General features: G+C 41.2%; 10 protein-coding genes and 1 long non-coding RNA gene across 25 annotated transcripts; 6 read left to right on the forward strand and 5 right to left on the reverse strand.

Moving 5' to 3' along the window:
• Positions 1–8561: 8561 nt before the first annotated feature.
• LOC131466110 (potassium/sodium hyperpolarization-activated cyclic nucleotide-gated channel 2-like) lies at positions 8562–38397 on the reverse strand. Its single transcript, XM_058639243.1, has 8 exons — positions 36690–38397; positions 34200–34623; positions 31722–31883; positions 23003–23221; positions 15988–16134; positions 15575–15815; positions 15319–15483; positions 8562–14753 (listed from the first exon to the last, which is right to left on the reverse strand). Exons 1-8 carry the CDS (start codon positions 37853–37855, stop codon positions 13798–13800), a joined length of 3480 nt encoding a protein of 1159 aa, XP_058495226.1. The 5' UTR covers positions 37856–38397; the 3' UTR covers positions 8562–13797.
• Positions 38398–40282: 1885 nt separating this feature from the next.
• On the reverse strand, positions 40283–47581 carry LOC131459527 (E3 ubiquitin-protein ligase RNF126-like). Of its 2 annotated transcripts, none has more exons than XM_058629462.1 (9): positions 47458–47581; positions 46116–46174; positions 45981–46036; positions 45662–45888; positions 45451–45519; positions 45289–45358; positions 45067–45160; positions 44146–44261; positions 40283–42989 (listed from the first exon to the last, which is right to left on the reverse strand). In XM_058629462.1, exons 1-9 carry the CDS (start codon positions 47523–47525, stop codon positions 42840–42842), a joined length of 909 nt encoding a protein of 302 aa, XP_058485445.1. In that variant the 5' UTR covers positions 47526–47581; the 3' UTR covers positions 40283–42839. The 2 variants fall into 2 exon arrangements, with proteins under 2 accessions (XP_058485445.1, XP_058485435.1); XM_058629452.1 differs by having other exon boundaries at positions 45981–46041; positions 47458–47557.
• Positions 47582–48192: 611 nt separating this feature from the next.
• Positions 48193–56484, forward strand: sugp1 (SURP and G patch domain containing 1). 2 transcript variants are annotated; one of them, XM_058629430.1, is made up of 14 exons: positions 48193–48347; positions 48747–48918; positions 49104–49198; positions 50329–50577; positions 50731–50854; positions 50933–51033; positions 52710–52833; positions 52944–53227; positions 53343–53449; positions 53619–53796; positions 53898–54004; positions 54907–55052; positions 55664–55793; positions 56023–56484. In XM_058629430.1, the coding sequence occupies exons 1-14, from the start codon at positions 48329–48331 to the stop codon at positions 56047–56049; spliced, it is 1863 nt and encodes a 620-aa protein (XP_058485413.1). In that variant the 5' UTR covers positions 48193–48328; the 3' UTR covers positions 56050–56484. The 2 variants fall into 2 exon arrangements, with proteins under 2 accessions (XP_058485413.1, XP_058485423.1); XM_058629440.1 differs by having other exon boundaries at positions 52722–52833.
• Positions 56485–57377: 893 nt separating this feature from the next.
• stk11 (serine/threonine kinase 11) lies at positions 57378–69022 on the forward strand. 2 transcript variants are annotated; one of them, XM_058640525.1, is made up of 10 exons: positions 57378–57673; positions 58447–59379; positions 62937–63020; positions 63216–63305; positions 63553–63685; positions 64667–64803; positions 64942–65069; positions 66418–66475; positions 67145–67338; positions 68798–69022. In XM_058640525.1, the coding sequence occupies exons 2-10, from the start codon at positions 59096–59098 to the stop codon at positions 69004–69006; spliced, it is 1317 nt and encodes a 438-aa protein (XP_058496508.1). In that variant the 5' UTR covers positions 57378–57673; positions 58447–59095; the 3' UTR covers positions 69007–69022. The 2 variants fall into 2 exon arrangements, with proteins under 2 accessions (XP_058496508.1, XP_058496518.1); XM_058640535.1 differs by lacking the exon at positions 57378–57673 and adding an exon at positions 57832–57960.
• A 4777-nt stretch (positions 69023–73799) lies between these two features.
• On the reverse strand, positions 73800–89421 carry LOC131469761 (voltage-dependent calcium channel beta subunit-associated regulatory protein). 2 transcript variants are annotated; one of them, XM_058645070.1, is made up of 10 exons: positions 89339–89421; positions 85867–85938; positions 79495–79640; positions 79135–79196; positions 78873–79035; positions 78606–78786; positions 78323–78466; positions 76993–77191; positions 76688–76892; positions 73800–76591 (listed from the first exon to the last, which is right to left on the reverse strand). In XM_058645070.1, the coding sequence occupies exons 2-10, from the start codon at positions 85912–85914 to the stop codon at positions 74713–74715; spliced, it is 3027 nt and encodes a 1008-aa protein (XP_058501053.1). In that variant the 5' UTR covers positions 85915–85938; positions 89339–89421; the 3' UTR covers positions 73800–74712. The 2 variants fall into 2 exon arrangements, with proteins under 2 accessions (XP_058501053.1, XP_058501063.1); XM_058645080.1 differs by lacking the exons at positions 85867–85938; positions 89339–89421 and adding an exon at positions 79996–80133.
• On the forward strand, positions 84228–89410 carry LOC131469772 (uncharacterized). Its single transcript, XR_009241837.1, has 3 exons — positions 84228–85114; positions 85204–85244; positions 89348–89410. It is a non-coding gene; the product is annotated as an uncharacterized LOC131469772 (long non-coding RNA).
• Positions 89422–94192: 4771 nt separating the features above from the next.
• LOC131473614 (midnolin-like) lies at positions 94193–98258 on the forward strand. 2 transcript variants are annotated; one of them, XM_058650940.1, is made up of 7 exons: positions 94193–94576; positions 94677–94764; positions 95554–95616; positions 95902–96438; positions 96535–96640; positions 96771–96959; positions 97597–98258. In XM_058650940.1, exons 1-7 carry the CDS (start codon positions 94386–94388, stop codon positions 97752–97754), a joined length of 1332 nt encoding a protein of 443 aa, XP_058506923.1. In that variant the 5' UTR covers positions 94193–94385; the 3' UTR covers positions 97755–98258. The 2 variants fall into 2 exon arrangements, with proteins under 2 accessions (XP_058506923.1, XP_058506932.1); XM_058650949.1 differs by lacking the exon at positions 95554–95616.
• A 2983-nt stretch (positions 98259–101241) lies between these two features.
• On the forward strand, positions 101242–110203 carry LOC131469788 (cold-inducible RNA-binding protein-like). 6 transcript variants are annotated; one of them, XM_058645133.1, is made up of 8 exons: positions 102320–102342; positions 102425–102531; positions 102934–103081; positions 103164–103326; positions 103419–103450; positions 105777–105854; positions 105927–106094; positions 109766–110203. In XM_058645133.1, the coding sequence occupies exons 3-8, from the start codon at positions 102941–102943 to the stop codon at positions 109772–109774; spliced, it is 591 nt and encodes a 196-aa protein (XP_058501116.1). In that variant the 5' UTR covers positions 102320–102342; positions 102425–102531; positions 102934–102940; the 3' UTR covers positions 109775–110203. The 6 variants fall into 6 exon arrangements, with proteins under 6 accessions (XP_058501130.1, XP_058501148.1, XP_058501121.1 ...); XM_058645147.1 differs by lacking the exons at positions 105927–106094; positions 109766–110203 and adding an exon at positions 101242–101398 and having other exon boundaries at positions 102211–102342; positions 103407–103450; positions 105777–105796; XM_058645165.1 differs by lacking the exons at positions 105927–106094; positions 109766–110203 and adding an exon at positions 101242–101398 and having other exon boundaries at positions 102211–102342; positions 105777–105796.
• Positions 110204–111410: 1207 nt separating this feature from the next.
• On the forward strand, positions 111411–114614 carry LOC131469818 (cold-inducible RNA-binding protein-like). 2 transcript variants are annotated; one of them, XM_058645177.1, is made up of 7 exons: positions 111411–111566; positions 112203–112332; positions 112454–112560; positions 112683–112824; positions 112901–113063; positions 113152–113210; positions 113703–114614. In XM_058645177.1, the coding sequence occupies exons 2-7, from the start codon at positions 112233–112235 to the stop codon at positions 113714–113716; spliced, it is 585 nt and encodes a 194-aa protein (XP_058501160.1). In that variant the 5' UTR covers positions 111411–111566; positions 112203–112232; the 3' UTR covers positions 113717–114614. The 2 variants fall into 2 exon arrangements, with proteins under 2 accessions (XP_058501160.1, XP_058501169.1); XM_058645186.1 differs by having other exon boundaries at positions 112683–112809.
• Positions 114615–116455: 1841 nt separating this feature from the next.
• Positions 116456–118899, reverse strand: ndufa13 (NADH:ubiquinone oxidoreductase subunit A13). The gene is made up of 5 exons (XM_058636400.1): positions 118742–118899; positions 117757–117835; positions 117565–117636; positions 117384–117453; positions 116456–116690 (listed from the first exon to the last, which is right to left on the reverse strand). Exons 1-5 carry the CDS (start codon positions 118833–118835, stop codon positions 116571–116573), a joined length of 435 nt encoding a protein of 144 aa, XP_058492383.1. The 5' UTR covers positions 118836–118899; the 3' UTR covers positions 116456–116570.
• Positions 118900–119594: 695 nt separating this feature from the next.
• LOC131455267 (transcriptional repressor p66 alpha-like) lies at positions 119595–136665 on the reverse strand. 4 transcript variants are annotated; one of them, XM_058622828.1, is made up of 11 exons: positions 136517–136665; positions 128171–128775; positions 125122–125251; positions 124494–124622; positions 124295–124372; positions 124097–124216; positions 123715–123918; positions 123202–123463; positions 122297–122721; positions 122087–122210; positions 119595–120765 (listed from the first exon to the last, which is right to left on the reverse strand). In XM_058622828.1, exons 2-11 carry the CDS (start codon positions 128770–128772, stop codon positions 120626–120628), a joined length of 2214 nt encoding a protein of 737 aa, XP_058478811.1. In that variant the 5' UTR covers positions 128773–128775; positions 136517–136665; the 3' UTR covers positions 119595–120625. The 4 variants fall into 4 exon arrangements, with proteins under 4 accessions (XP_058478811.1, XP_058478786.1, XP_058478794.1 ...); XM_058622803.1 differs by having other exon boundaries at positions 121952–122210; XM_058622811.1 differs by lacking the exon at positions 136517–136665 and adding an exon at positions 136226–136360 and having other exon boundaries at positions 121952–122210.
• Positions 136666–141181: the final 4516 nt, after the last annotated feature.

Consider the following 141181-nt stretch of genomic DNA (forward strand, 5'->3'; position numbering starts at 1 on the left):
AGGCCCTGGGTATTCTGCCATCCTAGATAAAACTGTCCTCTCCAGCACACTGGGGTGGAGAATTAATGCCGGCAAAGACAATGGGGAGCAGGAGCATGCACGAGGTCATGGACTGTAGGCTGTGTGTGTGTGAGAGTGTGTGTGTGTGTTAGTGCATGTGAGCGTGTGCCTCTCAGCCATGAGGTGGTCAAATCACGGTCTGATAGAAGACAGGGAGGAAAGAGAAAGGAAATTAGCCTTTCATATCAACTCAATTAGGTTAGGAGAGAGTCTGCCAAGAATCAGAGGACACTGGACATTTCATGGACGCAAAATGCAATGTCAGCGGTAATAACTTTCCCTGTCTTGCTAATACATGTATGAAGCTGCAATGTGTAACGTCGGTTGATTTCTGCCTTCATTTGGTCTTCATAAAAAGAGACAAAACAATATTTTGTATGTTGTATTCTTCATAAACAGGCTCTGTCAAGCAAGACTATCAGACCTGACTCAGAAAGTCAAAGTTCAAATGATCAGTTTATATATATATATATATATATATATATATATATATATGTATATGTATATATATATACACATATGTATATGTTACATATGTGTGTGTGTGTGTGTGTGTGTATATAGTTCACCCGCTTTTTGCCCTATGTCAGCGGAGGTTGGCACCAGCGACCCTCATGGAGGATAAAGTGGTAGAAGATGGATGGATGTTTCATTAAACCCTAGGGGAGAGTAATTCATTTAGGAGGTAATGGGGGAGTAATACTCTCTTCTTAATCTTAATCCCTGTTGGAGTCTGCATGTGGATGCCGGGGTGTTGGAATCATAAGCGGTATCACAGTGAGCGCAGAGGCAATCCTAGAAAAAGTAAGAAGAGGGAAATCTTGCAGCTACTATTGCAATAACTGCTATAGAGGACTTTGGAGTGTGAGACTTGTTCCATGAGTAAAGCAGTGCAGCTTGAGTTTACTGACTCAAGTTAGCTTGCAAGCATCACTTCATTGGACAATCAGCCAAACTGACACTGCGATGGATGGAGGTCATGCCACTCGAGGGGTTCAACAGCCTTCACAGCTGCAGTGCAAACTTGCTCGCTTGTTTGGAGCCATTTCTCTGTCACTCTTGTACTGTTTTTCTAGCTTTCGCTCAGGAGGATGACGCCTCCGCTCTTGACCTGACCACATAACTGTGATGGGCTCGGTGTTTTAATTTAGACAGAAGTCTAGAGTAACTTATTGTGCTACTGAAACTTGTCAAGTAATCTTAACTCAGGCGCCCACGCAGCATCTTCAGACTACAAATGATGTCTGTCTCCATTTCAGCCTAAAATCAGCGGGATACTCACGTCAGCCACGTCAGACTGAACAAAGGGTCAACATGACTGATTTGACTTTTCCTCGAAGCTCACTGTAACCAAACCTCACTCCCACTGCTTCCATTAGTCACCGCTTATTTATACTGGTAGGACTTGTTGAAGGCCAGATATGATGCAGAAGACGACAGGGGTTACACGCTGTGATTAATAAAGCAGCCATTTCCTTCAAGGCAAATTAGAGAGCCAAATAAAATATGTTTTACTCCATTCCCCATGAGCATCGTCATGTACCTGAAATAATTATTGTAACTCTCTCCAGCAGACACTGAATCATCTTGTCATCTGTTTAGAGTGAAATTATTTAAGATGATTGGCAGATTGGCAGTTTTATTGCCACTGGCTGAATGCTTTTATAAACACTGATGTACTTTCATCAGTGAAATTGTTTGTCCTGCAGCTTTTAGCCACATTTCTGAATCACCTCACGTTTAAAGGCCCATGTGTTTGTGGTGTCTATGCGGCCTTCCACATGTCATGTTCCCGTCTTTTGTTACAAGATATTTTTTGTGCTTCCTGTAAGACACTGTGGATTCATTAATGAGGTTTCCACTTCTTCTTTTTTTTCAATTACAATTTATTCCACTCACCTTTCTGACGATGCAGGTCACAGTCGTCTGGATAAACACAAACGAATATCATTAACAAATATATAATTACACATTCAGTTTGCAGGGAGGTTGTCTGTCGTACACACAATAAAAGCTGCGGGTGGGAATAATGGGATCACTGAATAGATGTTGGGTTTTACAAGTGAATATTCACTAAAAACACAATTATCCCTAAGTTGAAGAGTGTATTTGCCTGAGCTGGGTTTCCCAGCATGCTCTGAGGCAAAGTGTTAAAAATAGTTGTTTATCATCATCGTAGACGTTTCTTCATACGTGGTAATTAACATTTCTTTTCTTCAAATGTTTCCAGTAGATTCTCGTTCATGTTGATGATGCAAAAATGCATCAGGGAAGTTGGGTTTGTATGATTCATCTAATATTACACAGAGTGTAAATACTCACTGAGATGCACTGAGTGCGGTTATGAATGATATCACACAACGTTTGTGTCGCAGTGTCTAAATGCACTGAGTTGCTACCATGTCATTGGCTGATATGATACTTGCGTTGAAAAGCAGTTGAACAGGTGTAGATAATAAAGTGGCTGTTAAGTGTAGGTGATCCACAGGATATAGATATAGATATAGAAACCTGGGAGCAAACAAGTCAAAATATCACTTGCATCATAAAACGGGGGAACGACATTTGTAATGACATGGCTGTGATGTCATAACTTCCTTTATCTGATGAACATCAGCTGTTTCATTGACGCATCACCATCACTGGCTTAGTCTTCAGCTGTCATACCCATGATATTCATGTAGGTGTACAGCAGCACAGCCTCTGTGACCCCTGATGGTTCACTTATCTCCAAACTGTTTACTACTTCCTCCTACATTTCTCTGGTTTTTGTTTGGCACTGCAAATCTTCATGCATTTTGGTCCCACATTCAAAGTTGCGTGGCTAAAACAAAACAAAGCTTCCCTGAAATGAATAAAGGTAAATGTGTCACGTCATGATGAGAACTATAAGTGGCTTGTCAGTTGTAGCAGCCAGACTCATCAGACATTATAGTGAGCACAGAGCCGAAAGAACGATCCATTGCTTTTATGAGCGGTTCCCTGGTGAGAGAAAGAGAAGAGGGTGCTGTTAGGACCCAGGGTACTCAGCGTGAATGTGATGGATACTGTGGGGTTTCGCTATCCTCCTAACAATTAGACCATTACTGCTGTTCTCACCTATCACCTAGAAACGATGGCCTGCTTGAGATGCCACGGCATAAAGTCATCAATCTTTTCTCTGGCCACTTAAAACTTAAAAACCACTCACAACTCCAGATTGTGTTTCTGCACAGAAACACACAGAGTGCTGAATTCTGCTAGAAAAGGCAAGACCCTAGAGCAGTGCATTAGTGATTATAGTCACATAGCCAAACACAATGACAGAACAGGTGAGCACACCGGCCCCGTGGCTAATGCTCCATGCCAGAGTTAAATAGCTGTGTAACAGGGTCAAAGCCGCAAATAGTTTATCTTGTTTATGGTTTTTCTCTTTTTTTCTGTCACTTCCTCTCTGCCCCCACAACCCCTCATCATCCGAGCTGTTAGTGAATAGTTTTCATAAACACAGTTGTTGATTTCCCAACAAAAAACCTGCGAATGCAATTAGGAATTGTTTGTGTTGCGAGTATAAGTCACTTTTTATTATGTCTTTCAAGAGGTGACGTTTTCATTCTGACCCAGGACTTAACCACTCCAAACCCTCCAGTAGCTGCAACACAACAAATCGTACCATGATGGAAATGCAGCCAGTAGGGCCCTACTATTTAAGAATGAAATACCCTTGTGGTTTAAGTCAAGTCCGTTGTTGCTGAGAGTCACTTTCACTGCAGGACCAATCAGCTCCCACCTATAACTCATGCATGTCAATCAATTATGCACACCTGGAGCCCGTCACACACACTTAAACAAAAAAGCAGAGCGATAGAGAGAGAGGGAGAGACAGGGAGGGGTGGGGCACCAATGTTTAGTTGCTTCTATTTCTTGGCATATTATTACCACCAGGGAAATATATAATATATATATATATAATATTGTGATCAATATGAAACCATCCGCAGCATCGTGTTTTGTATCACCTTAAAATTAAATTATGATGTAGTGTTGGTATGTGCTGGCACACAGCTTTGCAGTGTGTGTGTTATTGTATGTGTAGCTTTGTGAGGACCAACAATCATATAAATCATATGGATACATACAGTATATATATATATACATATATATATATATATATATACATATATCATTTTAGCTGCTCCTCATATCTTTAAAGGGCTTTTTGGGGGTTAAGACCTGGTTTAAGGGTTAGGGTTAGGTATTAAATTGTGATGGTTAAGGGGTTAGCAGATGAATTGTGTCAATACAGGTTCCACACTTGGACTGCTGCAGAAACGTGTGCGTGTGTCTGCTTTGATGAATAGTCCCTGTGTCACTGAGTACAGGCCTTGAAAGAGCAGAACAGCTGAGATGATTCAGAAGCCTCGGCATTGTCCTGCCTCTCGTCACTTCAGCTGGAGGCTCAGAGTAAATATTATCTCTGGAAGTGGATGGTGGAGTGCAATTATTGAGCAGGGACATTCGTTTCCTGTCTCAAAACAATCACAGTTAAAAGACTGGAGGAGACTGAATGTTTAATGACACAAAGTGATTGAGGGAGAAACAGGTTAATATCTGCTGTAGCAGATTTATATTCATATATATATATACATATATATATATATATATATTTCCCCTGTCCTCTTCACCAGGGAGTTGGTAGACATTCTGGGACATTCATAATGGGAAGTGTTTAGCAGAGCAGGTGCATGGAGTACTACTCAGACCAGCTGCTCTTAGAGAACCATGCAGACAACCGCATTGTTTATTTTTTCATTTTCTTTCATTGAAATGTTGTTGTTTTTTTTCATTTGTGGACAGGTACATTTAATGACATGTTAATCTCATTGTATCCGACAATATCCAGGTAAAGTCTTACAACGTTTGATTTAAATAGGCTCATCCTTGACATACAACAGTATGTACATAATATGAGCTGCATACTGTTCTTAGGCTTTGTCCTTGTTGCTGCTGTTGTCCGCACCATCATCATCACCATCATTAACCTGTAACCCAAGAGGAATACTGCTCATTAGATAGTTTGTTTCCATAAGCAGTTATTAAAAAGGAGATACAGAAATATTGTCAAACTTGTTAGCATCACAAAAAAATGTGCTAAAGTTGATTGTTGCCAATAAAGAAACAAGAATAAAACATTGTGCTTTTAGATCTTTAAACAGGTTTATCAATTGTTGTGGGCAGACAGTGTTACTGATTAATTCTTGGGTTCCTTCACAGAGGTCTGTTTTCCATGCCCTGCCTACTGATGCATGTGTGCAGGAAGCATGCCACTCAATGGTAAGATTACTGTTTGGTCATGTCATTTGTAGTGTGTTCTTGGATGAAAGGGCCAAAGCTCACGCAGGAGGAAAACATATAAAATAAAAGAAACTATAAGGGCCACAGTTACGATGACAAACAAATAAAATAGCATTTCTTCCCAGTAGCCCCCGGTACCGGGGGCAAAAAAACTCAACGCGATGCACGTTAATCAAAGGCACATTTACCTTTGATCAATATTGACATGCTGCATACCCACAGAAAGCTCAGAAACTCGGCTAAAAACTCATAAAAACCATTCCTATGTTCACCAAACACAGACTAAACGCCAAGTAATCTAACCAAGACCAGCCGAAAACACCATAACAGTGTAAACATTTAAAAGCGGCACCGGAGAATCAGCGTTGTCATGTTGAAAAAACAACAACAAGTCGATAGTAAAGACTTCACAGATTCCAACGGTACCATTTATATCACTCTACGACCAAAACTCACGGATCCGGCCGCAGAATAAGAGCAAAACAACAACTCACTTTCAAGAAATACAACCAGAAATGTTGTCTTACCTTTGTTTTCACCTGAACAAAACCACTTCTAATGGAGAACTAGACTTCCCAGCATGCTTTGGGGCCTCTTCCTGGTCTGATTGGTCATTCCATGTTTTGATTGGAGAAGGGCGAATGTCCGCAGCCTGATCCTATTGGCTTTGATGATTAAAACGAGCTGTCAATCACCCAGATTGGTCAATGCTATCCCGAGCTATGGCCCTGAACAGGCTGAGGCTCAGAGTTGTCTCTGACGCTCCAGAGAAAAATGCCCCAAATATATAGATTTTTTAATTCAAAACAAGTTTTCTATTAGACCAATAGTGACATGTAAATACAATTAAATGGGTTTAATAATTTTTTACCCATAGTAATCTTAAATGGCATAGATAGTGTTATAGATAGTCGCCTAGACATCTCTTTACTAAAACCTCTGTAATTTTACTCTGCTTCACTTCAGCATCATCAGACTTTGCACAGCTAATGTCCACATGTTGTTACATGACTTCCATGAATATTTTAAGCTCCTAATGCACATTTTTAAGGGTGATATTTATTATAAAATGCAATATTTCTTTGGCGAGGGAAAAAATGCTTCATTTATTGTGGGTGCCATCTGCATTTACTCTGGCACAGTGGTATCTACAGTGAAACTTACACTGGAATCTCACAAGTGTTATCTTTATTTTTTGACCAAGATAATTCACACAGAGCTTGTAATTGCAGAGTATACTCTATTAAGTTTGGGCATTTCATTTTCGAACAGGGACCCCAAAAAGAGGGTTAGGGAGGAACAGGTTACATTTATTCATATCTTATGCCAACATACTCACGGTATAGAGGACAATGTGACAGTTTGCTCTTGATCATTTCAGATTGACGCACTTCTCACTCACTCTCCAGCCCACTGTCCAGAAAACTGTGATAGTACTGATTGAAGCTGTATGATGATTTCCTGTATCCCCCACCCCTCTCTCGTTTTTCCATGTTTCTCACTCCCTCTCTCTCACTTTCTCACTCACTGACTCATTCATGGATACATAGAGCTTTAGACAAAATACTAATCCTGGCATTCAAATCTGAGCTGTGTTCTATAGATGCTCCCCAGTGCAGAGAGAGAGAGAGAGAGATGCATGGTTAGAACAGCATCTGGAGAGAGGAAACATTGACAACATTGGATGAGATTTTGTGTAACATAACAGGTTTCATGAAAAGCAGCAGGTGAAAATGGAGATTTTGCTTCATAAGAAACTGCTACAAACACCATAGGCAATGCAAGGAAAAGAACTGAAAGAGATGGATGGGAAGGGGTGAAGATACCAGAGAGCAGCTAAATAAGCAAATTGCCCTCTAGAGAAAACAGCCAGGGGGGTAGTCCTGGACACGCTGATATGATTAATTGAAGTAGGACAGCCAGGGACACAGTAGAGGACCAGCAATGCAGAGAAAAAGAGGTAGAGGACAGTCCTTGGCCATCTACATGATGAAACTATATACTGAAGCTACATATAGCTTCACAACTAGGTGTAGTATGCGCCTGCGGCCACTATCGGTACATTGCTTCCTCATTGAATTACAATGAAATGGATAGAGAGAGGGAAAGAGAGATAGAGAGAAAGAGGTTGTGTGTCAATAGAGTGGAAGAGAGAGAGAGAGAGAGGACATTATGTCACGTTAAGGTAAAACTATGTACACGCACTGCGGATGGCCTCACCCACATTTGTAGTAGCTGCATGTAGATCTGAGGAACATGACGGTGTGAGTTCTGTGTCAAAGCCTCACCTTGCATGTTATTTTAATCTCTCTATCCCACTGTGCCATGTAGAATCGCTGAGGATCAAGACTGTGTGTGTGTGTGTGTGTGTTTGTGTGTGTAAACAAAAAGGCTATAGACAGAGAGGTGGGTGCTGCTTCCAGGCTGCTCTGCTAGGGGAGTGTGTCCTTGGACTGCCCTCATCTCTGACGCACCCACCCCGTCACACACACTCACAGACAGACACACACACACACACACACACACACACACACACACACAATCCTTCCACTGGTTCATTTACTCTCTCTCCATAGCAGACACACGTGTTTTTCCAGGAATAAATACATTTAGTGTGATGCTGTGTGCATTCACATTCACAATCACACACACAGGACACTGCAGTCACTGGACAACACAGCTTATCCCTAACCTTAACCATAACAAATGAATGCCAAATCTCAATTTTAGCCCTAAACTTAACCAGTTCCCTTTAGAAATTAGGTTCTGACTCATTAGGACCAGGTCTCCATGAGGATTACTAGTCCTGACTAGGTCAGTGTTTATGCCAAAAAAAAAGGTCCAAAATAGGTAACAAATACACAAGCGGAACGCTCGTAGACTGAACTCAGACATCTCATCAGGGATGCAGCAAGGTTCCTGTCTGCAGAAAGGGAGCAAGAGAGAGAGAGAGAGATCTCATCTGATGTGGTGTAGGACGTGGGTGGAGGGGTTGCTGGTTGATTTACAAGGTTGAGGTGTGTGCGTGTTTGTGCACAAGTGTTTGCAACTACCAATATAACACCAGGAGGTATGTTAAAGGTTCACACACACACACACACACACACATACACACTGCATTTATCACAGAATACATACAGACCAATGAAAAGACACACACACTGAGATATGTATGCCAATGCGCTCATCTTTTTATTGCACAACAATGTATCCTCTTTTTATGAACGCTTAAACAACATTGCCACTGACTGACAGACCAGCTTATTGAGAGAGACCAGTGTGCGGCTCTGTGTTCTCGGCCAGCAGAGGTGGTGGACAAGACAGCCTTTTGAACACAGGTTCAAATCAGCTCCATGCCCTCGCCGCCAGCTGTGCATCTCTGTCTGAAAGGACTGGACGGCCACAAGTATGGCCATCCTTCCAAGTATCCCATCGGATCTTTTAAGATCGATTTGGAAGTGCTGTGGCTCGGGCTCGGTGCTGACTTGTCCCTGGATTGTAGACATCAACTTAGACAGAGCTGGAGTTCTGACATACTTTAACCTTTGTGTTAAGAGCAGAAGCACAGCCAGGAGTGGATGAAGACTGGCCACCAGTTCGAAATGGAGAGAGAGGGATACAGAAAGAGAGAACACATGCTGTGTCAGATATCTGTGCTGTTGTCTACATGGTGCTGGTAAAGTGTATCTGGAGGCCCACACTGAGCTGCTTGTGTAGGCTGTGGAATGCTACTAAGTCTAGGGATGTGCCAGAGTCATTACAGTTTGTTTTTTTTATTTTGTTTTATCATTATTATTATTATTGTTATTATTATAATTATTATACTTAATATATATATATTTTTTTTTAAACAAATGGAGTTTGTGAACAGGTAACACTTCCGAGCTTGTGGTGGCATCTCTCCTTAGCCTGTCACGCATTTTCAAATCCCTCAATGGCATCATATTCTCAAGTGGGACCAACATTATAGAAGGAAAGGCACAGGAACACACACACGCACACACAAACTCAAGCACACAATACACAGAGTCCTGAAGCAGAGAGAAGGCTTAGGTAAGTTAAGCAGGCTACAGTAGCTACGACACAAAGATTTAACTGTTAGACTAAATAAAATCATTGTACAGTAGTTGGTACAAGACAATGTCTAGATTTGAAGGTCCCACTATGAATCGTACACAGAACTTTGCTTAGATATGAAAAATACTAGCATGCACTCTGCTATTATCAGTTAAGGTAAGTCAACCAAGAGTAGAGCTCGTGACTGCTGTGGCTCGTGAGCCCAATTCAGCCTTTGAGAGATCTTTATTTTTTATTTTTTAAATGGCAAACACCTGATCAGTGTGCAACCAGCATAAGAGTGTTCGGAACTGTGCAGCAACATATTTTTGAGAAAGATTTTCCAGCATGTGCACAGCCGAGTTTTGTTTCTGTTCTTATTGTGCAGCCATTTCCACAGTTTATTTTCTTCGTCATTTTTGGCTCTGTGCAACAAGCAGGTCATCTAAGCTAACGTCTAGACTGCCGATATCCACCAGAAGCCTGTCAGAGCTCACCCGCTCACTGTAGAAAATGTTTCTGATACAGCAGGTTGTGGTAAAAACACAACAATGTGCCCCACATCTCTGTGTATACCATATGTACAGAACATGAAAAGTACAGAGTACAGCGCGCATGGTGTTGGAAGGCTCAAACCAACAAAAATGTGCAATTTTGTGTTTCCCAAATTAGGGAAAATTATATATACTGACATTGTCATTTTAATTCAGCAGTACTAATCTTCATCTAATGTTTTTTTTTTTGTTTTTCTTTTTTACATATATTGCAAGTTGAAAATAAAAACACATGTTTGCATTTGTACAGGCACATACATACCACAAAAATAGACTATGTGGAAACTAGATATACTAGGCACAAGGTATATACAGTCCATGTGCATGGGGCACATTGTAAAAACAATAACCAAACGATATACACTGATAAATCATAGACACCTTTACAAACAAAAACAATACCCTGATTTGCTAACATATCAACACCAAGGCATTCAGTACCCTTTATATCTGGTCCAGCAAGAAAGAGAGGTTTGAAACTTAGACGCTCTCAATAATAGTCAGTCAGTGTCAAACATGTATGAGGGATTTCAATCCCACTTCACAGCAAGGTCCAGAAGAACCATGAAACAATCGCAACCGTGAACCCCCAGTCATCAGGCAAATACAGCACTGGGCACCACATGTGGCTGTAAGCCGACTGACTCAGCACACTTGTGACACAGACACAGTCCGTGGGGGCTGTATCAGCCTCATAGCTGAGGGTTCAAACAGAGTAGTACTGTTCAAAGTGTCTAGGATGCCATCCATTGAGTGGGAGTGAATGACACACTACAGTATCTTATTGGATGGATGCAGTGAAACAGAGACAGTGCCTGATATTGCCTGAAACATTAGCTCTTGAACTCTCATTCCATCTTGCTTTCATTGACTGTGGATTCATTCAAATAATATCAGCACAGTCCTGGTAGCAGCTTAGTAGGGCAAACTCTGGTATTAGCACAAAGGAATAGGGAAGAGGACCAATTGATTGCACTGGAAAAGTATTGAACCACACAGCGTCTATTGACTCAAAAAGACTTCATTCACAATTGTATTGGCATTTTGGCATGTACCTTTCCTACAGGACAAAAGCAACAGAGTGTTTTGCTGATGACGCACTGTGACCCGACAAGCAACAAGGTTTAGTGCATGTTACTGATCAAACGGACGAGACAGCGTGTGGCTGCTCCACCGTGACGATGAGCCAGGGATGACAAGCAAAATAATGAAGCCCTTTCAATAATAATAATAATAATGATAATAAAAACAATCACCTACACTTTGTTTCAAGATTTAAACAGCTCTCAGGAAGAGTGATCAAAACAGACCACCAGCGAGTTATGCTCATAAATATCTGAGGGTTATGACTCCACTAAATCCACCTTGTTTTTCGAAGCCAATTGAAATTCAAGGAGTATCGTTCCGCTTGGTTAAATCAACAAGTTGATTATGGCAGGATAGACAAGTCCACGTAAATCAATGTAAAGCGCTGCGCCAATCAATATATCACTCTGGAAAGGTAGCAAACCTGAGTAAAATGTCCATTGCATCGAATTTACTGTTTGGATCGATGCTCGGCACTGAAAAAGTTGGATGTGAACGAGCTGCCTCCTTTCTATCCCAATAGGATTTGATTTGCTTCATCACCGTTTAACCAAATAATGTTTCCAGGAGAAGTTACTGCAACTGTTTCAGGGAAAACAGAGTATTGACTTTCATTTTGAGTACAAGGTCATAGTGCAACACAAGGCGCTTAAATGGATGTCCTCAGTGTTTGCTATAGAATGAGGAATTCAAAGTGGTTACGACTCGCTCCCATGCACACCCTCTCTTACAAGAAACTAAAAGAATAATCTCGTGTTAGGTCAGGTGTTACGGGGGTAGCATACGGATTACATACAGCAACATTCAACCCAGAGAGGCATCACGGAAACTAAAAAGATCACACACTCAGCAACACATACATAAATGCCCACAATCTCCCTTGCATCATAAAAGCTTTTTTTTTTCTTTTCTTTTTTTTTTTAATCTCTGACCCTTTATTTACATGGCAGTTTATATCTGATTAGCTGTCTTCCCTCTCGTATGGCATACATTCAGCAAGAGAAGGCTTTTAGGTTCAACAGGATCAGATTGTTAAGGATGAGGAAAACACAAGCCTCAACACAAACCCAAAAATGTAACTATAAGGTGGCTACGGATCTAAATGTTACGATATTAAAAGTTGGAAGTTTTGGATGATGCGGGGCACAGAAAGACATGAAAGATATGAGGCGACGACTTTTTACAAGTGAAGCATTCTTGCCCCATATTGCCTACCTAAAATCCCCCATTCATCTTACACCACTTAACACCTTCAAATGGGCTTTAAAGTGACATTTTATGAGGATCTGACTTGCTGAACTCAAAGTGTGGTATTCTCCTGTGGCTCCAAAACCAATTGCTCCTTCCTCGCATTCCCTCATTCCAACATTTTTGGTTAAGATAGCACATAGTCACTGGATTACAATACCTATCAAGTGAAGCCACAATAGCTGCTGGATTCTTTCAGATTTCACAATTAAAAAAAAAAAATAAATAAAAAGAAGAAGGTAAAAGTTCTATTTCCTGTACAGAATATGTATAGATATTTATATTTATAGTCATATATATATGTGTGTACATATATATATATACACATATACATATATATATTTGTTTATTTATTTATATATAGGCGGGGTAGAGTATTGCAGAATTATATTGCATGTGTTAATCAATAAACCTAGACAAAAACAAGCAAGTATACAGTGTGGGTTGTTCACAAATGTTTCCATTTGATAAAGCTCAGATTATTTAACCACCTTTGCCTTCAGGATTACAATCAGTATGCTGACCACCTCCCAGACGTTTGGTGAAAAGTGCCAATGTCAGCATGTCAGACCAATCACGCTTGACAAAGGAGTGTAGAGATCATGTGAGTCCGTTCTCTGAAAATAGAACCAAAACATACCAACAAAGTCACACACGCAAACCTACACCCACATATATACATACACACAAACCAAATATATGGCTTCTAACGTTGAATCAAGGCAGTTAAATAAATGGCATTTTCTTCTATGCTTCTTTTTTAGTTGATACAGACACAACCAGACTTTGTGTTTGAGCTCAACTTTGGTTTGGATAGATACAATGAATATAATATCCTTCCATACGTTTTCATCAACTATGTACACATCGATGTAAGATCGACCAGCGGTCTAAAACACTATTTTTACTACTATTTTAAACAATATGAAGAGCAGTGTGTTCTTTTGCTACGACAGCTTATACAGAAAAAACTTACACTCAAAACACTTTTTGAACGCTTAAAATGTCATTGTCATTTGACCTCAAGTCCCTGATTTTCATTTTTAAGTCCAGCTCCTGCTAGATTGCATTGCATGGATTCTACACAGTATGCAATAGTAACATTAATCATATGTTTCTTCTTATCTTTACAGTAAAGACAGCAATATACAGTAGGTGTTTGGAAGCAGAGTGTACGGGGTGATACTAAGACTAAAGGTGCTGGTACAGCAGACTAGACCAGTTCAACCTTAAGTTATACATGTTTAACTCTATAGACTCCTCATAGCCAAAGTGTTGCAAGACTTGGAGTTTCTCTTTTCCTTCTCCTGACGCCACCACACGGTGCATCCAGGTCAAATGACTGGTGGCGATGGTGGTAGCTGATTGGTCATTTCGCAGGCTGAGAAGATCAGCTGGACTGACCTAAAACAAGCAGATTCTCCTACAAAAAAGGCCTCTTTCCTCAACTCTACCAGGGTCACAAGTTGGAAGACAGCCGGGATCTGGCAGAGTCTAGCTCTGGAAGGCTGACAATTGAATCTTTCTTGGGAACTCCAGAGTCTGGAGGTCCGGCTCCAGCAGCTGCTGCTGCTGCTGCTGCTGCTGCTGCAGCAGGTCCACCAGGAGGCGGAATGGAGGCAAAGGCCACCCTTTGTTGACCTCCTACTGATCTCCCCACCCCTGAGGACCCGGGCAGGCCCGGGTGAGTGGGCTGAGGGGGACCGATGGAGGTGTTGGAGGTGCGAGTAGAGGGTGGAGGGCTGGGGGCTGCAGGGGCAGCTTGTGGTGTTCCTTCCTGGGGAAGTGAAGGTTGGGAGGCAGAAAGGGCCCGGGTGTCCTGGCTCAAGCTGCCTGTATGAAGGGAGTGGGTGCTTTTGTGTGAGGCAGGCCTCTGCTGGGTATATGTCGGGCTGGGTGCATGGTGCTGTACTAGGGACAACTGGGACCCAGAGGGTCCTGCGCTTGCCATGTACTGGAAAGTCCGTCCTGAAACTGCAAGGGGGCTTTGGACAGGAGGGCTGGAGATTGCTGAGCCGAATGCTCCTCCAAGAGTCTGAGGTGGTTGAGACTGAAGAGGAGACATGGAGACTGGACTGGACAGGCTCTGCATCACCTGAAACCTTCGCACCATACGAGGAGACTGCAGAGAGCCTGGACCCACCAATGGACTTGCCATCTGAGGACAGAAGCTCATGGCCACAGCTTGTTGGAGGGTGGCAATTGCAGATCCTGTCTGCGATTGACCAGGAGGAGCAAAGATACCACCAATGGAAGGGGTCATTGACATGGCTCGTGGGCGCTGCAGGTCCACCAGCTTCACCATCTCACGGTCATACTTGACAATCTCCTGGATCATCTCATTCTCCTGGTTGTTGAAGACACCAGAGTTGAGATCATGCTGAACCTTATGCATCAGGATGGAGTTCTTTTTACCTGCAAAAACAGATACATTTATTGATTACAAGAGAGCTGCAAGTTGTAATTAAAATGAGGGACAGGACAATCAAGGCAAAGAGCACAACATAATGTGTGAAAGTAATGTGTGAAAACAAGAGGATTGGGAGAAAGGACAATATGGGTTTAATATAGGATGTGATGTATCCTGAGCCCAGGTACATTCTTCAGCAGAACAAGCCCAGAGGAATGGACGTGTCACCCTGTACTCTGATGTTCAGAGGGAGTAATACAGCCTACTGTACTGCATATTTCAACATTGATACAATGGAAACTTTTCCTGATTTAAACATATAGTACGTAATTTCACGCAAGTCCAAATGAAACTGTAATAAATCATATTTGCCAAAGATAATATGATTGGGAGTTGAATTACTACTTATGTATATGTTCAGTCAGACTAGAGTCAGACTCAAGCTAGTCTGGGTGCATTGCACATGGTCTGATACAGATTTTAGGCCCATATGCCAGGCTCTAATCTTACATGTACAATTTCACTGCAATATAATCCGCTGTGAATCTATACTTTTTCTTTATTTTTTACCTATTCGGTCCAGACGGTCAATGGCAACAGTCTCAAAGGCTCGTCTCATCATAGGGTATTCCTCCAGCACCTCATTAAAGTGGTCAACAGACAGAGAATAGAGTCGACAGTAAGTCTCTGCTCGCACGCTGGCTGTCCGCCGACCCCTCGTCAATAAACAGATTTCTGAAACGAGGAGAGAAAGTAAAACAGCTTAAGAAAGTTTTAAACACACAGAGAAAAAAAAAACATGTGGAAGTTACAAACGGATTCCTACCTCCAAAATAAGAGCCATCAGAGAGTTTCATAGCAAGGGTGCCCTTGGTAATAACGCTGCAGACTCCATGCTGGATAAAGTACATTTTCTTTCCAATTGTGCCCTCCCTTATGATGTAATCATGTGGCTGGAAAACCTCAAAGTGCAGCTTGGTCAACATGGCTGTCACAAAGTTGGGCTCCGCGTTGGCAAACAGCGGCATGGACGCCACCAGCTTGCGACAATTGAAGTTGACAATTTCCTAGGAAAAGACGCAGGAAGAGAAAATGAAATATATCAATGTCTTGACTGAGGATCCCTTGTAAGCATTGATAATCATATCATCTTGTCCAGGATTGAAAACAAATAGTGTATTTCACAAAATTAGAAATTGATATTTAAATGTGAGAATGGTGTGTGTTATTGTGTGTTACCTCTCTGAGAGGCTCACTGAGTTCTCCCAGAATGCTCTCCTCGTCAAACATCTTGCCCTGGTATCTGTGCTCATAGTAGTCATGGATTTTCTGTCTGAAGTCGGCAGGCAGCTTGTGGAAGGACATATACTGCTCCACTTGTTTGTACTAAGAGGGAGTGGGATGGACAGAGAAAACGTTCTGTTAATTCAGTTTATAATGACTTTTAAAACTGCTGCAAAGAGATCTTATGCACCCACAATCAGCATGCTATGGATTGCATTATAGCAGAGGTGCAAATCATGTAAAAACACACACACACAAACAATTAATCTTTACATCTTTTAAGTATATTCTTTGAAAAGAAAGTTTGACATAACTGATATCTTGGTGCAAGTAATTGTGATAGGTGGCATGTTCCTTTTCTTATGTTTATCAGAACATGTGTCTTATTCAGTCCCACAAACACTGACCACAAAAAAGTCCCCACAAAAAGCACTATTTGGCCTTGTATTTGAATCTAATAACTACAGTGCCCAGCTGATTTTAAATAGTATTTATATGTAGGTATAAAAAAAAGACTAATAGATGGACATGTGCACTGTTGCTGTAGGTCTGTCTCCTACATAGAAACAACTGAAATTCACATATGACCTATGCTGTACCGAGAGGACTTTGAATAATGAGTAATGGTTTGAAATATATTAATACCTAAATTCAGTCTAATACAGCAGCCCCTCCATAATTGTGACTTTCGGTTTATAACACAAGTTTAAAAGAGGCTGTAATTTATCCTACTGTTGGAATTACACTGAGTGTTCTGTAATATTTGAACACATTACAATTCAACGGCACCACAAACTATAGCGTTAAAAAGGGACACTACTTATTAGTCACAGTAAGTGTTCCAGACAGTCAACAAAGACAACACAAACAACCGCACAGAAGAGTGCTAACTCACGCCCTTCACCTGTCAACTGAGATGAACACACTCCTTCTTTGATCAGTGCTACCTAGAAGTGAATCAATGCCAGATCAATAAAGAGTGTAGGCTCCATGGCAACATCACAAACAATCAGCTGCTATTGTTGAGATATGCTAATCGCAATCCATCCCAGAGTGACCACTGAGCGCGTGAGAGCTACAGTACCTGGCCAGGCGGTAAACACAACACACAGTTACGTGTGCACAGGAAAAGATTTGTGCTCGTTCTTTGCTGTCAGACAGCGCACTTCAGTCGTAGCTCAGATGGAAAGCTTGACAAGACCAGAGTGATACACTGCACCTGTATAAATCTGTCCAAAACAGCTCAGCTCACACACTATGTGGTCGTGACTCGAGGACCTCGTCCTGCATACACACCTTTATCCCATCGGTCCTTAAAATCAATTGTGTGGTGGAGGATAACTGCAAACACCGACAGCAGGAATCAAGTCATATTCTCTGACATGTCCCAGGTTCACTTCACTTCTGCAGCATCGTCTTTTTCCAACTGTTTATTGGATTTTCATAGTGAGTTTAAAAAATGTTTTTTTTACAACTAAACCCAAACACCAAAAAGAATAAATAAAGTAATTCAAATAGGCTAGAGCTGGCTGAAATAGCCAATACAGAATTGTCCAATCCCAGCCCTTACAATAAAACTAATGAACTCCACCTGCACACATATTACAACCTCTGGATCCTCTCAAGCATCTGATAAATTGCTATGTTTATTAACAAGGAAGAGACAGACTCCTTGTGCCCAGGAGAGAGACATATTAACAGATTAAGATGATCTAGAGTCATTTTAGACCATAGACACTCTGCATCCTTCTGCTACTTAACATAGACATTATGTACAGTGTAGACATACACATAAATAACTCTGCAGATGGAGAGTGGCCTGGAGATATGACCCTGTCTCGCAGCTCTTTACGCCACGTATCATATTGCTGCAGCTGGTGATTCTTTCACAGAATGGAAAAGCCGAGCGTGTGGGATACTCTTGCGTTGAGGGGAAACCGCATGGTGGCATTTAATGACTGCACTGTAAAAGCCATATACTATGTCACCCAGAGGCCACAGATAAACACACATATGGGAGTTAAAATGACGTCCACTTTCTGTGTCATTTCATGACAGTGTGTGTGCAACAAAAAGCTCTGCTGACATTTTGCCATGCTTTTGTACTGTATTTTTTAATGTGTCATTCCGAGTGTTTGTTTTAAACGTAATTGTTCTACTTTTAAGCCCATGAACTACTGACCCAGGCAGCTTTCTGACCTTTCTCTTTATGCCTTTCTTACTTTCAAAGATCCAGTGTGGAACATTTAGGAGCTCAGTGGCATGAGTCAGCATGAGTCTGTATTTGTGCTGCCATCCTGTTTCTACAGCAGCCTGAATGGACCAACCAGCCAAAGTTTGTATTTTGTGTGGAAGCAAATAAGGAAAGTAAGAAAAATGACATCCTTTCTGGTAAAGAGTGTGTTTCACTCTGAATCCTCCGTTTGTTAGAACCTGCAGTCTCGCCATTAAATATCACAAATTCGTACACAATGAGCCATTAATTTAGTTTGGGTCCCATCAAAGAGGAGAAACTTGAGCTTGTCTTCCATTGGAAGCTGTGTGCAGGGGGAGGAACAACACACTGAGGGGTGTCAGTACAAAGACTCATTAGATGAAACACTGCTTCTGAGGAAACAGTGAAAAACCTAGTGTTCAGACAAAGGGAGAGACAAAGAAGACAGAATGATGCAGGTTTGTACATCAGACACTAGCAGAGTAGTGAATTCATTATCATTTGCCACAACCAAAGGGACACTAAACCCTGGTGAACTCTGTAATGTCAGCCTGGCTATGAACGACGGGAGCTACCAGCGAGAACACACGTCTCTGCTGTTGAAGGTTTGATCAGCGCAGAGACAGAAAAAGCAGGGGGGAAGGTAGCACATCACGGCGGGGACCTCAGATTGCTGTCTGAAATGTGTCCCTAGAGAAAGAGGAGTTGATTTAGTATAAAACCATATTCATGGATAATTTAGCGTCAGATTAATTTAGCTGCTCTTGCCTTAAATGTTGATTAGTTAGAGGAGTCCATCGTGCGTGTGAGGCAGGCGGAAGACTCTACAGGAGACTTCTTCACATGGACAAAAGTGTAAACAAATATAGATGCCATTTTGGACGGTTGCCATTGGATAAATGGTCTGTAGGATAACGAGCAATCGCTCACTCTTTCTCCACTCAATAAAACTTAGAAATGTCAAAGTATTTTCTACAGTCAAGTCGAGACAGTGGATCAGCAATTCACCTTCATGCAGAAACTTAGGAATTATTCTGTATCATTAACGCTAACAGTGTTTTTCCAAAGTAGTACATTCTCATAAGCTTGAATAGACATATTTTTAGACTTACAATCACATGCTTCAGGTTGAATTTAAAGAGTGTGAAACCAATTTCACAACCTGTTATAGAACCTGTAAAAAAAGTGTAACCTCTCCCACCTGAGCTAATGTCAATCACGCACAATATGCCTGTATATCCCTGTACACGTCTCATCTACTTTATATTGTTAGACAGTCATTTCAAACTGGGACAACAGACAGAATAGTTCACATCAGCCTCCCAGCTGTATCAGGATTTTCTGACAGTCATGATATGTCTACCTACAGAGCCATCAACAGACAAGCCTCTATTACTGAATCAGAATAAATTACTCTTCCTCTTATTCAGCCAGTGGTGCATAAATTCAGAATGAGACTAAGAGGTAAAAGAGTGAAAACACCTGTGTGGTTTCTGAGGCAGACAGTGAGATCGACAATCGTGAAATCTGACTCTGCTTCTTTCTCTGTCTTTCTCTGCTATGTGTAAAAATAACTCACACGTCTTTGCACCAAAAAACCACCAGGCCGAATCTAACCTCCCTAATCTCCCTAAACCGAAGCCTGCATGGATTGTGAAAGTATGACATCACCGCTGGGCTGAAATGGAAACCTCCACACAATGGTGGCTCCAGCTTCACCTGCCTGCAGACCTGTTCTAACATGTTCTAAATGATAGAAATTACTCTCTCTCTCTCTCTCTCTCTCTCTCTCTCTCTCTCTCTCTCTCTCTCTCTCTCTCTCTCTCTCTCTCTCTCTCTCTATCTCTCTCTGTCTCATTCCTCTCTGGAGGTGACGTAAATTCACCAAGCCGCATCAGCGTCACCCTCACTGGCATCATGACTGGCATTTTTCTGCTTAGCAGCTTTTAAAAATAAATACATCTTCAGCTCAAATACTAATCCTCACAGAGCAGCAGAAAATCTTACAACTGGTCAGAAAAAAAAAGGTGCTGTGGATTTGGACAGAATATAATATTCTGGGGTGGGATGAAGACGTGTGTGCGTATACACACAGATTTGTGAACAAAATGATGTTGCGAAAGCATAAATGAAACGTTCTTCATCCCAGCTCTTGTGCATAAAAGACTTACTGCGCACAGACAAAACACAGTACATTTGTCTCTCGCCTTTTAACTTCAGTCCACGCAGTAACGAGGAGAGCGCCAGACTTGCTGAATCTTCATCTCTCGGAAACCATGATTTATAGCAGCAACAACGCACATAGAATCCTACAAGTTTCACACAACTCTGCCCAGACCAAAACAGTGTAAACAGAGAGAAACACACTCTTTAAATATCTCACAGTGAGCTGGGACTTGAGCTGCCGACATCAAGGCCCTTCTGTCTCCCACAGGTTCCCCCTCCCCCTCTCTTCACTCCCTGCAGCACCCGGTTAGCTATAGCACTGTACCTCTCAAGGACACCACTACCAGAGAAGATGGATAGAGGCAGGAGAAGAGAAAAGGAGACATACGCCCAGATCTGGATGGAAAGGAGACACATGTGGGGGTGAAGTCAAGAGGGAGATAGAGGAGGAAGTCAGATATTTAAGAGGTTAAGATGAAGGGATAATGTAAGGAGGGGTAGTTTAAGATGCATATAGGGGATGATACAGAATGTAGGTAGATTAAGAGTCTGTGTGTGAGTGATCAGGACGGGGGAAAGAGGGAGGGAGAGAGACAGCGAGAGAGAGTGAGTGAAAAGGCGGCCATGGTTGCTTACGTCACCTTCAGGATGACATTGGCAGGACACACAGGTCTGCTGCCTCATCAATTCTACTGGTGCCCAAGGGGACATCATATCATCCTCTCTTTCTCTCTCTCTCTCACACACACACACACACACACGGCCCCAGGCGACGTAGCTCTACCTGGCTGAACACACCCGCAGCATCTGATTGGCTGCTGAAAGCCAGCAACACTCCCCCTGCTCCCCAGCCGGCGAGACTCTGCTTAGAAACAGAGGCTGCACTGTTACCACCACAGACCACTGCTGCAGCGCCGCTGCTCAGCGAGGCTCTGATCCCCATCACTGCTTTAAGACACGTCTAAAATACCATCTCGTGACAACGCACACAGTCCAACATAATATGTTGCTGTGGCCAGATGCTGTTGCATATTCAATTTTAAATTTGAAGTTGTTTTATGCATAATTTGACACTTTTTAAAAAAAAAAGGAAATTCATATTAATTTCATAGAATTTCATAAAGGAGAAGATTTGTGGTCTGATTTATGAACTTCAAATATTTAATAATTTAATGAACGCACCTTTGTTTTAATCAACTAAAAGGAGTCACTGACATCCACCATTAGGCCACTGAGTACCATCCATCCATCCATCCATCCTTCCATCTGCTACCACTTTATCTTCCTCATGAGGGTGGCAGGGGTTCCAATCCCAGCTGACATAGGGCGATATGCGAGGTTCACCCTGGACAGGTCGCCAGTCCATCACAGGGACACATAGAGACAAACAACCATCCACTCTCACACTCACACCCAGGGCAATTTAGAGTGACCAATTGACCTAATCCCCTAATGTGGACTGTGGGAGGAAACCGGAGAACTCAGAGAAAACCCACGCACACACGTGGAGAACATGCAAACTCCATGCAGAAAGGCCCTTTTTCCGACCGGGTCGTGACCCCGGGTCTTGCTGCAAAGGCAAGAGTGCTAACTGCTACACCAACCGTGTGTCCGGCAACCGAGTACTACACCTTTAAAATGTAGAATGATCACTCCATGTTAGTCTTTGACTATGAGTGGAGTGAAGTTCTTTTTTATTGACCGTACAATCTTCATCATTAATGTCTTAAAACCGTAACCCGATATGACATGAAGTTAATCTTTGGTTACATATGCTAATCATGCAAGTTACTGTCAGTGTTTCCAGTGTGTAAAATCTAGGAGGGTTCGTTGGCAAGTATGTTTGTACTGGGTTAGGCTCCACCCCCCCGTGACCCTCATGTAGAGGATAAAGTCATAGAAAATGAATGTTTGTATGTTTTTATTAAAATAAAAGGTCTGTGCATTGCACAGCCATGTTTCTACAGCAGCCTAAACGGGCACACCAGCAAAGGTGTGCATTACGCATTGAAGTGTAAATAGTTACCAGACAAACAGAGAACAGCTCCACCTGCGTAAACGCGGTAAATAAACCAACAAAGACGTAGACGGAAATGGCAGCGAGAGAGTCGGGAGAGTGTTTACATCCTGTCTGGGTTTCAGAGGCCAGCGCAGTTCACCAGATGATGACAGAGAAGCGACGTCTAGCAGCTCTTGTTTACATCCAACATGGCAGCCGCCAAAGAGCAGCTGCCTTTCGATTCGGTTTGCTTCCATTTTAAGTGACCTACTTCGGAGCTCCCCCGGGCAAAAAGTCGTTAGACACCATTACAAGATAGCCATCTCTTCTAGAAAACTATAACAAACATGTTTGTTGACACGTTCACGCTCGCTCTGCATACATCTTCCGGATCACTGGTCTGATTGGTTGTAGGTCTATCCAATTAAGTGCAGAGGCATTTTTCATCTACGTCCATTGGTCCCGCCTTGCACCCTTGCCAGACTCAATCTGGATATCTCAAGTGAGACTGAGCTGCAGTCTGGCATGAGCCAGGCTCATAGAAAAACAAAAAATGATTTAAAATGAGACAGTGACAATTTACTCCTCACCTTCTCCTGATACTGACGTCTGGAGGAGTCCAGGGACTGGATGAGAGCCGTTGCATGGCCAATGAAAACAGCATAGCAAGTAGCTCCTACAATCATACTCAGCATGGTGAGCCAGATATCGGACAGACTTTCCGGGGCTTGCCGGCCATAACCGATGCACAGCATGTGGCTCATTGCTTTGAATACAGCAAAGGAGTAGAGCTCTGACCACGTGTCGTTCTGTGGAGAGATTGGAAGGAAACACAAGCAAACGGTTTAGGAGGCATCGAGGTTACATTTTTAAAAAAGACATGTCGTGAGCAGAGAACCAGAGGAAAGACACTGAGGACAGAAGGGTCACAGCAGCACTTGTGCAAATTAGAAGTCAAGGGACAGAGTTGCGTTAGAAGGAAGAAGGAAGGGAGGAAGTAGAAAAGACAACAGGGGAATCCTTCGAGGCCTAATCAGGAAAGTAGAGACTGTTTGGAAATGATTTCCTCCAAGTGCAATGATAATGAGAACTCATTATGTATGTCCTCTAGAACTGTGAGCAGGGACCTACTGCAGGTGGTGACAGCTGGTCAGTGTGAATACAGCTGTCTGTCTGGAGCCAGGACAGATCACAGACTGTTTTCATGTTAACTGTATTATTTATATTGGTTGAGAAATTATGAATCCTTTCATGCCTTCCCCAAAAAAAAAGTTCTGTGGCAGCCCATGGTCGAGTGGAAGGGAAGTGGTCTTGTAACTGGAGGTTCGGTGATTCAAATCCCGGGACAGGTCAGGGGTTGGAGTGCCCCTGAGCAAGGTATCCAACCACCATTGCTCCCTGGGTGCAGATAATAAGTGCTGCTCACTGCTCCTGTGTGTGTGTGTGTTCACCAGTGGTGTGTTCCGTGTGTGCAAATAAAACGAATCCTAATTCAAATGTAAATAAAGACTCAGTGTTATTTCATTGTCTCTGTGAGCCAACACTCCTCAGACGAGGCGTGGATGAGATTCTGATGATAATCAGAAAATATCTTGGCATTGCAATCATAGCTCTGAAATATCACTTCCTTCGGGCTATCGTGCCATCACAAACACAGCTGAATGCTCACATGAAGCCAGAGGGGGAGGGGCCGTGTTACTGAAGAGTGGGGTTCCCATTCACATGAATCACAAATTTCTTTTTATATGTGTGCTGTTTAGCAATATTGGGGCTGAGTTCACTAAGATAATCAATACGTCAGGCAACAGTTCATGGCACCACCGAAGGATAACAAGGCGTAATTTGATCATTAAAGAGAGCCAATAGCTGTTGATATGGAGGTATTTCATTGCTGCTGCAAATGCAATATTGTAGGAATATTATCTTCTTGCTCTCAGTGGAGGAATGTTGCTGTTTTCTATCAGTCCACACACTCCTCCTCTTGCCCACTGTTTTTCCAGCAGAGCAAAATGCAAAAGCTTCAGTGACATTTCAGTCGTGTGATTTCTAAACTTACTGTTTTATTCAAGTATGTCCAACTGCAGTCACAGGTAGGTAAAAGACACACAACTACTTGATGCTGATTGGGTATCACAGAAAAACTGAATCGAAAACGTTACGCCAGTGGGCATGTTTTCCTCCCTTCATAAGTGTAAAAACATATTTTAAGACTTTCTTTTTAAGAGATTATATATTTTTCAAGTACGAGATTTTAATCATGTGTCATATATTTAGCTTTGCAGTTGCAGTTGTTTTTTTATTCTTTTGTTATTATTTTCTGTTTGCACAACAATGAGACAGGAAACATTTCATCACGACACAAAAGAACAAATACGTGACAGAAAATGTTCACAGTCTTTATGATACCTTGACTTTTGAATATCGTGGTTTTCTTTCTGCATCTCTTTTAGCCACGGGAAAACTGCGGCAGGCATTTTTATACTTCACTGTATAATGGATTAATCAATAATAACTTATTAGTTAGATGTAAAAAAAAAAAGGAAGGACCATCGTTCACACCATATGTCTCCGTATAACAATTGTCATCCACAACATCAAAGAACCACACACACACACACACACACACAGAGTCACTGCTCTGTCATGAACCGAAGAAAATGTAGGGTCCAAAAATAAATACAGCTCAACCAAGTCATATTTGAGACTAACTGGTGTATGTGAAAACAGAAAGAAAACAGTGGAGTGAAATAGATTGAATAATAGATGAACGATGAGCACTTTGATTCTGAAATAGCATTGGTAAAAGAGAGAGAGAGAGAGAGAGAGAGAGAGAGAGAGAGAGAGAGAGAGAGAGAGAGAGAGAGATCTTCACAACTCTCAACAGGGGGCTTCATCTTGGGAACTATCCACTGCTTTGTTGATCACCATCTCCATTAGCAGCAGATTGTCAGTTTGATATTGGCTGATGATGCACTGACTTTAAATGTATCTGCCAGATTCAGCAGGTTTTATTTAACATTTCAGCATTTAAAATTATCTTGCATCTGCATGTTCTGCATGGTGAGTCGGGTCTTTTCCATTGTGTTGTATCAGGTCATTTTTAATTTGCCTGGCTGCAATCATATTTTTCCAAGTTTGATGATGATGATGATGATGATGATGATGATGATGATGATAGCACCAACCCAATCGCAAATCTCCGGGTTTCTTATAAGTGACACAACTTATGAGTCATAACTGGTTGCCACTGTGTAAATGCGCTTCACATCGAAATCCCAGATTACCACCATACTTGGATGATCTCTTTCTTCTCTCCAGAAGATTTAATCCAATTAGGACTTTTATTATTCAGACAGACAGACAAATGCAGCCAAGAAAACATGACAGTCTTGGTGGAGGTAATTAACACAAACAATAAAGTACATCTGTGGCTGATGATTATCACAAACATCAGCTCCAAATCAGCTGTCTAAATATTTAGATCCCAACTACAGGAAAATCGGGAAATCTCCACATCCATTCAGATTCATCACTCATTTCTGCACCAAATGGAATGATCAATATCACCACGCCTCGTGCCATAGCACTATCATAGCTTAATAATCTGAGGTGCACCCAAAGACTTCCCTGTCTCTTGTCCTCGGTACTCATCTCCCTGTACTGAGGCTTGATGGACTGCTGCACTCTGTTGGAGTGATAGGTACAGTTGACGAAGAAACGATAGAGACATGAATGAGCAGATAACAGAAAATGAAGTCACACACAAAAAAAACAACAACTGAATGACCAATCATTCTATGTGTCGGACAGATGATAAGCTTTACAAATATCAGAAGATAACAAACGCACATGTAACAAGCCCTCGGGCCTAGCCCACTAGTTTAAATTACAATGGCTTATCTGAGTGTATTCTGCAGTCACCTCTGTCTCCTCCTTTCACTCCCCCTGTCTCTTTCTTCCCTCGGCTCACTTGCGAGTGTGTGGTTTCTTTATAATCTGTGGAGTTGACATGGATTTCTCATGCTTAACTCAGCAAATAGCGACCTGACAGTAGCTTTATAGTTTACATAATGGCATCAAAAGTGGTGTTAATATTTTATCTAACTCTCTCAAGTACGTGATAATGCACTTCTGCAGGTTCTCTCTTCTCTGTGACAGATATGCTTTATATTTAAGCTTACTGACTATGAATAAGTAAGAGAGGGAAATTTAAAGACATTTTGATCAAGGAAATCAACAAATTGTGGATTAATAAATGTTTCCATCCACGACCAGCACAGTATGATAATGCTAGTTCATCAAACTATTGCAGAAGAAGAAGAAGAAGAGGGCACAGTCAGGGAAATTATGAACCGTAAAGAATGAAAATGGATGTTGGAAATGTGGCATTTATGTTGATTTAATGTATTAATGTGTAACATGTAGTCTGCTTCTATTGCATTTTGTCTCCACCTAAACCATTCATAAAAACAAATTAAAATAGTTTCTTTCAGATTTGATCGTGGTCCTTCATAATGCATTACATGCATGTGGAAATCACTATGTAGTCACTGAGGTTATGTTTCAGCCTGTGTTTTGCTGAATGCTGGCGGCGTAACTCAAATAGTTCAAGACAGATGCTGATTAAAATTTGATGTCGGTCATGGCCCAAGGAAAAAATTATTCGATTTTGGTGGTGATCTGCATATAAAACTGAGCAGCCTAGGTGGAGGTTTGTGTTCTCTGAGTGCTTTCTCCTGTTACATTTTTACCTTTAGCTTCTGAATTTGCTTCATTTCTTTACCCTCATGAGGTGATCCGTGATCCCATTCACCCACTCTGTCAGAAGCATGAGTGACGTGGGGAGTGGATCAATTGCAGGAAAGTATTTGTTTTCACTGTGACCATATCACTGCTTAATCTTCGAAACATTTAGATGTCGACATAAACTGCTGCTTGAGTTATATTCAAGTGCAGTGCTTCCTCTTCTGAGTGGGATATTGTAGCACTGCCTGCACAATGAGATCCTTCTGAACAAAAACACATTATTTTTCCAGTGGGACAAAGATAATCTAATTTTTTCCAATTTCTTGTCCATTTATAGAGGCTGGTCAGCATTTTTCAGTTCCATATGTCTATGTGTTGCTGCAGGCCTAGTTAGCTTAGATCAAATCAAATTTGCAACTTCCAGCACCAGATGGTGATAATATTTGATTAATGCTAAGCCTTTACAGGGCACTCATTGTAATACTTGGAAATTTAAAATTACAACATGACAAGACTTTGTTTCTTTGGTTACATTTTTCAAAATGTATTATTTTCATGTAGAAAATCAAGGTCCATGAAGTGATCATGTACAGTCCCTTGACCGTCTGTCATTAAAAATCCAATCAAGTGTGTATATATAAGAAAAACATAAATAAACATTATTTTAAAACATTTTAAAACATTTTACTCAAACACTGCCTAAGGGCATTATTTCATCCTCAGTGGTGTTGAAAGTCATCTTTCTGAGTGGCATACAGGTTTTCTTAGGTAAAAAGATAGTTTAAGGTAAGGGAATTAATCTTAATAAAGAGATTTAACAGCATCCATAGCAATGCTTCTCTGCTAGTACCAGAAATAGATGATAGTAGAGTACTGTCTCTGTGACGTGTGTGAGATAGGGTTGTTTTCACTCTTATTACCCAGTAAACACTAGTCTCCACTAACACAGCAGTGCTGTGCTGCCAAACAACACCATGGAAAATAAGTTTCCAGATGACAAAGCTTTGTAAATTTCTGTGTAAAATGCTGGATATAAATTAAATGGAAGCTGGAAGCGTAACACAAAAACAACAAAATTACCCTGAGGTTTTTTGCAACTTCCACCAAGTCCAATTACTGGTTGGAGGATGTCATTCTGAGTTACAGCGTGTGCCCTCAGTGGGTCCTGCCTGTGGAGTCTCTGTACAGTGTGAAGTTTGATGGATGGTTTGGCTGCGGCGCACTGGCTAATATTACAAGTTGTCATGCGCTCAATAGGGGGTCGGTCTCAGGTGGCTGTAGGCAGACTATAACATGCCAGGCTGATACTTTAGTTTGAGAGTGACGGCTCTCTAGAGACTCAGTGTCTCTGATTATACGCAGGGACAGAGCAATGGAGGAGCCAGTGATCTGTCGTCCCTCAATATCATCATCCTGTGTACTCTACTCACTGTAGTGTTGTCCTCTTGTGTGTCCTGTCAGTTTTTAACATGACAAATATTGAAGTTTTCCTGAGGCTAACGGTTGCACTAACGTAGAGTGAAGACCATCACTGTACATACAACAAAAAACCTAAGTTTGCTGCCTTAAGCTAACAATAATGTGGATGTTGTCTTTAATCACCAGCTTGTTACAAAGACAAATGCGTGTGTGATACGTACTCGTACTGTACATCATTTCAATTTGAAGAATTACTGAAATTAAAACATTTGTTTGTGAAGATAAGCAAATCATTTAAGATCAGATTTGTTAAATCATCTGCCGGGCCACATACTGATGCTGGCGGGCCAGTTTTTGACCACTGCTATACATTATACATTCATGTTATGAAAGATATCTTGACACAAAATAAACTGTTTTCATGATAAGCGTGAGAAATCAATGAAGGAAGGAACTAAATGAGAAATATTGTGGAAACATCTTTATCATGAGTCAAAACTTATCCTCGGTTATCTTGTTGTTATTACACAAATATATAAAAGCAGCAAACTGGAGCTGGAATGGTTTTATTATTATTATTATTTAATTTCAGCTCTCTTTATTTATCCAGAGACAGTATTTCTCAGTTTATGTTTTGTTTGTTTGTTGCTGGTGTTTTACTGCAGTTGGCATCCACGGTGATGTGTTACCAACCGCTCTTCTCTTTCCTTTGACCCTCACCTCCACAGAGATAAAGTTTTCTGGCAGCGGTGAGATTTAAACCCCCACCCGCAACAGACAGGAGGATTAATCTAGAGGCTTGGACCACTTGGCCACACGACCACACTAATGCAGGGATAATATGTCAGCTTTATACTATCAAGTTCATATTCCATCACTACAAGGATCCAGTAACTGCATTTATTTGTATAATTGCAGTTGAAAGTGTGTATTTCAGTGGACGGAAAACACCTGCAGTTAAAGGAAAGCACGACATCAGACTTGGTTTGGATATGGTCAAGGACATAACCTGCACTGAGTCAAGTCACTAAATCTCTCAAATCATTCTACAACACTGAGGTATACTTAAATATTAGGGCTGAACGGTTTTGAATAAATATCTAATTGTGATTATTTTGACGGGAATTGCTTAGCAGAGGGAATTGTACAGTGTGGTTCCACTACATATTTGAAAAACAGATTTTAAAAATGATTACAGTGTGATACTTGGGCAGATCTGATGTTCTCTTCAGTCTGTAGAATAGGATGTGTATAGATCAAGAAAACAATTCATTTGGAAAATAATATTTTGACACACATTTTGGCTTCATCAAATATTGCGCCTCCTGCGATTTGAAAATTGCAGTAAGCTGTACTGCGATTTCAATAAAATTCCGATTAATTGTTCAGCCCTAGAGGGTGGCATCCATTCATCTGCATTTTCTTTTCTCATGATAAATATTAGGGTTTACGCCGTCGTTTTCTTTTTCTGTTCTATAATAGTGTAGGAAAAGCACCTTTCATTGTACCTCAAATATTCCCACAATACTGACACTGAGACCTAGAGTCCACATTAATGTCAACTTAATGCCAGTGAACGTGCAGTAATTTCCTACTTGGCACATTAAACAAAGAGGAATACCTTCCCTTTCACCAACATGACAGAGAGACTTGTAAATTGCTTTGGATTATTGTAAGTCACTTTGGATAAAAGCGTCTGCCAAATGACATGTAATGTAATGTAATGTAATGCAGAATGCAGGCAATGTATTCTTGTTGTCACATTAACTTACTGTAATTGGGGTTGCTGTTGTACAGCAGTAGAAACAGTTGTCATCCAGGAAATACAGCATGTAAATCTTAAATTTACAAGTAGCCACTGACGACTCTGACAATCGAGTGGCGGGACCCAATCTCTTTAAACCCTATTTGGACGCGTGCCTCGTGTCTGGGGCGGTGTGGTCTCCCCTCGCTCAGTAAAAGGCTGGGCTGACAGACAGACCTATAAACAACCAGCTTTTATCTCTCTGAGAGAGACATGGCAACAAAGAGCGCAGCTGGCTGGCCCTATACCCCCCAATCCCTCTGTTTCCCCCCCCTTTTATCTTTCCTGTCATCGCCGCACTATGTTGAGGAGGAGGCATCTAGTGGTGCACTTAAATCTCTCTGCTCCCTTATCGGCAGTGTTTTCACTACTGTCCTATCTACATGTGTAATAGCATCATTTCAACAGACAACTGTTCAGTTCTGTTCAAAGTGGACCCTGTTGATCCAAAATGCTGTGCGCTGTGTACAACTATCACAGCTTAGCACACTTTGCTCCAAATTGAAATACTTCTTTGTAGTTAAATACACCAGTCAGCTGTTTTAAAGAGTTAATTGTGAACCATCAATAATGTGATTTCGAACTTATTTTGTGGGATCAGTTACTTTTCATAATGTTAATGAATTCAGAGAGTCAAAAATACACAAATCTGCCACAGCAGTACAACCACTTGCTGGTTTTAATATTTAATGTGGCTGATCAGTGTGTATCTTAACAGTTACAGGCATGATGTCCTCAGAGAACCATTTCTCTATCAATTTAATTTTGCATGAAAGACAATGAACTAAGATTGGGAACAATAGGCTATGAATAACAAGTGTGCATGCTTATGTCAGTATTTATGTGGACGCTGCTGTGTCTACCAGATGTGGCTCTTTATTGTTAGTCTGGTTTTAGTGTCTGTTTTAGTGATTTATTTATTACTGCTCCTCCTTTCAAAGGAGAACATAGTCTATGACAAAAGTCCATCCTTGTAGCGTGACCCACCCTTGGGCCAAGTATAAGACATAATTAAATTACTATTTGATTTAATAATTGTTAATTTACCAGACAAATTAAAAAATGTCTCAGACTCAAAAGAATACAATAAAGCTCATCCACAGGCAACACTTCATATTAAGATGTGAGGATCTCTCAACTGTTGATATAGTTTATCTTCCGCCGCAACATATTGATTGACACTCTGCCAATATTTTCTGATTACAGTGAGACACTTCAATCAATAATCTGTGACCGCGATCACCTCTACCCCACTCAGCTCAGAATACAAGATGTAAATCTGGCTCCAGAGTGAAACGTGTGAAGTTTGCATGCACAGACGTGTTTGTCCTGACACATACCTCCATCTTGTTCAGAGACACCCAGCAGTCTGAGGGGAATTCCTGCAGCATGGGAACCAGGAACTGTAGGCAGCCGTCCCAGTGACAAAGCAGCAGCATCATAGCAATCAGATTAATGATCCGCATCACCGCACTGGCCAAGTCATAGGTCATATGGAAGATCTGGAGCAAGACAGTAAAAAGGCAGGAGCGTTACATCAGGGCTGAGACAGTTTCAAAAAAAGATGCATTGATTCTGTATTTGTGTGGGGGGGGGTCTGAAATTTCTTAAATAAATCATCACTGGGGATCCACTCAACTCCAAAGTCTCCTTCGGATTACCCGAAGTTTGATTAATGAGTGGGAGAGACAGGCTCCCATCAGTCCCTAATCAAACACAGCAGGAGCAGGAAAGAAATCTGTTACATGGAGACATGTGACATCTATCAGTGGTTCAAACACACACACACACACACACACACACAATCCAGACGCACGCAAGCCTGCAGCACAAAGACTAACAACAAGACAGACATGCCAACTTGTGCAAATACACACATTCAAACACACATGATGATCGACAGGGCCCGGTCTGATCCTTAACAACTCATAGTCCATGTTGCCTCACCCATCAATCATTCTGAGTCACTGGACAGTCACCAAGGCCAATCATCTATCACCTCACTAACTCCAGCAAAGACCCTCCCGGCTGCTGCATAACAGTGTGGTGGTTGTCTCAGTGCAGCAGTTTTATCAATAACATGCAAATCTGTGGAGGTTACAGGACTTTTCATATTAAGAAATTTGTCTGATAAAATCTTCCATGAAAGAATGAGAAATAGGTCATTTCTTAGTGCAGCTGAGTGTTAGTGTGTGGTAGTGATGAATGAGGCTAGACATGAATCACATGAGCTGAGCTTTCTAAATGTTGCTTTAACCTTTTTGGGGGGTCAGTAACAGACACTGTCTGACCCTTTTACGGAGGACAGATGAAACACAGTTTCAGTACTGAACACAGTTTTGTATCTTTCGGATCTTATATGTGTGAAATGCTTCTGTTAGTGACACGTTTCTGTAGTTTCCTGTCTGTAAAAACATCTGAAACCACAATTTTACGAGTTTATTTAACTTTCACTCATCGGACATTTATCGCGATAGCTGCTGATATCAGCAGATGTGAAAATGTTTTATCGTGATAACCTTTATGGCCACATTGTACAGCCCATCGTGGGGCATTTGAAAACTGCCAATGCCTGTGTTAGTGTCTCACTCTCCGCTCTAATACTCCATGCATGCCAAGTATCACTTCCCATCATGCACCACTCCATGTGTGTGTATGTCCCGTCATATCTCCAGAAATCCAATTATCCAAAGGTCAAGTGAACAGCCGAGCCCCACTGCACTGCTCACCACTGCAAAATGCCAACGCCATGCCGCAGATACTGGCATAAACGATAAGTCGCGTGATCTGATGACCTCTTTGATGTGCATGTCTCTCAGACTGTTCTTCTTTATTTGAGGAGGGAGTTTCGGGGACAGACAGGAGCAGGGCCCCCCAACAAAGTCGACCATCACAGCGTAAATAAGAGCTGAGTGGCCAGGAATGGCTGCACTGTATCTTTTAGTTCAGTCCGAGGACTCTAGCGAGCAACCGCACCCATCTTCACGTCAAGCGTCTGCAAGTCAGGCCTCTGGAGAAGAGTGAGCTTACCTAGCCTCTCTGATTACATTAAATGAACAATTAGTGACATATATAATCACATTCAACAGCACCCTGATGCTGCATATTATCAGTGCCCTCTACCCCACCTGCTCTTGGCACCATAATTGATTAACTGTGTTTGGCCTGGTAATAGGCTGCTTATTAGACCGCCTGGTGCCGCCTGTGGGAATTGTCAGGTCAGACAGGGAAACAGAGGGAAGATGTGAGACAATAACAGTAATTACAATGCAAAGTTTGTTAAAGCACTGTGCTGACATACATTTCTCAGCAGGTGGCAGGAGAGGCAGGGATGCAGATGGCTGTTTTTTTGTCACCAGGCAACGTTAAGCAAACCACTGACGATTTTCCCTCTGCTGCTAAAAGTTGTGTAATGAAACACAATGTTTACGGGAGTGCAGTCTAGAGATGGGCGTTAACATTAAATGTTTTGATTATTAAAACAGTCAGTTAACTCAAATATTTGGTGCTTATATTAATAAACAACACCAACAATGTTTCATTTTGTTGGTGATTGTATTGATTTATATTGCAGTAACTACCTAATTTGTGGACGCACTGAAGGGGGCAGCAGTAGCAACAGTTATTTAGTTAGTGGACATGTGTGTTTGCAGAAGTGATGAAATTTACAAGGTTGCTTGAATGCATCTTGTAGCTGCTCCTCTTAGCCCAACACATTTTGAACCCTGCATTAGTTTCACTTGCTCTCACTTGTTTCACTTGTTTTCCCGCTCAATTATTTCCCCTAGAACAGACAACCACGATGTGCATGCTCTTACCTCTTCCCACTGGTGAATATAGCGTATTAATCTGGACAGCCTCAACAGTCTCAGAAGACTAAGGATCTTGGTAAAACGGACAATCCTCAACGCTCGAGCAGTCTTGTACACCTCCGAGTCGATTCCCTTCTCCACTATGAGGAATATGTAATCCACTGGAATGGAGGATATAAAGTCCACAATGAACCAAGTCTTAAGGTATTTCGTCTTAATGGTTTTTGGGTCCAAAATGATGTCCGAGTTGTCCTCAATGATGATACCAGTGCGAAAGTTGAGCACCAGGTCCATGAGGAAGAAAGTGTCTGACACCACATTGAAGATGATCCAAGGCGTAGTGGTCTCCTCCTTGAAGAAGGTGATGCCCACGGGGATGATGATCAGGTTGCCCACCATAAACAGCAGCATTGTGAAATCCCAGTAGAACCTAACAGGCGTGTGTGTGTAGTCATGGTGTGTGTATGATGGTGTGTTTACATGGGTGTGTGTGAGGTTCATTAGGGGGGTGAAAGAGGGAAGAGGAGAGAGAGGAAAAAAGACAAAAATAGAGTCAGATAAGAAAGGGGAGTTGTTGTGGAAAGCTGATAGGCACAAGAGATTTCCTAGCTCAAGATGGAGAAAAAAACAACCAGCAACATGTAAAAAGATAATAAGATGATATAGTGTTGAAATTATATTTTCAAGTTAATAAGACATATAACATAATCAAAACATAAAATGTTTATAAAGGTTACAAGATACAGTAGAGGCACATTTCATCATCCATATTATTCCTTCTTTGTCATTGAAACTCATTACTTCCTTCTTATTCAAGGTTCCACTGTGAAAATGTATGGTAATGAAATAACAACAAATAAAAATGTTCTTCTCAACTTAATAAATCACATGATAAGGTCATTATTCCCTTAGATGTGTGATGAAGTTAACCAAGTTATAGTGTTTACTTGGTAAAATTGAAATTTTGTATAACACAATGCCCTAAAACATATTCTATTGCAGGCTTTGTTCGAAATGTAGGAGGTAAATTATACCTCTTGAAAACGAACATACAATTCCAATAATATTAAGATGCAAATAGACTATTCGTCAGGTCAACTGTAAGTTTGTTTAAATGTATTATTTATTAAATTAACTTCGTGAATATCAGGCTGATAAAAGAGGGCCAGTCACAAAAGGGTTGCACTCGCGTTATAAGCTCACACCGGCCTTGCGGGTGCAGTGGCACCAGTGATGTGCAGTTTGGGAGTTAAAAGTGTTGAGTTTATGGGGTTTGTGCTCAGCATGAGGCGTCTCTGCAGGACAGGTGCGGCGCTGAGTCATTACACTGCGACTTACGCAACAGGCTCTGACTCCTCCACTCCACGGCAACAGTAATTATGAGCAACAACAACGATCATGAGCAACTTAGTTGATTTCCAATTAGGAGGAAAGGAAGGAAGCGCCTGCGGGGAAAAGAAAGCTCCATCATGGCTTCGTGTCATATTAAATCTGTGCTGTCGAACACGTCTTTCCAGTTTTTCCTGTATTAGAGACGGTTCAAATGTGAAGGTGGTGGCGGTCAAATGTATAGCGGTCAAACGCGCGTGACAGCTCCAAATCACGCGGGAGCTGTCCACTGCTTGTGGTGCTGAAACCAAATCGCGCAAGCAGAAGGAAAACCCGGGCTGCTGTGGCTCGATTCAGGGACTATATTACACCTGTGTGAGCGAACACAGACTCACCGTGGAGTCCCACAAATATGTGTTTGTTAAAAATATCAGCTGGCTGTGTGTCCAGCTGGGTTATTTATCCGCGCAGAACCGTGATAAAACTGAGCGCGTCATTAAAATGCAGGATCCGGGGAGTCATACAGGCGGATTCATCTCCAATGAGCATGCTTGAGGTTTTCGCACGCTTGGCTCAAGGTGACATTCCATTACTGAGTGCATCGCGTACACACACGCTACTCCCCCTCTCTCTCTCTCGCTCTCTTTCACACACACACACGCGCGCGCGTAAACATAGCCTACAGTGTGTCAGCATGGCCCTGAATGGTCGCAGAACAAATATTATAGCGTTTCTTTGAAAACAAACCCCCCAAAAAATGAATGATAAACAGCGACAGAGCGCTGTCCTCTTTGTTAATCTCAGTGTCTGCTGCAACCAAAAGTGGAGATGTGTTAGCAGGCCGAGCTTGTTGCTCCACCGTGCAGATACAGACCGGAATAGAACGTGTTTACAACACCCATAAAGAGATTCTTTGCTAAAAAATCTATTTGCTTGACAACAGGTTGTTTGGTTATTTACAGTTCTCCACAGGTGAAATCAGACGAAATGAAAGCGGGGGGTGGGTGGAGAGGGGGGGGGGGGGGGGGCAACCTTGAACAATAACCAGGCATGTGTTGCCATGATGATGGAGCCACAGTGGTTACTTACTGTAAAGTAAGTTGTGGGTGACAATGTGGCCCCACACGGGCCCCTCATGACTTTGACCGTGCAGCCCCCAGCTCTTACCTGAAATCACTGTACGGGTGGATAATCCAATTTCCAGCTGATTTGACCCGCTCCTGTTCCCTCTCCACCGCTTTTTGACTGCCATACATGCGTAAGGAGAATTTGTTAACTCCCGGCTGCAGCATGCTGCTAAACTGCCGCTGCATGAAGCTGGCTTGGCTGCCCCGAGGCTCTGCATCCTCGGCGGGCATGATCTGCGGTCCATCCTCCGGCTTCTGGAAAGTGACAGAGTTCCGCGGCTGCTGGGTGTGAGTCGGGCCGTGCAGCGAGGACGAGGCTTTCCGGCTCGGTGCGTTGGAAAAGGACACCTTGGAGTCCTTTTTCTCGGGGACGCCGCCGGACACAGGGTCTCCTCCGTGGCCCCCGGTCAGGGACCCACCTGGTGTGATGGAGCCGTCCATGCTGGCGGTGGTCGAGTTACAGGCTCCTCGCTTGGCGCTCCCTGCGTCCTCGGCCCTCCCCGACCCTCCTGTCTGCTTCTCCTGCTTGGAGATGATTGAGCGCAGGCTCCCGGTACCAGAGTCCCTCCTGCATTCTCCGTTTTTGTTGCATTTCATGCTGGAAATTGGAGCAACGCACACATCACCCGCTGTCGCTACAACCTTCTCCGCTGATTCCGACGCCTCCGCCCTGGATGCTCTGTTGGTCTCGCCGCGCAGGACGGCATCGCCCGGACAGGGTGTCTGGGTGTTGGTGGCTCTGGAGGCAGCGGAGGGCCGTGGAGCGGCAGCAGCGTCCTCAGTGTGCGTAAGGCAGGGCTCCTTGTTGGAGTTTCTCCTGGAAGCCGAGGACGCGGCTCCCCCTCCTGGTGTAAAGTTCTTCATCCTGATACTGCCTCCTCCTCCTCCTCCTCCGCCTCCGCCTCCTCCTCCTCCACCACTTCCGCCACTGCCGCTTCCCCCGGCTCGGCGCAAACGCGGATGCTGAAACTTGGGCTCCTCTTCTCCGTCCTCGGTCTCGTCCATCTCAACGTTGGTGGCCACACCGGGCTGCTCAGCGGTCGGTGCTCTAGAGGAGCCGGTGTCCAGACAACTGTGGCCGCTGTTGCTCCTGGTGCATGTGGACGCGGCTGCAGCCTCAGGTGCGCTGATGCCGCCCACCGCCTTCTTTGTCGTAGTAGCAACAGACACCGGTGAAGCCGCGTCTCTGTCCATGGCATGAAGCATATCACATTTTGTCTTCAATTATCTTTGGAGGAAACCAATCAGGTTCAGAGAGGCGATGGAGAGAAGAAGATAGAGGGAGAGAAAGGGCAGAGGAAAAAAGAGGGAGGGGTGGACGTGACTTCTTTGCAAACTACTGCACTTCTACTTTCAGTTGTCATCCAACCAGGGATGCGCAAGAATCAAATCAGCACGTCAAATTATTGCATCATCAAATATCAACAAATGATCTATAAATAATTGGCTTATGTTGCCCCCAGGTTATTTCAAGTAAATCTGAGGCATTTCAGGAATGACCTAATGATTAAATAGCATCAAGTAGCTCTATTTAATAAAAAAAAGAAAAAGAAAAAAATCGTAGAAGAATCTATCAAATACGCTACATTCTAACATCTAAAGTTTAATTAGCACGTGTTAGTGACATCCAACATGATGTCATACATTTTAGAGGGTGTTTTCAATGACAACTTCCCTATAATGGTGCCACTCTTGGTTGGTATTCAGCGCGCCCTAGTGGCCATGTAAAGGGAGTGCTAAATGTGATTCTGTCACACAACAGCTTCTTAATAAAAGGTTCTGGTTCAGAACATGAAATCGGTGAAACATTATCTGTTGGCTACTTGTGTTTATTTGTTTATTTATTTAATTTATTTCAAGGGGAAATAAGGGAATGTGCTGTGAAAACAGACCTTGTTGCCTTGTATTGCACCAGACAATAGAGCTAATTCGCATCTGTACCTCATGTGGAGGAGAGTGAATGGTTGTTATTCTCTATACGTTCTCAAATACAGCATGTATGAGGAATGAATGAATTAGACAGAGACTGACAGGGGAATGGCTCAAACTGACTGACATCTGATATGAGGTGGGAATAAATGAGGGATGACTCATTTTCTTTGAGATAGTTATTGAGTTTGTCATTTAGCTCACAAATTAATGAAATAGGTAAACGGTGCATATAAATACAGCTATATTTACGGCTGCAACGATTACTCGATTATTGTCAACTAATGAGTGTTTTTTAAAATAATAAAAACAAGTTTTCATATTTTTCAGCTTCTTGCACGTGAATATTTTCTGGGTTTTTTTGCTCCATGTAACAGAGAAATCAATGAAACTGATAAATGTTTGGTTTGCTGACAAAACAAGACGATCAAGATCCTCTTGTTGGGGTTTGGGAACTAAGTAGTAGAAAATAAGCATCTCTGCAACAGACCAACTTCTTTTCTAATAGTAATTTAAGTTGAAGTTAGTCCTAAATCTGGTTGTAAACTCCTCTCCTCATCTTTCTCTCTTTCTCCCTCTCTATATGCTTCATCTTTCAAAGCAACTCAGCTGCACCCAGGTTATTTAATTTCCTGGTGGAGAGGCAGTGGCACGCAAACAGCACAACACAGGAGCAGAACACAACTCCAATGGCCTTACTCGTGTGAAGCACCAGACACAGCCAACTCTCTTCATGAGGAAAATGTGAAGAAACGGCTACCTTTTTATACGACAAAAAAAAAAAAGAATGTAGACTATGTGGATGTGCATTTTCTTCTGTGAACCAGTTTACTGCACCATTCAATATCCTGGTAAAGGAGAAGATACATGTTTGCATGGTGTCTGACAAAAAAAAACAGCATCTACAACTCACAACCATGTTCTAATCAAAATATCTTTTAATCTGTTCATCAATCTCCTCCAAAATTCAAATATTGAACAGGAATTATGGTCTGAATCCACACGGCAATGCAGGAATAATACTCATACCACCACCTACTGGCAACAGGAAATTGTTTCAAAATTGGGTTTTTTTTGTGACAAGATTCACTTCAGTGTCCAAAAAAGCCATAAGCCCTTGTTGAGGAGTTACACCTCTGACACAAGGTGTTTGAGGGGATGTTTAAGACATATTTAGGACATATGATGTAGAACTTTCCAGCAGGCAAAACTATCACTCTATTTATTGTTATATGTGACAGATATTATGTTTAAGATAACCTCCAGTCTGTGTTTGGAGCATGCGCTGTTCTAATCAAAGCTTGGTTGGTATCAAAACACTATTGTCATCAAAGCTCTTTTGTTATATGTTAACCTTTATATGTGTCTCTAACTACTAACCATCAGAACCCATACGATTTGTCGGTTTACAAACTACTGTCTAACTACTAGCTAACTGTGTGTGTGAAATAAATCTTCAATCTTCATTCTTGTTCTGCTTGCCCTTTCCAGAAGGGATTATTGAGCTGAAAGGATCAGGCAGCAAAAATGTGGACAATTACTGTGTGATAGTGATAAGTGTTTCAATGCCTCTGCTAAGTAAATATATTCAGAAAAATCAAGGTCAGCTGTCAGTAAAAGTGTTTTGTCAAGGCAAAGCTGAAACTGAGGCCCTCTTATTGAATCATTACCGTGTGGTTTTATTATTTACATATTGCAAATAAGTAAAATTAACCATCAGAAGGAGAACACTTTATTGCACATTATCAGTACAAAATAGCTTGAGCACTTCATAATTGTACAAAAGATAAGTAAATACAATAATCCGTGTCGAGTGTCAGTGTCAATGCCTTGTCAGCATCCACACTATTGATTTCCACTCTTTATTATTATGATTATGTATGGAATAATAATGACAAATGGCAATGCTTGAAATGCATGTTTTCTTATATACACTCTTTTTGTGAAACACTTTGTTCTTCACTACTTCATTTGTGCTTAAGGACTTGAATAAATAAGTGGATTTGGGAATTTGCCAAAAAGTCGTCAACACTGTTAGCTGCAAGTCTTCATTTTGTTCACATTAAATCACATCTGATCCCTCAGAATATTAGTGCAAATTAAGAAAAGAAATGTGCAAATAAATAATTATTAAAACACTCGGATGCATACACTGGCTTCACCACCACAGGCATTTTTAAAAAAACAAAACAAAGAGGATTCTGTATTACTTTGAATATAAAATGTGACCCGGTCACTTGGCAAACCCAAGTTTCCATCAAAAAGCAGTACGCTCTGTTATAAACTCTGGTCACAATCCGACTTTATCATAATTTGGGGGCCAGGGAGCGACAGTCCCTCAGCTGCAAAGACGAGCCAACAGTCCAGAGGGCTGTACTTTAAACCAGGTTTAACAGAGCCAGGCTTTCTTTGCTTGAGCTGGCTCAACGAACACTAAAGCTCCAAACGGAGAATCGCCACAGAGGCTTTTTCAACTTGCTTCAACAACCCCGCTTTTCCTTATTTGACTCTACCTGCACATGTAATGGACAGATCGCATGCTGCCTACTTCAGTCAGGGGGGAATGGGTAAAGAGCTGGAACAATTAAAACAATTTAAAAAGATTATTTAAATGATTAAAACTTAAAGCAGTGGCGATGTAGGACATCCCTTTTCTGCTCTAACACTGCTTCCTGTTTATGGGTAAAGAGACAACTGCACAGCAAATACACACATTCTACTGAAAAACTGCATTTTGGTCTAAATGTCCAACAATGGGGGAGAAAAAAAACTTCAAACATAATACTGTCCAAGAGTAAAGTGAGACACAGCGATCACCTCAACGTGGGGCCAAAGTGAAATGGATTGAGTTAATATTTGTGATAAACTCTAATCAATTTTCTACCTCTTCAAACATTCCTTATTTTAATGAGCGCATGAACCTTGAGCATCGCCACTCAGATTCTCTGCATCTCCAACTAAATGCAGAGCAAAAGAAGGCAATGCACAGTTTGAGCTACTCTAAGTGCACAGCCTCCTATAGCTCATTAACGCTTGTGTACCGTATTCTGAAAATCTACATCAGAAAAACGAACACTCTGATCTCTAAACACTCTCTTCCACCTCCAAAGAAAAACTGTACAAGAATGGTACAACTAAGTCCAAAGAAGCTAATTAGTTAAAATACTGTGCTTTTTTTTTTATAGCTGAATTAAAGGTGAAATTGAACATAACCTAGAGCAGACCAGGTTATGTCTGAAGTGGAAGTGTAAGTTGCCATGGTGATCTAACCAGGTTAAAAGACAGCCAGTCACCTTTGTGTACCTCGCCAACTCACTGATCTCCCTTCATAGTATGAACTGGTCATGAAGCAGCGGGGTTTTTTTTGTAAACAGTAACATTTACAAACTTTTGTAAACTTCACTGTGGGACAAATTATGAAGCCCAACTCTAATAAAACCAACATTCTACACGGATGTTTGCATTTATGAAAATTCAGCCCCCACTGCATCCAAACGTTTGACTGTAAACACTGTTGTGAATGTATTCTTGCACATTCTGACTAAATAAACCTTCAATGCTCATGTAAAATTAACAATTTACTGTGTAATACTTTAGAATTTTACCTTTAAAAAAAATACTTTGACAGCATTTCAAATTCTGCACTCATGTAAACCTTTGCAGTCTATGGAATAAAACCAGTGTCAAAACCAATATCAGGTTGTTTTTTTTCCAATTTATGAGGTAAATCAAACAAAAACAAACATCTCTAAGTGTTTCGATGATAGCAAGTGATTTTCAGCATTTTGTCTTAACTGCATTTTTGACAGCAGTTTGAAATCAGCTGATATCCTGCCGCCGTGTAGTGTAAAGTATACTTTGTCACATGGCGTGCAGCTTATTAGGATAGTGACTTGCCTTTAGTGTCCGTGGTTGTGAGCTCAAGCTCTTTTGAGGCAGAATGCACATTCTAATGCATAGTTGTTCACCGTCTCCCAGTTCTTCTGCTGCTGCTTGTTGTAGGAAATGGCCAGCCCCCACCCACTGCTGAGCAGCAACTATAATTATTATTCACAACCTTTCTAGATCCTCCTTTGACACTTCCCTCCACCTCATTTGGAAACAAAAGCAGCAAGAGCTGGGGGAAGGGATGATGACTAATAGACCGCAGCACATTCAGAGTTCACCTCAACTCTTGAGACAAACTGTCCTGGTGTCAGTTGTAAAGAAGAGCCGTAAGGGTCTCTGCTGGTGCAGGGTGAGTGATGATGCTGGTGAAAATCTATGAGTTGTTGGCAGAACTCTCATTGCTAGGTGAACTTGAGGAAGAAGACAAAGAGGAGCGAGAAAAGTTCATATCTGATAAGCCCGGTGGGTCTGTGGCTGTATTCTGTCCACTGAGACTCTTCCTGCACACAGGACACGAATCATGCTGTGGGGGGAAAAAAAAAAACAATGAACAATGAGCAAGAGTGTGTTCACGTCACAAATGATTTATTTTTGTGAACAATTCATTGCACCCAAATATGTGCATATATTCCACAGACGTAGCACTTTCTCAATATGAATCATTGAACGCCCTGTTATTCTCTGTTGGGCCACACTTGGGTCAAATAAAGAGTCTAAATGTGTTCATTCTGTACGACCACAGTTACACAATTCGCATATGATTGACAGCTGAACAAAAGTCTGAACAGCCAACTATTACATTTGTCCAGAAACTCAAATGTCAGAAGTCATGTTTTCCGGGTGAGAACAACAATTGTTTAATAATGAAGAGGTAGGGATCGAGTGCATCAATCCATCTCGATTTTAATTTGACTCTAATACATTATATAAAGCCCCGCACACACAAACACAGACCAATAAGCATATTTCAAATAGGAAAAATGTGTATAGAGCAAATGCTGTAGTGTAGAGCTAAAACAATTAATCGATGAATCGATTATTAAATTAATTAGACAACTATTTTGATAATCGATTAATCAGTTTGAAGCTTTTTTTTATGATTAAAACAAGATTTCGGATTGTATAAGCTTCTTCAATGTGAATATTTTCTTAATTTCTTTGCTCTGGATAACAATCATTCTGGTTTGTGGACAAAACAAGACATTTGAGAACATCGTCATTTCCAGGTTTGACGAACACAACCAACATTTTTTAAGATTTTCTGATATTTTATGGACCAAACGATGAATCAATTAAATTGAGAAAATAATCAACAGATTAATCGATTATAAAAATAATCATTAGTTGCAGCTCTACTGTAGTGCCACACAGTACATGCATGGCTTTGGATACTTCAGTCAATGAAGAAAAACAATGCACAGAAAACACACCACTAAACAGTAGCACCAAAGCATTGATTCAAGCATTGACTGATTCATAGTGTGTCACAACACTAAGACTATTATTATCCTGAATTGATACTGCTGCCGGCTGATTGTTTGTATAGTTTTGCAGTTCTATTGGAGTGAGTAACAGTATTTGGACACAAATACAATCTGATGTAGATGATGCTATTCAAAAACTGTGACCAATGTCTGATGGGAAGATCTAAATGGGACATCATTGACAGACACACATACCTGTTCCAGCCATGGTACTATACAGTCATTGTGAAATAAATGACTGCATGGCAGTTGCCTAACGTTCTCCTCCACCTTGTAGTCTTCTTTGCACACGGGACAATCTAAACCAGCACCTGTTCAAACAGAAAATTATTATAGCGCTTGTCCGAGTGTCTCAGTAGAGGATACGTAGTGTGAAGACTACACTGATTCTGTTCATTTCAGTTAAGGCAATGTTATGCAGAGCAGGGACATTTAAGCACGACACTACCATCAACAACATGTACTTTTTCTTGCCTCGTTTTGACTGTAATGACACGAAATTACCCAAAACTTCAAAAAAAAGTGTAGTCAAGTGTATTGCAATCATTTCTGAGCAGGCTGTTTGCAGGTTATCAATTGCCAGTTCCATACTGTAAGAGAAAAACTTATTATTTGGCCTTCTCTAAAATGAGAAGCACAAACCTCAACAACTCAGGACGGTGCCAGCTGCAACTCTCTAATCACAAAGGCCTCGGTGTAGCACTGGCACCAGTCATTTATCTACAAAATGTGCCTCTTTATATTTTTGCTGTGTCTGGCTTGACTGGGACAGAGGACTGATAACTCAACTGTGCAGTCCTCCCAACGGTCAGCTCTATGTATCAGCAGAGAAAGGCCTCCAAAAACCTTTAAATATCCTAACTCTGGGACTCACAGGCAGACTGACAGAGGATGCCCAACTGTTAACATCATTGTCTCAGTTCTCCCAAGATCTGAGCTGCTTCCAATAAAACTTTTCAACTTAACTCATCTCTGACTCCAGAAACTCCATCTTTGGTCAGCTCACCTAATAATCAAATCTCCACAACACATACTTTTTTTGTAGTTTTATCATATTGTACCAATACCATAACTACTTGTGCATGCTAATGAAATGTTTCCTGTGTCTGGACTCACCCACATGCTCCTCCGTGATGGGGATGGTGGGTATACCATCTATCATGTCTCTTTCTGCAGGTGGAGGACCAGTATTTTCAAAACGGTTCAGTAACTACAAGTAAAAAAAGAGCAGAATTAGTATTAAATAGCTAATTTGTAACAGTTTTATATACAACACTTTTAGGATGTTCTCTTTAAACATTTAACTGTATTTCCAATTGCCACCTACAGAAGTTGTACCTGTGTAATGATTTCATCAAGTCCATTGATGCCCCAGGCATAGTCCATTGGGTTGGAGTGTAGAAAGCCCCTGCAGCACAAGTAAGCAGCAAGAAACACAAAAAGAGCATTGAAAGATAGCGGTGAGCTTCTACAGCATGTCTCTCAGTTTCTTACACTTACCATGTTTCAAACCCAACATTGGCCATGGTTGTGGGGGCAATGATTCCATTTACTAACTGCTGGATGATTCTGTGGCAGGAAAAAAAAAGATAGTTAATTTTCCCTCTTGACTTCTCACCTTTACTGCACACTTGGAAAATGAAAATACCTGCATATGTGTTGTCTCTTAATATACTCAACCTCCAACACACTACTGCTGAAAATGCCTCACCCCTCTAATGTGGGCCCTCCTTCATGGCGTATTCCCTGTCTTCGAGGATTATGTCGACCCTGTGATTGATGTGCACTGTGCCGCTCCCTTTCTCTCCTGTTTTCTGTCTCCCTGCTGTCCTCTGATGGTAGCCATGTTTGAAGATCAAAATTTTCATCAAAAATCCCAAACGTGAATGGACTGTGCCCAGAGGACATTGGTGAGATAAACTGCCGAAGACCAGTGTTCTAATAAAAAAACAACAACAACACAGAGGCAATGTCAAATCCTGATGCAATGTGCAAACCCTAGATGAGCTGATTTTTAGAGTCCCTCTGACCTCAAAGGTTGAACTGCTCCCTTCAGAGGTGGAGGATGTGGATGCAGACACATTTTCTGTACTGGAAAAACACAGCAGTGATGAAAGTGACTCGCTATAGATCAAAATGTATCTTGAAACAAAATTGTTCCATACCTTCTTTCCTCAGGCAGTTCCTCAATAAAGCCAGAATTACATAGAGGACAGGTGAAGTCCTAGGAGTGAAAAAAACAAAATCAATGTGTGTATCCCATGACTTATACATAAGGCACATTGCAGTTCTGACAATTACATAAAAAAGAGTGCAGCATAAATCCTAACTACAATATTACTGAAATCGAGGATAATGTGGAGGATAATGGGGTAGATTAATGAACGAATTACTAATTTCAAACATTTTTAATCGTGATTACATGTCGTCCAGCCACACTGCAGCACTGAAGGTTTGATACATGCAATTCCATAGATCCACTGCTTCAAAGCTTGCTTTAGTGGAAAAAAAATATATCACGTAACATATGGCGTCAGAAGCAACCGTTTCCTGAATAAATCATCCGAATGGTTTGCGGTCCAATTAAATGATTCACTGGCACTGTTCCTTGTGAGTATTTTCCAAATGTGGAGAAGTTGTGAGTAAATGAAAAGAACCTGGCTCAATACAAAATCTGTTGAAAGATTAAAAAGGAAGCTCAATAATAAATATTTCAGTGTTCCTCATCCCACATGATCCCCCCCTGCCATAGTTACACAAGCACACCCTACCTATCCCATATTTTCCCAGCACTCTCTCCTCAATAACACAACACAACACACACATTCATCAATCTTTATTTGTAAATAGAACATTATATTATTCAGTCCTAGAGTGTACATTTTAAAAGTGTCAAAGCAAAGACACTTTAGAACAAAAGGACTTTTCTACAAAAGCTGTTTCTCCAACACTGCTCATTGAGATGCGTGTGTGTAGTCTGCCAAATTTGACCGCATACCTTGCACTTCCAGTAATAAACCCAATTTTGAAGCTCAGGTGGTTCACGAAAGCTGCATTTGCCCATCACTGCAAACGTGATTGTACCCCCACACAGATTGCTTAGTTTTGTTTTATGTTAAACATGAATACGTCAAACTACACCACCAAGCTGGAACTGACTTCATGGTAATCTGCCTTTAACTCTAAACCTACGCTTAGCTAGCTCGCACTACGACGGTATATTAGGGCGTCGTCTGTGTTAACATTAGCTCAGTCACAGTGTTGTTGCTGTTCAACATATTGGGATAATGCTGCAATAAAATCACACCTATACATCACAAGATTACTATGAGCGTCCCTTTCAACTTCTTGACTGTCACTCAAGAGACTAATGATGCTAACGCTAACTAGCGTAGCTGTCTGAACAGCAGAGGTAAGTCGACGTGATTTGCGCTGCGCACAAACACACGGAGAGAACAAATCATTTCTCATTCTTGAGATAAGTAGCTACGCTTCTTAGGTCCTTACCGGTAAAAGTGGATTAATCTCTGCTGAACACTGGTGACAAAAAAACCGGCATCGTTGTGTGGGAGCATCAGCCATATCTAAGGAGACCAATCCGTCCGTCTCTATGGAGGGAAAGCGACAAGGGACAATAAGCACTGACTTTTGCGCCATGAAAAATAATGAATTACTGCCTTATTCTACATGACATCATATTTAGAGAGCCTTTGATTCTATACTTTCAAGGAGAAATGTCACACTAACTGAAATACAGACCTCCGTCCAATCAAAACGTTACTGTGATATTAAAAATGTTTGACAATACAAAGCAATTTATGTTGATGTATTGCAATTTAACTTTTTTCAGCTGCAAATTCTACTCCCAAAGAAAAGACTTGCCAACACTTGATATGTCTCATAAGATAATGATGAGTAACTAACGTACTTGTGTAATAATTATAAAATAGAAAATACTTTTTTTCTGCAGGATATTTTAGTCTTTGCTTGTGTTCGGTTGGTTTTCATTGATATGTTTAAAGTTTATGGGGAAAAAAACAAACATCAATCCAGCTACACAAATACACAATTAAGTTCTGGTTGAACATATTTTCTAAATAAAAGCCCAGAGAAAATAGAACAACACAGTAAGATATTTTCGCAATTTTGTGTCTTTGGAATTTCGCATTTTAATAACTTGAGTTTATTTTCGACTCATGTGCAAAAAGTATCTGGATATACCCGTAAAGAAAGTGCTTTTATTCTAGTCAACCTAGTACCGGAAGTTCTGCTTTTGCTTTGCTGTCTTTGATTAATTATCAGACTGACTCCGCTTTAGCTACACGTTAGCTCCCCATGAACGTAGTTTTGGAAATATAGACTTCGTTTTGCTACAGACATGGAGTCAAACGATGCAGGTAAAACTTCTCTAAAATATTTCGCTAGATACAAAATTACACAATTGAACACGCTAGTTAGCCAGCTTCAACATCAATGTTCGCTGCTGGCGTAAATAGCGTTAGCTAGCGTTAGCCGGGTTAGCGAATGTTAATATACAAAAAACGATCTAGATTAAGTGTAATAAACTCGACAAGTACTACATTTCCTACGTTCTGTAGTACGTAGGTACGCAGCTAGTACCTGCACGAATTACATGTAATAATACGACTATCTTTTCAGTAGCTGTTTAAAGATCTTTTGCTGTACGGTGGCAAATAATAGTTGAGTAAATCCCCAAAATGTCTCAACTACCACCACCACAGATGACCACCATGCCAATTGTCAGTAACGTAATTTGCTGATCTGTCTTTCCTCAGGGCGTGGAGGATGGAAGCCCAAGCCTGTCCAGCAGCAAAAAACCAAGATGAATATGTTTATTCTTCGTCAAGAAAAGCTTATTGCTCAGAAGAAAGAGGAGATCGAAGCCAGAATGGCAGAGCAAGCAAAGATGAGTGTGCAAACCACCCCCAGGAAGACCCTACTTCCAAGGTCAGAATACACACATGAGCCCTCAAACGTTTGGCAGACATTTAGGCGTAAAATAAATGGGTTTTATTAAAATGAAAGTGTGTCAGGCACTGCCAGAGAATGTTGCAATGCTTGGGGGTCTTTCAGATTTACACTAAGGAAATACCAAATCTATATTTCTGTTGTGATCCCAATATTTATTTCAGTCTCCAAGGACCATCCACCAACAAGTTTGCAAATGATGGAAGCTTTTTCCAACAGTTCATGAAGCTGCAGAAGGACAAATCCAACAATGTGCCAGGTAAGTTTTGAGGGCTGAAGTAGCGAGTTGCATTAAATTCAAAAGAGCCAAAATCAGCTGCTCTAGAGAAGAACCTATAGTAGGGTTTTTGTTATGTAAGGATAATGCCAATACATTTAAAAATACAGATTAAAGTTGGACATTAGTTGCTGTTGAGGAATTCTGTCAGAAATGATTTGATTGAGTCTGAGCATAGACTTACAGTATTGAATTTATCACAAATAAAATGAATGGCCAAACTCAATATATGATATCAATTACACACATACATCCACATATTATCAAATTAAACATTTGCAAGGTCTCTAAATCAATATTTTATTTTACTATAACATTTTTCAAATTAACAACATTGAAATTGCACTGTTTTAGTACTGGATGAAATCATGATCCACGTGTTCTTGTGAATGACTAATATAAGGTGTGGCTCAAAAGAGACAGTCGCCTGCTATAGGGCTAGTGCATTGAAGTAAGAGCCTCATTACTGGGCACTATGGTAACTATAGGGGCCTACTGTTGTTAAACTACTTAAATGGACTAAACGCACAGGGCATCACTTAGAACTATCATGGAAATAGCGTTAAATGTTTTGGAAATGTGAACAATTGGAAATTTAAGTGGTAAATATGTGTACAAACCCTAAATGTAGTAACCTCAACTCAGTGTAAATTTCTCTTGACACCGTTATCTGAGAATGTTATTACATAAATAAAGGTACATCTATTTAAGGGGAATTTCTATTTGTGAACTGTTTTTTTAGAAAGACTGGAGTCATGTTTGTAAAATGACATGGCAATGATATATTTTACTGTGATTTTGTGCAGTAAACTCTAGCAAAGCAACGGGAACAATAGACATTTTATATTTGTGACCCTATAGTTTTGGCTTGTGTGATAGATACATTTTTGTGTCATGGCTCACACAATTTCTTTCCTCATGACAGCTTTTGGGGGATGAGGACTGGGTTAGAATACCGTGAGCTTAACTTTCCGTGACTTACTTAACCTAGATTGATAAGCTGCTCAACAAGAAGAAGTCTTACAAAACCTAGAAGGCACTTGGACAATAATAGTATTGAACAAGTAGGCTAACTACTACTGTTTTGTTAATATGCCCCATTTACTCTTTAGGTTCCCCCAGTGATGCCACATTTCCTTCAAGCTCCACTTCATCACCAGGAGGAAACACGTCTCAAAAGAAGAGCATTCATGTTGGCAAGCGGCCTGGCCTTGGAGTCAGTAGCATGCTTAATCAGTTCAAGAACTACTCACAGTCCAAGAAAACCCCTGTTCTCAGCAAGAGGCCGAGCGTTTTCTGCTCTCCAGATGGTGAAGATGAAGAAGAAGATGCTGATTACTCCAGATTCTTAGAGATGAAAGGTAATTCAAGACCTAAGTGTCTCTCTGCTGACAACTCAGTAGCTTGGACTTTACAGTGCATCTTCTGCATACTCCAGTAGTGCAGTTGCCTTGTGTGACTGGCATTTTTTCATAGGTGCCCTTGCAGTAAATATACTTATAGCCTGCTTAAAGTCTCTCCCCCAGAGGATTCTGACACCAGACTTATTATCGACAAGATGGCCTCGTTCGTAGCAGAGGGTGGACCTGAACTGGAGAGAAGGGCTAGAGATGACTACAAGGACAATCCGGTTTTTTCGTAAGTCTGAACAAAGTTGTTTGCCATCTTGATTCGTTTTACATATACATTAGTTTTTAGTTTTGATTTTCCTTTCAGGTTTTTATATGATAAGAGCAGTTTGGAGTATCTCTACTTCAAAAACAGAGTTGCAGTTTTGGGAAAGGATATGCTAAGTCCAGAGAATACATCAAATAAAGGTAAGGTTACCCCCTCTGTCTCTTGTCTTGGTTGTATATAATTCTATGAGGAGTGGACCGTGGAGTTGTATACACAGTGGCATTTCTTCCTGTAAACCAATGAAGATTGTAATAACCTTTCATTCATTTGGTTGTATTTGTATATTTAAGCCAGTACATAATTGTTATGGAGCTCTTGACTGTCTGGTTAACGTGACATGAACATGATATACCACTTGTTTTAGATCCCCAGGGATGTTGATAGGTACACATCCTGCATCTCTGACACATTCAAATCTAAAAGGACATCGCAGTCACTATCCATGCATCCCTGGTGATGTCGTATGTCTCTTTTTGATCTGCTGTGTCTCTCCTCCTGGTTCCGGTGCACTCTGATGCACACACACATTCATACAGCTGTCGCAGTAGGGGCCGTTCAAAACACACCCTAACGAAGCCCGTTAGAGTTTCGTAATGAATTAGTGTTTCCAGACATATTGTGCATATAAGATTTAAAAGAAACGTTCTTGGACTTTTATGGTCTAACTTGTTTGTTCTGTCTCTGGGGATTTTTCTTTGTTTGTGTGTGTGCGTGTGTGTGCGTGTGTGTGTGTGTGTGTGTGTGTGTGTGTGTAACAGAGGTGATATTTATGTACGGGGTGGTTTTATTGCGATTTTAAAAACGCAACACATCGTCCTATCATTCCTCTCCCTGCTCTCTCGCATTCTCTTGCCTGTTGATTATCTAATCACCAAAGCATCGGCATATTTTGTGTGTGTGTGCGTGTGTGCGCGCCACGGTGGTGGCTTTCACGGGTGGGGGGGTCAGTATGCTCACTACAGTAGACTACACTACACCACTTATCTCAAACACAACAATCACAGGTTTATTGTATGTTATGAACACAATGTGACCTGTACAGGGTGTACCCTGCTTTTCGCCCCATGTCAGCTGGGATTGGCTCCAGCTCCCCCGCAACCTACATGTGGAGGATGAAGCAGTAGACAATGGATGAATGAAGGAGCACAACATCATTATTAAAGGCACCCCACCACCACCACCAAATTCAGCATAGGCTGCCAGCATCTAAGTTTAACAATGCAATTTCTCAAGAAATAATAATTTGATTTGGGACCATTGAATTTCCCTGGGACCCATACAAATCAGCACCTGTGGGTCCTGGGACTCACTACATTGAAAACCTATCAACATCACTGGATCCATACCTCGAGTGAAACTGTTATTCATAAGTGTAATGATTTGAATTTTAAAAGGGAAATAAAACAGCTACATTGGCAAGACCACTCTGTCATATCAGTCTGGCCCTGGGTAATTATCAAACTGTTCATTATTTAAGACTGTGCATACAATGCAGGTCACAGATTTTGAATCTTGCAGACAGTGCTGCTCTATCCATAACACTCAACTCAAATTGTGCCTGATATAATGTACATGCAGATATACATGTTTGGCCATAATGTATGTGCTGGAGCCTCTGAGCTTAATTTTTTCTGCATTTGCTACAAAAAAGTCCTTGCATCTTTGCAGTTCCCTATTCACCACCCCTGTCATCCTTGCTCCTCCTTCCTCTTCTTATCCCCCTATTGGCTCTAGACTGGTGGTGTGTGAGGGCCAATTGAGTACGGTACAGTAGTAGAGTGTGAATTGAGTCCCAGTACTTATAGGCTACTTAAAGTCTCCCCCCCAGTGGATGCGGAAACCCAGCAAGTGGCTGAGAAGCTGGCCAGGTTTGTGGCGGAGGGTGGCCCTGAGGTAGAAGACATCGCTGCTGAGCGCAACAAAAACAACCCAGCCTTCAGGTCAGTTACTTTATATGTGACTGTGTTCCCTGACTGTGACATTTGTAATTGAAGCCCAGTTCTACTTTTGTAGTTTTTCACATCACAGTTGATGTCTGTTCTCCCTGCAGTTTTTTGTATGATCAACAAAGTCCAGCATACCACTTCTACAAAGAGAAACTTAAAGAGTATCGTGCTACAACCTCCCAGAACACTTTACCTCCAGCAACAGCTGATGTTCAGCAAACGACTGCACAACCATCATTAGGCACCCAGGAGCCAGACACCCCGCCTGTCAAACGGAAGAGGAAGAGCAGATGGGGTTCTGAAGATGACAAAGTTGTGTTACCCATTCTCCCCATCATTTCTCCTTCAGAGATTAATATACCAGACCCCAACACACCCTCGCTCTCTGGTACATGAAAATGTGTTGTACATATTTGGTCAAATATGCACTCATTACTATTATATTATTTTCTCAGCCGTTCCCCTACATAATTGATGAATAGCTGCATTTTTTGGTGTTCCAGCCCAGGAGCTCAAAGGTCTTGGATATAAGAAGGGGAAGCCCCACGGTCTGGTTGGAGTAACAGAGCTATCTGACGATCAGAAGATACAAATCAAAGAACAACAAGAGGTCGGAATATTCCAACTGAATATATTTTATGAAATAAAAACTATGATGCTGTCATTTCTAAACCATACTACACTCTGCCCACTTTATTTCTTTTTAAAGAAGCACTTGAGTAATAACCGTTGTAATGTACTCTTATTGTGTTTGTGATGTCTTCTCACATGTACTGTAGATGCAAGAGATGTACGACTTGATTATGAAGCATAAGCGTACGATGGCAGAAATGCAGGTGATGTGGGAGAAGGCCATTAGGGACCACCAACATGAATATGACAGTGATGAGGAAGTGGACTACCACACGGGCACATGGGAGCATCGGCTAAGAAAGATGGAAATGGAGAAGACGCGTGGTAAGGCTGATCGTCAGCATACACCTCCTGTAGTGGTGCCTGATAATTTTCTAAGTTGGTTAACATGATCGTTGCTGTAAAAAAATACATCTTTTTTCCAGATTGGGCCGAATCTCTAACAGAACTGGGTAAAGGGAAACACTTTATTGGAGACTTCCTGCCACCTGAGGAGCTGGAGAAATTTATGGAGACTTTTAAGGCTCTCAAGGTCAGTTTTCCTCCGGATTAGCATTTTCTCCAGTCTCAAAAGGATGCATCTTACCATTTATCAGTTCTAAAGATTGTCCTTTATCCATCATAACATCAAGTGAAATATATCAAGTATATATATCAAGTAATATATATATATACACACACATCTTACATGTGATATGTGCTGGCCTTTTGTCATGACATAGGCCTGGGATGTTACTAATATGTATAAACAGGATATTAACAGTCCATCTGTGCCATCGTTTAGAAGCTGCTCATGCAGGTAGAGGACAATGTGGCAACAGCCAACAGAGCATATTTTCCCAGCAAATTCCTCTAGGTCCTCCTTTTGGAGCCCCAGGAAGAGACTGCAATTACCAGACTGTTTGTTTTAAACTATTTATTTCAAATTGGCAACATAGTAGAAACCACACACTTTCTCTAAGCTGAAAAACCTTGTATGTAAACATAGTTTTTATGTGTATTCATAGCTAAAGTGAGGGCACGTTACTAGAAACTCATAAGAATCAGAATATACTTGTGAAACACAAATACTTAACAGCCTCAGATCAACTACTGGGGTGGAGTGGCTCAGTGGTTAAGACCGATGCCCTGTGTGCAAAAGACTTCATGGTCGCAAGTTCAACTCCACCCCTGGCAGGTGTACTCAATTCCCTTGTAAGTTGCTTTGGATAAAAGCATCTGCTAAATGACATGTAATGTAATGTAATGTAATGTAACTAAATTAAGCTCTTAAAGGCAAGTAATTTATTTTCATCTCATTCTAAATCTTCTAGTAGGCTCAGGGAAAAGATTAATTTGAATTCAAACTGAGATCTTGAACTTGGTGATATGGTGCAACTCTTGAATGTACATGTTTGCGGACGTGAAGTCAACTTAAGACATCTTGACTTGCAGGAGGGCCGAGACCCAGACTACTCGGAATACAAAGAGTTTAAATTGACAGTGGAGAACCTTGGTTTTCGAATGCTGATGAAGATGGGCTGGAAGGAAGGTGACGGCCTCGGCAGTGACGGACAGGGAATCAAGGCTCCTGTCAACAAGTGAGCGTCTATCTCCATTATGTTTTTAATACATTGAAATACCTAAAGCAACCTGTTCTACAACAAATACAGTCATATCTACTAATGCCTCAAAAACCATGGTAGATTTTGGTACAATCCACTTAAATGAAGGAGTCTATGTTTCACCTAAAGCACGATCTCTCTCCTGATGTTATTCTTCATACCACCATACTGTTTGAACAGGATATCCATTAAAATAGAAAATTGATCCATTTGGCAACAAGTAGCTCTCATAGTGGCAGTTGTCAATGTGACGTTGGAATGCATGGTCACCCCATGGCCACCCCTGTCTGTTTTACTCTGAGCAGCATAATAAAAAACATTCAGCGTATCCTATGCTGAAGAAGATAGGATACTCCTACTACCAGATACTTCCCGGTCATATCACTCAGTAATGGATCTTCTGAAGGAAAAAAATAGTGTGGTGACTCAGAGTTAAATTAACTTGTCAAAAAATAAGTTTACAACAATGTTAACCAGAGAGACTGCAACACAAATATGTTGAACAGTCTTAATTTACTAAATAGACGTAAAAGTGGAAACTAATTTTAGGGATCTCTCTATCTCTCTCTCTCTGTCTGTCTCTCTAGGGGATTGACCGCTCAGAATGGAGCAGGTTTCGGAGTTGACCGTCCAGCTGAGCTAGCCAAATCTGATGATGAATACGATGCTTTTAGAAAGAGGATGATGCTTGCATACCGCTTCAGGCCAAACCCACTGGTAACATCATGTTTTTTGTTTACTCTGAACTCACACCAGTTCATTATATAATTACAGAATATGTTGGTACATGACAAAAGTATGAAGAAATGCATTCTCCTTGTTTGACAGTATAATGTAGCATCTCTTTCTGTTTACTGTGCTGCTGAACCTCCTGTTGTGGTCAGGTGGCTGTTGCTATGAGGATTCAATATTAATGTCGTTTTTTTGTTTTTCCTTCTCTCCGCAGAATAATCCACGGAGACCCTATTACTGATAGAGGACTGTTTGTTTATGCTTGATCTTGTTTATGATATAAATCTGGTTCCAGCAGTTGCCACAGTTTTAAGTTCTGAAATAGAAACATTTGCACAATATACAGTACACCATGATGGTAATGAGAATAATAAACTGATGTATCACTACATTTGAGGTTTAATTTGGCTAAAGGAAAATACAAAATGTTATCTGAAATTAAATGATCACCTGTATTGTTACATTTAAATTAAATACTGTGACAACCTTGAACATTTACTTTGTCTGATATCTATGATCATTTTATTCCTCTGTGCACATGTTTGTATGTCAATGTGTTTGTTTTATTCCACTGAAAATAAGACAATTCTGTATTAACCTTTGATTACTTTGACATTATGTGCTTCAGCAGTGTTCACAATTAAAAATGGCCACTTACAGTGACTGTTGTAACTAATGTGGAAAACTAATTGTACTTGTACCTGTTTATTAAAACAATGAGTAGGTGCTAAAATGAACCTTCATTTTCTGGCACACCTGTGTATGAAATGCTGGTATTGTTCCAGTCCTGAAAATTGGTATCTGTCCATTTCTGGGTGCCTGTGGTCAGCAGTGAGTCACTGAGTAGAGCTGACCAGGCTTGAGCAGCCAGTGACAGGTCAGTGAAACGAGACCTTCAGTTTGCCATCCCCCAAGGTAATTTATATGGGATAAATATAACTCCAACATCCTAGCTAAGCAAGAGCCACTGTCGTGTTGGACACAACATCAATCGGAGACAAATTTAGCTGTAGTACTAGGTAAGATTAGTTAGTGGCATGGTGAACGTCTTAGTTGAATGCTAGAGTGCAACTTATTATTACCTCCAGAGGAAGTAATGTTTTTCTACCTATGTTTCTAAGCAGAATAACTCAGAGTAAATGATGGACTTTGCTGGAATTGCCTGTGGGTGTAGTTAATGGCCCAAGGAAAAAATAACATTTTGGTGGTGATTTCTTTTTTAAATAATTAACCTTGCATAATAGGGGAGATAAACTGGGAGAGTAGTTGGTGATGTCTCTTTGATTACTTTATTAATGAATTATTTGGGATATTTCAAAAATATATATATATATATACATTTCTAAAGGTGTAGGAAAGGGAATATTAGTCATTTTTGTAGATAAAGAAATCAAATTAGCTTCTGTAGTTGCGTTTTATTTTTCATCTTCAACTGCTTGTATCTATTGGTGGGGGGAGTGCTTGTGGCCAGTGAAAATGTTTATTTCACTGATAGAGAATAATCATTGGTTCAAAAAATGGTGCGTCTACTCTTAGGACCGTCCTTTGATGTCATTGCATCAGATTACTCGAGTAAATCAACATGACAAAATAAGCAAAAAAAACAATTACAAACCCATTGTTGACGTTCTCCTCTAGGAAAGAAAAAACTATGATTTGACGCATTAACGTATGAGCTGTCAGTCAGTGCGAGTTTGGGGGGAGGTAAACAAGATGGCGACAACCTGAGTGGCAAGAGTAGCACGAAGAGTCAGAAAATTTAACTGATACCTTGCCAGACCTTATCAAAACATTTCTTTCACCACGGACCGCAACACGAGGAGGAATTGCAACCTGCAACGAAAACGGGATTCACGAGGATTTAGGTGAGACCCGGTCCGGGAGTTAGTTAGAATAACTAGCTAGCTAGCCATTTACATTGGAATTTGAGTGGCTTGCTAATCAGCGCAACTACGGTTAGCTCGCGATAGCTGGATTCGTGTGATTTATTTTCTTCTTCTGTCGATAGTTGGGTTGGGTGTCAGCGTTGATGCTGGTGTCGTTGCAGCCTGAGCCTTATGCACTGCAACCGAAGAACAAAGCTCGTCGCGCTGATTTCCTCTGTTACACCGGCAAATGAGGCGAAGTTGGCTAACGCTAATCTCCAAGCACGGTAAAGTTGGCTAGCTAGCGCTACATCCACCGCTAGCTACAGTTGTGTGACGCCGTTTGGTTCATCCTCTCCAACCGAACACAGTCAATTTGCACCTGTAATCGAAGTGTTCTGGCTATTTGAATACAGACGTCAGTGTTAAAGCCTGCATTGGTCACCAGATGTTTTATTATCGAGTGGCCAAAAAGTGCAAGTTACTGATGATGAGCTAGTTCATTCAAGCAGATTATAGCTTACCAGCTAGCCACTGTTAACATTTAAATGCCCGTTTAACTCAGCAGTATATCAGTCGTAACTGTTATGGTCTCTTGCTTTAATATAGCTATGTGGTAGAAATTGACATTGAAAACATGAAGAAATTAAGTGAGATTAACTGATGAATGTTGACGTCTGGACATTTTTTATGCTAGATTGCTGACTTAACCCAGAAGCGGGTGAAGGCCATGCGTGTTTTCTAATTAAAGTTTAAATTACTCATGTTTTCAGGCACCGGGCTGTAGGGACCGTTGTGGCATGGAGGACACTTGAGGACGGCTTGACACATCGGCTGGTTCAGTCAGTCGCCTCCCAGGAGCCGGGCTGACACCACAGATTCGACTGATACTGCTGCATACTGTTTGGCTGTAGACCTGCGCTTGGATTCAGTCCAGCCGTGCACGTATATGTGTCGCGAGGAAAACTATACTATGCACCATGAAGCTTCGATAGATTTGCTGTCCTGCACAGCCTTGAAGAAAGACGTTTCTCCTCTTTCTAAAGCTGCATTCATATAGAGGAGGGTGACAACAAGAAGAGAAGAATTACATTTTAGACTTACTATCTTCCTCACTCGTGTTCAACTGCACTATTAGTACATGATGTGTAGTGTAAAGCACTAACTCAACAGGACCTGACTCATCTCTGTCTGCACCGCACAGTCCTAATGTTTACAAATTGGGATTGATCCCCCACCTCCCCCCTTAACTCTCAGGCATGACCGCCCCCTCTTTCATGTTAAGTATTTTGTAATTGGTCTGCATTCCATCATTTGGAATCAAAACACTCACTAACTGAAAGGTTGCTGCTGGATTACTCTCCAGCAGCAGTCATAGCTATTTGCAAAAAAATTTAATCTGTAGCTGTTGAACTGTCAATCATGAGTGCCGGGGAGCTGCATCATCTTGACTATCTAAATGAAAATGAACTGATGGAGATGGATACTTTTATTCACCGCATTGACTCTACAGAGGTGATCTACCAACCACGGCGGAAGCGGGCAAAACTGATAGGAAAATACTTGATGGGGGATCTGCTAGGGGAGGGATCTTATGGCAAAGTCAAAGAGATGCTGGACTCAGAGACACTTTGTCGCAGGGCTGTCAAGATACTGAAGAAGAAGAAGTTGAGGAGGATCCCTAATGGAGAAGCCAATGTGAAAAAGTGAGTTGTTTTTTTTCTTGTTTAACTAAGCATTAAAGATCAAAGAATTTCAGACATGATGCTTGAACTATAGGTGTTAGAATTTGTAAATGAATAATACATACCATTAACTGTTTTAATTACATATTTGAATCAAGGTAAGTTTACTTGTAGCTATAAAGTTGTTGGATGAAACTTCTAACAGCAGTGCCGGTCTTCATATCATCACTCCTTCTAATCTGTTTCAATGCCTCTGATTTCTATTCATTCCTACTTTTTTTTCACATGGCCCATTTTCTGATGAATATCAGACGTTTTAATCACACTGTAGTTTATTAAATATTACTCCAACCATTAGCTGCAGGCCTCTACTAATTAAAGACAAGGCTTAAGAAAAATGTCAAAATGAGTTCACAGAAAGAGAAAGAAGAGCAGCAGGATTGTGTGGGGGTTGTTTTTTTTTTAGGCTGCAATTTAAAATGCACTCTGCTCTTAGTCAAATATCCACACTGACTTTACTGAAGCCTCTCAAACTAATTTGATGACCAGGTTCTTCTTCAGTGTATAAGTAGCATAGAATAGAATAAAATATCTTTATTTTAATTGCACATTCACACAGTACAACAAAATTTCATGCGGAATTGAATACATTTCTACCAGTGCAACAGCAGCGTGACAACTGAAAGAGGTGAGGTGAGGTGAACAGAGTTGAGGCTCTTTTTGTTCAGTTAGAGTAAAATAAATCTGCCATGTATTGCCATTTCCACTGGAGTCTGTGCTATGGTGGTGTGAAGTGTAGAAATCAGTGACAGGCATTGTAGATGATGCAAAAACAAGTTAGGGAAACATTAACATTTAAGCTAACAATGAAAACATGTGTAAGTTAAGTATTATATTGTACACCAAGACATTTTTTAAACTGATGTGTCATTTTAAAATATAAACATTCAAACCATTGTCAAATCAGTTCACAGTTCTGATCAGGCACATCAGCGCTAAATGACTCCACATATATTTTCTCAGTCCAGTGGGGTTTGGAAGTGAACTGTACTGCTCACAGAACCTGGTCATTCAGCAATTTCGTGAGATAAATGCTTATTGCTCTCGACGGCCAACCATGAAGAATTATTCCATCAAAAACACCATAAAGCTGAAACTCTACCAATAGGCTCACTTATTAAAATTGACACCAGCTGAAGTGTGCGCTATGTTAAAATGTTGTCTTTGACCAGCATTTTCTTTCAAGCAAATTTTATTTTGTCGCTTTGTAAAATACTCACTACTCTGCACTGGACTCCATTGACTAAAACTGCCCAACTCTGGCTGCTTCACAGTACAGGGAGTATGTAGACATTAATCACTTCACACAGTCAACCCCATTCCATCCTCACTATCACTTAAACATTGCAAGAAAAAAAAACTAACATCACTGAAAACATAACCCCATTGGTGGAGGAAATCATCTTTGGCTCTTGATGTAAAATGAAGGTGGTTTGCTTTTTCTTGTTGTCTTTTCTTTTATAAGAGCTAGAAAGACATGTATGATTCTTTAGCCTTTGTTAGAGGAGTTGTGTGCTAGTTGAGTGTGAGACTACTTGTTTTTGTCTTTAGCTTCAGACAAAAATGCCATCCCTTGTGGTGAGTGGTTTGTTTTAGTGTCGAAGTGAAAACAACAGAATCAAAATCATTTACCGATCAAAAACCACAAAACAATTGACCCCTTCAGTCCTTTTACTCGACACACTTATGCTGCAGTCCTGTGTTGACCAGGCGGACATGTTGTCCGAGTGTGAAATACACCCACATCTGCAAAATCCTCTGGTGCCGCGAAGACCGTATTTGACATAATGTAATATTGCAATGTAACACAGAGGACGAGAACATTACTGAGGTTCAGCGTCTCAGTTATAAATAAAAGGTCCTTGTGAGAGAAAGCTACTTTGAGGACAGACTGTTCCTCTGTTGAAAACGTCTCGCATGACAGCTTGGTGTGTGTTTGCTGCAAGTGAAGGTAGTCGTAGATAAAAAATGGAAAATGCTTAACCGAGAGTAATCATGGTGCAAAAACATGCAGTTTATTACTGTGTGTTTGTTGTTTTTAATTAGATTAGATTAAAATGCTCTTCTCTTTTTCCCTCGGTGATGTGGTGGTTTGTCTGGGACCTTGTTTACATTTTTTAAAATCCTGTTTATGCACAGTTTTAGGACAAAGCAGACGTGACAAGCAACACTGTTGTGTCACTGTGTTCATTTGACCTCAGCGCTATGTTCGTGTTTCCTGTGCTCCTTTTTTCTAAATCCCTCTCACATAGCAGTGACTGCATGTTTTTATAGCCGAAGCAAGCAGGATCCTTGAGCCTGTAAAAGCTCATCTGTATGTGGATGCCATAGTAGCCCCGTAGCCTTTCCATTCAGCCTCTGTACAACATTCCTGTCTTCCACACACTCCCTGCTTTCACAGGGTTACCGTGGGGACGGGCATGCTCATACAGGCATTTATCGAGTGATGCCACTCCCATTTCTATGGCAACAACCCAAGAAAGCCATGCCCTTGTTGGTAATGACAGGAGGCCACATGGGTGCACACACATGGCATAAACTAGACGCGCACTGCGCATCAGTTGTGTGTTGATGCAAATGTTCATCAGTTGTTTATTGTCCTGGCGTAGTCGGTGTGAGTCGAAAAATATCAATTTGGTGATATATCGATGTCCGTCCTCGTGCAATGCGATGGTCGATATGCCACAGCAAATATCGATATTTTAATGAATAAATGAAGGCGCTCTAAAATAAACGGCCCCTGCCAGTTTCACTCGCCTGATGTCGTTACTTGATGTCTCCTTGCAGCGGCGCTGCTCAAATGAAGGAGGGAAAACTTGGGTGGAATTTACCTGGCCAAAGAAGAGGGAGTTTACAGCAGGTTAATCGTGGAGAAAGTTACGTCAAGAGATGACGTATTCACTTTCAATATATAGACTTTATGCACTTTGGTCCCTGTGTTGTGAATAAATAGAGAAATCCTGCACTTTTCGCCTCCCATTTGTATTCTTCAGACTGATATTGTGATGTATCGTGATATAATTATCTTGCAATATATGGATTATCGCAGTAAAATCATGATATTATTGGTATCGTGGACCATGTATCGTGAGGTACCCTGTGATTCCCACAAGTCTCACATTAGTAACACCAGTTTCCCCCTCCTCTTTGGGTGCATTTGGATTTTACAATTTTTTTTAGGTATAATTTTTTATCCACACTGTGCAGTGTTGTCTTTTGCTCCATATAAGAAAAAAAAACCAGACTGGTATTACAGTATCACACAGTCTACTCACATTTGCCTGATTACTAAAACATGTTAGGTATGTTACTTTCGTGAACAGATACATGACTAACTACAACTGCACTTAGAAATCAACTTGTGCTCATGTTATCAATGTCATAGGAGTGCTGATGTATGTCTTGTAGCCTTCGGTCTACTTTGGCACCAAACAAAGGGCCTATTAAATTATGTATAGCACCTGCCTATTTGCTTACCTGATGTTCTCCATGAATTGTGTTCTTTTGTTGATTCATAGGGAGATTCAGCTGCTAAGAAGACTCCTACACAAGAATGTCATTCAGTTGGTGGATGTCCTCTACAATGAAGAGAAACAGAAAATATATCCATTTCTTGTGAATTTACTGTGTATTTGAGCTGATTGTTGATAGTCGATGAGTTACAGACAGTAAATGTTGTTGCTGGAGGGTTATTTCCATAACTAATTATCTCTGTTAGCCATTAGATCGTTAATTGACTCACTTAATTAAGAGATTTGTTTGTTGTGTTTGGAAAATCCCCTTGACTCCTGACTTACGTATATGGTGATGGAGTATTGCGTATGTGGGATGCAAGAAATGCTGGACAGCGTCCCAGAGAAAAGGTTTCCAGTATTTCAAGCTCACGGGTAAGTCTCTCTCATTTCCTCTGTCCTCTTCTCTCTCTTTCTCTCACTCTGCCTGCTATATTTAGTCTGTGCGTCTCTGCAGCCTTTGCTCCAAGTCTAAGTTTAGATCCTCAACTGCAGGGCCTCTGCTGTTAAAATAACTGACCATAGATTGTGTGAATGTGTGGTTGCTGCAGAAAGCCACTGAAGCTAAAGCACCAAGTGATGATGAAGGCAAATCAGATCATAGTCCCCTCTCTCTTTGCAGGTACTTTTGCCAACTCTTAGATGGCCTTGAATATTTGCACAGCCAGGGAATAGTTCACAAAGACATTAAACCAGGGAATCTGCTGCTGACCACAGACGGGGCACTTAAAATCTCCGACCTGGGAGTGGCAGAGGTAAGTGAGGTGTGCAAGTTAATGGTATTTGCTGTTTGTGAAGTGTTCTTTTTCCCCGTGTCTACATTATTTCAGCAACTTGAGGTTGTAGTGTGTACATTTGTCAAATAAATAAATGTCCATTACATTCAAACCGTTTTAAATGGTTTCACACAACGCTCATTCAGCCCATCAGCTCCACGCAACTCTGTGTGTCTAAGGCCTTGTTTTAGACTGCAACCCAAATCGGATTTGTAAACACATCCGGTCATGTTCACAGTATATATTTCAAGTGATCCGAGGAGAATGCTGAGTTATGCCGCCTTTTGTGTTGCCATCACCACTGGAATGGCAGTGGAGTGGGACGTGTGGTGAAGGTAGACAAGTGATGCCTGGTGTTGTTCTTTTCCATGCTTTTAACCTGTCGACTGTGGCATGCTAGATACAATCTGGATATGGTTAAAAATCTGATTTGGGCTGCAGTCTAAACAAGGCCTTAGTACTGTATAGCAGTGTTTTGTGCTCATGTTGCCTGGCAACATTCCCACGCTGTATACAGGAATGACGCATTTTACATCATGACCAATGTAAGCAAGGTGGAAACACAACAGCCACCTAACACTTGTAAAGCAAGACAGTTGCATACAGTTGAGACTATGGCAGAAAATGCCCACAGCAGTTTTAGAAGTGGGCTCTACTGCTAAAAGTAAACCTGGATCTTCAGTAGGGCTGCACAATTAATTTTCTCTACTTAATATTAAATCAACAGATACTGAAAAATAATGCTTTGTCAATAGAACACAAAGCAAATCAAACACTCCCCTAAACAACTGCCTGCATGTGCAAATCACAGCTGCTGCTATTCCTGCACCATGCAGCTCCAAATTTTCCTGGATGGAATATAATATTGTATTATTATTTTTTTAACATGTATAGACAGTATATTTGTTTAAACAGAAAACCACTCACATTCCTACAATTCATATGTAATGTGTTTTCCAGGCCCTTCACCCATTTGCAGAGGATGACACTTGTCGCACCAGTCAAGGCTCTCCGGCCTTTCAGCCTCCAGAGATTGCTAATGGACTGGACACCTTTTCAGGGTTTAAAGTAGACATTTGGTCTGCTGGTATAACACTGTGAGTTCTCAGTTACATCAGGGATAAAATTCATAGTGTTTTATAGACAAATTGTTTGCTAAGTTTTTTTTCAGTGTCTCACAAGCAACCAGTGTAATTAGAGTTGTGTTTCATTGATACCTGCTTTCTTCCATTTAGATATAATATCACGACGGGTCTGTATCCATTTGAGGGGGACAACATCTATAAGCTATTTGAAAACATTGGAAAAGGAGACTTCACTATTCCCGAGGAGTGTGGACCACTCCTGTCGGACCTGCTCCAAGGTTGGTGTTGTTCAGAAAGCTTTTTTCAGGAGAAATTAAACGCCTCTCTCTAAATGTTGGTGTTGTAACAATACTTACTTATAGAGGTTAATTATTTTAACCAAAGTAATTGGTAAGTTCTCTCTTGGTGTGTTTCTCCTTTTTGTGTGAATGTTTATGTAGCATTTCAGAATATTAACTGAATAAATGGAGTTGGAGCCAGCCAGCAAATCACAAGGAATTCCCTGCTGCAGTAGCTGCTCTAAGAGCTTGCCTCCGTGTGTCCAGCAGGTGGTGCTGTGATACTGACTCTTCAGCAGGGAAGGCTTTCTCCAAACTGTAGAAATCCCTCCAGCTGCTGACGTAGTTTCCATTGATCTTGAGCCAGCAGCAGAATACTAAACATATCATAGTGAGGCATTGCCTTCTTGAGTGAAATGCTGCAATGCTTCTGTCCCATTGTAAAAAAAAAAAAAAAATATATATATATGTATGTATATATATATATATATATATATATGTATGTATATATATATATATATATATATATATATATATATATATATATATATATATATATATATATATATATATATATATATTATATATATTAATAAATAATAAGCTAACATTTATAAAAGGTGATTTTACAGTCAATGGCAGCAATATGACCATGTCTATAAAATCCAGGGAGAATGCTAGTAAGATTGTTTGTACTAACTAAGAAACCCAGTTAAAGAAGGTGGAATGATTTATTCACTTATTGCACTATTTATCCTTTTATGGAATCAACCCACTATGCACATTTTAAAATCGGGATTTAAATCCAATTTTTTTAATTACTGCAATGAACGTGTTTTGAACAGTATTTCAGTGACATTTAATCGAAAAAGAAACTGCTTTATACCACCGGCCCTCCATCCCCCACTGTGTGTGAGAGTGTGACGTCTGTGTGTGATGACGCAGCACCCCGAGAGATAGTCCATAATAACATGGTCTAAAATAAGCCCTGTGCCACAAAAGGTGTCCTTCAGCAAGCGCAGCACTACTATCAGCACTCGGCATGCTGCCTCTGTCTGCCTACAGGGAGACAATTATATTATTAGGTCTGGATACGCACTGCATCAGTGCTGTCTTATCACTCAGTCTTTCCCACACACTCAACCAACGCTAAGGCATAAAATCTTCATTGCAGTGATGCAGCTGTTTTTCCTCACTGTACATCATAGGGGATTTGAGCTTTGCAAGATTTCTGGACACCAAGGGAAATCATGACTTTGCATTAATTTGAGTTCCTTTTTGCTGTTTGTCCCCACACAAGAGTGTACTGTAAAAACCAAGTCAATTCACTTTGATGTGTGTTTTTTAGGAATGCTTGAGTACGATCCTATGAAGAGGTTTTCCATACAGAACATAAGGCAACACAAGTGAGTCATTCTTTGTACAGTATTCATGATTGATGAACCCCATACCCCTACTACTGTCTTGGGCTTTCTCCAAAAATTAAGTGCGGCAACCCCCGCCGGTCGTTCACTGACTTGGGTGGAGCTAATGGCTAAGCTAAAAGCTTAGTTGGCAGATGTTTTGCATGATAATAGAGAACCAGAAATACACCCACATGCCGCTTTTTAGATGCTTTGTCTTTCCAGGAGGACCGTTTAGCTTGCTTTTGATTTGTCTTACATTTTCATCCTCTGGATCCAGAAGACTAAACTAAATGGGACTAAATTTAAATTGCTACCAAATTTCTAATTTGGATCAGATACTTACAGATCCAAAACCGAGTCTGATGGCAGAGGGTCTCATCCTGCCTACACATGCCAAACTTTGCTTAAGTCTGAGTTTTAACAGAGATGTTTGTTTGTTTTACAGTTTTGCCCCCATTATTAAAGATAAGGGTTTTCTTAAAAACGGGATAATTGTGTCAGTCAGTGGGTAGATTCTTACCAAAAATGTAAAAGGGAACATACTTGGGGGATCACCTGCCCATCACAAAAATCATTGATCTGTCAAAAACTAGACAGGAAGTTGACAAACATGCAGATAAATCCATGACATTACTGATGTGTCAATCCCCCCCCCCCTGTCTCTGCCAGCTGGGTGCGGAAGAAACATCCTCCGTCTGAGCCTCCCGTGCCCTTCCCTGCCAGCTCAGAGAGCAGGGACCCTTGGCGGAGTATGACAGTGGTGCCCTACCTGGAGGACCTACACGGTTACACAGAGGAGGATGATGATGAGCTCTATGACGGAGAGGATGAGATCATATACACTCAGGACTTCACAGTGCCAGGTGAGCCCAGACCATTAAAACATTCCTACATGTTTGCTTCTCTTTTTCGCAGCCTTACGGTATACAAGTCATCGGAGATTAGTTGATATGTTGTGTTTTGACAAGTTCTTAAATGTTATTGACTGTGAGATTAGTCCCTGTGTGTTTTGTCTTTTGTCACTCAACACTCAAGTCTTTACTTGTCATCAGTCACTTTCCGGTTTGGCGTGACATGCCACGCTTGATTTTATTCTTTTGCCTTCTCTGTTTGCTGGCATCTGGCCATTTGAATCATAGAATCCATACTCAGAATCCATACTTAGAATCCATACTCAGTGCTTTGATTACAGTGGGTGGAAGTTACTGATGTGTACCTGAGGCATTTGGGAGAATGAATGATGTCAGTTGTTTTTTTTTTTAAAGAAAACTTGCAGAAAATACAGCTTACAGGCCATTGTAGTTGGTTGTGGAAATTCTATCTTTTCAAGTTGTGATTTTTATTTATTTGGATTTTATTGGGATAAAAAAAAAAAATAAAAGAATAATGCATGAATAATCAGCCCTCTGATAAAAGAAAATACAAAAATGTCTTCTAAAATTCAAATCCTTTATATGTCGTTCGGTAAAAGCCAGCAATGAAAAATGCACTAGTCAGTTTTTGGCATCTAGAAATGATGCCCCACATACAAAGCAAATGGAGCTTCAGAAAGTGAATGAAGCGGTTTAAAAATAGTGCGGTTGAAATGGTTTTGGTGTGGGAGTTTGAATGGTTTTCCAGGGTTCACGCCTACACACGCGCTTGCTCACAGTTTGCAGTTGTTTGAGTGAAAATGAAATTGTAACGTGGTAAATGAAACGGTTTAATTTGCCGTTTCTTTCTTTATTAGTAACCACATCTCACCGTGTCTAATATCCTCCGCTGTTGCAGAGTAGAAACTCATTTTCACACACAGCTCAAGCTCGATGACAAACTTGCTCACACACACTCACTGTTCTGCACTTGAGATATGTATGAGTCATACAAATGTTAGGGCTGCTTTTTTTTTTTTTTTTCTTTCCACTCACCACGTTTCCGGTTGTTGTAGGTGACAACACAGTATTTCTCATAGTTATCTGATCTGACATTTTGCTGTTGCTGCTGAAAAATACAGCATTTTTTTGTTATATGGTGATTAAAAAAAACATGCATTTCAAATAAATGATGCAATGATATGCCACTAATATATCCCGTCTTAAACCCCGAACAAAATATGCATCTGAAACGGCGTGAATAATCAAACGGCACCAGCTGCATTTCTGTCAGCCATTTGCTTTTTAAAGGTTCCTTGTTAAAAAACAAACATGTTTATAGCTTGTGCAGCAGCAGGTCTCTGGTGGTTTCCGTTCAGCACACTCATGACTTTACCTAACATGCAGCCAATGAAGCAGTGCTTGTGTCGGCACTTTTCTGGAAGTGTGACCTGGTTTGTTTTGTGCTTAGGACAAGTGAACGAGGAGCATCGGGATCAGGGGAACGCAGATCACAGTCCAGCTGTAGCCAAACCGGTCTGTGTGAACGGGACAGAGGGGGTTTCTCTGAACAGCAAGGCCAAAGCCGAGCGCCGTTCCTCTTCGTCATCCAACCCCTCGCGCAAAGGAGTCTCCACAGCCAGCAAGATCCGCAAGCTGTCCACCTGCAAACAGCAATGACCCCTCCCTCCACTTCCTCCCTCAGCATCGACCCACCTGGTGAGTGTGTAGACTGTTAACAGAATCTAGGATATCCTAAACCCTAGAATTGCATTGGAGCTGATCTTGTCATGTATTCGTTTATCAGAGATCACCATATACCAGTGGCATTTATTTCATATTACCCATGTTTGATATAATGACTCGTATTTAAGTGTGATGTCTCGTTTTGATCCCTGTCAGGTTCTGTCCTCTCTGTCCTGAATAAACTCACTTAACACGCCAATATTAAATCACCTGTTCAGCAAACACACACAGCAGTGGTTTTAGTAACAGAGAGCTAGTGACAACCACCGCCCTCCTTCTCTCTCTCTCCCTATTTCTCTACCAGCAGGTACTTGCAGCCTTTGCGGCAGCAGCAATACGGACAGATTACAGAGGAGTCTGTTCTTGCTTCTCTCTAAACCTAAGTCAGGAACATTATTTGTTTGACTGACATTTGTGCAGCTCAGTTTTTTGGCAAATGCAGCTATCAGACTGAGACTGTTACAGTAGATGGATCGGATCAGGGACCAAGAAAGCTGATCGGGACCTCCCTACTCGTTTATTCAATAGAAAGAAAGATTATGATGAACACTGATGGAGAAAAAGGTGCAGCAGTACCAGATGAAAAGATTGGAGGGATGAAATGGGGGATGTATTTGAAAAAGACACAGATGTGGAGATGAAGATCTGTCAGGAGGAAATCGTAGAGGGAGCGAGAGAAAGAGAGAGAGTTTTGATATTCACAGGGCAGTGCTGTGACTCACCACTGCTGTGCAGACGCACACATCAGTGCTTCCCCATACAGTCATAAAAACTACATCTGGACTGGTCTGGTCTGGTCTTGGCAGGTTTATCTCGATAGTACCCTCCCAGGTGTTCATAGAAGGATCTGATTCAGGAGGAGAGGATTTATGCTGCAAGTGTATACACTAATTTAACAGGTTGTCGTCCTCTCTTTCCAGTCACCACCCACAGTGTGCTCTTTAAAACTCGCACATACAAACCACTCACGGCATGAGGCTGTTTGTCATGGCTGCAGTGCAGAGATACTGTTTATTAATTTTCTCAGGCAATGACTCATCCTGGATGAGATAAAGTGGGCTGTGAAGTGTTTGTCTCTCTTCCTTATCCCTGTGTATGAATCTTTTTCCATTTGTCTTGTTGTTGTGTCATACTAGTCCAGAGGTGGGCAACAGGTTTCTCCAGAGAGCCACAAATAAAGTTGTTTTTTTTTAAATATAATTACTGAACCCATCTTTATGTGCAAGCATGGTGAAATTGAGTGTAATCTGTAAAATAAATATAAACCGAAATATGAGCTCTACAAGGGAACTTCTTTAATAAAACATCCATATCTAAGGAATAAAAGAACGGCCTTTCTTTCTTACTAATTGTTTTTATCTTGTGTCTCTTTATACGGTTCGAATAAATCTGGTTTTATTGAGTGCATTTTTATTTTTCACTGTGAAGCACTTTGTTATTAATATCTGATGAAAAGTGCAAAGAAATAAACTTTGCTCACAAGGGGGGAAAAAACGTCTTAACTCGCTTTTTTAGGAGATTCTGAAGTTCAGCAAAACGGTGTCTGCAGAGTGAAATCAAATCACTGGCATTTTTCACATCCATATGTGTTTTGTTGTTTTTTTTCATTTACCTGTTTAATGTATTTAATAAGATTCTACATGTTTTTTAGTGAAAATACATGATATGATTGCACTGCATTACAGATATAAAAGGTAGATTGAAGAAGAGACATTCAACCTTACTGAGGTTAAGCAGTTAATTTCTGTTATTTGTTGGCATTAAACAATTGTATTTTATCAGGTGGAGGAAAACTGGCTAAATATGTGGACCACAAAAAAAATCAACAGTTTTTAAAAAAATCAGAAACAGCACAAGACATAGAAAAATCCATGTCGTCCGACCTGTAATATCAGACCTACTTTGTCAAATAATATTTAGACATTTTGAGTCAACTTTTCTGTTTTCAGATTCTATCATTTCCACTGCTAATATGACATCACTGACTTTGAGGTCTTCTGTCTAATCCAAATGTAGACTGTGCCCCCTGTTGGAGTCGAGCTGCCCCTCGCCTTTAAATAATGATGCCTCTATTGATTCTTTTTGTGGGCTTGTTACCCATGTGTGTTTAATATCTAGGGAAGTCTGGCCATATGTCAAGCACAGCTAAAAATAAAATGTTCACAAAAGGTTTACATGTGTCTCTGTCCTTCTCAGGTTTATCTGTTGCCGTCCTGTGTCTGGAATCCCGACAGTCATGGGAGAAATCTGCTGATGATAAATGCTCCTATACCTCCTTGGACCACTGGTCTGCAGAGCCTTTTGAAGATGCGAAGAAGTGTTTTGAGTGATGTGGAGGAGAAGGACAGCGAGAAATGTTTTTTTTCTGCTCCGAGACTGAGGCACTGGCTGTGAAAATAGTTTTTTTTTCTCCCCCATGTTTTGGCACCTTTCAGGTCCTGTCATCCATTTCTGTCATCTGGTAATTTCCCCTCTCTCCACCCCATCTTGCAGAGAGTCCAGTGTCGCACTGGATATTACAAATCCCATCACCCCTGTACCCCACCCATCCACGCACACGCACACGCACACCTTTCTGGGTTTCTTTTTACCACCTTTGTTTTTACAGAACCCTAATGGCAGTTTTCGAGACACATTGTGATGTGTAAAAAAAAAAAAGAAAAAAATTAAAGAGAACAAGATAACAAGAATAATTCTATATTTAAATCTGTGATGAGAGTTATTATAGTACTCTACTACTACCAACATAAAACCTGCATGCTGTACAGAGCTGGATGAAAGGGAAAGACTGACTGACTGAAGCCTTGAAATTTACTGCTGACCTGTTGGGTGATTTCTGATTTCCATTTAGTTTTTTTTTTCCCAGTGAATATTTTTTAATTATTATTTATATAAAATATCTCCTAAACAGGCTGTTTTGTTGAATGATCCTTCCTCTTAAACATTGCGTTCAGAGCACTGCCGTCATGCAGTACAACTCAGAGGTTTATGTCCTGTTTACACGCTGATAGGATTGTCATGATCAACCATGTACATGGGTTGCTTTGGTAACAGCGTCATCTCACTCTCCGAACGATGTCGTTGCCGCGTTGTGGTGCAGAACTCCACAAGAATTCCTCCATCGCACAAGAAAAACTCAGTGATGGAGGAGTTGGTACTCTGCATCATGAGTGAGTAGCAATGCCAGTTTTGATGTTGTTGTCGTTGAAGTAAAATACAATCGGACGTCCAGTTTGAGCAGCCAAGCAGAGTATTCAGGCTGTGTCGTAACTAACTAAAAACCTGACTTGACTCAGATTTGAGGGGTGGGTCAGATTGATTCTGTCTGGACAAAATCTCAATGTAGAGAAAAAAATATGTCTGAACACAGCTTTTGATTTCTGCTACCAGTTTTGTCCTCAGACTCTAGAAAACTAAAGAGCTGATGATTGTCAGCTACGGGAGGTGTGTCATCACAATCACCCCGGTCTGTGTTCCTGCGACTCTCTTTAATGTGCCGATCACATCAGCAGGAGCTCTGCCCCCGTCTTGTGCAGTCAGGCCCATCATCAGCTCCTCGCTGGGAATAGATCAGAGATCTATCTGCCAGGTGAGTCACCACACACTGAGGGAGGGAGGGAGTGAGTGAGGGAGAGAAAGAGAAGAGCAGCTCTCCCCACGTCAGAAAAGTCTACATCGAGGTTCTCCGTATGACGCCAGCATGGCGAGAAGAAAGGGGCGCCTGCGGAATCATTTCATCAGTGTTATTATGTGACACTGGTGTTTATATCAGAGGTGTCAAACTGGCGGCTCGCGGGCCACATGCAGCCCACCCTTTAATCCGTTATCATGAAAACATGTCCCATGACCTGAGTGAGTGAATTTTTTCTAATGGTAATAATACATTTAGTTGTAATTATCACAGTATTAAATGTATTACAATCCACATTTAGTGTTATTTCCCTGTTTTTGCTGTTGTAACAGATTTGTTTTGCATCATAAATGGGTTTTTATTGTGAAGTGCACCTCGTACCATATGAAAACAAGCAGTTTTACTGTGAAATATCATGAATATCTTTATTGCGATATCGCGGTGGAATATTGTGTGGTCATTTTGAGCTCATTGGCCCCCACGTCATTCAAATTTGACACCACAGGGTTTTATGAGTCACATAACAACATAATGGATTTTGATAAATCAACACGTGTGATATGGTTCAAACCGAAGTAAAACCTGCCGTCACAGCCTCGCTGGTGACATTCTTCACGCAACAAAAATCTGCACATAGAGAGGAAAGAAAGCTGTTGGTTTTCTGAGATCCTATAACACATCACATTTGACCAGAGAAGCTGCAACATTAAATCACTCGGTCTGCATAACATGAATGGGTCATTTTCGTTTTCACAATTCGGAATTCACTATTTGGTTGCTGATTTTCCTTAGAGGCGAATTCAGGGCAGCCTAGTTTTACATCAAAAGCTCTTGTCTGAACTAAATCATTAAATCATTAAGCCTAAAAAAAAAAGAGCCACAATAAATGAACTCGATGGCCACAGCTTTAGTCTTCCTCCGACTGAAGAATAATACCATGCTGTTCACCGAAAGGCTCTACAATGTAGAGGATAACATGTCTTTATGAAAGTTAAAAGACTTTTCTTGGTGAATTGAATAATCATGGAATCTTTACATACCTAACATTTTCAGTATTTTTTGTTGCCAACAAATGTTTTCTAGAAAAAGACAAAATCAAATGTCTCCAAATATCTTTCCTATCCTTCCATACTTAGCCTTAAGTGAAGTGGCACCAGTGACATGACACCTACAGGTTTTTGTTTTTTGAGCATAACTTCACTCAGAAAGTGCGTTCTTGGAAGTCGCCTACTTTTTCTGTGGTGAATAAAGTGCTATTGCCAGCAGTGAGGATTCACTTTAGCCAAGTTACATTAGACACTGAGCACAAATCTGGATATCCCATGTGTTTTCCCCTCCAAATATGATAATCTGTAGATCTGATCTAATGAGAAAGAAGGCTGCGATCACAAAACAAGTTTAAAATTCTGTTCTTTGTTTAACATGGTCAGCATTATTTTTAATCTAACATTAAATACAGACACCAACGCTCTCACATACACATGTACCCTCATGGTGATTGAGACAAGGACACTTGAGGAGGATATAGTATAGAAATGAGATAAATGGGTGACAGAAGAGCAATCGTTATCATTCTTCACATCAAAGTGCTTTTTGTTTTTGTTTTTTTCAGTTAAAAATGTACAGTATACATATACACCTTTTTTCTGGACGTACAATAGCATGCTGAAAATTCACAGTTAAGTCTGGAAAATATTCAGTTTTTCTAAAGATGGAGCTATGTTTTTGAAAACTATGTGAAGATGCATTTGATTTTAAGAATAGTTAGTTCTAAAAAGGGACCTCACATGTCACATTGTGTCACAGTGGAAATTGAGGTGTGTGTGTGAGATGATGCATCAGATGTCAGACTGTATTTATTTGTAAGAATTGTCCTAATGTAAAACACAGAGACTGAACCGAGTCACTATTTAACAAATGATGATGTGTGAACTGCTGTAGATCATTTATCTCCAAGTCCATGGTCCACACATTGGATCTGAAATGAATCCGACGGCATTTTGAAGGCGTTATATGGGACTGAAGCCAGACGAGGCTGTGTGAGACACAGTAAGCACCTGCTCTGATCCTCCCTGGCTGAGCTTCTCTGCACTGCGCAGGCCACCATAGAGCCTCTCTTCCACCGAAACAGCCAGCTTATCTGACAGACTTCCTTCTGCCTCTGATAGGATAGACTGACTGCGGTTGTTGTTCTTGTTGCTGCCTCTTGGATCCATGTGACTTGTTTGTGCAGTCACAGAAGTCAAAGACTGGCCACTTGTGCTTTCTGTGTGCTTGTTTGTAGAGTCTTGGCAGCCATCGCCCTCCCCACCTGACGCTGCACAACTAGAGCTGCTCTTTCTCGCAACAGTGTCTTCAGTTTTTTTTTTGGCTTCGCCTTCGATGACATGCCCAGCAGCTCCTTCACTTGGTGGATCTTTGATCTCTGTGCTCCCCCTGGCTGGTTCTTCACAGTCGGCAACCTCGCTGGCTTCTTCATCTGCAGCACTTGCGATGCGTGAGAGCGTGCTGTGGTATTTGGTGTCCAGGGGGTAACCCGCACTGTCACCCCTTCTCAGCGGAGTAAACCTCTGCCTCTCTAAAGATGGGGAGTACCTACCCCCAGTGCTTGACCCTGGGTCACTGTATTGTTTGTGTCTCTGCCATTGTTTCCGGAGGTGAACTCTGGACCGGTGCCTGGAGCGCAGAGGAGAATCCTGCTGGTCGAACCGGGGATCATGACGAAGGAACTCATTGAAAAGTGCATCTGTCTTTTCATCAATGCTGTAGTCACGGCGGCGTAGGCGAGGCCTGTGAGGACTAGAGGGATGTGAGATTGGCTTTATTGGGGAAGTCACCAGCTGTGAATGTGAGTTTGGTGGTTTGTGAGGGGATTTCAGAGGATGATGTTGTTCTTGAAGGACATGCACCTGGCTGCCAGTGTGGGATTTATCCTTTACTTTCTCTCCTGTCTCTGTGTTTTTTGTCACCTCATCCTCCAGCTCCTCCTGAAACAGTTTGGCCTCGATGCTCTCACACACTGAACCTTTTCTTCCAGAGCTAGTGAAGAACAATCGTCTCTCTGATGCTGTCTTTCCTCTTTGGGCTCCTGGAGTCCCAAACAGCCGCATCTCCTCAGGGGCCCTGGATGGAGCTTCAATCGAGGCATACCCACTGTCCATCTGAAGGAGCTTCCGGGTACTTGCCTCACTCTCTCCTCCAGCTCCATTTCCCATCTCGCTGTTTCCACCTGATGCCCCTCTCATTCCTCCCTCCAGCACCTCTCCCTCCCCTTCTCCCTCAGGATCATCATCCAGGTCTTGGGACAAGCAGCTGTCCAGGCCAGAACGAGTTCCTGTACATCCAAAAGATGAGACGCTGTCAGCATCACTGCGGATAGACTCGCGGTCAGTGCTGCTCTGGTCAGAGGAGGCATATTGCTCGAGTGAGGCACGCAGGCTCCAAATGTCTCTGTACAAGGAAGTAGGGAGCTCCGAGCTCTCCTGGCGAATCATGAAGGAAAGAGACGAGCCAGAGTCAGCCCTCTGCCGGGCTTCAGCTCCCAACACTGCATCTTCTTCGTCATTCTCCTCTGCCTCATTCTTTTTCCTGAGATCTGCCGCCATGTCGTCTGTTTTTGTATCCTTAGTTTCCCATAACTTGTCTTCAAACCGTCCCTGAAGGGCAGCTTCTTGTTGTGCCCCAAATAAGTCATCATCTGTACATTCTAACTTGTCTGCCACTGCTTCCATTCTTTCAAATGCTCCTAGTTTTGTTTCACCTTCTACTTCCATGCCATTGGTTGTTGCCTCCTCTCGTCTCTGGGCTTGAATGTCATCTTTTGGAAAACATGGTTCCTCTCTCCTGGTGCTACTACCACCCACCTCCACCATGGCCTCCAGTGTTAGCCTGCATACATGGAGAACAGTCATAATCATCAGTAAGTGTGAGAATTATTTATGTTGCAAGTCATGAGGTTATGGGAAGGATTATACTGCACAGTACCTGCTGAGGAAGACTGAGGATGTGGGTGCAGTTGAGTGGTGAGACAGAGACTCTGCAGAGAGGGATTGTAGGCCACTAGTCTGGATAGGTGTGTTTGGCAAAGATTCAATGACCTCATCTTGTAGAGATAAAGCCTCATCCTCTGTGTGATCGGTGGTTTCACTTGCTGCTCTCTGTCTCTGGAAGGGCCTTCTCTTTGGCGATGCTAATTCACATGAAAACAAAATGTTTTTCAATTGCAGTGTTAGATATTAGGCAAAAAAAAAAGCAGCTTTACTTAAGCCATTTATGACATTTATCCTGACCTTTGGCGTCCAGACTGGCAGCCCGGTGACTGCTGTCAAACTTCCACCTCCTGAAGTAAGGCCCTGCCCCCTCCAGACTAGCATGGCGCCGCAGTTTAGAGAAGAAATGTAGAACTGAAGTCTGCCCCAAAGCTTGAGTCAACTCTCCTCTCATAGCCCTGTCGCTCTCAGCCTCTCCCCTGTCCCCGATAGCCTCCATCTGACAGAGGGGATGAAAAGAGAGGATGATAGTGGGAGATGATAAGACACTGAAGGGCAGTTAAAGCTCAGTTGATGCCACAACCTTTTCACATTTTATATGTGATTTGTGGGAATCAATCCACGATGAAGAACCAGGCTTTCTCCAGTCAGAGGTCAGGTTTACTGAATCTTCAATTTCAATTTCAATTTAATCAGTTAAAGGCATTTAGCAAATGTGTTTTCACAGGCATTTCGGACAAACTGTAATATTGTTGCTCTATTAGCAACAATATTATATATATGTTATATTGAGGGAGTCGGGTTAAATCATAGCATCAAAAAAAGTTAATTAGCAGTTCAGTGAGGGGATCATGGATCCGGAACACAATTCACTGTAATTATTTTTACTTGTTTCTAAGACCAGAAATGCAAGAAATATCTAATTTTCTTGGGATCATCAAAGTCTGGGATGGAGTATGACCCAGAGGTGTTCCAACAGGGCAAGCAAAACAGGGAATTGCCGGAGGTCCCGAGCTAAAAGGCGGCCCCGGGGGCAACTATTATTATTTTCCTTGGAGACGCACAATGGATCCACGTGGTCATGGATACGCCTGTTTTTCTGGGCACGTCTCCATTACACTGAGATAAAAAAAATATCTCAACTGTTTGGAATGCGGCAAGCGCTTTCACCGCGTTTGTTGATACTTAAAACAAAGAAGTATGACAATCTGGTCTTTGTCAAAAGAGACAAAGATCCTTTTACAGTTGATGGGATTAACCCAGACACAGCAGGTTTGTCTCCACATACATTTTAAACAGCAAAGCAGGAATGAGAGAAAAGCAGCACTGGCAATCTACTGTCTTTGTTTTGTTTTGTTTTTTCTTTAATTTGTCAATTAATTCAGTAGTTGCAGCTTTAGTCACCTCAGCAGCTCCTAGGTTAGGTTACTTAGTAAAGACAGACGAGACAGAAGCACAACCAGACAAGTGCCTCGGTTTAAAACTGCCTTTTGCAAGCAGCCCCATGAATGATTTCAAAGCCACCAACGAACAGATTGAGAGACATTTCAGTTTGGACCAAGCTGCCGTCAGACATTGTTTTACATGGACGCCAACTGTTGAATGGCCATTTTGAGAAGGTGAAACTCACTGTCTGTGACCGTGTGTGCAGTGTTTTCATAGTGGATGAGAGCTGTCTGAGTCCCTGGTCCAGGATGATGGAGTGGTGCGGGTCTCCTGGCAGACCTCCACTGAGGCTCTGTCCCAGCCACTCAGGGACTCTTCTGTCAATGGGCTGGTGAAAGAAACATCACACGTGTAACAGAAATGAAATGAGAAAATGAGATGATACCTCTCAAGGGGGTGTCCTTTCAACGTACATCTCTTGTTTGAATATAATTAAAAATCAGCTTGGGTTATTCAGCCACACAGACCTGGTAGATAGTGAGGGGCAGCTTTGGAGCTGCAGTCTCACTGATGTCAACGATGCTGCTGTCTGCTGAGTCACATTCCATGATGGTGAGGATCTTGAGGTCACATGGGGCTGGAGGCAGGTGAAGATGAGTCAGTCTGGCTTTTTTCAGATGGTGGAAGTCTCCTTCAGTCAGAGTGTACCTGATGAGAAGGAGGAAATGGTCACTTGTTTACTGAATAAACTGAATATGCTGTAAAACTGCACATTTATCCCAGACAAACTGTACCTGCGTCCTTTGTCCTGAGTCGTCTTCTCTTGTTCGTAAAGTGCAGATTCGTTGAAGGAGACTCGGCGACCGGTAGACCCAGTGGAGACGAATCGCTCTGACTCTCCATCATGACAGCTGGAAGCTGAGAGAGCATCTGATTCATCCAGACGGAGGGTGATCTCTGAGTGAAGAAGAGGAGGTGGACAAAAAAAAATTAATAAGTCAGAGTAAGTGACGACAGTGGGCCGGAACATCAAATGAGAAAGCATACAGCTCTGACCTTGGGTGGGTTGAGAATCCTCAGCATAAGTGGTGTTTGTCTTCTCAGGGTCATCGCTGGCTCTGATGGAAGAAAATATGTAAAACTCTCACTCGCCATTTTATTAGGTACACCTATCAACTGCTTGTTGTCTCTAATGTGTTTAACTCCTGCCACTTTAGTCAATGTCCTATACATACATACAAAAGTGGCTATGTATGGACTGTAACACTGTTTGCTCTTTCACAAACACTTCCCATCTTTCAGTGTCATATTCACAAGCGCTTTAATCCACTGCTGTCATAATCACTCTCCTCCTGTAATCCTCCGGCTGCTGCCAGCCCTGTGCAGATGATGAGACGCTCAGAAAGCAGCACCCACCTGGAGTAGCGACGTCCGCCCATGCAGCAGCAGTGGCAGAAGAGGAGCAGCAGGGAGAGCAGGACCAGCGTTGCCCCGGCAAAAACACTCAGCAGCACCAGCAGCAACACATAGTTCTCCACCTGGCCTGCCGACACAGGCACATCCTGACGGGTGCAACCACAAAAGCAGGTTAGTTTAGTCAAGTACTGTGCTGCAGTGAAAGAGTTGGGAAAAGCACAACAACGTGCAATATAATATCAACAATATCAACACAACACCGGCATGATTTCTATCATTTTGAATGCAGAATTTGATTCTCATTCAATTGTACTGTCAAATGGTTACTTAGTAAGGTAACTTTAGTTTATTGGTCATTCACTGACGTGCATTCGATGTTTTTTTTAATTATCAAACTGCTGTGCTGTAAAAAGTCATCAACACCACATTCATCTTTGCTTATTTAACAACTTAGATAAATAAGTTATTCTATAACGCCATCTTAATGTTGTAACGCAGTACCATAACGTCAAAATCAGTTCAGCTATTGAGCCGCTTGGTTTAATCTATTTTTTTAAAAATAGACTTTTTTATTCCATGAAAGCAGAAGATGCAAGACCACAGAATAACCATGGGTAACCGATTTATTATGTAATTATATAAAGGTCTGTTGCTCACTGCTGGACCTGGACTTTCATTGGGTTCGCTCTCCTCTTTATTATGGGCTTTCTGTAAAGAACGGAAGGGCGCGTTGCATCCATTTTCAAAAAGATCAAAGGCCTCGTGAGGAGCACAGTGAGGGCTGTGATCATCACATGAGCGATGCACAGGATTCCTTTGATGTTAAACCAAAGGGCTCACAGACAGGCAGGGTTAAAAGGTCAGACTGGATTCAAAACATCTTACTTTTAAACGCTTTAAAGGGATTTAACCAGAGGGTGGGTTGATTCAGACATGTACATTACTTCTGCTGTCCTCTGTATGTTGAGAGCATAGCTTCTCAATGTTTATATTGTCATTTGATATTGTAAATTGATAACTTTTGCGGCTAACCATTGTCAAATGGCAGGCTGCTAATAGGTTCCAGTGTGACTGGAAACACAAAGACGTGACCACAGAAAGTTTCAGAAAAAAGCTGTTTGACGGTGCATTGTCCTCACTGACCATAACCCGTTAGTTTTCCTTTCCCAGATGTGCAAATAGATGTGCATCTTGCCTTGTAACCCGGCAAGATGGAGCGCTGGACGTAAGGGTAATCACTCAGCTTACGTCAGACCAGCCAGCCACAGTCTTGTGACTCATGACTCCATTTTCTCCTGTTTATGTTTAGTTGGGGAGGTCATTTGCTGTACTTTGATTTTGAGAATTGTCAGGTAAGAGGTGTTTACTGTCTAGTTAGATTGGTTTGTTTGCTATTTTGGCCTTTGTCCATTCTTGAATCCATTTCTGTCCTCCTTTTGTTATCCAGTCAGTGGTTCTGTGGCTATTTTTGAGACTTGAGGAAGTTGAGTGTTTTTGTGTTGTTCCTCGGCCTCCCACAACACCCCCGCTCACCCCTTTGTTGCTGGTGTAAGGACACAAATGCTCCCTCATTCAGGTCCCTGCTTGACAGAGCACATTTTTCCTTTAAAGGATGCAGAATATGTCTTTTCATCATGGCTGCCTACTCCCTCTGGAACTCCCCTTTGTCTCCTACTATCTGTGACTACTGAACAATCAAGTTAAGGTCAAACACTCTGTAAAAAGAGTGTTTACCACCTCACCAATCCTTCCTACCGAACTCCCATTCCTCCAGTGAACACAACAAAACCAATAGAGGAGTTAAACTCACTGACAAAAATGAAACTTTAAGATTAAATGCAGTACTGTTAGTATCAACAGTGCCCTCTGCAAATGTCAGCCATATCACACAGATCCTTGTCCTCACAGTTCGCTGTTATCCACTGAGTCTCTCAACCTTAAATTCCTTGCCATTGCTTTGGTTCAGAAGGTCTACAGTAGCAGAAGCTCATAAATCATTCACTTATTAACACAATAAGGTGGAGGATTGCGTGTCAGTGTTTGTGTTTTGTTGCCCGGGACAGTAATTGATTCTTCTCTCTTAAAGCCTCATAGTAATTGTTGCATTATGCTGTCAGCGAGGCGCTGGAATATTGAATAAGAAGAGGAATTAACACTCAAAAACTCTCTTAAGTTCTTTCCTCCTCACAGTGATTCTTATCCACACACACACATTCATATACATCCTGCATCTGCTCTCACACACACACACACACACACACAGAGATAACACAACTGCTCTCTTCCCCACTCTCTCTGATTAATCCTCTCAGTCTTGGCTGAGTGAGCCTGAGGATGCTAATCGAAACGTCAGCGAGACCCTTAATTCAATTTTCCAGCTCTTCTCAATGAGAGGGAAATGAGGCCTCCGCAGGCTAAAAATGGAAAATGGAGGAGGAGGAGGCGGTGGCGGATGCAGACGCACATGTGCAATCCCCACACCAGACTTTCCCGGCTCTTCTTATGATGTCAGTTTCAAAAGAGAGAAAAAATAATTGGGCAATTTTCTCTGCCACAGTCGGAATATTCATCTCTTTCAATATTTGGCATTGTGAAATATAAACGTGAAAGGCCGTCAATGTTTGTGCCGCTTTTGAGGAAATAATTGAGTGGACGAACAGACCTGACCTTTACCTTACAATGACCTTAACAGCAGTGGCAGACGGCAAAAGCCTGCTGATGATCATCTATATGACGAAATGGCTTCATACCGCTTTTTTTTGCTGTCTGATACCGATGCGGGTATCAGAATCTTGAGTATCTACTGATACCAATATCACACGAGACAGTCCTTTTAGCCTGTGGACCACCGTGTACCGCTTAATCCTCCACATGAGGCTTAACATAAGGCAAAAGATGAGGGGAAATTGACACCAGTCCATCGCAGGGTCACATAGAGACAAACAACCACTGGGTCGTCTTCTTGCTGAAGAAGAACTAATCAGCTAATAAATGTGAATCATGAATTTATCTAATAGCCTCAAATGTGCTATATGGAAGAAATGTATTCTGTTGTCATCAGAAATGAAGGAAATATGGTGAATGTAAATACTGGCCTCACTGATAACGATGCAGCAGCCAGGTAATATACAAAGTCAATTTTGTTAGCCACAAACTCTGTTTGTACTAAGGTTTGATGTTTTGGTCTGTTGCACTCACCCTCCCTCTAATGCAGCTCGTAGCACACTACAACACAAGGGTTTCAAGCAGAGTTACCACACCGAGCTGCAGCTATGGGTTGGAAATGCCAAACATCACTGAACCTAAAACTGTTCCAAAAAGGTCTTGACCAGAGGAGATTAAATACAAGGGTTTGTGGAGTGGAGATGAGTTAAAAATGTCGATGGCTGAACGATGAGGGGAAATTGAAGACAGATGCCAATGTGGATACTGCTCTCTCTTTCTCTCTCTCTCTACCTCCCTTTCTTTCATACACTTTGTCAGGGAATATATCATATATATATAGACATATATAATGTTTTTACATATTCCTAATACCACCTTTAATCAGCCGTTTTAAAAAAACATAGTTGTGTAACAAATTTTTTTATTTCCACACAGGACGAAATAAAGCCCCACAACATGACTCAACAAGATGACACTCAACTGTTTTCCTTTTTTTTTTTCTTTTTGCTTGACATGGCAGACGTGTGTGTGTGTGTGTGTTGTGGTCACATAACAGCAATAATGGCAAATCTCTTTGAAGTAAGCATTTTTAAAGATTGAATTAGATTGGAACTAATAATATTTTGAAGGATTAACCTGTCCATTATTGTCCAAATAAACATTATTATATGTAAAATGTTCATTTCAGTGTTTTGTCTGACCAGTAGTGGAGGCATAGTAAGACATATTGCTCCGCAGTCTATGAGTCATAGGCCAAAAAGACAAAAAAAAAACCTGTTATTTTGATTAAAAAGTGACTCAACCAGTATATTCTGCTTAATCAGAATCATTAGAGCAGTAACAGGTGCACAAGGGAAATGATGAGCGAGGCCAGAAAAATGTCAGATGTGGAGGTGCATCAGAAAAGTGATCTTATGTGTGAGAGAAACGGCAAACGCAGCTGATTATATGGCGACTCTGCTTGTAAACGTGCCTCCATGGGACGGATCAAACAGTTACAGCTACAATGCAAGTGGCTGCTCAGAGGAAGTGAGTGCTGTTGAAAAGAAAAAGCTGTTGTTTTCTGCTTATAAAACCAATGGAGGAGGAGGAGGAGGAGGATTAAGTGTGTAAGGGAGACTAAAACGGGTTTTTTTTTTCTTCTCCCTTTTCATTCCACCTCAAACCTCCCTCAGGGCAAAACGTGTTAAACTAAGCACCTTGTCACATATAGACAGAGTCCATTCCTATATTCATTAGATGCTGTGGTAGAGTACATTCAGTTTAAGCCTATGGGGAGATTCAGTTGTTTGAACCGTGTGTGTGTGTGTGTGTGTGTGCATGACTTTTAACCATAGACACATGTTTGTTCACACAATGCCGATCTATTCTATCAGCTCCACATGACTCTCTCTGAGTGAGTGTGTTTATGTGTGTTGCACAGTATGCCTATTTGTGTTTAGAACTGGCAACATTCCCGTGCTGCACACAGGAAGTGATGCATTTTAACTTAAGACAGAATGAGGCAACAGGAACATTACACTAGCAAAGCAATACACACAGTAGCGTCAGCGGGTTAAATGCTTTTTTAGTGAGTGAGTGAGTGAGTGAGTGGATGAGTGAGTGACCCACCCAGCGTAAACATACATATTCACAGTGAGAATTTGACCGAGCCTCTGTCACTTAATGGTAATTTCAATCTCTTTGTTTCAACCACTAGAGACGCCCAACTTCCCCCCCGTTCCTAACACAAGATACCAGGTTCCTTTGTGTGAGGGCTAGACTCAACTTTACACCTAAATACAAGACCCTGCAGGACATCCCAGGTGTAAGATACAACCACGGGGGGTCGGCACCAATTAGACAAATGGGTGTGAAAACTCTCTGGGGAGGGGGCGGCCCCTGCAACAGACAAAGGGATGTGAAACATATGCTGAGGGGTGTTCCTCAGGTATTAGTATTCGGGATTTTTCTTTAACTGTTCACGTGTTGATTGACCTTTTCTTTGCAAAGAAAATAAAACCTTGTCGGTCGGCAAAAGTCTCTATTTCATTCCTCATCAGCAGCAGAGGGAACTTCCACAACAGTGGGTATATGTTTTTTTTTTTTTTACAAACAGCAAGAACAACACCATCAATCAGCTGGAGCAGTTCAGGCTCTCGTCAGTCTTCAGGACATGTTTCTAACACACTCAGTCCAAGCAAATCCCAGTCAATTCTCCCCCTGCACAAACAGCTGTAACTGTCAGATAATCACTGCTGCTGCTGGCTCACATGTCCCCCGTGTCCCTCACACTCTACAGTCCTGGATTATAGACAGATCCTGAAGGTTTTTGGCCCCTGTGCAAACCCCTTTTTGATAAACGTACAGGTCACCTCCAGTGGAAGACCAGGTATCTTGTGCACCTGGATCCTATTAGAAGGATCTGGTGTTTAATACTGCGTCCACACATACAGCTACAGTCGTGGTTTCAGAGGTGAGGAGATCTCTTTTTTTTCTTTATCGTCTTTTCTAAACAGCACAGAAAACATTGTTTCATACCCTCATAAACTTTCTTTCTTTCAGGGATGGTCAAATGAGTGATGAGGAAAACCAAGAAAAACTGTGTGAGTAGTGCGGGTGTATGCGTGATTCTGTGATGTCTTTTATGGTCTTGCTTATTATTAGTTTGTTTTCTGATGTGTCAAATAGTGTTGAGTTGACTGACAGGTTTCTCTGTGGTTGATGTCAATCTTCAGATATCAGGGCAAACGATGCCCGACGTTTGATGCAGACCTTTTTCCCGATAATATTTTTGGCTTATTTTCTTTTCTCCTCCAGCTAATAAAACATATTCATTTGATATAAATTGACACACAAAGTTGCACTCATATAAAATATTGTGTAAATAATATGTAAACAAAGTATTAAATACATGAAACAGTAAACAGTAACCCTCGGCAATGACTAATAGAACAGATATGTGTCTTTATATAGATTTTCTCTCTTTTTTTCTTTTTCTTTTTAAAATTTTTTTTTAACTTAAATAGCGTATAACTCACTAACCAGATCCCCAACAAAGAACTAGAATACATGTGGGGGGTGTGGGGGAATTTCAGTGTTGTGATATAAATAAAATACATGAAACAGGTAATCACAAAGCTAAACCTTTGGATTAGCAGCATTTATAAAGCTGATGAGAATTATTCCAAAAATGGTGTGTGTTGATGGGGGTGCAGTCGTACTCACAGTGGAGTTTTCAGTCAGACTTTTCAAAACAGGTAAATCATTGCTCATGGTCCAGGTCAGCGTGGGTGAACCCTGCAGAGGATGGGAGAAAGTGCAGCAGGTCAGGCAGAGCTACTCCTGCTTTCTGATTTTTGAGATTTTGTGATTTTCTGGTGAAGTTGAAACATTTTGCTGTCAAAACAGCTCATGGAATATTAAAACCATCAGCGACTCAATCCTAAAGACAGAGTATAGCCTGTGTCGTCAAATCCTGGTACGTCTCACTCCTCTGTGCGATCGAAATCCATGACAGACATCGGTGACTTTCATTATTGCTCATGGTGACATTTCCCATCATTACCATAAACATGGATAGTGTAGATTATTTTCAGTCAATCCTTCCTACACCATCCTGCTGCTGTCAGTGTTCACACAAGTCATGAATCATGAATCACTCCGCTGCTGAAAGCAGTTCCCTCACAAACAGAGTTTTTTAACATGTGCTGTTTAATAGGCCTGGTCCTGACTAATTACACTTGGCTGTTAATTCTGATATTCTATATTGAAGTCAACGCCCCTTTAAATAAATCAAATCTCCAGTCTCAAGCTAAATCCAGGTCACATCAGAACTCGGCATGTGATTATCTATGTGGTCCAGATGTTGTGGGGGTTAGTTTTTTTTACAATCGTTGAAGCATGTGAAACACCAGTTTCCACAGACCATAAAGTATAATCTTATCTTATCTTATCTTACATTAAATCTTTTTGTTCCTCTTCTTAGAGTTTTGCTCTTCAAAGCCACACAACAATGTTCACAGCATTCCACACGATAAGCAACTGTCATCATTTCCTTTAACACACCAAACTGATGCGGCGTGTATACACCGTCGTCTGGTATGAGTTCTGTGCGTCTCGACTCCAAAGTGTCAAAAGATTTACTGACGTCTCCTGGACGTGGACTATTACAGTGCGATTACCAACCATCCCCTTTGATACACTCTCCTCTCCATCTGTGAACGATAGGCACAGCTGTGTGCAGCGATGCTGAGTGCGGCGTTAACAGACACACAGAGACAGAGGAGTTGACAGCACATGATTATTTATACCGAGAGCAGCTTGTGTAACATCGTTCCACGACTGTCTTTCCGTATAGGCTGCAAACACATGCACACACTTGCTCAGCATGTGAGAGTTCGATTTTATGTAATATCTCGCGCAAACAGTTCAAGGTATAACTCTGATGACGACTAAGCTCCGGAGAGTGGAACACTCACAGCAGAGACACACACACACACACATGTTTGTGCAGCGAGGACCCTCATCCAGTCCAGGGTTTCTCAGTCCTGCTTGTTTTTGATGTTTCCCTGCTCTGACACACCTGATTCAAATGGTCACATCATCAGCAAGTCCTGCAGTAGCCTGATAACAACCCTTTTATTATAATCAGGCGTGTTTGAGCAGGGAAACATCTAAAACATGCAGGACCGGGATTGAGAAACACCGGCCTAGTCCTAATACCCTAACCTTAACCATCACAACTAAATGCCTGACCATAACCCTTAACCTAAGCCAAATTCTAACCCTAAAACCAGGTCTTAACCACCTTTAAAGTGAGGACCTAAAACATTTCCTCACTTTCCCAAAATGTCCTCACTCCATGTGGTTTATATGATTTTTTTGGTACCAATACAAGAACACACACACACACACACACACACACACACACTTATCTTTTATCTTCAATGCTTCACACCTGTGTGTGTGTGTGTGTGTTAACACATAATATTGCAGTAACAACATGATAATGGCACTGCATTAATTATATAATCGGGACATAATATTACGGACCTGCCATCTTATCTCTAATACAATACCCATGCTCGGTTATTACAATAATAGGTAATGGTATTAAGGACATAATATTTGAGTAATATGATGTCATTTTCAAAGAGATATCCAGGTAATAGCTTTGTAACGACAATTATGGTCCGTGTAAAACCTTCAGAATTTGGTAATTACCATATTATTCTGTTCTTGTATTCCACATTGATATTACCAAGCTATTACATGGTAACTACTATAGAAATAACAAGGTAAAGCCATATTATTATGTCCCCTTTTTACATTATTATTGTAAATAAATTGTAGCTGAATACAACACTCTTACCATATTGTTACTCTACTGTACTGTGAAGGGTTTCTAAAAGACTTGTTTTATAGACTCTGCCTTTATTGTTCTCCTTTCAATTCGTTTCTGAGTTTTTTTTTGCACACCCGTCTGTTTCTCTCACGACCAACTGTTTTTCTCAATGCTGGTTAAATAACAAGCTGCTAAAACAAATTTAAAAATACCTCATGTGAAAAGAAAATGTCATTATGTTTGACAATACTCAAGGTTTTCACAAAATGTCCTTGAAGAGTTGATGTTATTCCTTTCTGTTTCAACCTGGAGTTTTGAAACGCAGTCTCACAGAAAGGTTTGAGTCAAAAACATGAGTTTCTTCATTTCTAAGTCTGTTTACATTTTTATGTGTAGACTGTGTAATTATGGTAATCATCTGGTAATCGTAATCATCTTCATGGCAGGGGTGGCCCAAGCCTTTATAGGGCCCTAAGCTGAATGTAATTGGGGCGGGGGGCGGGGGGGGGGGGGGCTGTCTCACCACCCTGTAGTAGGGGAGCTTGACTTTTATTGATACCAATGAAACACTTTAAATTGCATTCTTTATAGTTGTGTTATTGACACCAAACCAGTGTCACTCTTGTTTTTTTTTTAACCTTAGACGACAGTAAATCACAACAGTGCCCCCCATGGTCATAAGAATAATGTAATATTAACATAACAGTAACCACATGGCAATTGTTTCGTAATGATTATGTAATATGAGGCCATATCTTGTAATACTGTCTTATCTCTAATAAAATACGGCAATAGTGAGGTCATAAAGACTTAATATTACAGTAATACCATGTTATTTTCAAATAATGATAAGGTAATAAGAATCACTGTCAGCTACCAAAGGTTCATGAATAAAAGAACAATAATTACCACATAATAAACTTGATGGTCATCCTGCAGACTAGTACTTGGTATAATTGCAATAATATATCCCTGTTACAAAATTACAATACTGTTACTGTTGCTGTAATGTAGATTGTTATTATAACTACAGTTGTGTTGTTGTTGTTGTTATGATCCAGTTGTAGTGAACAGTGAAAGCTGAGCTTCTCAAACTGTTGTTTTGTGAGTAAAAAAAAACAACAAAAAAAACCAACTGATTGGTCCTGAAATATATAAAACCAAACCGCGCGCGTGTGTTTCGCGTGGGTGTTTGGCGCTAAAAACGTGTTACATGTCACATCTTTAATCCTTGGCAGACAGACTGTCAGACAGTTACAGGTCACTGGTCATAAAGTCCAGCAGCAGCAGAACATACAGTATATGCGTGTGCGTGGATGCAGATGTGCTCCAGATGTGCTGTTCATATCTTACTGTCTATAGCGGTGGTGTTGAAGCAGCTGTTTTCCCGGCTCTGTGTGGACACACTACAGCGACCCGTCAGCGCTCCGCATCAGCAGCATCATCATCCTCAGCATCAGCATCAGCAGCATCTTCCGCCGATCAGGACTGTCCCACACTGTCCCTGCGTCGTCTGCTCTCAGTCTGTGGCGGGGGGGGGGGGGGGGGGGGGGGGACAAATCAACCGTGAGTCACGCATATACCGGACACGCGTGGTGATCCCCGCGCACGGAACATGCAGCTTCACTAAAAACAGATGATCCGGAGCCCAAGCATCATCACCATCATCATCTTCATCATCATCTCTGCCCACATGTTACATAATGAAGCAGCGGCAGTAACAGCAAGAGTAACGGCTGCAGGTGTGTGGCTGACCGGTGCTGATGTGACACTCACCCGCCTGAGTGGGTTAGCAGCGGCGCACACGCAGCCTGGCTCCCTCTGCATACTTTCATCTGAGCTTCACATAAGGACACTGGAGTTATGAATGAAACCACACGCGCTTAGACACACCCACCGCCCGCTCCCGACCAGGCACGTGACCAGCACTGACGACGATGATGATGATGGTGGTGGTGGTGGTGTTGATGTGGGGAGGAGGAGGAACTCAATGTTCATTCACTGTCAGTACAGATGTTCATGAATGGCTTTGCTGACAGGATTATTGACTGATAATCGTATCATTATCATCATTTTGTCAAAAGTTGGCGCACTAATGTGGAATTAGAATTGAGTTAAATATGAATGTGAACCTGTTCAATTTACTGTGTTTCTTTTCATTGTGTGTAATGTAATGTTTACTGTGTTTTTTTTCATTGTGTGTAATGTAACCCTTCACCACTAGGGGGCAGCGTTGCACTGTAGATTTCAGGTTGAAGGCACAGACTGTTGTAAAATAAAAGTTGTTTTTATGTCTGTCAAATCCTGACATCATTGACATTTGGATTGCAATGAAGTCAAGTTGGTCTTGTGTGTATTAGCAAACTGTAAATGACATGTGTGTGTAAAACATGAATAAACTTATTTTCAGCAGGAGAAACACAGATGTTTACCAGTAACATTAAAGAGGTTCCACTCTAGTTTTGGGAGAGTCAGTGCTATTGTTCATGTGTAATGGTAGGTCACACTAAATACCTTAATTTAACTTAATTTAACTGAACTTTATTATTTTAAAATTTTAAATATATTTTCTGTGTATCCTGATATAATCCTGCCACTTTGTAGTTTTGTTTTGGTTCCTTATCTTTGGTTTGGGTTTTTTTTAGCAGACCTGTAAGCAAGTTTGCAAATACCCTTATTCTGAAAGCTATTTGTAGTAGTTCACCTCTGCACTGTGCACTCCCGTGTGATGCCTCGGCACAAATAGAAAATGCCTCGGCAGCAGAGTGCAGGAGGTGCAGTATGTTCTGGTACGATAACAGAAAAGTGTGACGATGCTGATTCTGAGGCAGCGAGTTTAGTTCACACGAGCTGAAGGACCTGTTTCTGTACAAAGACCTTTTCATCCACCAGAACTTTAGCAGAAGTGACATGAGAGCGCAATGATCTAACTCAGATCAGAACAAACTTAAATGTCCTGCATTTTGGTTATTTACTCACTAAACATGTGTGTGTGTGTGTGTGTGTGTGTGTGTGTGTGTGTAAACTTCTCTGACCCTTTCATTTCTTCTCAGGCATTACACCAGTGTGTTTGTTTTTGTGGATATCTTTGAGGAGTCCAGAAAGTTTTCTGCTGCTTCAGAGGCCTGAGAGTCTCCTCCTCATCTGAAACATAAATAAAGTGTGTAAAAAGATCTTGCCACCGTGGTCACAGTCTTTACAAAATGGCTGACATCAGTTTAAAGTGAAGAATAGCCTCATCTTGTGTTTGTCATTGAGTTTTAATCCTTATTTTCTTAATAAAGATTATATTGGTGTGGCGCTTGTCTACACTTTAAAACATGAATGTACTTTGTTTTCTGCTTTGCTGCTTCAGCAAAAAGGAAAAACAGATGGACAAATGCTCTCCTCCATCTGTGTGTGTGTGTGTGTGTGTGCCTCTGTATTTTTAGACAGCCTTACACCGATTTGATGGTTTCTCAGTCTGTCAGTGAGGGTTCTTGTTGATAAATTCTGTGCCTGTTTCAGAAAACCATGAGACTCAGTGGTGCAACATACCAGCAGACTGAAACATCTGGGAGATGATGCCAGGAGAAAGTGTGCAAGGTGAGAGGAATGTGGAAGAGAGTGTGAATGCAGAGTGTGTGTGTGTGCGTGTGTGTGTGCGTGCGTGTGTGTGTGCGTGCGTGTGTGCTGGATGGGCAGTTGACGTCAGAGCTGCGTCTGTGTGTGCTCGGAAAAGCAGGACATCCTGTGGAATTGTTCTCGGCGAGGCCTGAAGAATGTAAAGCAGCCACTTCTCCCTCTCCCTGTGACGTGCTGCAATAGAAATGTTAGGGATGCAGTGTGGGGGCGGCGGAGACTCTGCGAGGGAAGGACCTCCATCAGACACTCACTGGGACACTTTCCTCTAGTCACGTAAAACCAGAAAACACCAAAAATCAATCAGTCTGGGATTCCTCTAGACTTCCACTGAGTGCATGTGTGACAGTATCCTCGAGGATTCTCGAGACCATGTGTGGCTTTATGAAGCGTCCTCATACAACGCACATACGATGCTACTAATCTGAGACACAAAACAGAAAAGAAGGAAGGAATAAATGCACTTTTCCCCTCTCATGCCATAACATGGATCGATTGTTTTCAGACAGAAAAGACACAGTGAGACAAAGATGTCTGCCGAGTGGGAAGAGGAGTGAGTGTGGGGGAGGAGAGGAGGGAGATATGGGAGTGGAGTGACGCAGGCTGGACAAAGCGGGGGTGTTGTGGGTGCAGCTATTTTTAGTCGCAGTGAGGAGACATTATATTAGCTGCATTTCTCTGCCGTTTCCTCCTCTGCTTCCCCGCATCCTTCTTTCACTTCAGTCTGGTCCTCTCCTTGGTACATCATGTGACAGGTGCAGCCCGAGGCCCTGTTGTCATGGACACGAATGTGCTGTACAGCAAAGGATGTGAACGACTGCAGAATACAAAGAGCACTGTTGACACTCTGATTATCTTCTCCCACTGGCTAAGCAGTGAGGTTATAAACAGCATGTGATGGACTGGTCATCCCACTGCATGACGGGACGGGCATGTGACCTTGAAACAAGCAACACATTAAAATAATACAAATGCTTATGTGCATTCATATATAGATTGACAGATTGACTGTTCATTACACATGATATATATATGACTGTGTGCTATTTTAGTGTATATTTGTCATGGTATTTATACATGTTTATAAAAAATTGCTCTGTCTTATTGTTGTTTTTACAGTAATATACATTATAGCAACATGCTACATGCTATTGTATGTATAACACTGATGACTCATTTAAAGAGCTACTGTCCTTGTATCCTTGTATCCTGGATGACTGCCATGGCTCTGCTTGACAACAACTTCTACACTATCACAAAGAACCATATTTTCATACTAATTGCCACTATTTTATAAAGGTAGTACTATTATTATATCTTTATAGTAAAACAATCATCACATGCCATTGTTATTGTTGTAACTGTCCAAACATTTTCTGATCTGGACTCAAGATAGAAGACTGTATTGCATGTCCGTTTTTTTTTGAGGATTTGACCCCAACCAGATGTGGATGTGGCTTCATGTACAGACTGTAAAGCCCACTCAGTTAAAGTGTGATTTGTAAGATTTGAGCCGTACATTTTCTTTTACTTGATGTAAAAGTTCTGAACAAACAGACCCACAGATGAGTCAGTGATTGATGTAACAATATGATATGCTCTGGATTTTACTTTTACACATCAACACATGGCTTTAAAAAAAACCTACAGTGCAGTAGGCTTGTGAAATTAGGATTATCATAGGAGGTGTAGGTGGAGGTTTGGGTCACTATATGTGGTGCTTTCAGGAAAACAACAAAACAGTTGCTAAGAGGCTGATGTCTCTGAGGACTCAGTAATCTGCATGACAGGCTAAAAAAACACAAAAACACAGCTCATCCTATAGCAATGTGCAAAACTCATTAATTAAAGTGATGGCAAAATAGTGGTGTCCCCTCTCACTCCCTGACAAATACTAATAATAATATGTTGACCCATACATGCTCATACACTGTAGGTTGTTTATTAGTGCAGAAATGATATGTATCACATAGAAAAGCTGAATAAAGAGAATAATTACCATATATTAAATAAAAATATATGGTCCTGTGAGTACTACTGCAGATTGTAACAAATGGAGGACTCCTTCATGCACAGGTCCCTTTCCAAAATGCATGGGGAAACTATTGTGGCCTTCGAAGACCAAAAGGATGTTCTTCTTCTTCTTCTTCTTCTTCTTCTTCTTCCTCGATTTGCGTCAAAAGCTTCAAGACCGCAGTTTCAAAATGGATTATTAATTTGGGCTGCTGCAGAAACATGGCAGTGCAAAACTGTAAACTACAGATAGTACAGATAAAATACAGTTTTTTTTATTTTTAAACAATTACTCAAATCAACAATCATACTTGGCAGGATGGTATATTCACTTTATATATAAAAAATGCAAACTTAAAATCTATACATTTCAATATAGAGAATGTGTTCTGCGTGTTCATTGCATCATTTATGAATGGTGAGTATGGCACAAAACAAGGTTGGGCAGTGTGGGAAACAAGTGTTTTGATTGGACAGTACTGGTCTGACGTTTCTTAAGAGGCTCGCTGATTGGCTGTGAGTCCAGAGAGGGCGTGGCTCTCACGCAGAGGGTTGGAGTGCTTTACACTTGGAGTAGAGCTCCGTGTGTCACAGCCAAAGAGAGAGAGAGGGAGAAACCCCTGATGCAGACTGCGTCGTAATTTTAGTTTTTAACATTCAAAGATGAGGAATGAGCAACAGAAGTAAACGCAAAAACAGCCTCACATCTCACCTGAACTGATTCCGGCGACCAGAGACTCGTTTTAGCTCACAGAAGGAGGCAGTCATGGAGCAGCAGCAGCAGCAGCAGCAGCAGCAGCGGGATCTCACCATGAGTCTGTCCATCACCTCGACCACCACTGGCGGCCCTGTGGAGCTCACTGTCCCCCGAGGGGAGACTGTTGACGGACTGAGGACACGTATCTCCCAAAAACTCAGACTGCCACGAAACAGAACTGTGCTCCTGCACAAAGACAGGTGAGCTGATCTGTAGGACACTGCATGGTGTGCAGAATGACTGGCTCGTGTGTTTCTGTTTGTACTAACTGTGTATTCCTCTATATGATTTGTAAATCAGGCAGCTGACAGCAGGCAAACTGCTGGAGCTGGGAGTGAAAGATGGCAGCAAACTGACCCTGGTTCCTGTCATTGAAGCCGGTTTAGTTGTGAGTAAATATCCTATGTCCTCGAAGGAAGAGTTCAGGTTTTGCCATATGAGGTACTGACACATAGTCAGCATTTTGAATGTTACTGCAATATGTGCGTCCCCAACCCTGAGGACCAGTCTGAGACATGGAGGCGCACTCTCAACATGGCTGCCAGTGGGGAGACAGGGAAAAACTGATTTTTACACACTTGGAGGTCCAGTGTGTAAGAATCAGCCTAATGTCAGGGAACTAAGATGGCCATAGCATACCAGAAAGGATGTCATTCCATTTTTGTTGACTTAGTAGGCGTCTGCTTCGTAATGCAATGGTTTGTTTGTCAGGCTACCTCCATAGTGCAAGGCCCTTGCCCAAAGTACATTATGAAAGGCTTATTTAAGGCTTCAGAACCCAAATTGTAAATTGGACACTCTAAATTGTGTGAGTGAGAGTGGATGGTTGTTTGTCTCCACTCTCTTTATAAAGTATTTTTTGCACTCAATTCTGCCAAACTCCTCCTAAATGTGACGTTTAACAAAAGGCTCACCTAATAAAAATGTGCACATATGCCATATCACAGCTTTATGTCAGAATCAGAATCAGAAAAGTATATTGTCTGCCATATCAGAAAACCTTCTTTAGTGTGGCTCAACACACAACATAACAACAACTAAAAGCATGTAGCATAGACTCCACGGGACGCATTGTGTGAACGTTTTAAAAGTATAGGACGTTAAAAAGCCCTGAACTATACATTTCCATATATAGCTATATATACAGCCAGACTTAACTGTGTTTTTACTGCCACAGTTCTCGAATGCCAGAACTGAGAGGACGATGATGGACGTTTTGGAAAGTTTAACAGAAAGTCAGGTGAGACTTTTATGTAATGTGATATATGCATACTGTTTGCGGCAGTATTGCCCGTGAAGAATTCCAACTATGCAACTAAGTCCATATAAATATGTCTCTCATTCAAAATGACACATGGGTCTGTGTGGGACAAAGGAAAGCCCACACGTCCTTGTTAAATCAGTCTAATGTAAAAACATGCAGAATTATCCCCATAACCTGGGCTTGTTTGGTTTTAGAACTATGACAGAGATCTTGAGGATTACCTCTGGAGCCTGAAGTCTTTCTCTCTTCACTATCCTACAGATCAGTGACTTTCTGTCTGGGCAGTCACATCTGACCATCAGCTTGGGAATCGGTGGTCACGTGATGTACGTGCAGCTCCAGCTGTCTGCACAGGATGTGAAGACGCTGCAGCAGAATGGGGATGTGAGACTTCGGAGCAGCAAAGTTCAATCTGGGCCGCCAACAGCTGGCAGTGTGATCCACCCTGGCTCTGCCTCAGTCTGGTCCTCCACTGACAGCACAGGTTCCACTACCTCACCTGCTACCCAAACCTCTTCTCCGGTCCCAGGGTCTGCTGTCCCTGCATCCCCAGTCCACCTCAACCCCCAACAACCCTTTGACTCCGCTTCCTCCTCCCACTCGTCCACCTCAGTGCCTTCTATGAAGTGTCACCAACACTCATCTCTACCTCACTCCTGTCACTCTGTACACACCTCTCTGTCTGGTTGTCCACATCCCAGCTGTCCACGACAAGCAGCCACACCAGTCTGCTCACCTGCTCCCACCGGCTCCAGTGCCGGACCCCCAAGCCCTGTTCCAGCCTCAACTTTTGAAAAGGTATACCTTCACATACTGCAAAGATAAATAATATAAACTGTGTGCGGGTGGTGAAAAAGGAGACCCTTTTCTACTTTATTTTTCTTTCTTTCCCAGAGTAATGTTCAGGTGACACCAACTGCAGAGCTGTGCAAGCCGCCAGGAGCTGTCATAGAGAGTTTTGTGAGCCACTCTCCAGGTGTCTTCTCTGGGACATTCTCTGGTAAGTCTTGCCTAAGGACAACACACCACATGGAGAAACGACAGCAGCTTAGTTAGATATCCTACTGTCACTCTGTGCCAGCTTTTCCTTCTCATCCATTACCGTTCTTGTCTGCTTCTTTTTCCACCAGGCACCCTGGCTCCTCACAGTCAGAGTGGCATCAGCCACCCTCAACGTGGCATCAGTATCATTCTCCAGATTCTCAGTGACCTCCTCAGAGCTGCCTTTTACCACCAGGGGGCGCCACCCACACTTCCTGAACACCACTTCCCTGTGAGAAGGGAAGTGAACCCAGAGGAGGAAACCAGCAAAACCAGAAGTAAGCAACTGTGGTGACTTTGTTTTATATGCGACAAACACACACACACACACACACACACACACACACACACGAGTGACTACTGACTTTACACCAGACTCCTGTAGTTGTTGGAGTTTGACCCACGTTTTTAGGATTGTTAAGTAGTTTTAAGTGATCTACAGTTCGCTGTTCAGCTTGATTTGTGACAACAGTGTGCCAGCCAGTCAGTGGCCGGCAGTCTGACCAATCATCGCATAGTACCTACTCAGCACAACCTCGCCTGAGCAGGAACTAAATATAGTACCTGGTACCATGTACTATGTCAGTGGAAACGCTACTTAAACCGTGCCGAGGTGAGGCGGGGTGAGTAGAGCCGGTGGAAATATGCCATTAAAGGACCAGTGGTAGGATTTAGTGGCATCACATGGAGAGGTTGCAAATAGTAACCACTTTAACTCGACAGTCACGTTCAAGTAAAAAACAAAAACCACGATAGGTGCTCTCTGAAGTTTGTTTTGGCTTTATCTGTTGTCGGCTACTGTAAAAACATGGTTATACAACATGGTAAAGTACACATAGGAGGATCCATTCACTAAATAACTTTATTTTTGTGCATAATGTCTTATCAAACATTTTTATCATTTATTCTCTATAGGCAAGGAGACCCTCCACTCGTCCACCGAGGAGGATCAAACCTTGCATTGTAAGTTGGAGCATCTCCAGTCTTTGATGCATCAGCGTCGTCTTCGCAGACTAACGCGCTCACACCTCCCACAAACGTCTCACCCGTACCAACGTCAACAGCATCTCTGACCCTTGAACAGAAAGTGTCCACTCGCTGTGACCGCGTCGGCAGCCTGCTGAAGAGCAAAGGACCTTTAACTGAAATCAAAATGAATTGTGAAACTGGTGAAATAACTGTGGAGTTCACTGTGAGTCTCTTAAAGCTTCTTAGTGGGAGATGATTCGTTGCCATTTTTTATACTGTGAGTATTTCTGAGGAATGTAAGCAGAAACAGGTTCGATGTCTCCCTGTGGTTGTAATTGCCCTGAGCATGTTATTTCACATAGGTCTGTCAGAGACAATGGCTCATTGTCACTATATATGTAGCATAAACCACAGAATACTGTTGTGAAAATGTTTCATGTTATACGTCTGTGTTTGTACAAAAACCCTTGTTTTGTGTTCTATGTATCAATGCCTTAACTATACATGTCTTGAATGTAATCTGTATGTTTTGATCTGTGTAGAGAATGTCGCTTTAAATTCAGTAGTAAAAAAGATATGCAAAGAATAAAGGAAATGTCATCCAGTTACAGGCATATTTCATGTCAGATTTCAAGAATGACTGTTTTACTTTTTTCTAAATATGCTCACACCGACTTGGTTGAGCTAAGCTAATGTCACATTTACGTTAGCTGTGTTAGCAGGTAAGGTCATTTGTGTAAATGAACATAACTTTTTGCTGTTTTCAGCTCTTTCCTTTGTTTCTTTGGATGGAGGGAACATGTCTCAACTCATCTTGTGTGTGTGTACACTGTGTCTCATGGTATTGTACCTTATTCGAAGATATGGTACATTTGTGTACCTTTTACTGCTTTGGAACATCTTTGTACCTTTTTGGCAATCCAAAGGATACACATGCATATGCACCTCTTATTGCTTGGTACATACATGTACTCACAGGTACTAGTATACATAAATGTATCCGTATTTCTGACAGTATATGAACAATGTAATCAAACAAAACTAAAAAGAATATATGAGTGAGGCTGTGCAATTCTGCTGATGTCCAAGGGGAAGTCTCCAGGACTAGACAGGCTAATGATTGATTTCCACACCTTTTTTTGTAAAGACATCAAAGAGGATCTTTATAATATTCTTATAGACTCTTAAGGTAGAAATATCTAGACAAGATTAATGCTCAACATATCATACTGAACGTTATATGTGTTTCCTTGATTATTATGAGGCATTTGGTGCATGTTTCCCTTTTTGAAGCATTACTCTTTTTCAGTTTTTAGAAACATTAATCAAAATGTTAATATGATGCTTTATACTGATATAAGCAGTTATGCAGATATTGCAGTTGCAGATCGTGCATCAAATTTTGAGAAGAAAAACAATTTCAGCCAGACCACTCACGTTTGAATGTGTTTATTGCATCAGAATACAAACGGTTATGTTTGGGGTCCAGGCTCCGACTTATGAGTAAACATCTTAAGCTATTTTAAGCCACATAAAGAAAACCCTTAGTCAAAATGTAACTCCAAATGAATCTAGCCATGCCACACACACGTACATGTGTATATATATGTATATACAGTATATATATATATATATATATATACTGTATACATACCTGCTCTGATAACATCCATAAAGCCAATTCAGTTATTTTACAGTTAATCTGAAGAAATAAAACCCATAACATCAAAAGAGTAATAAAAAAAAAAAATCATAATTAGATAAAGATGAAGCTCTTGAATTTCAATCAATGTTTGGAACATTTAAGATGAATAAAATACAAGCATATTTATCTTGGGCAAACTCAATGCGGTTTCCTATTTCTAGGTCCCTCTTTAATAAATTAGAAGGCCTTATTTTTCTTAAATGTGACTTTGTTTTGGAAGATTTTTTTACTCATAACTTCTCACCACATAGATCAACTTTGTGGAATAATAGAGTTAGAGTTATTTTAAGCAACAGGAAAGCTCTCTCTCTTTTTTTTGTTTTTAGAAATGATGGCCTGCTTCCCCAAATGACATTCCTAATCTTTACTCTCACATTCTTTTCTACATGGATGACTTAAATACCTCAATGTCTGACATGATTAATATTGTTTTTTACATGTGGGAAATGTTATCTTCATTGCTGCATGTAAAGAGACAGTAAACCTTTATTTTAATTGCTTCATAAATGATGGAAGGTTATTCTCTTTGTCTCCAAAAACATTCCAGCAGGTAAGACTGCAGACAGTGTATGGATTAGTTTTCCAAAGCTACTGCTATTTTAATTGTTGATCATTGTTGGTCACACGTTGTCAAACTTGTGCCTGATATTAAAAACATATTTGTTGAAATGTTATTCTTTTCATTATTTATTTGATTAAGGGCGTTTACAGAAAAGGCCTATGCATAGGCGGACGCGTTTTTATTTTTATTTTTTATTTCACATCCGCCGACCATATTTCTTATTTATATTTCCCCCACAGCGAACCAATCAGAACGAGTGTTGTTGATGACGTGCAGACCGTTTTAACGTTAAACACGGCATTCGGATTGCGATCGTGTTTGTTTGCCAAACCCCCGTTCTTTTTAATATACAGGAGAAACTTTAAAAAGATTACACACACACACGACACACACGACACTGAAACTCCATTACAACCCCCCACGTGCCCCACGTGTGTGTGTGTGTGTGTGTGGGGGGGGGGGGGTTGTAATGGAGTTTCAGTGGGACGGTGTGTGTAAATCAAGCGTGTGTGTGTGTGTGTGTGTGTCCTGCTCTGGTCACAGACAGACATTATGCGATTTTCCCCTCGTCCTCATAACTTATTCGTCTTTCCGCACCGTGCTCGATGTGCATGGGAGGTTGCGTCGTATTTCGCACCCTAATTATCCGCACTTTCGTCCCGTATATTCTCAACGCTTGCGGTTTGCAAAGTCCGTGAATGAACGGTCCCTTTGTTATCATCAAGTGTGTGAGGACACTCTAGCGGTCAGTTTGAGTAACCGTGTCGTATGAATGGCCCTCTCTCCACAATCTTTACAGAAAAATGTAGACAAGGGACAAAAAAACAACCCAAAATGTTGCCATTCAAATGACATTTTGCCTGAAAAGTTAAAAGTCAACATAATTGAACAAAAAAAAAAAAAAGTCCTAACCTCAATGTATCATCAAAGTCTTTTTTCCTCCTCTACAGCCTATACAAAAGCTCTCGATAGGAATACTGGCATCCTTCTTACAAAATAAAAATATATCTTCATTATAAATAGAATCTAGGGTATAGAGATTTAGCTTTTTAAATAAATAAACGAAAATACAAGGGACAAAATACAAATATTTATATTTATATTTATTTTCAGTCAACCTGGCTTGTTTTTAACAACTTCAAGGAAGAAAAACATTTTTTATTTAGGTTTTTATGAGAGTGGTTCATTTTTGTGATATTTGCCCAAAACAATAATAATAATGACCAGTTGTGACGTTTCTTTGGGAAAATCATCTCTAAATAAAACTGTGATATGTTCTATGACATCATCAAAGTCCGAGAGCGTTCGCGGCTTTTGTGTTTTGTAAGGCCTTTGGGACTAAGGAGGTTTGTCCTAACGATATCGCCGTACCATTTCTGACCAAATTTAACTCCGCCCATTCACTGACTTAACCAGCGCGTAGCATTGATTCTCTCTCACTCAACGTCGCCGTTCCCAGCCTGCAGTCGCATACTCTCAAGGTAAGCGGGTTTATTTGTGGCCTACCACGTGTACCGGTTTATATAGCATGTTTCACACATTCGTGTGCATCTGCGTTTGTTGGACGGTAAACGCACGGTTGCATTTAATGATAATCTTAATCTACCGCATTATGCGGACAATTGCATAATTGATTTCTCAGCCTATTTTTTTTTTCTTTTTGCGTTACTCGACATATAGTGGAGCAGCGACGTAAATGGGTGGTCATTTTTCCCCCCAGGTCGACGCGTGAGATCTATGCGGACAATTGCGCCATCGATTTGTCAGCCTATTTTTTTTTTTTTCTTGTTGCGTAACTCGACATATAGTGGAGCAGGGGACGTGAATGGGTGGTCATTTTTCCCGTGGCGGCGATTCGTGAAATGTAAAACACGATCTTACAGAACAGTTCGTAGTGTTGGAGTCTGGCCTATTGTGTCCTTTCTTTAGCCCGACAGACTAAAGCGGGAAAGCGCAGCTCGGTGCTACAAAATGGCGCCGAGAAGAAAGACCCCTTAGCTTATCCCCCACCCGGTTAGCGGATTAGCTAACATGTCACGCTTACAGGCCAGGGGCCTAGCCCTGCATCCGTGTGTTAACGTTAGCAAATAATTTACATTGTTTATTAAATCAGTTCCGGTTCAAATACTGCTAACCATTTAACCCGGTATTATAAAAGATTGAAACCGTTATCTTTTACAATACGCGTTTTGCACGAACACGTAGATGAACGTCGTCCATTTTAAGTGGATCAGTGACGCTGGTCGACGACATTTTAAGGAGGCAGCTTTTTAACGTGTGTTTTTTCCCCTAGGTGGTTGTGGTGTATTTAACTCAACATTGAAAATGTCGGATGAGGGTAAATTGTTCGTTGGAGGGCTGAGCTACGACACCGACGAGGACTCGCTCAACGATACCTTCAGCAAATATGGAACCATCGACAAAGGTAAATTCAGCACAGATCTGATGGACAAAATGCTCATTCTACTTGTTTCTAAATTTTAAATTTAAATTTTTGCCTCGATTAGTGGATGTGATCAGGGACCGAGAGACGGGGAGATCACGCGGATTTGGCTTTGTGAAGTACTCCAACCCCGACGACGCAAAGGACGCCATCTTAGGCATGAATGGCAAGGTAAATGATCATTTCATGATTAGCCTCTGTCTATACATTCACTATAGTGAATCTTTAATTATACAGAACAAATAAAATCTCAGTTTGAATATTAAGATTAAGAATCATGTTAAATTCAGCCACATTTGCTAAATGCACATTTTTTGCAGCAGGATTGATACAAACTCTGCTGCATTTTTTTTAGTTTGCCTTATTTTATGCCAGTTTTCACTTTTCTACCATATGCCATTCCAGTTGGTGTAAAATGTGTTTAGTATTCTAAAATGTGGGGGTGAGAAAACATCCCAATGGAAATGGTGTTTGTTGCCCCTTTGTAGTGGCTCCACCTAGTGTTGAGAAAAATGTATTCACAAATTTTGGTGTGAACAGCCACAATATAATTTTTTTTATTCCCTTTGGTAGAATCTAGATGGTCGCACTATTCGTGTGGATGAAGCAGGAAAGAGTGGACCCAGGAAAGGTTTCAGCACAGGCTCACGTGGTGGTGGTGGAGGTGGCGGTGGCGGTTATTTTGGAGGATCCCGGGGGAGAGGCCGTGGTTACTCACGAGGTAGGCATTGACATGGTGAAATGCAGTTTTATTTTTAACATTTGCATACCTGTACTCATTTGATTTTGTCTTCAAACTACAGACTTTGAAGGTGGTGGAGGCTACGGCGACAAGGGATACGGCGACAGGAGTTATGGTGGTGACCGAAGCTTCGGAGGTGGAGACAGGAGCTTTGGTGGTGGCAGCAGCGGTGGCGGAGGAGGATACAGGAGTGGAGGATACTCCAATAGCTACAGAGAAAATCGGTAAATGCCATCAGGAACGATTGATGGTGATCAAAAAGCAAATGCAAAATTTAACAGGTGGAAATTCTCTTTATTTCCAGGGGCGGATACAGGTCATCCAGAAATGAAGGAAATGACAGCTATGGTAAGCATTGATATGCATTTTGTATTGTATGTAGGCTTATGTTGGGGCTGTTTTCAAACTTGTATGCTTAATGAACTTGCATTTAGACACTTTACACTTTACACTGACAAAGTCAGTTAATGATATCAGAATCAGTCATTGTACTAGTTATTGTAAAACTTTCATTTAGTTGGTATGCTGAGACTAAAACCATCCATTACCACTGCATTTATGCAGTTTCACAGCCCCAACATATAAAGACGTGTATCATGTATGCCCCTCAGTTCTATAGAGTCAAAGCTGGCAAATATTATCTAGCTCCACCCTACACTGATTAGGAGGCCGGCAAACAATTGGAGACACTCAGTAGCATTCAGCGTTTGCCATTATATTGTCGAATCTCATCTGATGGAGCCCCTTGTGCAAAAATGAGGGAGGGACTGTCTGTGGGTTGAGGGGGATTTTGAGACTCCAGTGTTGGAACTTTCAGTGTCTTTACCTGTGTGCCCACTTCTTATCCTCAGCTTCACACGAGTAAACATCTCCCTGATTCAAGATCATCACTTGGCTGGCTGTATTTCAAAGATGCGCTCTTCAAGAAAAATGTCCACGTGTTATTGCTGATTTAAGTTCTGTTGTAGTAGCTCAAACATCTTAAAATATGTAGCCGATAGTTTTGGTCATTCCTCAACAAAACATAAGATAATTTTCAACGAAAGACTTCGACCTTGCTTGATTAGGCATCTATATTCCCTTAAAAGACAGTTTAACTAAAAGGCATTTCTGTAATCTAATAAATACTATTACTGCAAGTCCCACTTTGGGATTGAACTGCTCTTCTATGTGGCGTTTTGTTGAATGGCCACTAAAGTTGCTGCCGACTAAAATTTCACTCGTTTGATTCCTTGCTTAGATTTTTTTATAATATCTGTTGGGGCTTTGTTTTTGTATTTTTGTTCCTCGTGTCTCCTCCTAGTCTACCTCCTGTCAGGTTCGAATCAGAGCGAGATATGAGGACCCCCTTACTCGAGGAAAGACTTAAGGGATTTTATGCTAAATTCCTTTTTACTGTCAAAACCTTAGTTTAGCTGAGGCTCCTGTTTGTTCAATTTTCCAAAAAGCGTGAATTCCTTTCAGACTGGTGAACTACACCTCCGAAGTGGCCGGCTGTTCATGAAGTTGCAAATTGCAGCATGCTACAGTCTGTCCAAGGTATCTTCTGTGCTCAACATCTGCATTTTAAATGTGCTGTAAAATTGACTAATCTTGTTTAAGTGATCGAAAAGTGTACCTTCGTTTCCCCAAAATATCTCAACCGGGAACAGTTTTGTACTTTTTGTTCTTTGTATGATCAACAGTTTTTTTTTCTTTGTCAGTTTGGCTTCATGGAGCCTATTAAACAGATTGTGGAAAATAATCTTGATTCCTTTGCCTTTCGAAAATACCGCATGGGGAAGTTAAGCCGAGAGCTTCAGGTTCATGTGTCAACTGTAGTGCTGTTACAACCACATCTCCCACTGAAATTAAACAAGGATGTCTTTTGGGCCAATGTTAAAGTAGAAGTTAAGTCTGAAGATATTTTAATAAGCTTCAGTGAGTTGAACAAAATATCATTCAAAAATCTTAGTGTTGATTTTGGCTGAGAAAATTATTTCAACTCAAATACTTGGCCTTTACCTTTTTAAAATCAAACCTTAAGTCAGGTTTGAGTGTCCTGCCCTTAAAGTGGCACATAGGATTTTGGGAAACGTCAGTGGGTGTCTGGTCATGTTAATGCTTCATTACGTTCAAGAGGTCAGCTACAAGTCCTTGGAGAATGAAGTGTTGCGCCTACCAACAAGTGCTCATCAGAGATGAAAGCTGCTCTTGCCTAGGTCATATGTGGAGAAAGTAGGCCAATGCACGTGAGGTAATCTCCTTTTGCTTTGCTCACATCCTTCAAACTCAGTTCTCATTATTCCATGAATACCTTGAATTTAGTCACTGTTTAGTCCTCTGCTTCAGATGTTGCCTACAAATATGCCACAGCCTCTTCTGATAGTTAAATTCTCACCGAGTGGGGTGGAAAAGCTCCTATGAAGCTCCTCTGGAATAATTGCTCCACCTTGTGAACAAAAAGCGTTTGAGTCCTGTGCTCAGTCCACTTTGGGTCGCTGCATTAATCCTCAAATAAGTTTCTGTAATGTCCCACTGCAGTCCTATTTCATGTCTGAGGTGTCTAGAATATCAGTTTTCCTAAATGCCCTTACATATAAGTGGTGAGTTTCAGACTCCTAGTGTTGCATGCTTGACATTGTGATGTGTCAAAACACTTTGCCAAACTTAATCAAGCTTCCTCTTTGTTTAGAATGAACAGACGGGCATCACGTGGTCTCCACAACGCAGGTGTGCAGCTTTAAATGGCAGCAGTAATGCAATCGATCAGGTAAATTTTTTTTAAAGTTTTTCTTATTCAAATTAAAATGTGATGGTGACAACTTTCTATTTTTTTTTCCAGGCACTCTGGCATTTTACCAATCAGCCTCAGAGCTGCCTAGTTTTCTCCAAGGGGCACCACCCACCCTTTAACACCCTGTTTAAACCCTCTGGTCTGGCCGGTGCTCACAGAAGGAACCCGGCAAAAGATGAAGTAAACCTCTTGGGCTCCAGAGTGCAGAGCACCTTGGTAAGGACAGCTTCATAAAAAATGATAACAGGTTTTTGTTCTCTGGATGGACCAGATGGTTTTTTGAAAGCTAGGGTTCTATTTACCCCCCCCCCCCACCCCCAAAAGAAAATCAACAAATTTGAAGGGGGGCGACTGAACTGTAGGCACAATAGACGTATTGCAAATATGCAGGATGAAAGTGCAAATGATTTGGATGACGATTATTATGCACCCTCCCATGCGTCAAATGGGACATGAAGAAACTAATAAATTATGAGGAAAAACTGAAAAAAATACACTGGTGAGCCGGTAATAGTTAGATATTAATATGTACTTGAAGCGTTGACCAAGTGATAGGATCAGGGGCCTCATGTATTAAAGAGTGCGCAGCTTTCATACTAAAAGATGGCATACATATACAATTTGAAAAGTATGCACGCAAAGAAAATCTCAGATTTACAAAACTGTACGCCTGCGCACCTTTTTTTATACATCCCATCAAATGGAAACTGGGCGGAGATGAATGAGTAACACACCACGCCCCTCTTCCACCCACTAATGAATATATACAAAGAGGGAAATAAAAGAAAAAGAAGGAAAATTTATGATGTATTAATCTGTAACAATCGAATTTTGTTTTTTTTTGTGGAATTAGTGATAAACACGAAGGAACTAAATGTCAGGGTCACAGTGACTGCTCTCATTAATATTGATGCTTAAAAAAAGTTGGTCCATGTAACAATTCATTACTGTCGCTGATGGTGGGGAGGGAGGAAAAAGATGCTGGTGTCTCGCAGAGTCAGCGGCTGACGAGCATCGCCTTTATCTTCCCATGAAAGGCGTAGCGGTGGTGGAATAACTTTTTCGTAGTTAATTCGTTATCGTATGGATTAAAATGGGATAATGAAAATGTTCTACTCACCGTTCAAGTCCCATTTTCTTACAAGAAATGAGTTTAAAACATTGTAGACTGACGTGTGTTCATGTCAGCAGCTGTGTCTCTTTACAATGCTGTGTTACATAAAGAAAATATTCATCTGTGGAAAATTAATTTCAGTAATTTGCTCAAAGTAAGCAAGTGAGTCTGTCTCCCCCCCTCTCACTCTCACACACATACACACACGTTTGCGCACAGGATCAGTTTCCTCTTCAACGTCCTCTATGATATCCACATATGTTCAAACGTACCTGGTATCAGTATTGTTTGTCACAGAATAATTCATGTTTGTCACTGTAGACACATTAACAGTGTTAGGTAACGGTGTAGTTTTTCCAGTAACGGGGTAATCTAACTAATTACTTTTCCCGTCGTTACAACGGCGTTAACGTTACTGGACGTAAAATGCCTTGCGTTACTATGCATTGATTGAATAAACTGTAGTCCTAACGCACCCCTGGCCCACAGCTAGTGAGGAGGCGGGTTAATAACGAGGTAAGCGATTATGATTGACCAAGGCAGAGTCACGTTTCACGCATTCCAGCATACGCGCCACACACACACACACACACAGCTAAACAGAATCGATGAAGCAGCAGAGATGGCGAGTCAGGACTGCAATGTAAAGTTGGCATTTTCATTGTTTGTGGCGATAAAGTCACTAAAAGTTCATTGTGATCAAAGGCAAGAACGTACATGTAATGTGTACATTACACATGTCCCGGAGCAAAAACTTTAATTAAGAATAAGACTACAGAGCTAAATACACTTTTTTGTTTAAATTTTACTTTTGTTGTCTCAGGTTGAGAGAGTTTGATTTAATTTGCTAGTTAAATGCACTTTATACGGTGTAACTTTACTTTTCTTACAAAGATAATACTTGAAGTGCAGGATAAACATCTTGCTGTCTGTCGACGTGCAATAAATATAGAAAGCTATGTACAAACTGTCTGTTCTACTCATTTCAACTGACTTGTGAAAACTACACAAAAAAAATCCAAATTCTTTGACATATAGCAACACTAACGCAAATAGTTACTTTCCCTGGTAAGGAGTTACTTTTATTATAGAGTAATTCAGTTACTAACGCAGTTACTTTTTGGAACCATTAGTGAGTAACTATAACTAATTACTTTTTTAAAGTAACGTTCCCAACACTGCACATGAATAAAATTATTTTGAAACACTGTGATAAGTTTAAGAGCTTAATATTGCAGCATCTCCACCTGACAAGGGTTTGTCGAGCTCTCCGCAAGTTCTCACGGCAGCTTGAGAGTTTGCGCTGTGATCCGCAAACTTCCACGCCAAGTACATTTTTATACATGCCGTCTGTGCGTGAAAGCAAGCGTACACCGTTTTTGTGCATACGCACGGTTTATACATGAGGCCCCTGTTTGATTCAACAATGAAACAGCCAAATGATAAAGCGCTCGACTTTGAACAATCACATGCTTAGTTACAGTAACGTTGCGAAAAACAGAATCCAGGGAGGAAGCAAATCCCGTTGCTGGATATTGTAATATGACTGTTTTGTCCATGTAATTTCTCCCATAGATTTGCTTCTCGTATATTTGTGTATAGGCATCCATCTATAGGAAAGGCTAAAGGAATAAAATGATACCTGCAAGTTAGTAATTTGGTCATTTACACCATGGTGACTTGATTTTTGTCCCCATAAGGAAGACAAGTCCCCAAAATGTGACACTAAACTGATTTAGGTCCCCATAACACAAGGGATACCAGGTACAAACAGACCTCACCTCCATCCCTGAGTGTCCCTGTCAATTTGCTAGCATTACTCCTTACCACCATGTCGTCAACTCCACTTTCCTCCAACTTATCCTCACTCTGCCCCTCCTTGTCCCTCCAGTGTCAGTATAGTTAATGGTGGAAGCTCCATTCAAACCCCCTCCACAGATCTTGTAATCTTGTCTTTATTAAAAACAGGGCGTTGGGAAACAAACACAATCTAGCTGTCCACCACTGTGTTAAATGCTTGGACCATGTATTCAACAACACTTGTTCTGATTGGTTAGCTGTGAATTTGACGGAAAAGGAAGCTCTGGAAAAATTGACCACAATCCGAAAAATTACAGTACGAAAAATATTTCAAATGTGTGAATAATTTGCATGAAAAAAACCCTGTAAGGTTGACGTATCTGTGACTTGGTACTGTATGTTCTGATGAGGTGCTTCAGGTTTACATTTTTCTTTTGCAATAGATGGATCTGGATGACGCATGATCACGCTTTCAGAGCTGAAGTGAAAGTCATACTAAATTCAGGGGCCTCTGTGATGTGCATGAGCGAGTCATGATAGTTGGAAACTTTGCCACTTTTATGTCCCCCTCGTTTTATTACTTGTGTGTCTTTCTTTTGGCTTTACCTTGTAGGGGTCACCACAGTGGATCATCTGCCTCCGTCTATTTTCAGATCTTCAATTACTCAAAATTCTCGTTTGCTTCCTGTGTCAATTAATTTGCAGCCGTCTTTTGTTATGGGTTTTCTGGAGTTGCCTGTGTGCTTAGGCCCATGGACACAGAACTGAGAAATGTGTTGCCCATGTGTGCTTTCATGAAAAAGTGTGCATGTGATGCAATGTTTATTTTACCCTTGCACTTACTATTCAATTGAACATACTCAGAAAAACCTTCTATTGATATAGTTGATAGAATCACTCCTGAGAGCAGCCATTAACTAAATAATTTGAATTTTATGCAATATGTCTTACATTTTATTTGCTTCTCCTACAGGCGAGGTGACCCCCCCTCTCCCCCACAGACAAACAACGAACGCGTTCACATCTCTCACGCCTTCTCACATTGTCACCATTATCTCTTGCCCTTGAACAGAAAAGTTCCACACACGTGTGGCAACCTGCTGAAGACCAAAGGCCTTTGTTATTGTTACCTGAGCATGTTATTGTATGTCTGTCAGTGACTCATTGCTATTAGCATAAACTACACAATATCTTTGAATATTTTTCACATTATGCATCGGTTTGTACAACCCCCACCCCCCCCATTGTTTTATTTTCTGTATATACACAATGCCTTAACCATACATTTCTTGAATTGAATCTGTGTTTTGACATGTGTAGAGGATGTTGCTCTAAATATAGTCAACGGATGTAAATGCAAAGGAAAAAATATATATTCAAAGAATAAAGGAAAAACTAAATGAAAACTGGATTTTGGTGTTGAGCTTATGTCTGAAATTATGTAGTGAAAACCATATTGTAGACCTTTCCAGCAGGCAAAACTATCACTCTATTTATTGTTATATGTGATGGATATTATGTTTAAGATAACCTCCAGTCTTTGTTTGGACCATGTGCTGTTTTAATCAAAGCTCAGTTGGTATCAAAGCACTATTGTCATCAAAGGGCAGTTTGTCAACAGCGCATGCTCCAAACACCAAGACTGGAGGTTATCTTAAACATAATATCTGTCACATATAACAATAAATAGTGATAGTTTTGCCTGCTGGAAAGTTCTACACATTATCTGGTAATGTATTTTTTTCCATTCAGTTTTTGCGTAAGTCATTAAGGTGTTTTACTGTTTGGAATCTGTTAACACAATATTTAGTACCTGGTGTATGATTAGGCTGAAAAAAAATCATGGAATGAGAAGGGCTCTCAGGTCTGAATTGCTGATTTATTGCATTTTTCCCTGCTTAGATCTTATTCACATGCAGAAAGATCCGAATTCAAAGGTCTCAACTCTTCCTCTGTAATATAGAGCACACTCGAGTATGTCTTAATGTGTGCAGCTAAACCAAACATTTAAACTTCCCTCATGCTGGTAGCTGAACTTTTCAACCTTTTTATCTGAGGCTGGACAAATGGGTTTCGAGCATGTGCATCCCACAACAGCAATGTCCCGTGGTGATCCGAATGATGTTGATGATAAAATTAAGACTAGAGAAAGCAGTTGGAGCACAAACAAACACTAAGGCTGCCCAGCCTTCCAGCGTGAATCCGTGTGCCTATCTTTAACGGTTGTTTACAAAGCAAAACACATTTTGAATCTACATCCAATTCACCACCATAATATAAAAATGTCTTCTTCAATCCATCATTTACAGAAAGTTTCCTCCACGTCAGTTGTACAGTTTTGATGTGTGTTGGTCACAATCAAATAGAAAAAAATAAAAATAAAAAATGACTATGAAGATAATTAAACCTGTTACAACCCATAGACCTGTATCATCCATAAAGTGAGAACGGAACCAATCACCTCTTCATTATCTTGTGAAAAACTAAAAAAATTGTACTAAACCATGTTTTCTACTATGATGGTGAACAAGTGCAGCAAATGTGTACATTTTTGGTAGTCTTTCAAAAGCCATATCACAGAAAATACTTATTGAGGCCCTTTTTCCAAGCATGGCTTAAAAAAAACAAAAAAAACAACAACCCACACTCAGACCAGCAGGGGGCGGTGCCGAGTTTTTAAGCCGTCCGCGGGTAGAGCTCAAAGGCGGAACACCGTTGTATATCTCCCCTGTTCGAAGTCGACGTTCGTAGTCTTCACTTGGACGTCGTGAAAGGTAAGCGCTCCACTGTGGCCCGGCTAAAACGATACATCCATGATGTTTGCATGATTGTATGACACTGTAAATGGAAGGTGATTATTTCATGTTACGTCGAACGACTGTATTTAGAGGGGGAAAAAATGCGCAGTTAATTTGTTGGCTTTTGTGCACTGTATGTTGAATATTTTTGGGTGGGTTCGTGCGCATGCAATTAGGCGGTAAAACGATGACTCGCAACATACGTGTTTAGCGTAACTGTTAGTACGTGTTTAAGGCCCTTGAAATGATTTACTTTCGGTCCGTGAAACAAAAGTGGGAAGGAGCAGCATGATGCTACAAAATGGCGCCTAACAGTAAGACGCCCGTTATTGTATGGTCTAATCAAGCGGCGTCACGTTTTCAGGCCTTGAGGCCTAACTCCGCTTCCATGTGGGGGTTTTTTTCTACTGGATTTAATCGACTATGATTATAGATACGGCTCTTTTGATATCGATTGGTGAACACTTGCGCATTAGAATGTTTTTGCACAAATGTGCATCTTTTTGAGCTCATATCTTTACAAGACGGATGGAGTAGTGACCTACTTTAACCCCAGAAGATGTCGGTCGATGATCAGGACGTGCTCTTATCGAAAGTGTTTGTTTGCTGTAGGTGGCTGTGGTGTTTTGAACTGTACTGAAGATGTCGGACGAGGGTAAATTATTCGTTGGAGGACTGAGCTTCGAAACGACCGAAGATTCTCTCTCCAATGCCTTCAGCAGATTCGGAAGCATCGACAAAGGTGAACACCCCCCCCCCCCTTCCTTCCAGTACAAACAATGGTTTATATGCCCACATGATGTAATTGAGCTTCTCTGTACACGATTGTTTTCTTACATTTCCCCTCCCCCTCTCACCATTAGTCGATGTGATCAGAGACAAAGAGACGGGGAGATCTCGTGGCTTTGGCTTTGTGAAGTACGATAATCCTGAAGATGCAAAAGATGCTATGGCGGAGATGAACGGCAGTGTAAATACACATTACATTATTAACCCCTTATTCACCCTTTTATTAAACACAATATTGAAGTTGTACATTTCTGTGTCGCTGAAGTTAACATTGTTTCTTGATTCTTCATTGTCTTTTGTTAGACTGTGGACGGCAGGGCTATTCGGGTGGATGAAGCAGGAAAGGGTCCACCCAGAAAAGGTCTCCAGACTGGCTCACGTGGTGGTCGTTTCGGAGGATCCCGGGGGAGAGGCCGTGGTTACTCACGCGGTGAGGACCAAAATGGTGAAGTGCCCACTTATTACATTTTAACATCGTTAAGATCCTCCGTGCTTATTTGGCTTTTGTTTTCAAACTGCAGACTATGAAGGGGGCGGATACTATGCAGAGCGGGGATACCGTGACAGGAGTTATGGCGACCGCAGCTTCGGAGGTGGAGACAGGAGCTACAGTGGGGGCAGCGGTGGTGGAGGAGGAGGAGGAGGATACAGGAGTGGGGGATACTCCAATAGCTACAGAGATAGGTAAATGACATAACGAATGCACTTCTTTCAGGTTGTTTTGTGTTAATGTGTATAATAAAGCCTGATTCGTTGTACAAATTATTTTCAGGGGTCAGGGTGGATACGGTGATCGCTCTGGATCCTACCGTGAAGGATATGACAGCTATGGTAAGCATTATTGATATGCAATTTTACTGTGTATGGAGGCTTATGTTGGGGCTGTCATCTTCAAACTTTAACTTAACACTTTAAAGTCAGTTTAATTGCATTAGCTATTGTAAAACCTTCATATAGTTGGTGGTACGCCGAGACTACTAAACTAGACTAAAACCATCATCGCGCATCACTACTGCATTTATGCAGTTTCACAGCCCCAACATATAAAGATGTGTATCATGTATGCCCCTCAGTTTTATAGTTGAGTCCAAGCTGGCAAATACTAACTAGCTCCACCCTACACTGATTAGGAGGCCGGCAAACAATGCGAGACACTCGGTAGTATTCAGCGTTTGCCATTATGTTGCCCGCATCTCATCTGATGGAGCCCCTTGTGCAAAAATGAGGGAGGGTTTTGGACTGTCTGTGGGTTGAGGGGGATTTTGAGACTCCAGTGTTGGAACTTTCAGTGTCTTTACCTGTGTGCCCACTTCTTATCCTCAGCTTCAAACGAGTAAACATCACCCTGATTCAAGATCATCACTTGGCTGGCCGTATTTCAAAGATGCGATCCTCAAGAAAAATGTCCACGTGTTATTGCTGACCTTAGTTCTGTCGTTCTGTTGTAGTAGCTCAAACATCTTAAAATATGTAGCCTTTAGTTTTTGGTCATTCCTTAAAAACATAAGATAATTTTCAACAAAGGACTTTGACCTTGCTCGATTAGGCATCTATATTCCTCTAAAAGGCCGTTGACCTAAAAAGCATTTCTGCAATCTAATAAGTACTATTACTCCATTACAAGTCCCAATTTTGGATTAAACTGCTCCCCTCCTATGTGGCTTTTTGTTGAATGGCCATTAAAGTTGCTCCCGACTAAGTGTTCCCTCATTTGATTTATTTAGTATTTAGGTTCTTTTTTTATATCTAATGGGGCTTTGCTTTTGTACTTTATTTTTTTTTTTTTTGTATTTTGTTTCCTCATTTCTCCTGCCAGGTTCTAAACAGGGTGAGATAAGAGGATCCCCTTACTAGAGGAAAGACTTAGGGGATTTTATGCTAAATTGCTTAGCCTCAAACTTAGTTTAGCTGAGGCTCCTGTTTGTTCAATTTTCCAAAAAGAGTGAATTCCTTTCAGACTGGTGAACTACACCTCCGAAGTGGCCGGCTGTTCATGAAGTTGCAAATTGCAGCATGCTACAGTCTGTCCAAGGTATCTTCTGTGCTCACATCTGCATTTTAAATGTGCTGTAAAATTGACTAATCTTGTTTAAGTGATCGAAAAGTGTACCTTCGTTTCCCCAAAATATCTCAACCGGGAACAGTTTTGTACTTTTTGTTCTTTGTATGATCAACAGTTTCTTTTCTTTGTCAGTTTGGCTTCATGGAGCCTATTAAACAGACTGTGGAAAATAATCTCGATTCCTTTGCCTTTCGAAAATACAGCATGGGGACGTTGAGCTGGGCGCTTCAGGTCCGTGGGTCAACTGTAGTGCTGTCTCTAAGGATGACTCTGGGGGCAGTGATGAATCAGTAGTTCAGTCTTAAGATATTTTTTAATAAGCCTCAGTTACGTTGAATAAAATGTAACTTATACGCTAACAATGTCCAAAAACATTCATTAGTTGTTTTTTTTTATAAATTTAAGATCAAACCTCTGGTCAGGTTTGAGTAATTTGGCCTCAAAGTGGCACAGAATTTTTGGAAACGTCAGTGTCTGGTCATGTTAATGCTTCATTACGTTCAAGAGATCAGCTACATCAAAAATCGACAAGTCCTTGGAGAATGAAGTGTTGCGCCTACCAACAAGTGCTCATCAGAGATGAAAGCTGCTCTCTTGCCTAGGTCATATGTGGAGAAAGTAGGCCAATGCACGTGAGGTAAAAATCTCCTTTTGCTTTGCTCACATCCTTCAAACTCAGTTCTCATTGTTTCCATGAATACCTTGAAGTTAGTCACTGTTTAGTCCTCTGCTTCAAATGTTGCCTACCAACATGGTCCCTTCTGATAGTTAAATTCTCCTTGAGTGGGGGAAAGGAAGCTCCTGGAATATTTGCTCCATCTCGTCCTCAAAGCATTGGCCTCTAAAGTCCGTGGGTATTTATGCTCAGTCCACTTCAGGTCACTGCATAAATCCTCAAATTTGTTCCTGTAATGTCCCACCGCAATCCTATTTCATGTCCAAGGTGTCTAGACTATTCAATTTTTCTTTGTACCCTACATAAGTGGTGAGTTTCAGACTCTAGTGTTGCATGCTTGTCATTGTGATGTCTTCTGCCCAAACACAGGTTGTCAAACTTATTCTATCGTTCTCTTTCTTCAGATTGAGCAGACTGACTGATGCTTCACAGGGTTTCAACACAGCGCAGAATGTGCAGCCATGGGTGGCAGTGTGAATGCAGTTCAGGTACATTTTATTATAAAGAAATCTATCCCTCAAAACCGGTTTGACGGCTTGGTTAACTTCTGCTTTTGTTTCAGGTTGAATGTGCTGGAGCACGATCCGGAGCTGGAGCAAAGTTGATGGCCCCGGCCTTGCTCATTGGCACATTGACCTGTGTGCACTAGTGACTGAGCATTGTTTTTCCACTGACAGTTAAAGGGTACATTGCAATGCTAAGGAGTGAATGCACTGATCTGCTGTTTTAAACTTAATTTTGCAGTTTCAAGAATTAAAGCTGGGAATGAAATAAACTTGGCGTTTCCTTTACGCAACACAAATGCAGTGTTATTGGGATGAACAGATCGAAATGTAACTAATGCAGAACCCAATTTATACACGTTTGGTTGGTGCCTTAACTATTATAGGTGCCTCCATTTTAATTAGACATGCACCAAAAGCCATTATATCAGTTTAAGTTTAAAAATAAAAAGACTTGTCATCTCATAACATATTGGGTACAATGCAGAATAAGTGTTAAGCAGGCTTTGTGTAGAAATGGCATTAGATTTTGCACTATGAAATATAAATTTGTTATACTTGTCTTGAGGGTTATACAGCTGGTTCAGTTGAACAGAGATGAAGTAACAATTCTGTGACCAAATCAAATTGCCAGTTTTATGTATGATATAAAAGCACCATTCAAGTCTCAGTCAAAAAGGAACTACAATTCTGGTTAATTGTTTCTCTCCCATGAGAAGTAATGGTACATGTACCTATAAACTACTTAAGTACAGTGCTGGAGTAAATGTGTTAAATACCACTGGATGTGATCCATCAACAAATGAAAAACTGAAGAAAGACAGGTTCACCAGAGTAAGGTAAAGAAAAAGAATTTTATTGAACATTTACAAGCAGAATTGAGTGAGCACGCAGGTCCATGTGACACTGACTGTTGACAGTTGAGCTCTGCATTATCGTCCTGATGCTGCTTACACATACTCCAAGAAGCCGAAACGCTTGTGCAAAAACTCCTCACGGGGCCGGAGGTTGAACAGCTCTGGTGTCAGGGGGGTGGCCCAGCGATCTGTGTGAAAGACGCGCTCACCAACCTGCAGGGTTACAAAGTGTTGTGTTACAGACTTCACTTAAATTGGTCAATGGACACATTTTGGCTACTCTTTAGTTTAAATCCACAAAATACATTCACAAAGATCACATAATAATAATGACATAGAAAATAGTATCACTTAGTGTTCAGTGCATCAACCATCTTGGCTGTTATGAAAACTAGGGCTGCATTATTTTCATTATCGATTAAACTGTTGGTCCAGAAAATGTTGATCAGTGTTTCTCAAACCTGGAAAGGATGACGTTCTCAAATGTCTTGTTTTGTCCGAAAACTATTCTGTTTTAATGATTTCTTGTTATATGGAACAAAGAAACCAGTAATTGTTTCAGCCCTAATGAAAACACATCCGCAACTACTTATATATAAGCAGGTGCCCCTCGACAGTAACCTATATGCATATGTGCAAATCAGTTCTCGATAAGGCAACATTCATTTTAAATGGAAATCATAAAGACTGCTGAATGTATGTAGTTTTTGTGTTTGAATGTTTTTGACCAAAAAAAGTAATTGTTAAAATAATAGTACAATAGTGATTAAAAATGAAAAGCAGGGAAATATTTGAACATACCCGTGTGCAGAGATTTGGGATAACAGTGCAAACCATTTAGGCTGTGAGATATAATATATAATAACATACCAAAAAGAAAAAATAAGAACAAAAGGATTTCTTTACCTTCCAGCCTGGAACATCCTTCATGATAATGGCCTCCTCTTCTAGATTTTCCCTCAGCATTCGTAAGGTCCTGGACAGAGGGGAAATCAGACTTATAAAAATATCGAACCCGAAGGTGACAGCACCGAAATAAAACACTAGATCTATTTTTGTGTAATTTATTTATTCATTTTATTGTCACCTTCGATCATGCTCTGCCAGCATCAGGGGCATCATTGCTATCCTCGCTTCCAACTCTTCAAAGTTATAGCGTCTGAGACATAAAGGCAATGCAAGTTTGTTTGAATAGAACCATTCACACACAAGGCCATTCCAAGTGCATCATGGGGCAGAAAATACATTACAGCACGAGTGTCAGCAAAACCTTCCTTACCTCCTTTCCCTGTTCCATTTGATCATCTTCCAGTAACCAAACGCCATGATGCCTAGGCCAATGCCGAACATGCTGTATCCTGTTGATTATAGAGCTCATTAGGTACAACCACAGGATATTTAAAGATTGGTTTTGTCTAACATCTCAATCAAATTGTCAGGTCATTTTCAGTATCTGAATCAAAATGAACTTCATCAGGCTCAGTTATATTCGTATATAGTTCAAAGATGAAGGTTGACACGGTGTGTTTCGGCTAGTTTCTTACTCAGATTCTATAAAGATGAAATAAATGAATCTTGCAGACTGTCAACAAGATCTGTGGCATATGGAAATTCATTTACAAACTGGCACTGACCAGAGCATAGTGGATTCTTAGCTTATATTGGTCCATAAGAGAATCGTTAAAAAAAACTGTTTAATAAAATAATGAAAATAATTGATACTGCCCGAGCTGACAGTAGTTTCATATAATACGAGATAGTCCTACAAAGACAGTTAGAGTACTTTGACCGTGACAGGACTTAATTATATGTGTGACTATATGTACTAGTGAATCTGAAGGGCGACATGTTTTCAGGGAAATTGGTGTAAATATAAAGTTTACATGCTTCTCACAGTAATCAAGCAATGTGTGCTATACTGGGGAAAAGCTACATTTAACCCCAAAACAGCTTTAGCACATGTATTTGATGGAACCTGCAGTCAACTTCGTGCTACTTATTCTGAGTCAGCAAGTACCTATCTTTGCTGCAATACAACATTTAGTTTTGACAAATATTTTAAGTACTCTTGTTATACTGTTGACCATGGCAAGTGTTAACCTAGAGCCTCTACGTTATCATTTTAGCACATTATCTGCAGTGTCTAGGAGCCGACCAGTTAGCATTAGCTTCTACATAACAAGTAACAACCGTCACATAGCCTGAGCATGTTTACTCGTGAATGGACTTGTACGTTTAGCAAACAGGGTATGTGGTGCAGGTACCAGAGAGTCCTCGTTTCGGAAGGTTTCTTTTGTAATCGAAAGCGGCATAGCCTCCCGGAGGAGGCATGTCCTGCTTCACCTTGGACCCCGCCATCTTCCTCCTAGCGCTTCCAAAACACGACGCTGACGTCACTCAACCCGTTCTTCTTCACTCAGGCAGGGAAAGCTGCAACGCCGCTTTGAGATACCGCCCCCTACCGGAACTACGTCCATAAACCATAACCAGCTACTAAACTACGGAGAACGATCAATGACGTAATAATAAATAAAATAATGAATAAATGAATAAATACTTACAAAATGTATTTATCAATGTGGCTTTTAATCTTTTATTTATTATTTTATTTCGCTAGTTTTTGTAAATGCTTAGTTTAGTTTTTTTTATTAGTTTTAGTGCTATTTTTTTGTAATATGGAGTATTGTGTCATAAAAACGCAACAAAAAAATGCTATTTTAAAAATGTATCAGGACAGATGAACAAACATCTCTGAATCAAATGTAAGTCAAATATAACAAGAAATTGGACTGAAGGACAAAATGGTCATACTACTGCTGAGGTTTGGATGCAGTTTCAGTGTGAAAGGTAAAAACTATAGCCAACAAACTAAAGACACACATGAACATAACATAAATAATAATAATAATAATAATAATAATGACCTTCATGAGATACATCACATTGCTTGTGAGCCAGGAGTCTCAGTCTCAACAATAAACCAAGCAAAAGACTGAGGTTTGATTCACTTGGATGAACCAACTCAACCCAATAACAAATGTCATATTTGCATCCAGTGACTTTTTTTCCCTTCACTGTTTTACTGGATTCAAAAACAATTTCCAAAAAAAGCAAGTCTTTAAAATGTATATTTTTATTATTTCTTAAGGAGCTAGGAAAAAGTAAACCAAATAATTTTTTAACATAGGTTTATACAAAGCAATTGAAGTCAGGAAGCAGAGACATTATGCAATATGGTGAGAGGGGACAAGATAAAAAAGGTCTTGTGTCTTCCACAGTCTTGGTAACTAGGAGAGGTTCCCTTAAACAACCGACTCAAGTATGTGCTGGATACTGCATGGGTTATGGTTAGATCAATTGGAGGCAACATCTCTGGCTCCAGTGTGGCAAATTCAGCTCCTTCAGAGTCTGCATTATCTCAGCGATGACAAAAACATTCAAAAAATAATATTACAATGGTGACATTAATATAAAAATCGGCAAATTACAGATGGTAATTACAGGTGAATTACAGAACAACACCGTGCTCCTTCAGCTCAGGTGCAAAACAAACAGAAAAGTTAGGGGTCCGCATGCTGTTAAACAGGGGGGAAAAAATACAAAGCTAGGACAAACTCTTCACTTGTGGAAACCACAATATACAGAGTGATTTTTAACATCAGTCAAAAAAAAATAACTTAATGTAAATACAAAATAAATTCAAACCTCAAAAGCTACAGGGAAGATGTACGGAAACATTTTACAACTTACTTATTTTTGTTTCTGCTTATAACAAACATATTCTTAAAGTGAACTCTTGGGTATGACTATAACCATTCAAGTGTCAACGGCTGGGTCTGTTTCACCCACATCATCACTGCTATGTCGGCCCAATCTGGAGGACGTAAGCACCCAGAGCAAAGCCCTTCAAGTATTTGTATGTTGTTTGTTGTTTTTGCCTTAATCAAATCAAATCAATTTCTGCACAATATCAAAATAACCGCAAGAAAAACAAGAGAGGGGAAAAAAAAGAAAAAGAAAACATCAACATCATCATCATTTGTGAGATTGTATTTGCTTAACAGTCCACCAGGGGGTGCTGTTGACCTTGTTGTCAGAGCTGAGGAACTTGGAACAGAAACCTAACAAAGAATGGAAGAGTATTTGAGTTATTTCCATGTGTTTGCAGTCTGCGAGATGTTCGAGCGCGAGGGGATCATTCCCAGCAGGTACTCCCTCTGACGAGCGTCCACAGTGGCGGACATCTTGTGACCTGTCAGGCTGGGGTTCACGTAGGCCATGGTCACCCCTGTGAACATGCAATACAAGATCGGGTCAGAGTTTGGATCGTGTAGCATGTGGTCGGTTTAAAACTTTTTGGAGTTGCATTAGGAAAAAAAAGCAGTTCAACTTGACACCTGGATATTTAGCCACACGTCCCCACCATAGAGTTTGGATAAGAATTGGAAGTAGGACGGAAGTAACTACGTCTCCCAGGCAACTCAGCTGGTTGCAAAAAGAACTCACTTTGAATACAGGTCTATGGGAAATTTAGCTTCCCTTTACACATTCCCTTTCCTGAGGAGTTAATGGTTTTAGCTCTTTGTCAATACATTTAACAAACTGTGTTCCCATTGACAGGAAAACAGATGATAAACACAGCACATATGAGTGGATAATATTGCGATGGAAAGCTGGCATCATCCAATCGGTTTTTTAAATGTTCAAACTGCCAATCTTGAGGCTTCACAAGAGGAGTTTGTTTCGCAACCAGATGATTGCATCCATTTGTATATACAGTCTGTTCTCCACACAATACTAAAGATAAACTAAATCTATCATTTTCACTCTCAGGTATAGAAGTGACACCCAGGGGGGGAAAAACCACCAGAGGGACTACAGTGGGAAGATGGAGCATCTGCTGAGGGGGAGCTGGAGAGTAGGACTGCCTTGTCCATAAAGCATTTCCTCCTGCATGTTTCTTAACAGTTTTTGTCTAGTATGTGATTACATGTGAGAAATGTAATCTTGGTAAACGATGCCTTAAAAAGGTCCAGTGTGTAAGAATTAGTGACATCTAAAGTGAAGCTGCAGATTGCGACTCCTCCGCTCACCCTTCCCTTTCCCAAGCGCTTCAGGGGACGATGGTGGTGTTTGCCTATCAGAAAAGACTCTCTGCTGTTTCCTCCATCTTCTTTGTTAGTTTAAGCATTTGGATTACAAGGGCAGAGCCTTTCTCCTTTGTTTGTGTAGTTAGACTCCACCTCAAAATGCAAAACTCACCCTCTAGTCTAGCGATTGTACACAAATACAAACATTGTTATGGGTAGTGTACTAAATTTCTACCAATAAACCTCCCAGATGTTACACACAGGACCTTTAACACTAGCGAATTTAAATTTAGGATTTGAAAGGACTGCTTTGGGACCAGACAGGAGTTTGAAAGAGAGCAGATGTCAGGCGCCAGAGTTGGGCTGGTATTAATGTGAGTCTACCTTTGCTGCTGTTGCTCTGCTTCTTCCATGCAGTGGATGATGCACTACCTCCGCTGATATGCCTGCCGCCGCGGAATCCACTGCTGCTCACCTTTGAACTCTGGACAGAACGCTGGGAAACATGGGCATGCTTACCTGGCCGGCTGACCAAGGCTGCGGCCGCCACTGCACTCTGCAGCTGGGAGGAGGAGGAGAAGGAATGGGGGACACCTCTCACCCCCACTGATGAGCCACCGTGGGACAGCTGTCCCTCGGAACTCTGTGGGGTTTTGAGACACACAGAGTTGACTTACCGGGCCGTTGTTTGCATGAATGTTTATTTAAAAGAAAAAAAAAGATTCCAACCTGCTTAATGGAGTGATGGTGAATGATGTTGGCTGCTCGACTGGCCTGGTGGTGGTGCTGCAGGGAGGACGCTCTGGCATGAACCTGTTTCAGATGCTGAGACACAAGCTGCTCTGCCTTCATCGATGAAGACGTCGATGAAGAGGACGAGGAGCTACCGTGGGAGACCAGCGAAGACGTCTGCTGAATGATCCGCTGCTCGATTTCCTGCTCTTGTTGCAGCGCTTTAACAAACGCAGCTTTCAGCCTGCTGGTATGCTCCGCTTTCAGAGCCTTTTTCTGATTGGACGACATGCAGTCTTCACAGAGCATTGTTCCACCTTTAGTCTTGTCTTGCCTCCAGCGGCAGGTGAAGTCCGTCTTGCACTGACTACAGATGAAAGGCTCTTTGACGACAGGCTTGGACAGTGCTACACCTGTCTTTCCTGGATGGACAGAGATGGGACACACACACACGCAGACGTGCAGGGAGACTGGTTAAATATTTTCATAATTATAATCGATCATCTAATGTTGGGAAATACCCAGTTTTGCGTGTGTGTGTGTGCACGCGCTACAGACGTCTAGCTGACCATTTTCAACTCTGCCTTTGCAAAAGTTAACCATCTATTTCACGGCCCCCATCAAATTCATTTCAAGGGCAATTTCCGATATTTAGGGGCATTTTGCTTCAGAACGCCACTGATTGTCTACCGTTGTCCTGACAAAGAGGAATAATAAAGTCAATCTGAATAATAATAATAATAATAATAATAATAATAATAATAATAGGCAGTAAAATGAAAACCCCCCCCGTTTGAAACAAATCCCCAGTGTGATATAACAAAAATGCTAATATATTCTGTGTATCATAACCAAGAGCGGCAGCAAATCCTCATAATTAAGAGGCCAGAGTTAGTTTTTACCTCTATGGATAGTATCCAGCAGGTTATGCACCACTTCCTCAAGTCCTACCAGGTAGATGAACTCATTATTGGCTGCTGAGGGTAGGAAGTTGAACTCTGGGGCGGGGGGCTTGGGCGGTGGGATCTCCAAGAGGGTCTTTTCCAATTGTTTCCGTAGCGCGAGTTTAGCAGCAGCTTGGCGACTGGCTGGAGAGTCGTTCACACTGACCCCAGACACACTGCTGCCTCCTGAGGGGGAGCCTTTCAAATTAACTGCCGAGGCCTTTTGAAAAAGAAGCAAAGACAAGACAAGGACATAGATTTACACATTCAGTCAAAATAAAGAAATTACAAGTGTTTACAAATACCGTCAATCAACTTGAACAACTCTTTTGACCTCAATAGTAGTTGTAGGAGCCAGTGTTGAGTTAATTTAGTTTAGGGTTAGTTTAAGTGGTTGGTGCAGGCTGTTACAGTGTCATTTGTGAACAGTTAAAGTAGTTAACTGTTGGCCTTAAGCCTTTGATTACTGACCAGCATGTTAGCACTATTTCCAACTCTGATGAGGCCAGACTGGACCAAGCCTCTCTGGCCCTGTAATGCAGTGGTTGAGGTCCTGGGGCCCAAAATAAGAGGAGGGGGTCCTGAACCTCCGGAGGCTGCCGACAACTGCTGCTGCTGATGCTGCTGATGCTGCTGCTGCTGCTGCTGCTGATGCTGCTGACGGAGAGCCTGGATCTGTTGTGGAGAGATCATGAGTTTGAACGTGGACAAATGCTCTCAGAAATTAAGTTCTTTTTTATTTTTGATAAACTATTTGAAGAGAAGAGACATTTAAAAAGGGACATACACACATACACATGCTAATGTGGAGCCTGTCAGCTTCAACCTATGTCGAAATTCCACCATGACTCACCTGTGCCCCTCCAATCAGAGGTGGGATGATGATCTGGGAGCCATGTTTGGACAATACCTGCTGTCCTCCTCTCACCAGTGGCGGAGGGATGACCGTGCCTGAACTCCTGCCTGTCAAGATCTTGTCAGAGAAAACCACCGACCGTCAGAGAGAGAGCGTGAACCACACTGTGAGGGTGTGTGATGTTAGGGCACTGACCTGCTGAGAACCTTTATTGCTTGCAATCGTTCCTCGAATCAAAGGAGGAGGAGCAGAGGAGCCGCACAGACCTGAGTGCTGTAAAGAAAAAAAACACAACAGAGATTTATATTAAAGTACAAATAGAAAGCTGAAAATGGAGGCTTGTGTTACAGGGATGTGTGACCCTGTGCTGCTGTGGGTAATAACTGTTGTTTACCTTCTGGAGAGTGTCCCTCTGTATCTGGCTCTGTCGGAGTTTCTTCAGGAGAACCAGTTTGGCTTCCTCCAGTCTCAACTCCTCCTTCAGCTGCTTGATAATTTGCTCCCTTTCCGCCGGGCTGCTCTTCTACACCCACAAATCATAAAAAAAATCACTCACACCATGTTTCTGAATACCTCATCTGGCCCATGTGTTTTCAGTGAACCAGTCAACACCCAGATTACCAGCCACGTTATTCAAATCCAGCTCATCTACAACTTAAACGACAGTCACCTTGCATCTGAACTCAAAAACGTGTGTGTGCATAAATACCTTTTTGCGTGCGTCATCAACAACGTCACATTTTTGACGGTATTGAAGTGGGAGATATGCAACATCAGATTAACCCTTTAATTTCCCAAAGGAGAAATTCCAAAATGGAAGGTGGTGCAGCAACTTTGTGAGTGAGATTAACAGTAGCTCGAGAAGACTTCCGCAACACAGTTCAATGATATCACACATACAGTTTAGGCAAAAAGCTGCATGAATATCAAATCTGATCCAGGACTCACACGCTGATAGGATTTCTATGGCCAAAAAATCTGATGCGAGTCACATCTTGTAGTTTTATGTTTCTGGGTCTCACCATGAGGAGGTCCGTGTCCAGCTCCTTAATGTGGCTCAGGCCATTCATGGGAGGACTTGGGGAGTCATTATCTGACAAGATGATCACATCATCGTCCTCAGAGGATGGTGGGTGTTTCTCCTTTTTTATACTGTTGGACATAAGTGAGAAAATCACAATTTTGGAAAGTCAAACACTTTTTTTTTGTTCAGTGTACAGCACACAACATTATATCAGGGAAATATCAGTTCCGACTATAATTCCATTTTGTCATTTAATTTACTTACCCACTCAACATCCACTTTTCTACATTTATTTCCTCTTAAGTCGACTTAAGTTAAGACATCAGGGTTTAATGGCTGTAACACTAAGATATTATACACACACATGCTATACACTAAATACTAAAATTCATGGGACATTTCATGGGTCTGAATAATGTAAGGTTAAGAACATTAAATGGCTACTTGAGGGAAGGCAGGAGTACATTTTAACTGGCTTGAATATTAGAATTCTTCACGTCTGCTCCTCAAACACAATCATAATTTACGACCAAGGGTCGATCAAGCAAGTCCAGACATCTCTCCACCAGCTTCTCTTCATGTTGTTGCAGCATCAGTATTGAATGACAAAAGATTTAAAGCTACTCTATAGGTTTTACAGTCACAATGTAATGGACGAGAGGACAAACTTAACGATTATGGAAAGGTTTGACAGGCGTCTGAGCCATTTGTGTAGGACTAACTTTATTATACAAATTGTACTGTAGTATATGTGGGAATTTTGAAGGCAGTTAGGATCTGCCCTTGCTCCTCCATGCAAAATCATGGGAGCACATTTACCACTTAATTCCTAAAACCTCAACTGCATACTATCCCCGAGAGTAGATGATAGGGATGGGAATCACCAGAGACACCGTGATACGATATTATCACGATATTCAAGTCACGATACGATAGTATCATAATATTGCAAAATAATGAGTATTTGCGAACACATATACTCACAACAGCTCTAGTGAGAGTGAGCACTTGGCACTATCTAGTAGACAGAAATGTCAATTGATTTTTTTTATGCTAACCCACAAAACATTTGTTTATTTGTAACATCAGTTAAAAAATGTATGCTAAAAAGAAAATCGATACTTTGGTGTCCCAAAAGCAATATCATATCGCGATATTTCACTGTATCAACATTCCTTGACTAATGTCACTCACGTACTGAAGAATACAAGTAATGTTATCAATATAAAAAACAACGGTGGCCTTGTCGCTATGCAGATCATGCATTTTCATGAGGTATAGGAAGTCGTTCCAGTCGAAGCATGACAACATGAGGCTTGTCTCTCCATCCCTGGGTGTGTGTATGTGTGTGTTAGTCTCTCCTCTGGGTTTAGCGCCATCATCACTTCCTGTGGATTAATCACTTCTCTTCCAAAGTCACATGACCTTAAAGTCATCGTCACGTGACACACTCACTTTTCCTCCTGTCCTCCCCTCCCCTCACTGTTCCTTCCACTGTGGAAACCATAGCAACGACCGGCTAGAACCGGTTTGTGACACACGGCTTCATTTTGTGTGAGGGGAGTTTTTTAGGGTTCAGGTGGTGAGTGGGGGAAAATGGAGGTGGACTGAGCAAGAAAGTTAAACATCACCTCTGGAGCACAACAACCCCCACCTTCCCCACCCTCACCCCCACCCCTCCATACACAGTAAGTTTTGAAAAACATCAGGGGAATAAAAGTAGTTTGAAACATTCATAGTCTTTTAGATGTAATTGTCACGTATCCCTTCATAAATTCCCATAATTGAACTGTTTGAAAAAAACAAACTTAGAAAAAAAGAGTGTTTCAGAGAAAGCAGACTGCTTCTATATAAATAAAGGCCACATCCACACCTGGTATGAACATCCATCTTAAGAGATCTAATCACAAGTGGACAGTACTAGTCGTTTTACATGGAACCAATGTGTACCAGATGCTTCTCCTGTGATCAGATCTTCCTATTAGCACACTAAAAAATATGTAATCCCGTTATGGCGCAAATATGACGCATTTATACAGAATAAACACTTTGGACGTGCGCAGAGTTGTCCGATTGTCCGAAAATTGTAGAAGAGGAAGCCTCACTTCCACCTGTATTGTAAACACCAACGTTGTCACTGCTCACAGCCTCGGACGTTCCTCCTTCACTCGTCTCCTTGCTGTGCACCATTGATTTAATTTCCCTCCTCTCATATTGGTGACATTCATTTGGTCTTTTTTTTTTTTTTTTTTATAAATGGAGCTACATTCTGTTCTTCAAACACAAATTTTGCTTCCTCCATTCTCCAAAATGAAGCTACAGGCACGGCAGTTCTGTGTTGAGTCCAGAGTAGCAATGTCCTGCAATGTTTCTATTAATATTAAAAGTGTAATGATGTCACATTTACTTAGAGCACAGTCACATGATAACACGACACAGGACGTCAGTCAGCTGATCGGAATAACTGTCATTAACCACCCACATTGATTGGAATGAAATGTCTTTCCATTTTTTATTACAATCGGGCTTTTATTCTGGTTAGTTGTGTCCATGTAAACAGTGTATTTGCGAGTGTGTCTACCAGAGTGACAGGTAGAGACAGAGTAAGAAAATAAAATTGTGAGGAGACGAGTGAATTGTAGCACTACTCATGTTGCTCTAATACAAAATAAGATTTTACCCATCAGGAAAAAAACCTATGGGATTTAGTGTTAAGATTGTAGTCCTGGCTACAAATAAATCGACTTATGGACCTTTGGAGGCATAAAACTGTGACATCAGGTGACTTAGCAAGTCTCTAAAAACTTCATGAGGGCGAATTTGCATTACCAGATGTAAAACGTGGCCACCTCCGAATGTGTTCTGAAGAGGCCCTCAAGATGCTTTGGGTGCATTCAGACTCAAACTTGGAGCTGAACACTTATGATCAGATCACTCAAGACGGATGTGTCAGTTTCCTATACGATCATATCATTGCTTTTATTTCCCTGACCTTGTATGTTTTTTAAATTGAAATTATAATGTTATTGTAATGAAGCATTCCTCACCCTTTGGATGTGCTCATGTCCACAGGCTGCTCTCCCGTCTGAACTTCCACTTTAATGGTGGCCTTCACCTCGCCTGCAGCTAGCATGCCACTGGACGCCTTTGACTCTGTTGGTCTGGCCTGGTTCCTTGTATCGATAGCGGACTCCATCTTGTTGACTTTATTGTTGCAGTCAGTCTGATTGTCTGATTTGGTTTCAGCTGTGTGTGGTTCAGCTGTGTGTGGGTCAGCCGTGTGTGGGTCAGCCGTGTGTGGTTCAGCCGTGTGTGGTTCAGCCGTGTGTGGTTCAGCCGTGTGCTGTCCCCTGGTTAGATCTTGATCATCCTTCACCTGCTGGGAGGCCAATGGTAACACTAAGGGTAACTGCAGCCGGCTCTGCTCTAGCTCCATCTCTGATTCGGGGCTAGTCCTGTTCTGACCGTCCTGCAGCAAAGCAGGGTCGGGTTCTGGTTCAGATTGTGCTTGTGCTGCGGTTCCAGAAAGGTCCAATTTAGGCTTTTTGCTTTCATTTTCAGCATCTGAGAGTTCTCCAGACTGTGGAGCAACCTCCTTCTCCAGTAGCCTCTTCTGGCTCCTTGTCTGGCGGACGGCCTCCTCAGACATCCCCTGCAGAAAAAAGAAGAAATAACTTATTTGGACTGTAAATTGATACAGGAACAAAGCTGCAGGTCAAGTCCCATGACTCTGTGGCCATACAATATGTCCCACAGACCAGAGTCATTTTGTTTCATATTTCATCAGAACAGCCAAGCCTCAAACCCAAACTATAAAGAACTGGAAATGCCCTTTTAATGGCATGTGTAATCTGTAAACAAGTGCATTACTAGCACTGATAGGAGCTAACATGACCAAATTCCTATGTATATTTATGTCAAAAGGTTAATGTGGTCAACACATCATGACAGGTCTATTATCTTGCTTGAAACCAAAGAAATTTAAGATGTGGAGAAACTGCAATCAAATTTTAATATAAAACAAAAAATATATATAGGACAATATTGTAATAGGCAGTCAACAAATAACAACCAATGAACTTTTCATTTTTATGTACTCACAACGTACTCCTGCCAATGTTTTAGGACCTTGTGAGATACAGATTAATGGGGTTGTAATGACTCCAGCGAAACACTCAGCATGTTCCTTCATAAGTTTGTCTCAGATAGTCAAATACATTTGTCTTATCACCTGTGGATGTGTCGACTATTGGCAGACAAAGGTTTACCTCTGGTGTTTTTTCATTTGCAGTCAGGTGAGATAGCGTTTCTTTAGCTCCTTTGTCATGTATGACATGTATGAAAGTGTAAAGTGACTGACTATTGCTTGATCGATGACAAAAAATAAGTCAGATCACAACCCTGACCCAACTGACAGAGCTATTACTAATAACCCTCTTGCTGCACATTTCTGATTGTGTGCCTTTCATTTCAGAACTGAAGCAGAAAATAATGACCTTGAATCAGTGGCAAAAGAGTCATGGTTACTAGACAAAACATGGAGAATTAGTGAGATCACATGACCAAGATGTTGACTTATTTCAAAACATCCAATTATCCAAATTTGAGTCTAAACAAAAAACCAAAGGAAGAGAAAGGAAAGTGAATAAGGAGTTCTCAGTAAGCACTCTGTGTACAGAACAACGTGGGGGGAACTACAGATCACTTGACTGCAACAACATTATCTTGTGAAGAGGGTTAACAGCCAAAACACTGCAGAGAGACATCAAACAGCTGGAAGAACACACAACTCGTAATCAAATCAGAGTTAAAAGGAACTTAGTGGAACATCTAAAATGTACTGGAGCTTGATTTTTGTTCAAATATTCATAATGACCAGTGACGAGGAATACTTAAGTTATTTATCATGCACAAGTGAAACATTTCTTATTTATTTCAAAGACTATCTTGTGTATAATAACCTCCCTTTCTGAGTCTGGCAACAAAGAGATCCATGATGGTTTCATTTCCATTGTACTAAAAATTCAGAGTGAACCCACAGCCATCGTGTGCAGCAGCTTTTTGTGTCAGACAGAGGCGTGAATGTGTGTGTGTGCTCATAGATGTGCATCGATAAATGGCGAACAGACAAGCATCCCTGCTGTGTTGAGTCAGAAATGAGAAGGGATGCAGGGAGATGGTGGACCACATGGGTCAATACAGGTTTACTTTTAGATTTAGATAATGGCCTCCCATGTCATTATGTGACTCCACCGCCCATGCATTTTCCACATCAGTTTACACAGAACCATAAATGTATAGTAGACTACACGGCTTTTCAATATCACAAGCTGAGAGATTGAGTCCCTTGAACCAACAATTCAATGAGCTCTCACACGTCACTCAGTATCTACACAGGTGTGAAGAAGTGAGAATTAGCAGGGTTTGAACTTTTAAGCTTATTGCAAAATGCAAATGCAAATGTCATCACTTTTCAGATGCAGTGCACTCCGTGATGCTAAATCAACTGTATTTATCTTCAGTTCAGGGGTACACTCTCCATCGCAGGGCCATAACACATTCACACAGACGGTCAGTAGACTGTCCATTTAACCTCTGCATGTTTTTGGACTGTGGGAGAAAACTGGAGTACCTGGAGAAAACCCTGGGTCATGAACCCAGGTCTTTTTGCTGCAAGGCAACAGTACTATCCATTACTCCACCGTGTGGCCCCACAGGATTTAACTAACCAGAATAAGTGCAATGTAAATTTCAAAAACCAAGACTTCAACCAAGAGGGTTAAACACAAGTAGATTTCATCATCGGGTAAACACAGGATATGAATTATGCTCACAAAAAAGAAAAAATCAAAACATGATTACTGAATGATCGAGTCCTTCCAACTCTGCTGAATACCTTGGTCTGCCCAGCAACATACTACAGGAAGCCATGGTTTTTGTTTGAGGGGGGGGGGGACTACAATTAACCCTTGCAACCTGGGCCATTTCTTTTTAACACGTACCACATATAATCGTATCTCCTCCCCTCCCTGTTCTTGGAATGGTCATAGCAGCAAGCACTCAGACACTCAGTGTCGATGATGCATCTATACTAAATACTGTACATAGAGTCACAATGCAGCATACAGAGCAATTATCTGACGCCAGCACTGCCCAAGTTGTTTTATACTCTGACATCACTCTAAGACACACATGACATGACCCTTCCCAGGATTCACTGGGACACACAAAGCACTTTTCCTGAGAACCGGTTTAAACTGGTTGGCTAGTGTGTGTGTATGTGTTTGTGTGTGTGTGAGTGTGTGTGTGACTGAGAGAGAAGCTGAAGCTAGTTTTAACCCTTCAGGTGCTGGTGGTTCTACAGTCATGGCCATTATACAGTATGTGTGTATGTGCGAGAGTGAGTGTGTGAGTGGTTGTGTGAGTGGTTACGTGTGTGTGCGTGTGTGCGTGTGTGTGTGTGTGTGTGTGAGGGGTGATTGTAGTAACAATGGTGTTATCAATTGTGGTGCATACAGCTGTGAGATGATGCTGGTTGAAGAAGTTAGACATGGGGAACGCAGCCATCCCCAACCTCACTGACCCTATCTTTGTAACAGGGGATCTGAATGGCTGACAGGTTTCACATTTCAGCTCCATGGCAGTTCACACACACATTTCCTTCAAGTACGCAAATGCACACACACACACACACACACACACAAAAAGGACGTGACATGTCCAGTGAGACGCCTCTAAAAACTGCTAAAACTGAAAGCAAAAGTCACCACGACAGATTTTCACGTTGAACATAAAAAGTTGACATACAGAACATACAGTTTGTTCACTAACTAACCATAAGGCTGGGGCCTACAAACTCGATTTATATCACGTTACAATCACTGGCACTGTCATGCAAATTAAAAAACACCATACTTTATAATCCAGATTACATTGATACTTTCCTTTAGAAAACACATCATTTTAGGTTTGAAACTCAAACAGACGCTGGAAATGATGAATCAGTTACCTGCACTCACTTCCTCCAAGTTAACACTTCCTTTCAATTTGAGTTTCACTTTATCGTTGGCCTATAATAAAAGAAATCCTTCCTCTGACATTTCACCATGGATGTTTTTCACCAATTGTACTTTCTAAAAACGAAGCAAAAAAACCACAGGGTAGAGATTTAGCTTCCAGTTTATGAATGGTCACATTACTTATGATATGTATTTTTAGGTGCGAGTTCTCAGATTACGTCTGAGATGGAGCTGAAACACTCATCTGGATGCAGACAGTTTTCATCTTAAAATGCAGTTTTCAAATGAAAACGTACTAGTATGGTATCACATGATAGTAGTAGACATGTAATGGCTGTTGGTGCCTGTCACTTTAATATTAACTTTTAGATTTAGAGTAAAAGTTGTACTCTTTAAACTGTATCAATGCAGCTGGACCAAAACATTTACACAAGGAAAACAACTTCCATTGCCTCAATTGTCTTTGCCAACAAAGCATTATTTCTCCACCCTTTTAAAGTATCTGTGCATTTCCCAGAATGCATTGGGGTCTTCCATTTTAGGGGCGAGCAACACTTCTGTACACAGAACACCAGGAGAGATAGGAGCCATGATATGGACATTTCTTTACTGTTTGTACTGTGATAACGCAATGTGTACTTGCTGCATGTTGACTGATGTTGCTTGTTAACGCAGAGGCTACTCGCATACACATTGTATTAGAAGTTGCGAACTCACAGGACTAGCCCATCGTTAACACTACTGCATTTTAAACATGCATAAAAACATGGAACGACCAATTTTAGATTGCCGTAATTTGATGATAAGCATCTGAAGAAAACAAAACAAAGGCTTATCAATGAATATTTCTCTTACTTTGAAACTTTGAATGTTACACCGCAGTGTGTGGAATACTGCTTTCTTAAGTTACTTCATAGGAAAAAATATCAAAACAGTATAATAAAGAACCAAAATACTTTATCTAGAAGGATTAAGGAATGAGGATAAAAGAATGAAGATGGGCACTTTGAAGAGTGATAAAGAGACTGAGGAGATGAGAAAGCAGTTGGGTGGAGAACTCTGAGCTGTGCTGTAGAACTTTGAACAGCATTTAAGAGTGCAGCATTGTGAGGAAGAAGGGTGAGAAAAGGATGAAACTGAAGAGATGAGAAGAACTGAGATAAAGAACTTCAAACTGTGGAGGGCAGCATTACACCTCTCAGTGTACAGCCTGCTGATATTAGAAGATGAAAATTATTCATGGCTAATCTCGCCATGATTCCAATAACTTATTAGGTTTATTATCATATCATTAAGATACAATGAATGTATTAATACAGTATATTGTATATCGTGTCTATACAAACAAGACTTCTTAAACACAAGTGTAAAAAGGGCTGAGATAAACTGAGTTATTGAACTTCATCACAGGAGCAATGATGATAAGCGCTGATCTAATCAAAGTTAATTGTTCTGTTACCAATTGCTGTGCCATTAAACCATAGTGATCACATCCACATTATCATATTGCACTGTGCTGGTTCTCGACTCATGGCGAGTGTGGCTTTCACAGAATACCTGAATATAATTTGGCATCAGGTTCCTATCACTATCAAAGGCACTGCTCATAAGAATCTACAGTTTATCTCTACTTTTCTGCTCCGTGTCTTCTTTTATTACCCCTCTGGTCACTCATGGATTATGTCAAACATCAGCCACTCAGTCAACCCTCAGTGAGGCATGCAGGTTCACAATGTCTGGCTACACATACAGTATGAATTTTGCATTGTATTTACCCAATGACAGACCTTTACCCTGTGTATTTTCACGCCACACTATGGTCTCAGGAAACTGCGCAGTCATACCTCCTTGTGAAATTGCTGCACCAGCAAAATGTTCTTATCAATTATCTGGCTATATGTCTGGCTAAATGATGATAACAATGATGGCCCCTCAGCACTACATTAAAACACACCCATGACACCCACTTCAGTAAAGCATAATTTAATCATTTGGATTTGGATGTTACAGCCAAAGCTATCATTTGTGGGTCACTGTTCAATTAAATAACTGCTCCTAATGAGTCAGTATTTTATACAACTAGCCAGAACAAAAACAACAAAGAGAAAATGGCTCCCTATATATATATATATATGACAAAATCATGTAGGCTAACCCAAACAGCTGCCCTGTGACCCCTGCAGTCACTACAGCAGCTTAAAATGTGGCCAGCAGATGACCCTTTGAGGAACAGTGGCTGGTTACACAACAACACTGACTGATGTGTGATCAGTGTAACAGCTCTTTCTGACTGTCCCAGTCTTGTTACTTAAACACCATGGATCCAGTCACTCAGGAATGAGAGGATGACCTGAGTGTTGTGAATACTGTGGATGTGCAACTGATGCACATGCCTGCCAGGTCAGGTAGTTCAGTAACAATCAAAGCAAAGCATTCTCTTCCATCCTAAATGCTGAACAGTTCTGGATAACCCCTTCACCCCGTTCTCACTGACAGCTTAACAACAACAGTGTAACAATGCACTTGTTTTGGTCAATGTAAATAACACTTAACATGGCCTTTGTTCACAAGAACAACTAAGTGTTCATTCTACACGTCCAAAGAGGCAATAAAGTCTCCAAAAAAAAGAGACCACTTCACCACCATATCCTCCCCAGTCCATGAAGGACTAAAGTGCCTGTGTTTACCAGCTCCATGTTTCTGTTTCCTCAATGTGTCTTAACATAAAACAAATCCCTTGGAACGACTCAAAATCTAAACACAGTCATGTTGAGCAGACAGATATAATCCTTATTGTGTGAACTCATTTGACGGTGGTCTGAATGTAACAGACATTCCACAAGCTTTTATTGTAAGTGCAAATGCCAAAATTGACTGATTTTAACAGATGACTGATACAATCTTTCAGGTTTTAGACCAAATTATGATTAGTTTAGTCTGATTAGGACATAATCAAAATAATAAAAAAAATAATAGTAGCACTTGAAATTCACCAATACGTGAGTTCATACTTGAGTTATTATCAGTGATGCTGATGAATTAATTTTAACGTTTTTGAAGAAGGAATGTGTAAAAATGGTGTGAGGGTAGAAATCCTGAGCTTCAGCTTTGTTTGTGTGTTTTTAACTACTTTATTTTCTGGTGTAAACTCACTACACTCATGGTGACCAGACTGGCCATAATGAGTCATGAACTAATTTCTGAGGCTTAAATTAAGGTTTGCATTGTGGATAAGTTTAGTGTTAGGGATTCCTTTATTATGGTTAAAGTTAGAGATAAGGTTTTGGTTAAGTTGGCCAAATTAATGGAAATAAATGTAGAGTCCTCACAAGAATAGCTGCACAAAACCTGTGTGGGGGAGCCACAGAGAGACGGTGTGTGTTTTGCGTGTGTGTGTGTGTGTGTGTGTGTTCAGCTTTAAGAGGAGGAAGACTACGGTTGTCACAGAGAGAAGTAGGAAGATTAGCTAGCAGATAGCGGAACCAACACTGGTGCCACTACCACGGGGCTTAAAGCGGGCATCAGCGGCCACCAGTACCGCTGCACAACACAGTACACCATCCAAAACCACAGCCAGCCCTTTAAAAACTAAACCCAGCCCACACAACATGTGCAACCAGCCGGCTTTTTCATTAATGACGCCGCCTCAGTGGAAGTGAGCGTGTTATTAGTTAGCGGGTTAGCATTAGCTATATGCCCACAAACAAAAACACGGAGCCACTTAAACTCGAATAAAAGCGGTTCAAGTGTGAACCGTAGAGATTGACAGGAAATAAACACCAGAGAGGCAAAAGTACTCCAGCCGGACAGCTGCCCGTCAACGTGTCCAACACAACCAGAACCGACCCCCTGTGACCTAACTGCACCCCGATGCGGGACAACCAGCAGCTCAGCAAGGGGACACAAACTTTCACCGTGCTGCGCTAAAGGTGAGGCTATGTGTGTCTCACCGGGACTGTTTACCTGAGTGTCCCCTCCCGACGAAAACCTTCCGAGTCTGAACTCATAAATTTCACCCTCCGGCCCACGGTATGAGCAGAGCTGAGCTTGCCGCCGACGACGACGTAACGTTTTAATCCTTACCTCATTTAACGACTTCTACAGACCAAAACCAAGTCCCGGGGTCATATTTACAAACTGCCACGCTCCCTAAAACATGAAATAAAAGACATTTTGGCCAAGCAAAGCCCCCCCCTCCTCTCCTCCCGGAGCTCAACCTTTGGCTCTGCGGAGAAGTGTTACTTTTCAACAGCCCATCAGCTTCTTTATCGTCACAGATAGGTGGAGGAAAACCTGGCTCCTCGACGAGTCCGAATAAAAGGCTCCCCTCAATCCACTCACTAAAAAACTTCAGCTTCACCTCAGTCAACTTACTCGGTCGCTTTGTCGCTCGTTCTTCGCCGATGGTCGACCAAGGAGTGTTTATTCTGCAGTTAACCTCGATAAATCGTTGTTCTTTTGAAATCCAGGGGATATCCTCTTTTTTTCGGCCCTCCCCGCTGCCGCGTCGGTTGCCAAATAATGCGCCTCAACACACATGGAGCCGCTGCGTCCTCTTCAGTGGGCATGCGCACCTCGGCATACCAGGGCGACAGGATCATGTCGTGAAGCCTCTGACCACCGAGGGCCCGAGCAAGACGTCAATGTTAGGGGTCTCGGACTGCACCGGGTGAGCCATGACTACACCAGTAACCACAAACACCTCCCCTCACACACACACTCACATTAAGTTACAATAATGACCTAGAAAAAAGTGAAAAGCATCAATCATTTACTGGTCTAAAGTTACAACCTCAAGATTCACGATTTCAAATTGCCCATGAATGTACCAAGTGCACTGGATGTGCTTTTAAGTTAAATATCAAATCATGACAGCTGAGAACTGGAGAAAGCGCTCAGAGAGCACAAACTTCCACCAGGGCTGCTCAGTTGAAGTGTTGTAACATTCCCCACAAATGTCACAAACAAAAACTGAATCCATTTCCAGACCATCACCAAAGTGTAATCAAAATCTGTCCTTTACCTTTTCAGGTGTGCTGCCCACAAACAAAAAAAACCTGTCAGATACAGAACCTGGAGGTGAAGATGCAACATGTTGTTTCATGTCAGTGTTTATAATTGCAATACACTGATGTTGTAACATTGCATAACTGATATACTGTACAAGTCAGCTAGACACAGCTGGTGAAGCAGTTACCGTGCCGTCTCAGACCAGCATAGCCCCAAGTTCAAGTAAGTCAGTTTTTGGTTATATGATCAACTGCAAATTTGTTTGTGAAACTTGAAACCCTGAAGGACAATCTTAAAAAAGGGTCTCATAAAAGGAATTAGTGTGTACATCTCATTTTTAGGACCAGTGTGTAAAAAATAGCAAGGGTGAAACTGCAGATTATAACAAACAGAGGACTCCTCCCCTCACCCCTCCTTTTCCCAAGCATGTCAGGAAACTAAAGTGGCCTTTGCATAACAGATATTCATTCTTGTTTGTCTGTCCCCCTTAAAATGCAAAACGCTCACTGTTCGTTCATTTGGGCTGCTGTAGAAACACGGTGGCGTAAGATGATGGCCTAAACACTCATACACACGTAAACATCAATTTCTGCCAATAAACCCTCCTAAATGTCACACACTGGACCTTTAATCATTAGCATGTATTACATATTAAATCATGTTTTATAGAATCACATAAGTCCACATATAACACAGCTGTGTTAATGAAAATGCCACCAATACATGACAACATAATACATGTTAATGTTTATGTCTATACACTGACATTGTGTATGGCCTGGGACGGATTATGAACCAGCGGGCCCCTGAGCACAGACTGGAAAAGGCCCAACACTCTCAGATCTCAAATGTGCTTTTTGTCAGTCACACCTGGCTAATAATAATAACAATAATAATTGAATAATATGATTAAGGGGCCCTATTGGACATATCATATTACTTAACCTTTGTTAGTTGACTGAGGGTCCCGTCAAAATATTAGGGGTGAATAACTTAGCTTAAGGGGCCCTATATAGATAATTACATAATAACCAGTGTTCTTTGGCTGAGGGCCCCTTTCAGATATCAGGGTTGAATAACATAAACCGTGGTATATGATTGAGGGGCCCCATTAAGAAATATCACACAACATAACCAGTGTTATTTGTCTTCAGGGCCCCATTTAAATATCAGGATGAATAATATAGTAGCAAAAATATCAGGATAGTAGCATAGAGGCTTGGGCTTCAGGGGCCCCTGGACCTGTCCAGTAATCCATCCGTGTGTATGGAAGTATGGGGCATCAGAGTTCAACGTGAATAGCAACAGCAAACTTGTGCAGCCTGCCCTGTGGCCCCCAATAGGTTAATTGAGCCTTGACGGGAAGGGCAGCACATTATAACCATGGATTAACATAGCTATAATATACTGGAAATATGCAGTATAGTGTAAACTTCTCCTTGTTTACAGTCTAAAAATGCCAGTATCAAATTATCCCCAACCTCTGTCTGACTTTGATCTTACACTCGCAACCTCACATTCATATTTACCTGTGAAACATGTCTGGATTCTTGTTACAACCTGAGCATTAAATTCCAGCACAAATCCTTAATTCTCCTGTGATTCAGATTACTGTAGGCCTGCAAAACCAACTTCACACTAACAGTAACAACCAAGTCAGTCAGTCTTGTAGTAATGACAGTGAGTTGTAGCACATACAATCTCCTGCGTCCCTTCAAAGAGTAAATTAATCCTCTCTCATCCACAAACACCCATTAAAAAAATGCATTAAAACCCACACAATTGTGAAATATAAGCAGTTCATGAAGTCTGAAGTGAAAAGGGGTTATAGGTGATGGTGGGGGTTGTGGGGGTTCTTTGTCAACCACACATTGCCATTCTTTAAATGACAAAGACAATTCTCTCTAGAGGATGCTGTGTCATCAGATTTGATTGTTTTCCATCCACTTGTCCCCAATATTTACACTGGATTCATGTCCCTTTTTGGCCATTTTAGCAATAGTTGATGTGTTGATGTATCAAGGTGGTAAGGGCAGAATTTGGCACAAACAACATGACAACATGGATCCATCCTGTCATAAAAACCATGAGTTCAGGTTCAGGTGGTGGTGGTGTGGGGATATTTTCTTGGCACACATTGAGCCCCCTAGTACTAATTTAGCTTTGGTCATATTACACACACCATCTTTGTCTTGCTGCTGACAATGTGCATCTCTTTATAACCAGGGTATAGCATCTTCTGATGACTACTTACAGCAGTGACATGTGCCAAGCACCATGTCACAAAGCTCTCAATGATGCTGACAATGAGTTCACTGTACTGCAAAGTCCTCTCCTGTCGCCAGAGAGATCTCAATTCCACAGAGCAGGCCTATTCAACTTGCGGCCCGGGGGCTGGATACGGCCCTTTTTCATTTTCCTGTGGCCCTCTTTCTCTCTAAACTCTCTGTAAATAAAGCTGACTTAAGGACAAAACTCACCTCAGCTATTTTAAGAAGAGCAACGGAGTCTCAACGGCTGTCGTCAAGCTAAAGCGATGCAAATTTGACCCAGAAAATCATCAGTTCACGAGCGAATGGATAGAGAAATATTCACTTACTTTACCAGCAAGTATGAGCACCAAGCCGGTGCGTTTATTGTGCACAGACTGCATTTCACCTGCTATTTTTCTTTGTGGCCCACCCGCTTCTGAAGTTGATTAGAGCTGCAATAGAGCATCTTTGGGATGTGGTGGAACAGGAGGATTTCATCATGGATGTGCACAAGTCAAACTGTGAGATGCTATCATAGCAATATGGAGAAAATGAAGAAGGCTGTTCAATCTATGCCACGGATGATTAAGATCATCCTGAAGGCAAAATAGGGTCCAACCTGGTTCTAGCAAGGTGTACCTAATAAAGTGGCTGGTGAGTATATTATGCAGTACGTGTGTACATTTTTTTTTTACAAAGTCACTGTAAGTTTGTGTGGATGAATCAGCTCTGAGAGCAGACAGAGGTAAAGCCCTCCCCCTTCCCTCTCCCTTTCTGTCTCTCTCTCTTACATGGAGGAGGCCTAATGGCCGCCGGTTGCAACATGACAGCTTCAACTTCATCCTCATTAAACACTGTAACAATGCAGGAAGTAGCTGCTGCAGGCACGATAAGATGGGCTCACTATTTGGCAGGAAACGGCTCCGTTTAGCTGCGTCCACAAGACACCTACAGCGTCAGAAAAGTTTTCACTCTGATCTCCCAGATCTTCTCCCCCTGGTGTCGACGGTTTCTGGGCGGTTTTCGGTGAGAAGGAGATCGAAAAAAAGAGAGAAAGAGAATAATTGTGATATTTATTGAAAATACAATCATAACAAATTCATTAGCATTATTGTTATTATTCTAATAATTATTTGCTAACCCATATTAAAATAATTATTCTGTGAAATTCCATATCCTCGATGTTCATATCCATTTATATTGTACTTGTTTTCTTTTAAGTTTATTGACTGCTGAGTCTCTTATAGGGCAAAACAATATACTAATTTATTAATTTCTGTTTTTGCCTCCATATATATATATACATATTCAACAAAGAGAAATGTTAGATGACAGTTTTGTCTTTAATATTTAAACAACATCCACATTCTACCAGTTTTATTAGTGTTTTTTTTCTTTAGATTTTCTTTCCTGACATTTAAAGTGACCATGTAACGAATCAAAACGTAGTTACAACAAAGTATATGTATATATATGTATATATATGTTTATGTAGTTCTTCTTCAATTGCCTACATCTATTAATTCCATTACTTCTGCTTGCCACAGAAACTTACAAGTTTGTGGTAATGCAGTGTAAGTGCAGACCAATCTGAAAAATGCATGGACCAAACACGATATCACGATTTCATAATCTATGTGGAGGATAAAGCGTTAGAAAATGAATGGATGGATGGGAAATGAATACAGACGGGAATAGTCCTTTTATGTTTAACTTTGATGTAATTGTTTCATTGCACAATCAGACACAAGATGAAGAGATTTAGTGACATCACCTT

The sequence above is a fragment of the Solea solea genome, chromosome 1 (assembly GCF_958295425.1).
Source record: "Solea solea chromosome 1, fSolSol10.1, whole genome shotgun sequence".
Taxonomy (NCBI): domain Eukaryota; kingdom Metazoa; phylum Chordata; class Actinopteri; order Pleuronectiformes; family Soleidae; genus Solea; species Solea solea.

Bases quoted from the DNA above. Each gene is read 5' to 3' on its own strand.
- LOC131466110 (XM_058639243.1), bottom strand. From the start codon at position 37,855: ATGCTTCATGCCATGGACAGAGACGCGGCTTCACCGGTGTCTGTTGCT. The intron at 23,222-31,721 runs GTATGTGTCAGG...ATCTCTCCACAG, and splicing joins TGTCTCTGAACAAGATGGAG to AACGACACGTGGTCAGAGCT. The intron at 16,135-23,002 runs GTGAGGAGTAAA...ACTCCCTCTTAG, and splicing joins GACGTCAGTATCAGGAGAAG to TACAAACAAGTGGAGCAGTA.
- LOC131459527 (XM_058629452.1), bottom strand. From the start codon at position 47,532: ATGGCTGATGCTCCCACACAACGATGCCGGTTTTTTTGTCACCAGTGT. The intron at 46,175-47,457 runs GTAAGGACCTAA...TTTCACTCCTAG, and splicing joins AGATTAATCCACTTTTACCG to GACTTCACCTGTCCTCTATG. The intron at 45,520-45,661 runs GTGAGGCATTTT...TTCCTGCCACAG, and splicing joins GGAGGGCCCACATTAGAGGG to AATCATCCAGCAGTTAGTAA.
- sugp1 (XM_058629430.1), top strand. The intron at 48,919-49,103 runs GTCAGAATACAC...TATTTATTTCAG, and splicing joins AGGAAGACCCTACTTCCAAG to TCTCCAAGGACCATCCACCA. The intron at 49,199-50,328 runs GTAAGTTTTGAG...TTTACTCTTTAG, and splicing joins CAAATCCAACAATGTGCCAG to GTTCCCCCAGTGATGCCACA.
- stk11 (XM_058640525.1), top strand. From the start codon at position 59,096: ATGAGTGCCGGGGAGCTGCATCATCTTGACTATCTAAATGAAAATGAA. The intron at 63,686-64,666 runs GTAAGTGAGGTG...TGTGTTTTCCAG, and splicing joins CCGACCTGGGAGTGGCAGAG to GCCCTTCACCCATTTGCAGA. The intron at 67,339-68,797 runs GTGAGCCCAGAC...TTTTGTGCTTAG, and splicing joins TCAGGACTTCACAGTGCCAG to GACAAGTGAACGAGGAGCAT.
- LOC131469761 (XM_058645070.1), bottom strand. From the start codon at position 85,914: ATGAGCAATGATTTACCTGTTTTGAAAAGTCTGACTGAAAACTCCACT. The intron at 78,467-78,605 runs GTCTGTGTGGCT...TTCTTTCACCAG, and splicing joins TGCCCCTCACTATCTACCAG to CCCATTGACAGAAGAGTCCC. The intron at 76,592-76,687 runs GTACTGTGCAGT...CCATGTATGCAG, and splicing joins TCCTCAGTCTTCCTCAGCAG to GCTAACACTGGAGGCCATGG.
- LOC131473614 (XM_058650940.1), top strand. From the start codon at position 94,386: ATGGAGCAGCAGCAGCAGCAGCAGCAGCAGCAGCGGGATCTCACCATG. The intron at 94,765-95,553 runs GTGAGTAAATAT...TTACTGCCACAG, and splicing joins TCATTGAAGCCGGTTTAGTT to TTCTCGAATGCCAGAACTGA. The intron at 96,641-96,770 runs GTAAGTCTTGCC...TTTTTCCACCAG, and splicing joins CTTCTCTGGGACATTCTCTG to GCACCCTGGCTCCTCACAGT.
- LOC131469788 (XM_058645126.1), top strand. From the start codon at position 102,941: ATGGTCGCACTATTCGTGTGGATGAAGCAGGAAAGAGTGGACCCAGGA. The intron at 103,082-103,163 runs GTAGGCATTGAC...TTCAAACTACAG, and splicing joins AGGCCGTGGTTACTCACGAG to ACTTTGAAGGTGGTGGAGGC. The intron at 103,451-105,776 runs GTAAGCATTGAT...CTCTTTGTTTAG, and splicing joins TGAAGGAAATGACAGCTATG to AATGAACAGACGGGCATCAC.
- LOC131469818 (XM_058645177.1), top strand. From the start codon at position 112,233: ATGTCGGACGAGGGTAAATTATTCGTTGGAGGACTGAGCTTCGAAACG. The intron at 112,561-112,682 runs GTAAATACACAT...GTCTTTTGTTAG, and splicing joins TGGCGGAGATGAACGGCAGT to ACTGTGGACGGCAGGGCTAT. The intron at 112,825-112,900 runs GTGAAGTGCCCA...TTCAAACTGCAG, and splicing joins ACGCGGTGAGGACCAAAATG to ACTATGAAGGGGGCGGATAC.
- ndufa13 (XM_058636400.1), bottom strand. From the start codon at position 118,835: ATGGCGGGGTCCAAGGTGAAGCAGGACATGCCTCCTCCGGGAGGCTAT. The intron at 117,454-117,564 runs GTGACAATAAAA...CCCTCTGTCCAG, and splicing joins CTGGCAGAGCATGATCGAAG to GACCTTACGAATGCTGAGGG. The intron at 116,691-117,383 runs GTAAAGAAATCC...GTAACCCTGCAG, and splicing joins AGGATGTTCCAGGCTGGAAG to GTTGGTGAGCGCGTCTTTCA.
- LOC131455267 (XM_058622803.1), bottom strand. From the start codon at position 128,772: ATGTCTGAGGAGGCCGTCCGCCAGACAAGGAGCCAGAAGAGGCTACTG. The intron at 123,919-124,096 runs GTGAGTCATGGT...TCTCCACAACAG, and splicing joins CTCTGATTGGAGGGGCACAG to ATCCAGGCTCTCCGTCAGCA. The intron at 122,722-123,201 runs GTAAAAACTAAC...CTGTCCATCCAG, and splicing joins GCTGGATACTATCCATAGAG to GAAAGACAGGTGTAGCACTG.